The following is a 131,993-nucleotide window of genomic DNA, read 5'->3' on the forward strand; positions in this document are numbered from 1 at the left end:
ATTTTTATCAATATCACTTAGTAGACTTAAGATAGCCAATAGCTGGGTTGTTTTTTTTTTTTTTTTTTTTTTTTTTTTTTTTTTAAACCGGAAAAGAAAAACTTTATCTTTCTAGCAGAGAGGAATTCAGCAATGGAATGACAAGCAGAAAGTCACCTAGCCTTTATGGAAACTGACTTACCTGGACAATTATAATGGCAAGTACAAGGGACAATCAGACAAACCGATTGGTTGTCATTAAGTATAGAAAACAATCAACTGATTGGCTGGCATGTTCATTCTCAGTCCTCTGAGCACACTGCTGCTGCACACAATGGGCCATCCTTGGGACCACTGGCCACTGCATGCCCAAAAACCCACTTCTTCCGCGTGGAGTGAGTCTTTCTCCTAAGCTATACATGAGGTTCATAGCCATGGAGCTGACCAGAATGTATCCGAGATTGAAAATACAGTACACGTAGATACTTTATACAGTTATGCACAATGAAAGAGGCTATTTACATTGAACTGAACTAAGTCACATAAAAAACTCAATTCAAGGTTTTTCAACAGCTGCACTATTAACATTTTGGGCCAGATAATTCTTTGTTGAGAGGCTGTCCTGTGCACTGCAGGATGCTTAGCAGTGTGCCTGACCTCTACTCAACATATGCAAACAGCACCTTACCCCACCTCCTATAGTTATGATAACCACAAATGTCTCCAGACAGTACAAAATGCTCTTGGGGGGTGTGGGGCAAAACTACCACCCATCAAAAACTACTGGCTAAAGTTTGTGGAAGGAGTAGTGCACTGAGGTGTCCAAAGCCAAGTTACAAGGTAGGAAAGATAAATATCTTTGAGGAAGAACAAGAGCAAGGAAGATAGAAAAGGGCAGACTTCATGATAAGTTAGCAAACACTCAAATGAATTTTGAAGAGGTACTTAAATACAGAAGTCTGCACATCTATCCCCCAGGGGTCTCCAAGAGCAGTGGTTCTCAGTGTGGTTTTCACCCCAGAGCATCAGCATCTCCTGGGAACTTGTCAAAAATGCAAATTCTGGAGCCTCTCCCAAGACCTACTGAATCGGAAACTCTGGAGGGTGGGGCGCAGCCTTCTGTGTCTTAACAAGCCCTCTGGGGGATTCTGAAGCACCCTGAAGTTTGAGAGCCACTGTCCTACACTTGAGGCTCTGAATGTTCTGGTGCTAGTTCTCACTGTCATCAAGGAAGCTTCTCTCACTTCCCCACGTCACAGTCCACCTACTTTTCAGGGACCAAAACTAATGCCTAAATTTTCTTCCTGTTTAGAAGGTCTTCTATTCTGCTCTTAGAGAATGTCACTGAGTCGCCAGCACCTAGAGGTCTACCCCTGCAGCAACCAGGGTGCAGGCTTTCATGCCTAAGTTGCACATGTTTTATATGCAAAACTTAGTCACCCATGGTCTTGTTTCAGGAACATTCTCTGTTGACTTAAATTGGTCATTGATAACAGATTAAAGCTTTGCTCAAAAAAAAAAAAAATACAAAAAGTAAAGACCTGATCATACATTTTGCATGTGCCATACTCTTAGCCAGCCAGCTGCTACTCCCTGTCTTGGCCCCACCGTGCTGGCATGCTGGTGGTGGGCCACAGCACGGCTTCATCAGGAGGGACTGTTTTATGAAGCTACTCCATGCTGTTTCTCTAGAGATCCCTTCTGGTAACTCACACACATTGCTCTGAAGAGTTCTAGGAAAAGTGACTCCTACAGGTACGAAGTTACAGTCAGATAGGAGGAATGAGCTCTGGCATTCCATTGCGCAGTAGGGTGACTGAAGGGCTAAAAGAGGGAATTTTGAATGTTTTCACCACAAAGAAGTAGTCAATGTCTGCGGCAATGGGCATGCCCATTACCCTAATTTCATCATTACATGTTATATTCATGGATCAAAACAACACACTGTATCCCATAAATATGCACAATTATTATGTGTCAATTAAAACCATTTGTAAGTGACTCCCTCAGTGTAGGCTTGGAATGATGGTTTTCCAGTCATTCCAGGACAGCCTACTTACCCGGGTGTCCCTCTCCCACAGACTCCGACGTGAACATGAAGGCTCCTTCTTCACTTAGAGAGTGGTCACACAAGCCATCCACTGGTCCATTCATCTTCTCACACTACTCCACTCACGCTTCTTCCAGGGAATAATTTTAAGGCTGTGACTTTGCCTGAGTTTTTTTTTTTTCTTCTTCTTCTTCTTTCAACTCAACAGGCTTGTCTTTGGCAGAGCCACGGGGATCACTTCTGCCTAACTGCCTGTGAGCACGTGAGAACAGGCGAGGACTGCTGAGAAGGGAGGGAGTGGATGGAACTCGGGATGTGTCCCACCCTCCAGCTTGCCACAGCTTGCTCCTGAGCGACTCCTATATATGGAAAAGTGAAAGTGCCTGAATAATCATGTGAGAAAATTGGAGGAGTCCATTTCCTAAGAGGGGGGTCTTCTTACCTGGAGGAATTTCAATTCTTACCCCTGACTTTCCAAACTCTAAGCACCTGGTCAAGGTAAGGTAAAGAAGGCTGTATAATTATGCAGAATTGAAGCTCCTTTGGTACTCTCCTTCAGCTCTCAGCCAATCTTGGTAGTGCTCCAGAGTTCACAAGTCACCCTGGAGAGCAGGGGGTCTGTGGTCACCCAGAGATACAAGCAGGCAACAAGAAACTCTGTCTCAGAGATATGGTTTAGGCTAAGATTGCAACAGTGCCTTTGCTGTTGGGTGTCCCCTCCTCCCCTGCATCTCATCTGGATTGGTCTCTTCCTCTTCTACCTTCTCAGGGAGAGCAGGAGCACGCACCTGTATTCTGAGCCAGCTGTGGTGTTACACAACAGATTCATTTTAGAGGAAAAGCTTTCAGTCCACGTGTTTCTGCTAACAGAAACCACCTAAACTGTCAACTTCTCTAAAAGGCTGGCAGGCATTTTAACAAGCAAGATCTTTAAAAAGTATCTATCTGGGGAGGTTACAGAGAACAATGTGTGTGTGTGTGTGTGTGTGTGTGTGTTTAGAAAAAAATGCTTTTGAGAAATGGATTCATTACATGGAATTATCAAAGTCCAGTTTCCCAAAGCTTCCAGAAGATAAACATCTACATATTCAGTTCTATACATGTAATAAACATCATGTTCACATAACTCTTGCATTATTTTTGCTTTGACCAAAAAAAGTAGTAAACAGGATTATATCTTTAGTTCATGTACTAAATGACAGCGTCTCACACTCTCAGATCCAGCTGCATCCTCAGACCCAAGGAACAATGGGGAATTGAGACCACAGAGAATGAGGATGGGTGGAGAAACCAGTTCCCACTAGAATGCAATAAAAAGTAATCAACCATAACCTTGTGCATCAAAGCTTGGACTGTGGGAAGCAAAAGCTAGGAGGCAATAGCCCCACCTAACAATTCTGGTGACCAAACCCCTCTCTGAGTTCATTATATAAGCATTTCAAAAATTTTTTTCTGGCATACATTCTGGTGCTCCAAAGCTTGAGTTTTGCTAACTGATGACCAGTCAAATATCATCCCTTCAGGGAATTAAAACAGTATTGAAGTGACCTCTTCTGGAATGAAGCAAGGGATATTACATATGCATAGCCAATCAACGGCATTTAACAAGGAGTGAACTGAAGTGCTTAGGCACAAGACTTGAAAGTTCAGAGAGGAAAAGGCCACTGGGAAGGGATGGACAAATGAGGAATCAAATAGGGACTTTAGACAACATCGCCTTGTCATTGCCAGCACACAGGACCCCTCTGTTTGCACTTAAGCTATTTCAACATTGCTGGCCCTTAGTACATTTCTTCTGGGTACATTAGTTTTAAACCTAGAGGCAATATGAGCTAATGTTTAATTTGAACTGTAGAACTAGGTGACCCTAGCAGTTAAAATTGTATGATAACAATTATGCTCCACATTTGATTTAAGAACAAGATGATGTATAAGTAGCAGGTAGGTACTCTTCAAGGTTCCTAGAGCTATCGGGAAGACAGAAAACAAAGCAGTAGGTGCCTTCTGAATTCCATAAGTAACAGCACCATGGGGTGGAAGGCGTCAGGGTGGGGAGATGACCTGTACACAGATATGTGTGCAGGGGGCTTTGGCAGCCTGGATGCCAATTCAGGGTGTGAGGGAGGGATCTGAGAGGCACCTCGTTAAAAACCCATCTCAAGTATGAGTTTCATTTAAGACCCCAACTAAATACTAGGATGTCTTATATTCTAGCAAGTAAATGTTAATAAGCAGTACACAGAGCATGGTGGATGGAAGTGCAGGCTTCTGGACTAGAGTCCAACTTTTGCCTGTAACCTCCCATGCAGCCTGGAGAAGGCTTCCTGACCTCTCCAATCTGTTTCTTCTGCTGTAAAGCAGGTTAAATAATTACCTACCTCCTAGTGTTATTTTGAGAACTAAATGAGGTCATTTAAGTATGATAAATATTGGACATAGTGTTAGCACACAATACAAATTTAATAAATATTAGCTAATATTATTAAGCAGTCCATTTACACATATATGATTTTCTTCTGAACAAAAATAGATTATGGTATGTATACATACGTATATATAGGTGTATACATACATATACATATATAATTTTGCATCTTGCTTTTTTCTCCCCACAATATATCATGGCCCTCTATTCACATCTCTAAATACAGATAGGGGTTTTTTTTTTTTTTGGTTTTTTTTTTTTTTTTTTTTTTTGAGATGAAGTCTCACTCTGTCACCCAGGCTGGAGTGCAATGGCGTGATCTCAGCTCGCTGCAACCTCTGCCTCCCAGGTTCAAGCGATTCTCCTGCCTCAGACTCCTAAGTAGCTGGGATTACAAGTGTGCGCCACCACACCCAGCTAATTTTTGTATTTTTAGTAGAGACAGGGTTTCACCACGTTGGTCAGGCTGGTCTTGAACTCCTGACCTCGTGATCCGCCCACCTCAGTCTCCCAAAGTGCTGGGATTACAGGCGTGAGCCACTGTGCCCGGCAGGCCTTATTTTTTTAATACTCAAATAGTATCTCATAATAAGGATGTATCATAAATTATTAAACCATTCATTCCCCAGTGGTTAAATATTTTCAACTTCTCCAGTTATTTCACATCACTATTATGCTGCAGTGAAGGTCCTTATTCATCAGCATGTTTCTGAAAAAGATAATAATGGAAGGCTCTGGCAGTGCAGAACTAGCCAAAAGACTTCACTTTTGCAATGAATTTTACCTGATAAAAGAAGTAGCGGCCGGGCGCGGTGGCTCAAGCCTGTAATCCCAGCACTTTGGGAGGCCGAGACGGGTGGATCACAAGGTCAGGAGATCCAGACCATCCTGGCTAACATGGTGAAACCCCGTCTCTACTAAAAAATACAAAAAACTAGCCGGGCGAGGTGGCGGGCGCCTGTAGTCCCAGCTACTCCGGAGGCTGAGGCAGGAGAATGGCGTAAACCCCGGAGGCGGAGCTTGCAGTGAGCTGAGATCCGGCCACTGCACTCCAGCCTGGGCGACAGAGCAAGACTCCGTCTCAAAAAAAAAAAAAAAAAAAAAAGAAGTAGCAATTCAATCAAGAGTTAAAATTGTAGTTTCAATCTACCCCCTTCAGAAAGAATTGGCAGATCTTAGCAAAGATGTAATTACTTTGAGAGTTGAACCCACAAGGACTTCCTGGCCCTAATTTACCATCATAAACACAAATTGAGTCCCCCTTATGCATAGCCTGTTCCCATCTCTCTTATGCTTGAATTGTACCAATGCCCACTCCCAGCCCCAAACTCCACAGTGGACTGATTACTTAAGTCCAATGTGTCAAAAGGCACACAGTTGATCTCACTGACATGCAGCAGCCTTGAACTCTGAAGCTTCACTGACAAGCCTCTGGAGAAACTTGGCTTCCAAAATAAATATTTCTTTCAGTCAGATTTACCCCTGATGAATCTCTGAATATAAAACATCCAGTGGAAGACTGTTTCCAATAAGCAGTGCCTGTAAGTCCCACTGAGCAGTTTAGTGATGGAGCTTTGAGGGCACCTGACCCTAGGCAGCACCACAGGGCTGCAGGGCTGGTGGAGAGGCCCTGCCAGATGGTACCCTTTGCTAGCTCTGCACTGCCGTGCCTGATGGGGAGGCCACAGGGAGGACCCTAGGTGCAGAGGTGGGGGGTGCAGGTGTTGTCTAAGTGCAAAGACTTCTAAATTTTGGCTAGAAGCTCCTCTGACTTAAATGGCTAAATAACGAAATATTTTCATGAAATATTTTCAAGTGGATATACTTCTTTTGCCTCATTAATTTAAGTAAAACTTTTCCTATAGATGCCACTCTGCAGCACGAATAAGTTACTTATGAAAGAAAGATGAAATTGATTCAGAGTGTACATTTTTGAAATTCTGGTAATTTCAACAATATATGACCTTCGATGGGTAAAATTCCAAATAAGCACTTGTTGGAGCTCACTAAACAACATCGCAAAGTCTGTCACCTTGGCATGCCAAGGACTTTGAACTGAAGGGGACTGAAGGGGCTTCAGAAGCAAGGTCGCTCTGACCTTCTCTCCCCTCCTCCTGTCTCCCACCCCTCTTTCTTCCCTGAAGCAAGTCATAGAAACCAGAATTCCTCTCCTCAAGGTAGGTCGCAGAAACTAAAACTTCTCTCCCCAAGAGCAAGCCATAAGATGTAGAAAGACCACTCTTCCCTTCTTCCTTGAAGACCCTCAGTCTAGAGGGTCCTGCTTCATACCTGACAAGAAGGAATGCTGCACAGAGAGGCCAAGAAGAATCTGAACAGGCAGGCCTTGCTGGGTCCTAAACCCTCACCTAGGTCTATTACCATTAGGTCAAACCCATTGCCCAATCACATGCCTACAAGGACTATCCATTCTTCAAACCTAAGCATAAAAGTAGACAGTTATCCCTGGGTCTCTGGATCTTCATTTCTTCTAAAGGCTCCTGTGTCACATGAAACTTTGATTAAACCTGGTTGATGGGATCATTCACACCCCATACCTCAACATCACTGCAATATATCTTAGTAATACATCTCCACATGTACCCACTGAATCTAAAAGTTGAAGAAAAAAAAAAAGGAAAACAAAAACAGGTTACAAAACAAATTTTACAGAAAGATCTTAATTTTGCTTATGTGCAAAATATATCTGCATAGACAAGTGAAGCAAATACATGAAAGCGTTTAGAGTAGATACCAAAATAACAAAAAGAACTTTGATAAAATAAATTTGTTATGCTTTTCCCTTGTTAATCCATCTTTTGTTATAAGAGCATCAGCTGTGAACCTTATGATGGGTAAGGAAAGGTATAACACCTTTCCACCCCTACACACCCATATACAACTCCTATTCTGAAAAGGAAGATAGAAATGTTGAAAGACTTGTTGGAAAAAGCAGGACCCAAACCAGGGCCCAAAGGAATTACAGGACTTAGAAAGGAAACAGGGAGACAGAGAGGCTCTGGAAAGGAAAAATTCACCAGCCATAGCTAGTGAAGTTAGTACAGAAGAACACTGCCCCGACTCTACCTGGGGAGGGTGGGAGCAGATAACTGGGCAGGGAGGTAATGGCTGGGAAGCCAGGTACTCCAAACAGTAAGTAGTCCTGTAGAAAAGCAGTGAAATGGGTTTCATTCTGACAGTGTAGAATGCAAGCTAGATTTGAGGAGGAAGCCTCCAAAATCAGAGAGAAGAGTTAAGACTCTTGCCTTGATTGAGGAATAACCTAATGAAGAACAGACCCTGAGATGTTCATGTAATATAATGCAAATCCAGCTGTGCATTGTCATTTTTCAAAACTATATTGTTTTTCTTAGTAGAATCACTTCTACTAAGAAGGCTTGAAATCCTGGGAGGTGGTTTCAATTCCTGATTGTCTATCATCATATCCAAGTTTCCATAGTCTGTTAATTCTCTTTCAAAAGTGCCTTGGAATTCTCCCCTCCATTTCTGTGTTCACAGATAGTTACCTCTGCACCCATCCTTATCATCTCACATTTAAGTCAGGCATCAGCTGGGGCCAATTTCCCACACCAACATTGGGGGTTGGCACCATGTTGCACATACCAGGTGTTTTAAAACTACCTGCTGATTCATACCTAGAAAGATGAGCATCCCAGCTGGGCAGAGTGGCTCACACCTGTAATCCCAACATTTTGGGAGGCTGAAGCAGGTAGATCACCTGAGGTCAGGAGTTCAAGACCAGCCTGGCCAACATGGTAAAACCTCGTCTCCACTAAAAATACAAAAATTAGCCAGGCATGGTGGCAGGCACCTGTAATCTCCACTACTCGGGAGGCTGAGGCAGGAGAACCACTTGAACCAAGGAGGCGGAGGTTGTGGTAAGCCGAGATCGCACCACTGAACTCCAGCCTGGGCAACAGAGTGAGACTCCATCTCAAAAAAAAAAAAAAAAAAAAAGAAAGAAAAAAAGAAGAGCATCCCTTAGGCTAACTCACCCTGAATTAAAGCATGCAAACAATATTTACATAGTGAAGGCCAAATCAATCTCCCCAAAATACTTCCACTCCAGAATATCCTTCTTCAGGCAAAACATGAAGCACAGTATCACATACAAAGACAGGGATGACCTGTGGCTATATAATATTCAGCTTTTAAAAAAGACAAATAATAATATGCAATGTAATAACCTACTGATAAAGATAAAAACAATTTTTAAAACTTCAGGAATACATAAAGATGCAATGAAGGTTACAAAAAGGTAAAGAAAGAAGTGATGTTACTGAAAATGGTGGAGAATTCCAGGACTCCATTTTTCCACAAAATCCATGAATAAAGCAAAATTATCTAAATCAACTTTCATAGAACTCTGGAATCCAGTCAAGAACTTACTTACAAAAAGCTCAATAAAGAAATAAGTTGGCCGGGCGCGGTGGCTCAAGCCTGTAATCCCAGCACTTTGGGAGGCCGAGACGGGCGGATCACGAGGTCAGGAGATTGAGACCATCCTGGCTAACACGGTGAAACCCCGTCTCTACTAAAAACACAAAAACTAGCTGGGCGAGGTGGCGGGCGCCTGTAGTCCCAGCTACTCGGGAGGCTGAGGCAGGAGAATGGCGTAAACCCGGGAGGCGGAGCTTGCAGTGAGCTGAGATCCGGCCACTGCACTCCAGTCCGGCGACAGAGCGAGACTCCGCCTCAAAAAAAAAAAAAAAAAAAAGAAGAAATAAGCTGCTAAATTGCCTTAAGAGAGTGCTATGGCATTTAAATTGCCTGCCTACCACATCCCACTCTCCAGATCAACATGACTGTGAAGACGGCAACCCATACCCTGAATTCAGATTGCTAATGCCACAAGGAGAAACATGAACCTTACTCTCAAAGAACAGTGGTTGTAGGTTTCAAGCGGCCTGTCTGGTAGCTCCCTGAAGGACTGATGCAAGGGCTTGCCTTTGTTTTGCCCAACTCAGAGCATTCCTGGGACTGGAGCAACTTCCCAAGTAGTGGCCTGCTGAAAGCATTTGAAGGCAAAAGTGTTGGCTGCAGCAGACTAGGGCAATGAATGACACTCAGGACAAGCAATAAACAGACCAAACCTAGGGAAGAAGGGCTTGGGAAAGGAGATGCCTAGAGGAATAAGGGATTTTAAAAGCTACCACCTACACTGGGGGATCAAGGAGAAGAGGCACACGCCCAGGGTTGGACACATGCTCTGAAAAGGCCTGAGAAGACCTTAAGCTCTCACCTCTGGTGAGTTTTCAGGTTTTATGCAAATAGGAAGTGAAGGCTGTGAACCCTGAAAATCTGAGACAGGTCTCAGTTAATTTAGAAAGTTAATTTCCCAAGGCTGAGGACGTGTGCCCATGATACAGCCTCAAGAGGTCTTGATGACATGTGTCCAAGACGGTAGGGGCACAGTTTGGTTTTCTACATTTTAGGGAGACATGAGACATTAATCCATATGTGTAGGATGTACATTGGTTCAGTCAGGAAAGGTGGGACAACTCAAAGCGGTGAGGGGGTTTCCCGGGCATAGGTAGATAAGGGACAAATTGTTGCATTCTTTTGAGTTTCTGATTAGCTTCTCCAAATGAGGCAATCAGATACGCATTTATTTCGGTGAGCAGAGGGGTGACTTTGAACACAATGGGAGGCAGATTTGCCCTAAGCAGTTCCCAGCTTGACTTTCCCATTTAGCTTAGTGATTTGGGGGCCCCAAGATTTATTTTCCTTTCACAAGGCTAAGGCAGAATTGTAAATGGCCCAGTCAAGCATCAAAGAGTAACCTAACCCAGAGGCAACCTGCAAAGACTAGGAGGATATGGTGGTCCTATCTTTTTCTTGTTTTTTCTTTTATTGGCCTAAGTCATTTAACGAAACTCCAACACTAGCTGACCACTAAGCTAATGGAACATAGATTTCATTGACCACATATAACATATGGACTTTATAAAAATAGTTCAGAAAACTAATAACAAAACAAATAACAATAACCCACAATAAGCAACAGCAATACTGGGGTGGGAGGAATCTGATTTCCAGTGTCACTACATTATAATGTTCAAAATGTCCAGTTAACAACAAAAAGTTATGAGACATGCAAAAAAAAAAAAAAAAAAAAAGAAGAAGGAAGTTTGGCCATTCACGGGGAAAAAATAAACCAGTAGAAGCCTCCCTGAGAAAGCCTAGGCATTGGATATATCAGAAAAAGACCTAATTAGCCAGGCATGGTGGCTCACGCCTGTAGTCCCAGCTAGGAGGCAGAGTTGTGATAAGTCGAGATGGCACCACTGCATTCGAGTCTGGGTGACTGAGGGAGGGCCTGTCTCACAAAAAAGAAAGAAAGAAAGAAAGAAAAATACTTTAAATGAACTATCTTAAATATGCTAAAAGGCTAAAAGAACTTGTAGAAAAAGAACTCATGGAAATCAGGAGAACAATGTCTCATCAAACAGCAAATATCAATAAAGTGATTAAAAATTATTTTTTAAAAAGAACCAAATAGAAATTTTGGAGATAAAAAGTATAACAGAAAGGCAATTTCACTAGAGGTGTTCACCAACAGATTTGGTCAGACAGAAGAAAGTATCAGTATTATCTGAAGATAGGCAAATTAAGATTATTTCATCTGAGGAGTAAAAACAAAAAAAGTGAAAAAGATATGCAGAGCCTAAGAGACCAGTAGGACAATACCAACTATACCAACATATGCATAATGAGATTCCAAGAGGGATAGGAGAGAGAGAAAAGGACAGAAAGAATTTTTGAAGAAAGAATAGCCAAAAGTTTCCCAAATTTGATGAAAGACACAAATCTCTACATAGAAGAGTATCAACAAACTCCGAGAAGGATGAATTTTAAGACACATCAAGACACACTATAGTAAAATTGCTGAAAGCCAAAGAAAAGAGAAAATCTTGAAAGCAGAAAGAAAGAAGCATCTGATCACATATAACAGTAGTAACAGTCAAAGAACAGGACAATTACAGTCAAAAGTATTAACAGCCAATTTTTCTTCAGAAATCATGCAGGCTAGAAGGCAGTAAGATAAAATATTTAAAGTCCAGTGGGGGAAAAACAGTCAAGTATGAATTCTGTATCTGGCAAAACTATCCCCCCAAAATTAAGAAAAAATTAAGGTATTCCCAGATAAATAAAAACTGAGAAAGTCTTTCACTAGTAGACATGTACTACAAGGAATGTTAATAGAGAGGCCGTCAGGATGAAAGGACACTATACCATAACTTAAGCCATATTTTTAAAAAGATCACACCTCTTGCTCCAGCCAGAGCTTGGGGTTAGGTCTTCACTGTCATGTGTCCTCTGTTCTAGGAGGCCTAGGTGATTCTGCCACAGCTTCCACTGTTCTGTGACCTGCTGGGATCGGAAGATATACAGCTAAGACTCCAGGACATCCCTGACTCTGAGACATGGGACTCAATATTCAGAGATGTGACTGTAGAATTCTCTCCAGAGAGTGCAAATGCCTGGCCCCTGCCCAGGGAATTTGTATAGGGATATGATGTTAGAGAACAATAGAAACCTGGCCTTCCTGGCTATGTATTTTTTTTTTTTTTTTTTGAGATGGAGTTTCGCTCTTGTTGCCCAGGCTAGGGTGCAATGGCACGATCTCAGCTCACTGCAACCTTTGCCTCCCAGGTACAAGCAATTCTCCTGTCTCAGCCTCCCAAGTAGCTTGGATTACAGGCATGTGCCACCACACCTGGCTAATTTTTTTGTATTTAGTAGAGATAGGGTTTCATCATGTTAGTCAGGTTGGTCACAAACTCCTGACCTCAGGTGATCCACCCACCTCGGCCTCCCACAGTGCTGGGATTACAGGTGTGCGCCACTGCGCCCGGCCGGCTATGTATTCTTATTACAACCAAGGACTTTCACCCGAGCAAGGCATAGAAGATTCATTCTAAAAAAGTGACACTGGGAAGATACGGGAGCTGTGGCTTTAAAAATTAACACTTATGGAAAAACTGTGAAAGTGTGGGTGAAGGTGGAGGGCAAAAAGAACATCATAATGTACATAGCCAATATTAGACAACTACTCACAACAAAATTTTAACTGTGAAAGGAGATCAAAAACAGAATATTACAGAAGAAGGCTCAGTTTATGTTGGCTACTTCTACAGAAGCATGTGTTTCTGTAAGTAAATATCAACATCAATTTTTGAAGTCCATCTTTTGTAATGAAAATCAGAAAAACTTTAACCATGACTCAAAAATTAGTAAGCAACAGAGTACTTATTTTCTAGAAAATGATTATAAATGTAATGAATGTCAGAAAGTATTTTATTAATCCTCAAAATTTATTTTCTATCAGAGTATCCATATTCTAGAAAAGCCTGACAACTGTAATGAATATGGTAATAAAACTTCTAGCCAGTCCTTAAAACTTTCTCACTATCAAATAATTAACATTGGAGAGAACTCACAAAGATGTAGTAAATGTATAATAATCTTTAGGCAATCATCACATCTAAATAGATATAAGCTAATCGACACTGGAGAGAAATCATTGAAATATAAAGAATGTGGCAAAACTTTTACCTGGGACTCACATCTTAGACAACATCAGAAAATCCATACTGGAGAGAAACCCTTCAAATGTAAAGAACGCACAAAGCCTTTAACCAATATGCACACTTTACACAACATCAGAGAATTCATACTGGAGAGAGACTTTTTAAATGTAGAGAATGTGGCAAAGCTTTAAACTGGGGCTCATAACTTACTCAACATTAGAGACTCCATACTGGGGTGAAACCTTTCAAATGCAAAGAATGTGGCAAGGCCTTTAATAGGTGCTCAAACCTTACTTAGTATCAGATAATTCACCCCAGATAAAAACCCCACAAGTATAAAGAATGTGCCAATGCCCAAAACTGGTGCTCACACCCTACTCAACATTAGAAAATCAGTACTGGATAGAAATCTAATACATGTAATGATTTTGAAAAAAATATTTGCTCAAGATATATACCTTAGAAAACACCACATTATTTATGTTAAAAAACATTTGTACAAATATAAAGTAGTTATCAAAGCCTTTAGCTGTTGCACAAATCTTACTTGACAGAGAGTTCCCACAGCAGAGAACCCATATAAATGTAATAAATGTGAAAAAGACCTTTATCCAAAATATATACCCTAGAAAACATGAGAGTTTACGCTAGGAAGAAACTACAGGCTCAATAAATGTAGGAACATATTTAATAAAAAATTAAAGTCTAAATTAAAATCAGAAGAATCACCCTAGAAAGAACTAAAGTAATAACACTTCGAGACATTACTCTAAATCAGAGTGGTTATTACAGAGAATAATCTAAACTCAAAATAATTAGGTAATTATATGTTTGAAAAAAGTAAAGACATTGAATATGATTATACCTCTCCATCAATGTACACTTTTTTATAATGACAGTATTTGAGATTACATGAAAAAATATTAATGTAATTAAATTCAAATTACTCTTATTTCTTTATTCCAACTGTTTTTGTAAAAGCATGTGGTCAATTGTTGCTACCTCCAACCTATGAAAGGCCCTTCTATATTAGGTAGGCTTTATACACATCAACTCTCTCCCATGAAAGATGAAGAGCATTGACATGTATGACATATGATAAAGTACATGTATGTTTAATCTAAATCTTAAAACTAAATAAAGGTGCTCTTTTTGTTTGACTCACAGCAGTGTTATAAGTCATGTATGAGTTCGGTGTTCAGAATATCCTTGTTCCACATTAAAGTATGAGACAGAAACACAGTATGAGAACAGTCTTAGAAATATTGTTATTAAAGCAATAAAGAAATCTTCACAAATATCACAGAACAGTGCAAATAACTTCCCTCTGATAAGACATAAACTAATTGTGAATTCAACTCTCTAAATGCTTAGCCTCAGTTTAAAAAATGAATGTAGCACATTTTTTCACATAGATCATGGCATCAGAATAACAAGAATGTTTGAATGTGGCCGGGCGCGGTGGCTCAAGCCTGTAATCCCAGCACTTTGGGAGGCCGAGACGGGCGGATCACGAGGTCAGGAGATCGAGACCATCCTGGCTAATACGGTGAAACCCTGTCTCTACTTAAAAATACAAAAAACTAGCCGGGCGACGAGGAGGGCGCCTGTAGTCCCAGCTACTCGGGAGGCTGAGGCAGGAGAATGGCGTAAACCCGGGAGGCAGAGCTTGCAGTGAGCTGAGATCCGGCCACTGCACTCCAGCCTGGGTGGCAGAGCAAGACTCCGTCTCAAAAAAAAAAAAAAAAAAAAAAGAATGTTTGAATGTTTGCAGTCTGCATTTTATCCATCAAGAAAACAGTAGATTTTGAAATGCTCTATTCAGCTATGTGTAAACTTAACTTGCTTTTAAAAAAAATAAAATCCAAGTGGTTTTTAATTTTAAAAAAAGAGGCCAGGCGCAATGGCTCACGCCTGTAATCCCAGCACTTTGAGAGGCCGAGGCGGGTGGATCACGAGGTCAGGAAATCAAGACCATCCTGGCTAACGCGGTGAAACCCTGTCTCTAGTAAAAATCCAAAAAAATTAGCCGGGCATGGTGGCAGGTGCCTGTAGTCCCAGCTACTCAGGAGGCTAAGGCAGGAGAATGGTGTGAACCTGGGAGGTGGAGCTTGCAGTGAGCCAAGACTGCACCACTGCATTCTAGCCTGGGGGACAGAATGAGACTCTGTCTCAAAAAAAAATAGATCACAGTACATATATAAATACATAAGTAAATTTAAACATAGTATCACTGCATTTTTCATTTGTAATCCCTCTTTCTCATTTTATTTAAAAGACAAATGCATAAAACAATAATCCATGTTAATGACTATATAATGTACAAAGATGTAATTTGGAACAATAACAAAGTAAAGAGGGGGATGAAGCTCTAAAGAAGTGTCATCTTTAGCCAGACAGTGCCTCATGCCTATAATTGCACCACTTTGGGAGGCTGAGGCAGGAGGATCACTTGAGGCCAGGAGTTTGAGACCAGCAAGGGCAAAAGAGCAAGGCCTCATATCTACTAAAACTTAAAAAGAAAAAATTTAGCCAGGTGTGGTGCTCTGTGACTATAGTACCAGCTACTCAGAAGGCTGAGGTGGGAGGATTGCTTGAGTCCGAGTTTAAGGTTACAGTGAGCTATGATTACATCACTGCACCACAGCCTGAGTTACAGAGTAAGACCCTATCTTAAAATAAAAAATAAAATAAAAATAAAGGAGTATCATTCTTTGTACACTATTGAAACTATATTAGTATTAATTCAAACTTGATTTTATGAATTTAGATGTTAATTATAATCTGAAGTATAACCACTAAGAGAAAAACTTTAAAATACACAGAAAAAGAAATAAGAAGGGAAACAAAATGGTACAGCAGGACAACTCAATTACAGAAAGGCAGTAATGGAGAAATAAAAACCATACAACATACAGAAAGCAAATAGCGAAATGGCAGAAGTAGGTTCTTCCTCATTGGTTACTACTTTAAATTTAGATAGGTTAAACTTTCTAATTAAAAGGCAGAATGGGTTGAAAAAATCTAGTTATATACTGTCTTCAAGAGACATTAGATTCAAAGACACAAATAGGTTGAAAGTGAAATGACAGGAAAAGGTATCTCATACAAGTAGTAACTAAAGACAGTTGGGGTGGTAAAACTAATATCAGACAATAGAATTTATGTCACTTTTTTTTTTACAAGAGACAAAGAAGGACATTACATATTGGTAAAAGGATAAATCTATCACAAAGCTATAACAATTATAAACATACATGCACTCAATGACAGAGCACCAAACTATATGAGGCAAACACTGACAAGATTAAAGGGAGAAATATAGAGTTCTACAATAGTAATTGGAATTTTCAATAGCCCATTTTCAATAATGGATAGAACAATTACACAAAATAATATTAAGGAAATAGAGGTCTTAGATGACATAAACTAAACCTAACCAACACATAGAAAACTCTACCTACCAACAGCAGAATACACAAGTACACAGGGAACATTCTCCAGGACACACCACACAATAGGCTACAAAACAAGTCTTGGTAAATTGTAAAGGACTGAAATCATACAAAGTATCTTCTCTTACCACAATGGAATAAGGCTAGAAATCACTAACAGGAGGAACACTGTTGCAAAATATGTGAAATAAGCAAACACATGGAAATTAAGCTACACACTCATAAACAACAAATGGGTCAAGAAGAAATTACAAGTGAAATTTTAAAATACTTAAGAGATGAATAAAAATGAAAACAGAACATAGCAAAACTTATGGGATGTAGACAAAGCAGCACTCAAACAGATAGGTATAGCTATAAATACTTCTATTAAATAAAGAAAAGAGATCCAAATCAATAACTTAACTTTACATCTTAGGAAGCTAGCAAAAGATCAAGCTAAAAAATATTTTTAAAAATAGCCAGGCATGGTGGCACACACATGTGGTCCCAGCTACTTGAGGGGGCTGATACAAGAGGATCACTTATGCCCAGGATATTCAGGTTTACTGAGACATGACTGCACTACTGCACTCCAGCCTGGGGGACAAGGTGAGATCCTGTCTCAAAAAAAAAAAAAAGTAGGAGGTCCATTCCAACATGGCCGAATAGGAACAGCTCTGGTCTGCAGCTCCTAGTATGATCGAGACAGAAGACGGGTGTTTTCTGCATTTCCAACTGAGGTACCCGGTTCATCTCATTGGGACTGGTTGGAAAGTGGGTGCAGCCCATTGAGGGCGAGCCAAAGGAGGATGGGGCATTGCCTCATGCGGGGAAGCGCAAGGGGTCAGGGGATTTCCCTTTCCTAGCCAAGGGAAGCTGTGACAGACTGTACTGGGAAAATCAGGAGACTACAACCTAAACACTGTGCTTTTCCAACAGCCTTAGCAAAGGGCACATCAGATTATATCCTGCACCTGACTCAGCCGGTCCCATGCCCATGGAGCCTTGCTCACTGCTAGTCCCACGCCCATGGAGCCTTGCTCACTGCTAGTCTGAGATTGAACTGCAAGGTGGCAAGCTTGCCTTGGGGAGGGGTGTCCGCCATTGCTGAGGCTTGAGTAGGTAAACAAAGCAGCCAGGAAGCTCAAACTGGGTGGAGCCCACCACAGCTCAACCAGGCCCGCCTGCCTCTGTAGACTCCACCTCTGGGGGCAGGGCATAATTGAACAAAAGGCAGCAGACACTTCTACAGACTTAAACGTCCCTGTCTGACAGCTCTGAAGAGAGCAGTAGTTCTCCCAGCACGGTGTTTGAGCTCTGAGAATGGACAGACTGCTTCCTCAAGTGGGTCCCTGACCCCCGTGTAGCCTAACTTGGAGACATCTCCCAGTAGGGGCCGACTGACACCTCATACAGCCAGGTGCCCCTCTGAGATGAAGCTTCCAGAGGAAGGATCAGGCAGAAATATTTGCTATTCTGCAATATTTGCTGTTCTGAAGCCTCCACTGGTGATACCCAGGCAGACAGGGTTTGGAGTGGACCTCCAGCAAACTCCAACAGACCTGCAGCTGAGGGACCTACTGTTAGAAGGAAAACTAACAAGCAGAAAGGAGTAGCATCAACATCAACAAAAAGGATATCCACACCAAAACCCCATCTGTACGTCACCATTATCAAAGACCAATGGTAGATAAAACCACAAAGATGGGGAGAAACCAGAGCAGAAGAGCTGAAAATTCTCAAAACAAGAGCGCCCCTTCTCCTCCAAAGGATCACAGCTCCTCGTCAGCAATGGAACAAAGCGGGATGGAGAATGACTTTGATGAGTCAACAGAATTAGGCTTCAGAAAGTCGGTAATAACAAACTTCTTCGAGCTAAAGGAGGATGTTCAAACCCATTGCAAGGAAGCTAAAAACCTTGAAAAAAGATTACATGAATGGCTAATTAGAATAAACAGTGTAGAGAAGACCTTAAGTGACCAGATGAAGCTGAAAACCACGGCACGAGAACTACGTGATGCATGCACAAGCTTCAGTAGCCAATTTGATCAAGTGGAAGAAGGAGTATCAGTGATTAAAGATCAAATTAATGAAATGAAGCAAGCAGAGAATTTTAGAGAAAAAGGAGTAAAAAGAAATGAACAAAGCCTCCAAGAAATATGAGACTATGTGAAAAGTTGAAATCTATGTTTGATTGATGTACCTGAAAGTGATGGGAAGAATGGAACCAAGCTGGAAAACACTCTTCAGGATATTATCCAGGAGAACTCCCCCAACCTAGCAAGGCAGGCCAATATTCAAATTCAGGAAATACAGAGAACATCACAAAGATACTCCTTGAGATAAGCAACCCCAAGACACATAATTGTCAGATTCACCAAGGTTGAAATGAAGGAAAAACTGTTAAGGGCAGTCAGAGAGAAAGGTCGGGTTACCCACAAAGGGAAGCCCATCAGACTAACAGCGGATCTCTCAGCAGAAACCCTACAAACCAGAAGAGAGTGGGGGGGCCAGTATTCAACATTCTTAAAGAAAAGAATTTTCAACCCAGAATTGCATATCCAGCCAAACTAAGCTTCATAAGTGAAGGAGAAATAAAATCCTTTACAGATAAGCAAATGCTTAGAGATTTTGTCACCACCAGGCCTGCCTTACAAGAGACCCTGAAGGAAGCACTAAAAATGGAAAGGAACAACCAGTACCAGCCACTGCAAAAACATGCCAAATTGTAAAGACCATCGATGCTAGGAAGAAACTACATCAAACAATGGGCAAAATAACCAGCTAGCATCATAATGACAGGATCAAATTCACACATAACAATATTAACCTTAAATGTAAATGGGCTAAATGTGCCAATTAAAAGACACAGAGTGGCAAACTGGATAAAGAGTCAAGACCCATCAGTCTGCTGTATTCAGGAGACCCATCTCACATGCAGAGACACACATAGGCGCAAAATAAAGGGATGGAGGAAGATCTACTAAGCAAATGGAAAGCAAAAAAAAAAAAAAAGCAGGGGTTGCAATCCTAGTCTCTGATAAAACAGACTTTAAACCAACAAAGATCAAAAGAGACAAAGAAGGCCATTACATAATGATAAAGGGATCAATTCAACAAGAAGAGCTAACTATCCTAAATATATATGCACCCAATACAGGAGCACCCAGATTCATAAAGCAAGTCCTTAGAGACCTACAAAGAGACTTAGACTCCCACACAATAATAATGGGAGACTTTAACACCCCACTGTCAACACCGAGACAGAAGATTAACAAGGATATCCAGGACTTGAACTCAGCTCTGCACCAAGCAGACCTAATAGACATCTGCAGAACTCTCCACCCCAAATCAACAGAATATACATTCTTCTCAGCACCACATCTCACTTACTCCAAAATTGACCACATAGTTGGAAGTAAAGCACTCCCCAGCAAATGTAAAAGAACAGAAATCACAACAAACTGTCTCTCAGACCACAGTGCAATAAAATTAGAACTCAGGATTAAGAAACTCACTCAAAATCACACATCTACATGAAAACTGAACAACCTGTTCCTGAATGACTACTGGGTAAATCAGAAATAAAGATGTTCTTTGAAACCAATGAGAACAAAGATACAACATACCAGAATCTCTGGGACACATTTAAAGCAGTGTGTAGAGGGAAACTTATAGCACTAAATGCCCACAAGAGAAAGCAGGAAATATCTAAAATCGATACCCTAACATCACAATTAAAAGAACTACAGAAACAAGAGCAATCAAACTCAAAAGCTAGCAGAAGGCAAGAAATAACTAAGATCAGAGAAGAACTAAACGAGCTAGAGACACAAAAAAACCTTCAAAAAATCAACGAATCCAGGAGTTGGTTTTTTGAAAAGATCAACAAAATTGATAGACTGCTAGCAAGACTAATAAAGAAAAAAAGAGACAAGAATCAAATAGACTCAATAAAAAATGATAAGGGGATATCACCACTGATCCCACAGAAATACAAACTACCATCAGAGAATACTATAAACATTTTTATGCAAATAAACTAGAAAATCTAGAAGAAATGGATAAATTTCTGGACACATACACCCTCCCAAGACTAAACCAGAAAGAAGTTGAATGTCTGAACAGACCAATAACAGGCTCTGAAATTGAGGCAATAATTAATAGCCTACCAACCAAAAAAAGTCCAGAACCAGAGAGATTCACAGCTGAAATCTACCAGAGGTACAAAGAAGAGCTGGTACCATTCCTTCTGAAAGTATTCCAATCAATAGAAAAAGAAGGAATCCTCCCTAACTCATTTTGTGAGGCCAGCATCATTCTGAGACCAAAGCCTGGCAGAGACACAAACAAAACAAGAGAATTTTAGACTAATATCCCTAATGAACATTGATGTGAAAATCCTCAATAAAATACTGGCAAAATGAATCCAGCAGCACATCAAAAAGCTTATCCACCAAGATCAAGTTGGCTTCATCCCTGGGATGCAAGCCTGGTTCAACATACGCATATCAGTAAATGTAATCCATCACATAAACAGAACCAAAGACAAAAACCACATGATTATCTCAATAGATGCAGAAAAGGCCTTTGACAAAATTCAACACCCCTTCATGCTAAAAACTGTCAATAAACTAGGTATTGATGGAATGTATCTCAAAATAATAAGAGCTATTTATGACAAACCCACAGCCAGTATCATACTGAATAGGCAAAAAAACTGGAAGCATTCCCTTTGAAAACTGGCACAAGACAGGGATGACCTGTCTCACCACTCCTATTCAACATAGTGTTGGAAGTTCTGGCCAGGGAAATCAGGCAGGAGAAAGAAATAAAGGGTATTCAATTAGGAAAAGAAGAAGTCAAATTGTCCCTGTTTGCAGATGACATGATTGTATATTCAGAAAACCCCATCATCTCAGCCCAAAATCTCCTTAAGCTGATAAGCAACTTCAGCAAAGTCTCAGGATACAAAATCAATGTGCAAAAATCACAAGTATTCTTATACACCAATAACAGACAAACAGAGAGCCAAATCATGAGTGAATTCCCATTCACAATTACTACAAAGAGAATAAAATACCTAGGAATGCAACTTACAAGGGATGTGAAGGACCTCTTCCAGGAGAACTACAAACCACTGCTCAATGAAATAAAAGAGGACACAAACAAATGGAAGAACATTCCATGCTCATGGATAGGAAGAATCAATATCGTGAAAATGGCCATACTGCCCAAGATAATTTATAGATTCAGTGCCACCCCCATCAAGCTGCCAATGACTTTCTTCACAGAATTGGAAAAAACTACTTTAAAGTTCATATGGAACCAAAAAAGAGCAAAGACACTCCTAAGCCAAAAGAACAAAGCTGGAGGCATCATGCTACCTGACTTCAAACTACACTACAAGCCTACAGTAACCAAAATAGCATGGTACTGGTACCAAAACAGAGATGTAGACTAATGGAACAGAACAGAGGCCTCAGAAATAACATCACACATCTACAACCATCTGATCCTTGACAAACCTGACAAAAACAAGAAATGGGGAAAGGATTCCCTATTTAATAAATGGTGCTGGGAAAACTGGCTAGCCATAAGTAGAAAGCTGAAACTGGATCCCTTCCTTATGCCTTATACAAAAATTAATTCAAGATAGATTAAAGACTTAAATGTTAGACCTAAAACCATGAAAGCCCTAGAAGAAAACCTAGGCAACACCATTCAGGACATAGGCATGGGCAAGGACTTTATGACTAAAACACCAAAAGCAATGGCAACAAAAGCCAAAATAGACAAATGGGATCTAATTAAACTAAAGAGCTTCTGCACAGCCAAAGAAACTACCATCAGATTGAACAGGCATCCTACAGAACAGGAGAAAAGTTTCGCAATCTACTCATCTGACAAAGGGCTAATATCCAGAATCTACAAAGAACTTAAACAAGTTTACAAGAAGAAATCAAACAACCGTATCAAAAAGTGGGCAAAGGATATGAACAGACATTTTTCAAAAGAAGACATTTATGCAGCCTACAGACACATGAAAAAATTCTCACCATCACTGGTCATCAGAGTAATGCAAATCAAAACCACTATGAGATACCATCTCATACCAGTTGGAATGGCAATCATTAAAAGTCAGGAAACAACAGGTGCTAGAGAGGATGTGGAGAAACAGGAATGCTTTTACACTGTTGGTGGGAGTGTAAACTGGTTCAACCATTGTGGAAGACATTGTGGTGATTCCTCAAGGACCTAGAACTAGAAATACCATTTGACCCAGCCATCCCATTACTGGGTATATACCCAAAGGATTATAAATCATGCTACTATAAAGACACATGCACACGTATGTTTATTGCAGCACTATTACAATAGCAAAGACTTGGAACCAACCCAAATGTCCATCAGTGATAGACTGGATTAAGAAAATGTGGCACATATACACCATGGAATACTATGCAGCCATAAAGAAGGATGAGTTCCTGTCCTTTGAGGCAACATGGATGAAGCTGGAAACCATCATTCTGAGCAAACTACTGCAAGGACAGAAAAGCAAACACTGCATGTTCTCACTCATAGGTGGGAAATGAACAATGAAAACACTTGGACACAGAGCGGAGAGCATCACACACCAGGGCCTGTTGTGGGAGGGGGGATGGGGGAGGGATAGCATTAGGAGAAATACCTAATGTAAATGACAAGTTAATGAGTGCAGCAAACCAACACAGCACATGTATACATACGTAACAAACCCACACATTGTGCACATGCATCCTATAACTTAAAGTATAATAATAAAAAAAGTAAATTATATATTATAACCAAGTGGGACTTATCCTTGCAGTAATGCAAGGATGGCTAAGCATACAAAAAAAATCAATGCAATATGTCACGCATTAATAGAATGAAAGAAAAAAACACATGATCATCTCATTTTGACACAGAAAAAGTATTTGCTAATATTCAGCATTCATCACAAAAATATGCAACAAACTAAGCACAGAAGTGAAATCCCTCAATATGATGAAAGGCTTTTGTGAAAAACCTACCACTTACATTATATTCAATGGTGAAAGATCGAAAGCTTTCCCCCTAGGATAAAGATGTCTACCTGCATACTCCATTTAATATTTTAATAGAAGTTCTAGCCAGAGCAATTAGAGAAGAAAAGGAAGTAAAAGACACCTAGAAATAAAAGAAAATGCAGAATAAAAGAAATGAAAGGGAGAAGTTAACCTATCTTCATTTGCAGATAACATGATCTTGTATATAGAAAATTACAAGGAATATACATACACACATACACACTTAGTAGAGCTAATAAACTAATTCAGCCAAATTGCAGTACACAAGATCAACACTCAAAAATAAGTAGTGTTTCTGAGAAGAAAATTCTAAGAAGTGATTTATAATAGCATCAAAAAGGATAAAATATTTAGGAATACATTTAACCAAAGAGTTCAAGACTTAACACACTGAAAACTACAAAAATATTGCTAAATGAAATTAAAGAAAAGCTAAGTAAATGGAAGAAAATCAGTGCTTATGGATTGGAAGACTTAATACTGTTAACATGTCAATACTCTAAAAATAATCTACAGAGTCAATGCAATCTCTAGCAAAATCTCAGTGGCCTCTTTTGCAGAAATGAAAAAGCTGATCCCTAAAAGTCACATGAAATTGAAGGGACCCCAAATCACCAAAGAAAATCTTGAAGAAGAAAAAGCTGGAGAACTCACACTTTCCAATTTAAAAACTTACTACCAAGCTATGGTAATCAAAATAGCGTGGCATTGCCACAAGGATACACACAGATACACACACACAATGGGATAGTATTGAGACTTCAGAAATAAACTCATACATATGTGATTTTTTTGACAAGGGTTCCAAGAACATTCAATAGGGAAAGCATAGTCTCTTCCACAAACAATGCTGAGACAACTGGATATCCAAATGAAATTGGAACCCTACCTCACAGCATATACAAAAATTAAATCAAAGATCTCCATATAAGAGCTAAAACTATTAAAACTCTTAGAAGAAAATGTAGGAGTAAATCTTTATGACCTTGCATTTGTCAATGAATTCTTAGATATAATACCAAAATCATAAGAAATCAAAGAAAAAAAACTGGATAAATTAGACTTCATCAAAATGTAAAACATCTGAGAATCACAGGACATGATCAAGAAAGTGAAAAGACAACCTACAGAATGGGAGAAAAATATTCTTAAATCATTTATCTGATAAGGATATAGTACCCAGATTATATTTTTTAAAACTCTCTTATACTTCAACAACAAACAAGCACACAGACACAGGGTCCCCCTGCCCCCAACACACATATATCCATGAACTAATGAATGAATTTTAAAATGTGGTATATCCATACAATGGAATATTACTCAATCACAAAAAGAAGTCAGTATTGATAAATGCTACAGCATGCTTGAACCACAAAAACATGCACAGTAAATGTAACCAGGCACAAAAGATCATACATTATATGATTCCATTTATTTGAAATATTTAGAATAGGAAAATCCATAGAGACAAAAATCAGATTAATGGTTGCCAGGTGTTGGAGGAGGGAGACATGGGAGTGACTGCTTAATGTATACGGGGTTCTTTGTGGGAAAGGGTGATGAAAATATCATGGAATTATATAGAGGTAATGGGCCCGGTGCCATGGCTCTCACGTCTGTAATTCCAGTACTTTGGAAGGCTGAGGTGGGCTGATCACTTGAAGCCAGGAGTTTGAGACCAGCCTGGCCAACATGAGAAAACCCCATCTCTACTAAAAATACAAAAATTACCCAGGCACCGTGGTGTGCACCTGCGATCCCAGCTACATGGGAAGCTGAGGCATAAGAATCGCTTAAACTGGGGAGGCAGACGTTGCAGTGAGCCAAAATTGCGCCATTGCACTCCAGCCTGGGTGACAGAGGGAGACTCTGTCTCAATAATAGTAAAAATAAATAAATAAATAAATAAGTAGAGGTAATAAATGGTTGCACAACATGATGAATGTGCCAAATGACTCTGAAACATACACTTTAAAATGGTTATTTTTGTGTGTAATTTTTACCTCAATTAAAAAAAAGGAAAAGACTGATGAACACAGGACCGAGGATGATGATGGCATGGGTGGAAGCACATTGGTGGGTGGGTTAGGAAGGAGGCTATGTTTATATACAGGTTATTGTCGAAAATCAATTTATGTTGGTGGTGGTGGACATGAGATTCTATCACCATTATTCCATAGTTAGCGCTTATTACATTGCTATTATAGATTTTTCCAGATGGAAAAATAAACAGAGTCACGAAAGGACTAAGGAACAGCACATATCATGAGACAAGAATGACAGTTGTGTTAGGCCGTCCTTGCATTGCTATAAAAAATACCCGAGCCTGGGTAATTTATAAAGAAAAGAGGTTCGATTGGCTCACAGTTCTGCAGGCTGCACAGGAAGTTTAGTACTGGCACCTACTTGGCTTCTGGGGAGGCCTCAGGGGGCATTTATTTACTCATGGCAGAGGCACAGCAGGGGCAGGCACAGCTGGACAGGCACAGCAGGTGAGAGATGCAGCAAGAGGTGGGGGAGGTGCCACATGCTTTTAAACCACCAGATCTCGCGAGGCTTCACTCACTATGGTGATAACAGCACCAAGGCACGAGGGTTCTGCCCCCATGACCAAAACACTTTCCACCGGTCCCCACCTCCAACACTAGGTATTGCCTCTCAATATGAGATTTTTGATCCAAATTAGATCAATGATTAATCAATTTTAATGTAGTTAAGGTCCAAATCAAAACTATTTAAAATCACCTGGGGGCGGGAACAGTGGCTCACGCCTGTAAGTAATCCCAGCACTTTGGGAGGCTAAGGAGGGCGGATCATGAGGTCAGGAGATTGAGAGCATCCTGGCTAACCCAGTGAAAACCCGTCTCTACTAAAAATACAAAAAATTAGCCGGCCGTGGTGGCAGCGCCTGTAGTCTCAGATGCTCGGGAGGCTGAGGCTGGAGAATCGCTTGAACCCGGGAGGCAGAGGTTGCAGTGAGTCGAGTTCGGGCCACTGCACTCCAGCCTGGGCGACCGAGCGAGACTCCGTCTCAAAAAAAAAAAAAAAAAATCACTTGGCTCTGTAACCGTCAAAGAAGCCAAGGAGGCTGGGAACCAAATGAGAAATGACACTGTGCTGCGTTTGACTTTTTTTTGAGACTGAGTCTCGCTCTGTCGTCCAGGTTGGAGTGCAGTGGTGCGATCTCGGCTCACCGCAAGCTCCGCCTCCCGGGTTCACGCCATTCTCTTGTCTCAGCCTCTGGAGTAGCTGGGACTTTAGGCGCCCGCCGCCACACGCAGCTAATTTTTTGTGTTATAGTAGAGACGGGGTTTCACTGTGCTAGCAAGGATGGTCTGGATCTCCTGACCTTGTGATCCGCCCACCTTGGCCTCCCAAAGTGCTGGAATTACAGGCGTGAGTCAATGGCGCCCGGCCTGCGTTTGACTTTGTAACCACAGTGCTGCCTAGACGCTTCATCCACTGGAAGAGAAGCAGAAAAAAGAAAGGGAGAGAGGGTACAAGAAAGGGCTCATGCTTCAGAATCGTTATCCAGTAGAGGTGAATCGTTTTGCGGAGTCAAAAGTAATCTTCCAAAACTAGAAAGCAACACATCTCAAGCACCTCTGGGCTTTTTAAGTCTGTCTGGTTTCTCAGATGGAAATAGAAACCAAATGTTTCATACTTTTTGTACCAAATGGTGCTGTGGACTTCCAATTACTGAAACTGTTTCATTGTATTAGAGTTCTTTTTTAAAAAAAAAACATGTATTGGGTTTTATTTCAGTATAATGTATGGTAACTGTGAGACAATTTAGAAAATACAAAAAAGAAAAATACTGTGATCTTTCCACTCATAAATAAGTATAATTAATACATTAGTGTATTTCCTTTTGAAGGAAACATATCCGCATATCTATACAGGTATAGTCCCCTGTATGTACTACTTAGATTTAAAACTTAAATAGCCAGGCGCAGTGGCTTGTGCCTGTAGTCTGAGCACTTTGGGAGGCTGAGGCGGGCAGATTACCTGAGGTTGGGAGTTTGAGAGCAGCCTGGCCAACGTGGTGAAATCCTGTCTCTACTAAAAATACAAAAAAATAGCTGGGTGTGGTGGCGGGCACCTGTAATTCCAGCTACTTGGGAGGCTGAGGCAAGAGAATCATTCCAACCTGGGAGGCAGAGGTTGCAGTGAGTGATGATCGCACCACTACACTCCAGCCTGGGCAACAGAGTGAGACTCCATCTCAATCAATCAATCAATCAATCAATAACAAACATATAGAGTTACAGTTCCAGATAAGATGGCGTAGGCAGACTCCACCCTGTCTCTCCTACTGAATGCAGCTGTGAAACCTGGACAGACTGCATGGAGCAGTTATGTGAGTACTCTGGTAAGTAGTATTAGGCAGATAGGGAAAGAAAACTAGAATTCAAAGTACCACTGAAATGGGAGTAAGGTTCCCATTTTTTCCCCCTTTTGTATCTCCAATTTGTACCCAGGGAAGCACAAAAGCCAGAAGCGGCCACAAGGGCCCACATCTAGAAAACCCCAGAAGAAGTCCTCTAATTCTAACTCAGAAGCAGGAAAGGGAATTCCTCTCTTTGAGACAGTAAGGGGAAACTGCCTGTATTTGCTTTTCTTTGTTCTATTTTCCCAAGCCCCAGCCCCAGGATAATTCCACAAAAACAAAATGATTAGTGGAGGCCTGCAGGAACCTGAAACTCTGAGGAGAAACTTTATGACTGGAGCAGCTGTGGCCCCAAGTAAGTAGAGCAAACCCCTGTTGATTTTTCGTCCATGTGTTCACCATCATTTGGCTTCAGATGCAGGCAGAGTCATGGAAGGTGCACAGTAGAGTGGGGGAACTAAAACCCACCAAGAAAGGGGAGACCCAAAGAGTGGGGGGAAATCTGAGAAATGAGAGAAGAAATTGCTCAGGAATGCACCATCAAGTTGTACATGCATAGAACTAATCCTCAAGAGTATGCCAAAGCCCTTGATAAAGTGAACCAAAGGAGAGATCACTGCTCAGGTCCCACATTTATTTCTGTGTTAATTAATTCAACTGTAGTTAGAGAACATATTTTGTTTGATTTCAAATTTTTTAAATTTATTAAGACTTGTTTTATGTCCTAGCATAAATGGTCTTTCCTGAAAATATTTGATACGTACTACTATTGTTGGGTGGAGTAGTCTATAAATGTCAGATCAACTGAATTGACAGAGTTGTTCAAGTTCTATATCCTTGCTGAGTTTATGTCTAGTTGCTCTGTAAATTACTAAGAGACAGGTATTAGAGTCTCTCAACCATTAATGTTGAATTGCATATTCCTCCTTTCAATTCGATCATTTTTTGCTTTATGCATTTTGGGACTCTGTTAAGCACATACAGACAATTATTATATATCTTCCTGATGACTTTTATTATGTTACTCTTTGATTTTAATATTTTTGTCTTTATTTACATGGTATCACTTTTCCATGTCTCTTGTAGACAATATATAGTTACATTTCCATTTCTTATCCAGTCTGATGAACTCTGCTGAAGTGTTTTATCCCATTCATATTTAATGCAATTATTGATATGGCTGGATTTATGTCTGTTGTTTTCAGTATAACTTTTAAAATTAAATGTTCAGAGAGACATCAGTACGAATTCATGCTTAGCTTAAATAGACACAGATTCATAGAGAAATATTTATAGATGTATATACACATGGGTTAGTATAGACACATATCAGCTGAGAAGGCCTAAATAAAGCAGCAGACCTCAGTAGCAACTAGCAACCAAATCTTGGCTTCTACAATCATTCTCCAATTAAAGAAAGAAGAAATTCTTGGAAAAATACATGATCCTAACACTGGGGTAGAAAATATACAAGATGAATCTGTAGAATCTTCATAGTGTAAGAAAGCAAGGAAAAACTAAAAATAAAAAAAATAAAAAAATAAAATAAAAAAAAGATGTAGGTATATCAAAGGGATATAGGAACCAGCTGAAAGAGCTCCCAGGGACCAAAGCTGAAATAATTTGAGTAATAAAGTGGAATTTGTGACCTAAAATATAAAATAAAAATTCATACATCCATCCTGATATAAAGAAGTTATTTAATACATAAATAAATCTGGATGAATAGACCAATCTCCTATGCAGAAAAATTTCAGGTATTTTGATATTTCACCCTTAATAAAGTAGAGTATAGGTGGGTGTGGTGGCTCACGCCTGTAATCCCAGCACTTTGGGAGGCCGAGGTGGGTGGATCACCTGAGGTCAGGAGTTCGAGACCAGCCTGGCCAATATGGTGAAACCCTGTCTTTACTAAAAATACAAAAATTAGCCGGGCTTTGTGGTGGGTACCTATAATTCCAACTGCTTGAGAGGCTGAGGCAGGAGAATCACTTGAACCTGGGAGGCGGAGGTTGCAGTGAGCCCAGACTGCACCATTGCACTCCAACCTGGGTGACAAAAGCAAAACTCAGTCTCAAAAAAAAAAAAAAAAAAAAAAGTAGAGTATAACTCCCACTCCTTAAGTCTATGCTGCACATAGTAACTTTCTTCTAAAGAGCACAGCATGGGAAAGGAGGAAAAAAAAGTAACTTAACAGGGCAGAAAACTGACAAACACTACCTCTGCCAAGTGACCAAGGTGACCAACATCAACAGTGATAAGTCATCCTGATGATAGTTTGTACTGTTGATATGATGTGATGAAAACAGCAGTTTACTTTTGTGTCCTTCCTCCCCAAAACACATCACCTCACTTTAATCATGATGAAATAATCAGGCAAATCCCAACTGAAAAACATTCTTTAAAATATCTGACTAATACTCCCCAGAACTATCAAACTCATCAAAACAAGAAAAATCTGAAACATTGTGACAACCAAGAGGAGCCTGAAGGGGCATAACTTCTCAGTGTAGGATCCTGGAACAGAAAAAAAGACATTAGGGGAAAACTGATGAAATCTGAATAAAGTCTTAACTTTAGACAATAATAATATATGAATATTGTGCTTCATTAATTTTGGCAAATGTATCATACTAATATAAAATGTTAATACGATAAATTAGGTTTAGGTTATACAGAAACTATACTATCCTTGCAATAATTCTGTAAATCTAAAATTGTCCTTAATTTTTAAAATCAAATATTTATCTTGGCTCATTCACCCTTACATTCATTTACTCATTGATTTTAATTATTTACTAAACAGCTGCTATGTCCCAGATACTGCTGTAGTCTCTAGAGATACAAACAGCAAACAAAACCCAACATGGTTCTTGCTATCAAGGCGCTTAAGTCCCATGGAAAAGAAGCAAAGAACACTAAGTGATTGTTAAGTCATAGAAGGAATAAGTCACTATTTTCAAAATTAAAAATTATTTTCTTGGATCTTCATTATAAAAGACTCAAGACATTAAAGGTCTGGGTTGAATATCACACAATCTGACAATTGAAAATCAAGGAAGGCCGGGCGCGGTGGCTCAAGCCTGTGATCCCAGCACTTTGGGAGGCCGAGACGGGCAGATCACGAGGTCAGGAGATCGAGACCATCCTGGCTAACACGGTGAAACCCCGTCTCTACTAAAAACTACAAAAACTAGCCGGGCGAGGTGGCGGCGCCTGTAGTCCCAGCTACTGGGGAGGCTGAGGCAGGAGAATGGCGTGAACCCGGGAGGCGGAGCTTGCAGTGAGCTGAGATCTGGCCACAGCACTCCAGCCTGGGTGACAGAGCGAGACTCCGTCTCAAAAAAAAAAAAAAAAAAAAAAAAAAGAAAATCAAGGAGCAGGTTTTCACAGAGGAGCAAAAGGCAGCTCTTGAACCAAATAATGAAATTTCTAGGAGCCTGCCAGCCTCCCAACCCTAACAGGGACAATTACTGAGTCTAGAGTTAGTATCAGAGGGCCAGACTGGCTGTTGACTCTCTGCATGCCAGGTCTGTGCTGGGGGACAAAATGTGGTGAGGAAGCATCATGCCCTACTGGAGTGCTGCATGAATAGTGGTTATGCAGGCAGGACAGGTAGATGGGCAGCAGTACCAGGACAGGCTCCCCTCCAGCTGCACAGGGGTCCATGCACCTACCCATCCTCCCTTTCCTACATTCCACTCATTCATTCTCGGAATACAAATTAAACACGTACTATATGCCACACTAGGGTAGGCCAACCACAAGAAAACTACCTGACGGTGGATACATGTGTGCCAGGTGGCACTGGGAAACGATATTGCAGGCAACAGGAATGACATGGACTAAGATTCAGGAGGTAGAGAGTGCATAAAACCTTCATGACATTTCAAGTGGTTCAGTGAGGCTGGGGCACAGAGTATGGGCTGACAAACAGAAGGGGAGGATACTGAGATGGTGGCAGAGGGCAGATCATGAACAGTTCTGTGGGTCCTCCAAGTTTACACTTTATCCTGAGGACAAAGAAAAGCCAATAAAGAGTTTCAAGCAAAAGATGTGCATAGATGGGGCATATAGTCAGATATGGATTTGTACAGAAACCACTCTGCTAGCTGTTATTGTGTGGAGACTGGACTAGACAGGGCTGTCCCAGAGGCAGGGAGATTGATTACATGGCAGAGTCAGAAAGTAGGAGCGGAATTGGATACATCGCTGGATGTAGGAAGCAAAGGAGTGGGAAGATTCAGGAATGACTTCTGACCTGGGTAAATATGCAGGATGAGTAGTAGAGTAACAAAGACAATAAACACAAACACTGTGTGTTCCCAGCATGTATCAGGCATTGCCAGAGGTGAATATTGGTGCCCCAGAGGGACTTGGGTGCTTCAGTAACCTAGTCTAGGTCCCTAACATGTAAAGACTGGTATTCCCTTCTATGTGCATTTCCCCAGCTTTCTTCCAAGTCAACAACTTGCTCAACAGGTAATAATCTACAAAAAATTTAAAGTAAACATTATTTTATAGATATAAAATTAAAAAAATCCCAAACTCTGATAGAGTAACTTCTACAAGGAATTTTAAGAACATATGATTCTATATTAAAAAGCAATATTCTGAAGGTTGTTGGTATCATTAAGTAAACAGTCCTCATTTTACATAAGCAAACACACTCACCAAGATAAACATCCAGCTGAAGAAAAAATGGAACCAGCATGGGTGTGTTTAGAATTAGTCAGTAATTTCAGAGCAAAAAGCAGGAATGGGTGGCATAGAAGAGCAGAGTGTGATTGGCCAGTTCATCTCCCAATCAAGGGTAACCTTGGGGAGGGGAGGAAAGAGGATTATACAAGCACAGTTGTTGATAGGTAGAGTCTATGAATTATGCGTGCCTCTCCAGAATTCTCTGCCCAGCTAATCATAGCTCTGCTGGAGAATGACTTTTAATATTTTTAAAGTAGAAAACAGGCTGGGCGCCGTGGCTCACGCCTGTAATCCCAACACTTTGGGAGGCCAAGGTGGGTGGATCACCTGAGGTCAGGAGTTTGAGACCAGCCTGACCAATATGGTGAAACCCCATCTCTACTAAAAATACAAAACTTAGCTGGGCATAGTGGCGTGCGCCTGTAGTCCCAGCTACTCCGGGCTGCTTGAACTCGGGAGGCGGATGTTGCAGTGAGCCGAGATCATGCCACTGCACTCCAGCATGGGCGACAGAGTAAGACTCCATCTCAAAAGAAAAAAAAAAAAAAGGAAAAGAAAGAAAAAATATATTGAGCCAAATCCATGAGTCAATTCATAACAATCAGCATATTAATGTATTAAATGTGATATATAGTTTCTACATTATTTCAGAGAATTAGCTATCACCTTGTCTCGATTCTAAAAGCTCTTTACATAGAACACTGCTATAATGTACTTAAATTTCTATTCGGTATCTGTCAGCATTTGGAAACACCTGTAGGCAGTCAGTGTAAATCTTTTATTTTTAAAAACTGGAGATTGTGTCATCTGAAATTTTTAAATGTGTAGAAATTTAAAATATCACCTCCTTCCCGCTAAGTCAACTCACCCTAAACTCAACACCATGGGTGGTAAATCTGGGATATTTATAGGCTCTCAGTCGACACTTTCCTCCATGGGGTTAAATCATTGACTGAAGGTTGCACAATATAGCCAAAGGCCATGGGAGAGACAGAAGCAAGTCACCTTTTTCCCAGAATACAAGGTCTTCACTAAACAAATCCCTATCCCAAACAATGAAAGAGGGAGTTAGAGCATTTAAGGGGAAAATTGTAGGGAAAGAAAATTCAGCCATGAAGTACTCTGGCTTTAGTTTTATCTTGATATTTTGTCTTTCCCTTATTTGCTCTAAAAAAATTTTTGATATAAATGATTAGTACAGTTTGAGTCTGAGTATTTTAAGTGAAAGGAGAAACTAATTACTTAGATAACTTAGGCCAAACTGATCCTCTCACACAAGCTTTCATTCCGAAAATATACACAATTTGACCACAAGTGTTTCATGACCACAAGTGTTTCAAGTGTTTCGCAAATGTCTACCTAATTATTTCATCTGGGGATTTGAGAGATTTTAAAAAACCTTTATGTGGAAGGCAGCCTCTCCACCCCTACTCTTTCCCTGAGACCAGTTTTCTATGTTAATAAATAGGGAGAGTCTTGCAGTTTACAAAGCATTCTTACAGATGTCAGCTCATTCAACTGTCACAATGACTCTGATGTGGGGAGTGGTGACCCCATTTAACAGAGGAGGAAGCTGAGGCCCAAAGACATTAGGTGATTTATTTTGGCTTGTACAACTGGTAAGTGGCACAACACCTAAACTCACCCCTTCTGACTCCAGGTAGTCCCCTTTTCCTATGCTAAACTACCTACTAAAGCCATTTTAATTTTTACCAGTTCAAGATAAATACCCACAAATTGTGGCTGCTTATTTATCTGCTGCCAGCTACTCTAATGCCTTCTGCTGCCATAGCTTAGAAAAAAGCCTTTCACACCCTCATTTGCAGAAAGCTTAACATTGACTGTTCCAAAGCTATACCCAAAGGATCCTTGGACAATGAAGCAAACACACATCTCTAATTCCACTGCTCAGTATTATCTGCTCTCACAAGAATCACTTGTACTGAAGTACTGGGTCAAATGAATCATCAGACATCATAAAGGCTCAGAACCTGCAGCATGGGCCAGAGGCATTGTGCCACCACCCACCTCCCCACCCAAAGCAGCCCTCTACTACCTTCCTTAGAACTGCTGCTCTGCCCTAACCTCCTCCAGCAACCCCAGGGCGGATCAAACATGTTTCCTCTCCTCTCCTCTCCTGAGTATACCCCAGGCCCTTGTTATTCAGTGTGGTTCCTTAACTAGCAGCCTCAGCATCACCTGGGAGCTTGTTAGGAATGCAGGCTCTGGGGCCCTACCTTAGGCTCGGAAATTAGAATCTACATTTTAAGACAATGCCCCAGGAATTTATAAGAAATTACAATATGAGAAGCAATACCCTATAAAAAAGGACAGAGCAACTGAAATCCCTCCTCTCTGATTGTCACACCATCCATCCGTGGCTACTGGTTCTTCAGGCTCTCAGAAGGTATTATGGCCACATTCAAACCCTTCGGCACCAGCTCACTTGCTCATCCATTCCCCTAGTATATCCAAATTCAGCCCGGTTTTATAGTTTAGTAAAATAGCTTGGCTACTTTACACTCAAGTATGAATAGCTAAGTGCCTGCGAACACAGTGGGTTCTGATGGAATGTTACTGAGAAATGACGAGAAAGTTTTAAAGTCAGAAAAATTTGGGTTTGTATCTTCATTCGCTCAACGATCAGCTGTGAGAATCTCAGAAGCTTAAATAACTCTCTGAACTTCCACTTTTGCCTCTAAAAATTTAAGCTTTATTTATCCTATATAAGAAGGTGAAATAAAGTATCTTGTGTACCAGGACTGGCACACAGTAGGTGTTCTCTTTCTTTTAATGAATGAACCATAACATCAGAGGTAACTGAATTTCAAAATAGCACTGACACAAATAAATATCTAGTTGGTGTCCCTCCAACCAGTGTGGCCACATGGGAGACACTCTGGGACATGTAAGCATTTCTTGTGAGTCATAAAATCACATCTGCCAACCACCATCAGCCTTAACTACACTGGAAGTCACTCACTGCTCACCCCCGACCTGGTAAATTCTCCTCTTCTAACTTACAGAGTCCTCTGATTCAAAAGCTGCTTCCCTTTCTCCTTGAAGAGTTTAATCAGCAAATTGAAGAAACAAAAATAATGGCAAGGGTGTAAGTTGAGATGTTTAAACTGTGACAGGCTCGTTTTTAGCACTTAAAATTTCATTTCAGCAATAACACCACTGTACATGCAATGAGCTAGAATGCTTATTATTCAATAAAACTGGTATGAGAGTGCTTTCCCTGATTTTGAAACTGTCAATTTGATTACTGACTATACTTGAAGACAATTTAATTGAAAAATCTAAACTAAAATACATGAAATAATTTTTAAAGATAATCTTTAAACTACATAAGTTTTTCAGAACGAATAATGGTTCATTAATTTATTAAACAAAAGACCAAAAATCACAAAACATTAAAAAGAGACATTTAAATAAAACTTACTTTTGCCAAACAATAAAGACCATAAACCAAGTTAAAAGACAACCAACCACCTGAGAGATTTCCCAACACATATAACCAGCAAAGAAATTCAGTAGGATAAATCAATAGCAAATATTAGCAAATAATATGAACATGCAGTTCCCAGAAGAGCAAATCCATTGTCCAATAAACATAAAAAGATATTTAACCTCATGAATAATCAGAGAAAATGCTAATTAAACAACAAAAAAAGCTACCACATTGCACTCCTGCCATGGGTAAAAAATGTTGACATGTTACCACACATCTACAGCCATCTGATCTTTGACAAACCTGAGAGAAACAAGAAATGGGGAAAGGATTCCCTATTTAATAAATGGTGCTGGGAAAATTGGCTAGCCATAAGTAGAAAGCTGAAACTGGATCCTTTCCTTACCCCTTATACGAAAATTAATTCAAGATGGATTAGAGACTTAAATGTTAGACCTAATACCATAAAAACCCTAGAAGAAAATCTAGGTAGTACCATTCAGGACATAGGCATGGGCAAGGACTTCATGTCTAAAACACCAAAAGCAACGGCAGCAAAAGCAAAAATTGACACATGGGATCTAATTAAACTAAAGAGCTTTTGCACAGCTAAAGAAACTACCATCAGAGTGAACAGGCAACCTACAGAATGGGAAAAAATTTTTGCAACCTACTCATCTGACAAAGGGCTAATATCCAGAATCTACAAAGAACTCAAACAAATATACAAGAAAAAAACAAACAACCCCATCAAAAAGTGGGGAAAGGATATGAACAGACATTTCTCAAAAGAAGACATCCATACAGCCAACAGACACATGAAAAAATGCTCGTCATCACTCGCCATCAGAGAAATGCAATCAAAACTACAATGAGATACCATCTCCACCAGTTAGAATGGCAATCACTAGAAGTCAGGAAACAACAGGTGTTGGAGAGGTGTGGAGAAATAGGAACACTTTTACACTGTTGGTGGGATTGTAACTAGTTCAACCATTATGGAAAACAGTATGGCGTTTCCTCAAGGATCTAGAACTAGATGTACCATATGACCCAGCCATCCCACTACTGGGTATATACCCAAAGGATTATAATTACTCTACTACAAGACACATGCACACGTATGTTTATTGCGGCACTATTCACAATAGCAAAGACTTGGAATCAACCCAAATGTCCATCTGTGACAGACTGGATTAAGAAATGTGGCACATATACACCATGGAATACTATGCAGCCATAAAAAAGGATGAGTTTGCATCCTTTGTAGGGACATGGATGCAGCTGGAAACCATCATTCTTAGCAAACTATCACAGAAGAGAAAACCAAACACCGCATGTTCTCACTCATAGGTGGGAACTGAACAATGAGATCACTTGGACTCGGGAAGGGGAACATCACACACTGGGGCCTATCATGGGGAGGGGGGAGGAGGGAGGGATTGCATGGGGGAGTTATACATGATATAAACGTCATGCACATGTACCCTAGAACTTAAAGTATAATAAAAAAAAAAAAAAAAAAAAAAAAAAAAAAAAATGTTGACATGTAAGATTACCAAGTATCTGAAAGGATTCGACATAACAGGAACTCTATTCTGCAGGTAGGAGTGTAAACTAACATGACCACTTTGGAACACAATCTAGCAATATCTAGTAGCTTGAGAATGGCCACAACCTGTGCCCCGGGAATCGCCCAAGTGTGCCTTGTATACCCACCCGAGAGTAGCATTTTCTAAAGTAAGATTGCTGACCAGCAGTAGCAGCAGCATCTGGGTGCTTGTTAGAAATGCAAATTCTCCAGCCTATCCCAGATTTAAAGACTTACCTGGGAGTGCCTTTTAAGAAGCTCTCCAGCAGATTTAGATACACGCTAAAGTTTCAGAACCAAGAGAGAAACTTCACACATTAGTTCTCCTGTCTTCCAACAGGAGATTGTGTCAGAAGGGTACTAGGAATCTGGTCCTTGACACATTTTTTAAGGAGAGTCTGACAGACCTTCTTTACTAGTACAGTGTCACTTGCGAGTCAATAGAAAATGTGCAAACAATGGAATTCCCTCAAATACACAGAGATACATACGTAGGTATATGTATAAAAGTAAAGCATTTAAAACACTCCAAACACCCACCAATAGAAGAACTGGTACAATGGTATGTTACACAGTATTAAACGAAGTAGATATGCATGCATCAGCAGGAATAAATCTTGAAAATATGCTGAATGAAAAAAGCATTAAGTTAAAATCACACTTGAAAAACTGTCTTATTTATGGATAAATATACATTTGTCTTAAGACATCAAATATGTATAACTGGGAATTACAGCCACTTATTTTAAGATAATGGTTATATGTGGTCCAGAAATAAGAGGAATGGCATGAAGGAGGGGTACAAAAACATCAACAGTAAGATTTTGTTTTTTAAAAAAGCTGCCAATATATGGTAAAATGGTAATATTTGTTAAATCTGGGTTGGGATAAAAGACATTGCTTATATTATTCTGTGTACTCTTCTGCATATTTGGACTATTTTACAATTTTAAAATTTAAAAGTTATTCCTTATATTTGCAAATACTAGAAAGCCCCATTTCTGTTTAAGAAAAATATATTTCAAAATGACTACCTCAAAAGGCTTTTAAAATTGAATCTTTGTGACATCTAGTGGTAACATAAATAGTTACAATTTAATAAACAATTATAAATAAGCTTGATTCAATGCAGTATTGATCTCAGAACAGTTTAATTTGACTTTCACAAAAATTTAATTCAATTTTCAAAAGCTTGTGCATTGTTATTTGCTGTTTTCAGTGTTCTATTCCTGAATATATATATATATATATATATATATATATGGGTTTTTTTTTTTTTTTTGAGATAGAGTCTTGCTCTGTCACTCAGGCTGGAGTGCAGTGGCGCGATCTCAGCTCAGTGCAAGCTCCACCTCCTGGGTTCACACCATTCTCCTGCTTCAGCCTCCCAAGTAGCTGGGACTACAGGCACCAGCCACCACGCCTGTCTAATTTTTTGTATTTTTACTAGAGACGGGGTTTCACCGTGTTAGCCAGGATAGTCTCGATCTCCTGACCTCGTGATCTGCCTGCCTCGGCCTCCCAAAGTGCTGGGATTACAGGCATGAGCCACCGTGCCTGGCCCTATTCCTGAATATTTTTAATGGGGATGAAACTTTGGAATAAGGTTGTTATTATCTTGAATACATTAATTCTGTGGCTCAGCTGATGGCCTCCTGAAATCTGTATCAATTATGTTAATTCTAGTGTCCCCAAAACAGGTGCCACCCCTGCCATTTCCCTCCCTGGCTAAGTGAGAGCCATGGAAGAAGCTCTTAGTGTCTCTTTTACACCATGTTAGACACCAGCCAGCCAAGTGTCCCTCGCAGCCAGACCAGCACCTCTGCCTGACCTGAGCACTCAAGGACCCACCATTGTTCAAGATTCAGGTTCTTCCTTGTCCTTCACCCCAATTCGATCAACTCCCAAGCCCACCTATGAAAACTGTCACACTCATCATTTGTTTCCTGTACAGTTCCTACAAATTGTGAATGATGTGCGAGCAGAGACCATGTTTTGCGTATATGTTCCCCATGAGAACCCAGTACAATGCTTGATACATAGTAGGCACACAGTAAGTGTTCACTAAATTAATTTCCACTGCTACAACCTAGGTACGACCTTCATTACTTTAAGCCTAGACTATCTTAACAGCATCCTGATCCTAAAGAATCCTAAGTACCACCAATGAAGCATCTTAAAACATCTCTGCAACATAACACTACTTTCTCATCCACCACTCCCCATAGGGGTTTTGACTGTATAATTCCCATCTCTATTTCCATTGTCAGCAGATGCCATCTAAATATCTTAGCTTGGAATTTAATAGGCTTCAAAACTAGTCCAGATCAACTTTATGAACTTCTCCCTTGCTACATCCCTGTACAAATCAGCTAACCTTCAAGCATCCTACAGGCATTCCCAGCATTATTTATTTCTCTGCTCACATTTTTCTTCCTGCCCACCCACAATCGATTCTGTGCCTTTGTGTTTTGTTGCGTTTTGTTGGGTTTAGCCTCTTACTTCCATGAAGCTCAATGTGACTTCTCTCTATGTAGAGTTAATCACAGTAGCTACCAAAGGGGTCCACTGACCCCTTGATTCACTTGCATCATTATTCATTTTCTTTCCTATGCCCTTGCTCACCATCGGGATGCATGTGTCTCAGTGGTAGGGGACCACCTCTTACACCGGTTTGTGCACTCAGAATCTAACTAAGTCCTCAGAAGGGAGACAACTAAAAGACATGTGTCGAAATGAGAAAAACTAGATAAAGAGTGGATGATCATTGATTGCAATCGGTATAACCCCTTTTAAAGCCTGTCATGTGGAAGATAGCTGTGAAGGCCCCACATGATTCTAAATAATGTATTAACCTGATCTACTTTGACAAGGAACTGAGGAGAGTGACAGCAGAAAAATGACTAGTTAAGAAACCAATCACTTGCAGCTTCAGAACATGAGAGAAAGAGGAGTGAGTATTATGCTCATTATATTGGTCTGGAAGCATGGCAACCACAGAAGAGTTAAGGATGACTCCCACACTATAAATTGGGGCATTTGGACAACAATGAAGCCACTTATTATACTAAAGAAGTGAAGAGGAGGCCAGGCACCATGGATCACATTTGTAATCCCAGCACTTCAGAAGGATGGCTCGAGCCCAGGAGTTCAAGACCAGCCTGGGCAACATGGGAAGACCCCATCTCTTAAAAAAAAAAAAAAAAAAGTGAAGAGGATAAAAAACTTCTAGGAAAAGTGACATAAACTCTGTTTTAGAGATAGGCACTTTTTAATGCTGTTGGAATGTGCAAATGTATTCAGTAGTTATAGTCAATCATAACTGGGTGACAGGACCAGTTTCAGCACTTAGTGGTACAATGCTGAAAGCTACTCTTTGAGACTTCATTTCCCTATACTTTCAAACACAACTCTATAAACTCCCAGGGGAGCTGTTGGCATTAGTAAGTGCTCCATGCTAGTCCCTATTCTCTCTTCTTCACCAACTTCATGCCTGGCCCCTTCCCACCGAGGCACAGCCCCCACCTGTCTTGCCCCAGTCCTCACAGTATATGTCTAAGATAGACAATGAGCATCAACCCTGGTTCTAATTTATACGCCAGCTTCCTGGTAGGGCCACAGTCCTTCCTCAACACTGACCACTTGGCTGGGCCAAATCCTTGCAAAATCCTTTCCCGTGAGCTGTGCCCCTCACTGTCTCCTCTGCTACCTTGACCTCCCCCTTCTCCCACCATTGCTCAGTTCCTGGCCAGGAACCTGCTTTAAGCAAGGTCACCACCTCCTTCCCTTCAGCCACAGTACTGACACCTACCTGAGAGTAAGCATGGGAGCCACGTACTCCAGGGCTGCTCCCACCTGACTGTAAACCCCTGTGGTCCTGTGACAGTCTCCTAATCCTCAGTTCCAGGGCACCTCCATTACCCGCTGACTCTGTTCTACCTCTGTGTTTGTTATGAGCTACTGGAGAATATAATAACTCTAATGAGATCTCTATTTACCTTGCATAGCACCTAGCATGTAATAGCAGTAGTAACTACTTGCTGAGTGCTTACTAAGTGCTAGGCACTGTTGTAAAAGCTTTCCATGAATTAACTCACTTAATCCTTCTCACAATCCTAAAGAGGTCAGCACTATTACTTTACTTAGTATACAAATGAGGAAGTTGAGGCAGAGCAGGCATTCATACATTTTTTTTAATGGATAAACTTTAAGTAGTCCACAGAGTTGTCCATCAATCACTTTATTCGTCCATTGCCCCAGAAGACATTGTAAAATTCATCCTCACTCAAGTACCTGACCAACCTCTGCTTTTCTTTCCTTCCTTACCAAGTAGCTCAGAGGTATATAATGCAAATTCTGCAGTGTACCCCTAACTCCTTCCGAGTATTCATCCTCTGTACCTCAAAATGTCTGCCTCTATATTTGCCCCTCCTGGAGTGGAGGAAAAGGTGATTTCCAAAGTACTTTTCTTCCTCTGATTTGTCCCACCCCCATTTCTTCTGGAACCCTGCTCTAATGCTTTGAGCTACACCTTCAGTCAACTTGCCACTTTCCTATTACCAAAACACAAATGAAACTTCATTTCTCCCCACAAGGAGAATCCTTCCCGAGCCCTGCTACATCTTCAAGTCACTCTCTCTTCATCACCAAACTTCTCCAAAGAGTGGCTTCACCAGCCCCTTTCCTGTCTACCAAAATTCACACCCTTAACCACAGGAGCTGAATTTCACCCCCATATCCTTAATAAAAATGGAAAAATCCTCAAAGGCCATTACAGGTCCTTCCACACATCACTCCCATCTCCTTCCCTCCACAACATTTGCCATTCTCCGGGAAACTCACCCTGGATGGTGAGGATGAGCTTCTGCTTCTGTCCATCCACCTGAGCCTTCTCTGGTCCCACTAACTACTCTTTATCCGGTTGCTGCCTCACCCCACCCACAATTCAAATAGACATAACTTCCCTCAGAGATCCCTGCCAATAACTCCCAAACCTTTGCATCCATTCTCAACTTTTCTCCTGGGTTTCATTCTGCCTTTCCAATAGTCTATGAAATAATTTTACACATATATCAGCCTGCTTTATCAAACAGTAAGTCTACAACTGAAGCTTTAGTCCCAAACATGACCTCACTTCCCATTTTTTTACTGACATCCTCAATCTAAAATGAGTCCTTCTGACCGCTCTTTGTCTCAGCACACTGCTTAATTTCCCTCACTGCCCCATTGTAATTTACTTTGTTCACTTGCCTCCTTTGGACTATATGTATAGCATATGTCTAGGAACTATGTCTGCCTTGTTCACTATGATAAGCACACTATCTGGTATGCAGCAACCACTCCATACATTTTTTGTTTACTCAATATGTCTTTGTTCTTCTAGCTCTTCTCAAATTGCTCTTCTTGAAGTCACCATGTTTCCAAGCCTAAACATCAGCAATGATTGCTTTCCTTGGCCTCCTCATTGAATCACCAAATCCCTACTATCCATCCTTCCATCCTTTATAAGACCATGGCATCTGACCATTCCTTTCCATTTGCACTGCCACTTCAAAAGTCCTTTTTCAGGCAAAAAAAAAAAAAAAGACTTTTTAGCCTATTCTAAGTCTCTGACCATCTATTCACTTCCTGAGATTGGGTCTTCCTACAAAATCATGTTGATCCCATGGTCAAAAGCCTTCAGTGCCACCCAACATGCCTTAACTCAAGTCCAGACTTTTGAAGCTGGTGTCCAGATCTTTCATGATCTGGCTTCTAACAGCCTCTCTGCTCCTCTGTTTTGCCAGAATCCTTCACATCTCCATAGATCTCACATGCAAAGAATGTGAAACCATGTCTAAAGAAGTAAAGCATATGAATGATGATTCCTTTTAAAAAGTTAATAGATATAAATAATAAAAAGGAAACAAGTAGACAATCTAGAACTAAAAAGTATAACAACTAGAATGAAAATTTTATAAGAAAGACTCAACAGCAGATCTGAGCTGGCAGAAGAATGTATCAGAGACCAGTGGGACACCAAGTGTACCAACATATGCATAACAAAGTTGTAGGAGAAAGAAAGGAGCAAAAAGAATATTGAGAAAATGAAATATCCTGAATTTGATGAAAAATATTAACCTACACATCTAAGAAATTTAATTAGCTCCAAGCAGGATAAACCCAAAGAGATGTACAATAAGACAAATCATAATCAGTAGGTCAAAAGATAAGAACAGTAAGAGTGAATTTTCAGAGCAGCAAGAGAAAAGTGGCTCATCATATACAAGGGATCTTCAATAAAATTAATAGCAATTCCTTATCAAAAACCTTGGAGGACAGAAGGCAGTGGGAGGACATATTCAAGGTGGTGAAAAAAGTGACAATCAATAATGCTATCCCCAGTAAAAATATTCTTCAAAAATGAATGGGAAAATATAATCTTATATTTGGAAAAACGTAAAGATGACACAAAAACTATTAAAACTCATAAATTCAGTAAACTTGCAGAATACAAGATCAGCATACAAAAATCAGTAGCATCTCTATATGCCAACAGTGGATAAACTGAAAAAGTAATCAAGAAAGTAATGCCATTTACAATAGCTACAAATAAAATAAAATATCTAGGAATTAACCAAAGAAGTAGATCTCTACAATGAAAACTATAAAACACTGATGCAAGAAATTGAAGAGGACACCAAAAAAATGGAAAACTATTCCAATTTCATGGATTGAAAAAATCAATACTGTTAAAATCTTCATACTACCCAAAGTAATCTACAGAGCCAATGCAATCCCTATCAAAATACCAAGGACATTCTTCACCAAAATAGAAAAACAATCTTAAAATTTATATGGAATCACAAAAGATCCAGCAAAAAAAATGTGGAGGAATTACATTGCCTAGTTTCAAATTATACTACAGAGCTATAGTAACCAAAATGGCATGGTACTGGAATGAAAGCAGACACATAGACCAGTGAAACAAAATAGAGAAGCCATAAATAAATCCATATATCTACAGTGAATTCACTTTTGACAAAGGTGCCAAGATCATGCATACATTCTCTTCAATAAATGGTGCTGGAGAAACTGGATATCCATATGCAGAAGAATGAAACTAGACCCCTATTTCTTGCCATATACAAAAACCAAATCAAAATGGATTAAAGGCTTAAATCTAAAACCTCAAACTATGAAACAACTAAAAGAAAACATTGGGGAAACTCTCTAGGACATTGGAGTGGGCAAGATTTCTTGAGTAATACCCCACAAGCACAGGCACCAAAGCAAAAATGGACAAATGGGATCAAATCAAGTTAAAAAGCTTCTGCACAGCAAAGGAAACAATTAACAAAGTGAAGAGACAACACACAGAATGGGAGAAAATATTTTCAAACTGCTCATCTGACAAAGGATTGATAAGCACAATATATAAAGATCCCAAACAACTCTACAGGAGAACTAATTATTCAATTAAAAAATGGACAAAGATCTGAATAGTCATTTATCAAGAGAAGATATACAAATGGCAAACAGGTATATAAAAAGGTGTTCAACATTGTTGATCATCAGAGTAATGCAAATCAAAACTATAATGAGATATCTCACCCTAGTTAAAATGGCTTTTATCCAAAAGACAGGCAATAACAAATGCTATAGAGGATGCGGAGAAAAGGGAACCCCCATATTACATTCCCATTGGTGGGAATGTAAATTAGTACAGCCACTATGGAGAACAGTTTGGAGGTTCCCCAAACACTAAAAAGAGAGCTACCATACAATCCAGCAATCCCACTCCTTATGTATATACCTAAAAGGAAAGAAATCAGTATGTTGAAGAGATATCTGCACTCCCATGCTTATTGGAGCACTATTCACAATAGCCAAGATTTGGAAAGCAACCTAAATGTCCATCAACAGATGAATGGATGAAGAAAATGTGGTACATATACACAATGGAGTACTATTCAGCCATAAAAAGAATAAGATTCTGTCATTTACAACAACATGGATGGAACTGGAGGTCAATATGTTAAGTGAATAAGCCAGAAACAGAAAGACAAAACTTCACATGTTCTTACTTATTTGTGGGAATTAAAAATGAAAACAAACTTATGGAACTACAGAGTAGGAGGATGTATGGTTACTGGAGGCTGGGAGGGATAGTGGGGGATGGGAAACTAGGGATGGTTAATGGGTACAAAAAAATAGAAAGAATGAATAAGACCTAGTATTTGATAGCACAACTGGGTGAGTAGAGTAAAAAATAATTATACATTTTAAAAGAACTAAAAGAGTATAACTGGATTGTTTGTAACACAAAGGATAAATGCTTGGGGTGATGAATATCCCACTTACCTTGATGTGATTATTATGCATTATATGCCTGTAACAAAACATCTCATGTAACCCACAAATACATACACCTACTTTGTACCCACAAAAATTAAAAATTTTAAAAAAGATTCAAGGAAAATGTGTGTTTGATACATATGTATTTTAATGGTCTCATTTTTCACAGGGAGAAAACTTAATTACCTATATTGACAAGCTTGATATCTCCCATGCTTTTATCCAATCCCTCTTCTGGAATATTTGCCTTCCTCAAGACCAGTTCATCAGTAAACTCTAGAATATGTCAATTGAGCCTAGGATGTCATCCAGCAACAGAAAGCTGGTCAAAATAGGAACCATTTCCATCTCTACCACTGAGTGGGTCTAAAATGAGTACTGCTGCCATCAGCAAGACCCTCTAAGACTCTGAGATATAGCTCAGGGTAGCAGCTTTATTTGAGTCATCTCCCTGCAAGGACAGGAGCCTCTCTTACTTCTTCCTCCCTCTTGTGCCTAGTTCTGGCTAAGGGTACTTAATAAGACTATACCCTTCCCAGAACCACAGTGTTTCACGCTGTGACTAGCCGACACAGAGACTTTTGCTGCCAAATCTGCCTCCAAGCCACACCCTCTGGAAACCGTCACAGCCTGTGCTGAGCCCAAAACTCTTTGAGCCTGTCTTTTACCCACAGGCCTCCATGATGGTGCCCTTTGGGTTGAGCCAGGGTCTGGAAGGACACTCTGCTCCTTGTCTCCCTTGGACACTCTTGCCTGGGTTGATGTGAATGCAGGTCATCCATGCTGGGGGCACAGTGCCTGGCAACTGAATTCACACAGAAATCATCTATCTCTCCAGGGGACCTGGAAGTTTTTTCCTCAAAATTGTACAGAACTGGTATGACAGGATAACATTTTTAATGAAACAGTTTTAATGAAACTATAATTTATCTTTTTACCTCTTCCTAGTTGTCTTAATCCATTTTGTATTTCTACAACAGAATATTACAGAATGGTAATCAAGAAAATACATTTATTTCTTACAGTTTTGGAGGTTGGGAAGTCCAGGTCAAGGGGCCTGCTGCTGGTGAGGGCCTTCTTGCTGTGTCATCCCATGGCTGAAGGTGGAAGGACAAGAGAGTGCAAGAGAGCAAGAGGGGGCTGAACTCACTTTTATAACAAGCCCACTCTCACCATAACTAACCCACTTCTGGAACAATGGCATTCATCCATGTATAAGGGCAGAGCCCTCACGACCTATTCACCTCTTAAAGGTCTCACCTCTCAACACAGTTGTATTTGGGAAGAGAGGGGAACACATTCAAACCATAGCACCATTTAAGCAAATGGACCATTCTGTACTCATTGCCTCAAAAAAAGTACTTTAGAAGCCACAATAGAATTTTTTTAAAGGAGTTTCTCTTGGCATTTGTGTTTTCACACCTATGTCCTTAAGAATAGAATAGCAGTGAGCTGAGATCCGGCCACTGCACTCCAGCCTGGACGACAGAGCGAGACTCCGTCTCAAAAACAAAATAAAAAAAAGAAGAAGAAATAGGACTCACATCATAGATTTTGAAGAATTTTGTAAAGGAAGTAAGTATCCTTAGACGCCACAGAGTCTAAGGATAGACTGGCAACTTCCAAGGGGCCAGGAGTGTGTGGCCTGTATCCAGTCAGATCTTCTCACCAACAATTGCCCCAATATTTGAGTTCGCTGATAGAGCCAGAAGACATGAATACTCCTTTGCACCCCAGAACTTTGTTTCACCCCATTCAATTCACTCTGTGTGAACACATCCTGCAATATCCCTAGACTTTATAAACCCCAAAGAGGAAGACAGGAATCTAGACACCCAGCTGGGCATTGAGGTGAGGAAGGGAAAGTCCTCATATCTGTTCTTGGCTGTAGAGGAACAAGCTAAGCTGGGGGAAACTCCCCCACCAGGACAGTGATGAAACACTCCTTTCCCCATCCCAACACCATCTTGTAAGTGTGGCTTAAGTGTTCTATGAAGCATCAGCTCCCAGCAAACTGGGGAGAGTTCTGCAGTTCACACCCAGGAGGAGACACCACATCTAGAGTATGCTGCACACCCTCCTGAGCCCTGCACAATGGTAACCTCACTCACTTCTCACAGACCAGCAACTTTCTTTTCTTTTCTTTTCTTTTCTTTTTTTTTTTTTTTTAAGACAGAGTCTCACTCTGTCGCCCAGGCTGCAGTGCAGTTGTATGATCTCAGCTCATGCAACCTTCTCCTGCCTCAGCCTCCTAAGTAGCTGGGATTACAGATGCCCACCACCACGCCCGGCTAATTTTCTTCCGTATTTTTAGTAGAGATGGGGTTTCACCATGTTGGCTAGGCTGGTCTCAAACTCCTGACCTCAAATGATCCATCTGCCTCGGCCTCCCAAAGTGCTGGGAGGGATTACAGGTGTGAGCCACTGCTCCCAGCCAGCAACTTGCCTCTCAGGCAGTCTTCCTCTTGCATAGACGCACATATTAGTTCAGCTCACCTCCCATTTGCCTCTTTTGGTTGCTTCAGCAAACTGTCCTATTTTCCCAATGGAAATGTATAAATAACCAGTTGAACTGAAGGATCCAAAATAATACTTTGAGGCTACTCTTGAAGCCCATTCATAAGCTGTCCTTAGAGGAAAAAAAAAAGTAGAGTTCAAGTTTGAAGGCAAAAAAATACAAATTGGGAAATTCATGATTTGAAATTTGAAACAAACAAAAACATTTATTGTTCTCAGGTTGGTTGGTCCTACAAATCTTGATCAATGTTTAATGCAACCTAAAAGCAAAACAAAAAGTAAATATGCCTTAATACAATTAGAACTGTGAAAAGGCACAAGCCAAAGAAATAAAACTTAGGGGCCGGGCGCGGTGGCTCAAGCCTGTAATCCCAGCACTTTGGAGGCCGAGACGGGCGGATCACGAGGTCAGGAGATCGAGACCATACTGGCTAACACGGTGAAACCCCATCTCTACTAAAAATACAAAAACTAGCCGGGCGAAGTGGCGGGCGCCTGTAGTCCCAGCTACTCGGGAGGCTGAGCAGGAGAATGGCGTGAACCCGGGAGGCGGAGCTTGCAGTGAGCTGAGATCCGCCACTGCACTCCAGTCCGGGCGACAGAGCGAGACTCCGCCTCAAAAAAAAAAAAAAAAAAAAAAAAAAAAGAAATAAAACTTAGGTAACTTCTATGTGACTACATGAATGAAATTTTTGGGAGTTTCAGATGATTTCAAATGATATGCAAATTGAATATAACCATAAATTACGTTCTCAAAGTAGTTATTGTTCCATCCTTTCTTCTACTTCTCTTACTATGCGTTCTTATCCTTCTCGTAGGCTCCTCTTCCTGTGGCCATCCCTTCAGTGTTGGAATTGCTAATGGTTCCTCCCTGAGCCCCCAGGCCTTGACACACTGCACACTCTCCTAGGTACCTTACTCACTCCCCTTGCTTCATTCAGCACATATGCCCATGACTGCTGAATTTATATCTCCGGCCTGGGCCCCTTCCTAACATCAACTGTTCTTGGCTATTTTCACCTGCATATCTCAGAGCCACCTGAGAGTCAACATCTCTGCAACTGAAGTCATCAGTTTTTAAAAACCTGCTTCCTCTTCTTATGTTCATCAACTCATCAAATGGTAACACTCTTAACTCAGTAGCCCAAGGAAGACATTGAGGCTTCATCCTGACCCTGCCCTGCACTGATCCTGTGAGCCAGTCTTAAATCCACTCAGTTCCCTCCATCTCTGCTGTCTAACCCTAGTCATCTTACATCTGGATCAGTGCAATAACTTCCTAAGTGGTCTCCCTTTTTCCACTCCTGCTCCACACCAATCCTCTCTCCACCTTATAAAACACAGATTGAATCTTTAAGTCCTTTCAGTAACTCCTACTGCACCTAAGTCCAAAATCCCTAAGGCAACATACAAGTCCCAGTGTGCTCTGCCTTTATCCACCTCTCCAGCTTAAAATCATACCATTTTCCTAGTTCCACTCACCTTAGCCATTAATACTGGACGACTTCAGTCCCTTGAAAGCATCTTGCTGTCTCTATCCTCTGGGCTCATCTCAGGCTAGTTCCTTGAACTTCACCTCCTCAGGAAGACTTGTCCAGCCCGGGTCAAGTCTCTCCCTACTCTGTCCCTCAAAGAACCTTACCTTCCCCATTGGCCCATGTCCCCCAAGGGCAGAAGCCCAATCCATTTTGTTCATTGGCATTTTCTAGCTCCCTGCATAGTGCCAAATCATAGCTGACATTTAATAAAACTTTAAACAATTAACACTGAGTCTGTGCAGCTCCACTTTCTGAACAGCTCTTGAAAATAACATTTACTTCAGGCCATCAACATCTTGTCCCCTAGATTACTACCTCCTAAGCCGTCTCCTGACACCTACTTCTCCATTTTCTTCCCCACACCGTTGCCAGATGGTCTTTGCAAAATGCAGTTCTCATCATATGAGCCTCCACTGCCTTCGGGATAAAATCTAAGCCTCTGAACAGAAATGACAAGTGCTTTCATGGTCTGGCCTCTGCTTTCTCCTGGCCTCAGCTCTCACCCCTCCCTGCCTCACTCCCTCTACACTCTCTCCTATCTGGGTCTTCACACCTTCCGTGCTCTCTGCCTGGAGCACTACCCTCGGCCTCCCATGCCACCAGTGAGTAGCAAATCATTAGCTTCCTTCCCTGACTGAGGTTCCTCAACTGTGCTGGCTGTCCCTCCTTGTTAGTGTACACAAATTAAAGTGACAAAATGTACCCTTCTTCCAGGACAGTCCTGGCTTACATCTGCTGATCCGGCTCTCATTCTCAAAAGCATACTGGTTTGGACAATAAATTATGTGGTCCTGCTAACCATGACTATTAAATGCTCATCTAATTGTCTGTTTCTCCCCTGACAATAAACTCCACAAGGTCAAAGCCATCTGCCTTATTCACCACACCATCGGGCATAGTGCCTGGCATATGGAAGATGTGGTATGTTTGTTAAATAAACAAATGTACTTACATACTGGAGAAGCATGCACTCTCATTAAGGCATTCATTTGGTTCCAGGGTTTGTTATTGAGGACCAAAATCGTGCCCCCCACACCAAATTTAAAGATCATGTATTTCACAAAATGGTTTTAAAACATATTTTGAAGAAGTTTTGAGGTTACAGATACAGAAATAAAGATAAGCCAGTGACACTCTTCACAAAAGGGCAGAATGCCAATTAGGAATATAATCGGCAACCAGGGAACTGATTTTCTTTCTCCGAAGCAAAAGGCCCGTTTGCCAACCAATCCTGGCCTAGCCTCATTTTCCCTGGGCTTTACCTAAGTGAAAAAATCAAAAACAAAAAAGAGTTTTTTTACAAAACACGCTGATACTGACATCAGAAAACATTGGTTCATCAAGTTCTTCCACTCTGCTCAAGTTAGGTGCTCCATAACGATTGCTGATTTCAGCTAGTGTTTTGCCTGAGTCTAGTGTTGCTTCCTACAATCAAAAAATCGATGTTTACTTTTACATTATTTCAAAATTAATACATTACTTTTCTTTCAATTTTGATTAAAAATTTTCTGATTTATAACATCAAAATTCAACATTATTAATTAGTGGAATTAACCAATTTCTGTTAATGACAAGAGAATTCTGGTAATGATTTGAGTATCCTAGAATATAAAGCTAGAATTCTGGCAATAAATGCTAAAACTTTTTTTTAAATACCTGCAGAAATTTAAAACAATTGTAAGTAATTATGTGGTAAATAGCTTCAATATCTCAAGAGAGCCTAGTTTTTAAAAATCCAAACACAAACTGAATGTCCAATTTTTACCTACTGTGAGATTTTGCTTCAAAGCACATTATGTGTGACTTGTTATTACCAGAAAATATATATGGACTATCAGGTTTGAAAATATACTTGCTAAAAATTTAGCTACTTATGCATCAAAATTAAGCTTAAATTATAGGATACTCAATTCATGTCACATACCATAGAATGACTTTTTCTTCTCACCTCTGAATGTAGAGTATCTTCACTCCTAACCAGATTTTCCATATTCATTCTCATCTCCTATAATATATAAAAATTAAGAAAATACTTTGAATATACTTCATTTTGATTTCATATTTCATTTTTGGCATTTTTATTTTTACACAATGCTATGATCAATTTAAAGCAAAAATGCTGTCACTCTGAAAGAGAATGATCTGATTACATATTACAAAACTGCAGATCACAGTCTTATTTAATACTCTATACTAACAGAAGGCAACCACGTTTTATATATAATTAAATAAAACTTTTTAAAAAGTGAAATGGACTGAAACATTTAAACTGAAGCCAAATTATCTGCCAAAATAAAAACTGACAAAATAAAAATTATAATAGAACCTTAGAACAAGAGATTTTAAAGAGAAACTACACTTAAGCAGAGTTTTGCACATAATGAGAAAGAAGTAAACACTTCTACAGGAACAAATCTGGCCCAATGCAGAGGGACCTGAGCAATGCCCTCTTTAATACTCTGAGCACTGCAGTAGGAATGTACTGCCCAATATGGGAGGCCTCTTTCTGAATGGGAAAACATTCTTCTAGCCAGCTAAACCTTGCTATGCCATCTACCTTTTCATTCTAAAGCAGCACGGTGGCCTAACTGACCCTGAGCTGATTCATTCTGGCTGCTAGAACACCAGTGATTTCTTGATCATACATATGGTTACCCTAATGATAGGAACATAAACAGCACTGTTTTCCCAAGACCACTCCATTTTCCTGGTAACTTCTTATCCAGCATCCACAAGGCTATATTGGGAACATCCATATTCTTACAGGACCATGTTCCTCTACCACAGAGATGGATATTTGACACAAACGAAGTCAGTCAGAATCCTTCTCCAAGATTCTTTTCCTAACTGAAACTAAAACAAGGCATCCATTCCTCTTAGATAGTAGAAACCACAACATTCTAAGACTCAGAAGCCATTAAGGCTCATGTTCCCCACCCATATGCAGCAAAGCAGCCCATAGTGAAAGAGTGAAACTAACAACCAGGGGAACAGCAGAGGGGTGAGCCCTGGTAGCATCTGATTCTCTTGCTCCCAAAGTCTGAAAGGCCCAGTGATACCGAGTCCTTCACAGTTTAGGTATTAAACCCTTCCTTCAACCCAGAATCCTTCCAGCAAATTTCCCTTTGCACATAATAGTTTAAATTGTGAGTCTGCAGCCATAAGAAAGCCAGGGGAAAGAACATGAGTGGACTCAACTCTGAGCAATGTGCGAGGAAGTGGTACTTTGCAGGGGACTACCTATGCTATGGTGAGGGATGATAAGCCAATAGAAATAGGAATTACTAAAGTTATTGTGGCTCTGGTCACACAAGCTGCTGATGCCTAGAGATAGTAAAATAACATGAATGTGGCTCTCTGGAGTCACAAAATAGAGACCAATCCTTCCTATAGACTTTTAAGCACTTTAATGTAACTATCAGATCATTTTGATTAAAAAATATTTTAAATTCCTTTATTTTGATCACTGCCTTCTTGATATGTTCCTGTATTTTCTTTTTCAGTTCAGATCTGTGAATCTCTTTCAAAAATTAATTTTTAATTTTTACTGACATATAATAGCTGTACATATTTATGATATACATTTGATATTTTGATACAAGTATACAATATGTAATGATCAAATCAGGATATTTGAGATATCCATCATCTTAAACATTATATCTTTGTGAACCTCTTTTTTTTTTTTTTTTTTTTGAGACAGAGTCTCGCTCTGTTGCCCAGGCTGGAGTGCAGTGGCGAGATCTAGGCTCACTGCAAGCTCTGCCTCCTGGGTTCACGCCATTCTCCTGCCTCAGCCTCCCCAGTAGCTGAGACTACAGGCGGCCACCACCATGCCCGGCTAATTTTTTTGTATTTTTAGTAGAGATGGGGTTTCACCATGTTAGCCAGGATGGTCTCGATCTCCTGACCTCATGATCCGCCCACCTCAGCTTCCCAAAGTGCTGGGATTACAGGCGTGAGCCACGGTGTCCGGCCCTTTTGTGAATCTTAAAGAGAAAGGGATGCTTGTGTATGTGTGCATACAGGCATATCCCTGTGCTCACACTACACTCAGACTAAGACAGCATCAGCGTCTGTATTTTTTTAAATTATGTATAGGGCTTTTATCCTTTTAAAAAAATCTCACTTTTTGATTTAATTCACCATTCATACTTTAAAAATATTGCTTTAATAAATGATTCTCTCATTTAAGCATCAATAAACATAATGAACATTGTCTATAAAACCTGCTTCTTTTTTTAGTTTTAATTATGGAATAAAAAGGGGGAGCAACATTTGATTAAGAGATAGTAGCTATAAACTCAGTCATCTAGAATATTGGTCTATATGACTCATAGCTTTTGGATGCAGGAAATATGGGTCAAACTCGAGACCTGACATGATACAGACACAACCAATGAAGATGGGCTTTCTTTAAATAAGTTACTTTAGGCCGGGTGTGGTGGCCCACATCTGTAATCCCAGCAATTTGGGAGGACAAGGTGGGCAGATTGAGCTCAGGAGTTCGAGATCAGCTTGGACAACATGGCGAAACCCCATCTCTACTAAAAATACAAAAAATTAGCCAGGCATGGTTGTGCGTGCCTGTAATCCCAGCTACTCAGGAGGCTGAGGCACGAGAATTGCTTGAACCTGGGAGGTGGAGGTTGCAGTGAGCCGAGATCATGCCACTGTACTCCAGCCTGGGTGACAGAGTGAGACTCTGTCTCAAAACAAACAAACAAACAAACAAAAAACAAACAAAAGAAATAAGTTACTGCATAGTTTATTTTAATGAAAGGCATGAAAGTCCATTATGAACATATTTTAAAATGTAAATTCTTGTTGTTAATACATTAACATAAAGACATAGACTACTGCCTCTGAGATCAGAATACCCTCAATATTCAACATCAGCTAATATAACTAGAAACAGCTAGCTCTTGACTAAAATGTTGAGGGTATCACTATTAGAGAACCCTACTACTCACAGAGAAGTTTCATAAACACGATTGTATTTGATTGTATAAGAATCCAGTGAGACATTCCTAATAGTATTATACTGCTAGCTCTAGTTTTGAAACAGGTAAACTGAGACTGAAAAAGGTCATGAGACTTGTTTAGCTTACACAGCTAATATGTGGCATGTCTTCAGACTACAAATCCCATGGTCCTTCTGCCAAAAGCTGAAATAAACAGTTTGAAGATTCTAGAGAGTTTTAAATAAAACTGACATTTATAAAACTTCAAATTACCTTGTCTAATTGTTTTTGAGCTCTCTGTAGTTCTTGTATTCTCTGCCTCTCTTTTTCTTGCATTTCCAACTCCAGCTGCAATGCCAGCTGTTGCTGAATATTCAGAAATATGTCATATTACAGTTAGATTAATTGCAAGATAATTAAGTTTACACCCACCTTCCTTTCAGAAACTTACGATAAACGGTCACATCCAACTAATACTTTAGTTTCTACAAAAGTTTCCTGAGGCATAAAAATTTTAAAAAAGATTTTAATCTTCCTTAATTGCAAATTATAGAAAGCACAATTTGTACAAAATCATTTTCTCTTTTCTTCTTAAAGTAACAAATGAGATTGCAATAACTTTCCAGATAAATTTCTTTAAGCATAGATGGGTCTTCAAATAGCCACACATTGGTTGTAGAAGAGTGAGTGAGAAACTCTTCAGAGTATCATCTGATGGCTCTTGCCTATAATCCCAGCACTTTGGGAGGCCAAGGTGGGCAGATCATTTGAGGTCAGGAATTTGAGAAGAGCCTGGCCAACATGGTGAAACCCTGTCTCTACTAAAAACACAAAAATTAGCTGCAAAAAAGATTACAGGGTGGCACACGGCTGTAATCTCAGCTACTCGGGAGGCTGAGGCAGGAGAATCGCTTGAACCTGGGAGGTAGAGGTTGCAGTGAGCCGAGATTGTGCCATTGCATTCCAGCCTAGGCAACAGAGTAAGACTCCCTGAAAAAGAAAGAAGAAGAAAGAAAGAAAAGAAAAGAAGGAAGGAAGGAAGGAAGGAAGGAAGGAAGGAAGGGGAAAGAAGGAAGGAAAGAAAGAGAGAAAGAAAACAAAACAAAAGAAAAGAAGAAAAAAGAACATCATCTGAAATCATGACTAACCAACAATATATTTGCTCCCAACTCAGCGTATCTGTCACACTAGGATAGGGTTCAGCAATAAAGCCTGTGGGCCAAAGCCAACCCAACTCCTATTTTTTACAGCTTACAAACAAAGAATGGCTTTTACATTTTTAAATGGAAAAATTTAAAAGAAATAATATTTCATGACATAGGAAAATGGTATGAAATTTAAATTCCAGCATCCTTAACTAAAGCTTTATTGAAACACAGCCATGCCCATTTGTTTAGGTATTGTCTATGAGCGCTTTGGTGCTGCCACAGCAGACTGTAGTCATTGTAACAGAGACCACACGTGGTGCACTCACCACTTTGCCCGCTGCCAGCACCCTACAAACCACAGTAACATTATTGTAACAGCAATGTTTGGAGTACCATGGTTATCACTATACTGTGACATTTTAAAAAATTATATCCAGCCGGGCGCGGTGGCTCAAGCCTGTAATCCTAGCACTTTGGGAGGCCGAGACGGGCGGATCACGAGGTCAGGAGATCGAGACCATCCTGGCTAACACGGTGAAACCCCGTCTCTACTAAAAAATACAAAAAACTAGCCGGGCGAGGTGGCGGGCACCTGTAGTCCCAGCTACTCGGGAGGCTGAGGCAGGAGAATGGCGTGAACCCAGGAGGCGGAGCTTGCAGTGAGCTGAGATCCGGCCACTGCACTCCAGCCTGGGCGACAGAGCGAGACTCCGTCTCAAAAAAAAAAAAAAAAAAAAAAAAACAGAATTGGCTGGGCATGGTGGCTCACACCTGTAATCCCAGCATGTGGGAGGCCTGAGGTCAGGAGTTCGAGATCAGCCTGGCCAACATGGTGAAACCCCGTCTCTACTAAAAATACCAAAAAAATTAAGCCAGGCAGGTGCCTGCAGTCTCAGCCACTTGGGAGGCTGAAGCAAGAGAATCACTCGAACCTGGGAGGCAGAGGTTGCAGTGAGCTGAGGTCGTGCCACTGCATTCCAGCTTGAGTGACAGAGCAAGACTCTGTCTAAAACAAAAACAAAAACAGAATTATCACAGCAGAATTTCTTTACAAAACTTATAAATGAAAATAAGTCTGCAACAAAAGTAGGGTTCCAAGCAGCTCATTTGTTATGCAAGCAAGGAAAGATATTTACCAATGGTGAGTGAATTAAAACATATTTTATTTCAGTGGCCAAAAAAATGTGTCCCAGAAAAAACAATCTTGTCTAAGATTTTAGCCTTTTGGTGAGAATAGCTGCTCAGAGTTGACACTGAGCAACATCAATAGTCAACTAAAAACAAGGCACATGATTCTGAGTGCCTTTCCTTGGCTCCTGATAAGTAGACAGATGTTCCTGACACTGCTCAGTTGTTCATGGAAAGGGTCAATGCTGAGTTTGAAGTGCCTGAAAAACCAAACCTCTATGAATAGTCTTTGATATGGTTTGGCTGTGTCCCCATTCAAATCTTGAATTTTATCTCCCAGAATTCCCAAGTGTTGTGGGAGGGACCCAGAAAGAATCATGGGAGCTGGTCTTCCCTGTGCTATTCTTGTGATAGTGAATAAGTCTCATGAGATCTGATGGGTTTATCAGGGGTTTCCACTTTTGCTTCTTCCTCATTTTCTCTTGCTGCCACCATGTAACAAGTGCCTTTCGCCGGGCGCGGTGGCTCAAGCCTGTAATCCCAGCACTTTGGGAGGCCGAGACGGGCGGATCACGAGGTCAGGAGATTGAGACCATCCTGGCTAACACGGTGAAACCCCGTCTCTACTAAAAAATACAAAAAACTAGCCAGGAGTGGTGGCGGGCGCCTGTAGTCCCAGCTACTCGGGAGGCTGAGGCAGGAGAATGGCGTAAACCCGGGAGGCGGAGCTTGCAGTGAGCTGAGATCCGGCCACTGCACTCCAGCCTGGGCGACAGAGCGAGACTCCCTCTCCAAAAAAAAAAAAAAAAAAAAGAAGTGCCTTTTGCCTCCCACCATGATTCTGAGACCTCCCCAGCAATATAGAACTGTTAAGTCCAATTAAACCTCTTTTTCTTCCCAGTGTTGGGTATGTCTTTATCAGCTGCTTGAAAACGGACTAATCCAGTCTTGATGGAACAATTACAGGCAAGAGTATTTTCAAAGTCATGTAGAAACACCAATTCAATACAACCTGCAGTGAAATCTGCTAAGATGTGTTACAGCTGACAGTGATAAAAATACGTGTGGAATAGAAAAAGGCTGAGCTGAACAAATTTACAGAGCTCATGAGAAATAGAGTGTTTAAAGACAGTAAGTTGTCAGCATATTACTCAACAGCAGCTACTCTGTGAAAGTATTTGAATCTATGATGTGTTATTGAGCCAGCGGTGTCAACAGTGACCTTCATTCACTCTTGTAAACTGGACCATCAGTTCCGTGAATTTTTGTCAGAAACAGAAGCTGAATATACCCTTATGTCCTACCACACAGCAATTCCATGGCTTAACAGTTATATCATGAATTTTTGAGCTCAGGGCCAAGATTTAACTTTTTATTGTGTAAATTGAAGGTGCATAGAATGTTTTGATATAGATATACATAGTGAATGCTTACCACAGGTAAGCAATTTCAATATCCATCATCTTAGACAGTATACTTTTGTATGGTAAGAGCACCTAAAATCTACTCTTAAAAAATTTTCAGTACACAATACAATCTTATTGGTTATCATCCTCATGATGTACTTTAGATCTCTATATTTATTCATACTGCATAATTGCAATTTTGTACCTTTTGACCTACATCTCCTCATTCTTATTCCAGGCCTACCCCCACTCCACCTGTTGGTAACCACTGTTCTAGTCTCTGTTTTTATGTATTCAACTTTTTTTTTTTTAAAGATTTCCACATAGAAGCATGTGGTATTTTTCTTTTGATGTCTGGTTTATTTCACTTAACATCACGTCCTTCAGTTTCATCCATGTCATCACAAATGGCAGGATCTACTTTTTTCTTAAAGCTGAGTAATATTCCTTTATATATACATATATGGAATACATATATGTGAGATATATATACAAGATATACATGAGAAATACATCTCACATTTTTTCGAGACAGGGTCTTGCTCTGTCACCCAAGTGGGAGTACAGTGGCGCCGCCTCAACCTCTGGGGCTCAAGCAATCCTCCCACCTCAGCTTCCTGAGTAGCTGGGACCACAGGTGCATGCCATCATCATCATGCCTGGATAATTTTTACATTTTTTCTAAAGATGAGGTCTCCCTATGTTGTCCAGGCTGGTCTCGAACTCTTGACCTCAAGTGATCCTCAGGTCTCCGCCTCCTAAAGTACTGGGATTACAGGTGTGAGCCTTTGTGCCCAGCTCACAATTTCTTTCTCCAGTCATCCACTGACAGACATTTAGGTTGTTTCCAAATCTTGGCTATTGTAAATAATGCTGCAATGGACATGGGAGTGCAGGTAATCTCTATGAGGTGCTGGTTTCGTTTCCTTTGAATATATACTGAGAAGAGGAATTACTGGGTCATATGGTAGCTTTTAATTTTTTGAAATACACCCATACCGTTTTGCATAATGGCTGCACCAATTTGTATTCCCATCAACAGTGGATAACAGTTCACTTTTCTCCACACCTTCACCAATATGTGTCTCTTCCCTTTTTTTTTTTTTTGCACTCACCCAGGCTGGAGTGCCTCAGCCTCCTGAGTAGCTGGGACTACAGGCACGCCTGGCTAATTTTTTGTATTTTTAGTAGAGATGGGGTTTCACCGTGTTAGCAAGGATGGTCTGGATCTCCTGACCGTGTGATCCACCCGCCTCAGCCTCCCAAAGTGCTGGGATTACAGGCGTCAGCCACTGCGCCCGGCCATGTCTCTTCCCTTTCTGATAACAGTCATCCGGATTACAGTGGCTCATGCCTGTAATCCGAACACTTTGGGAGGCCGAGGTGAGTGGATCACCTGAGGTCAGGAGTTCAAGACCAGCCTGGCCAACATGGCAAAACCCCGTCTCTACTAAAAATACAAAAAACAAAACAAAAAAAATTAACCTGGTGTGGTGGCAGGTGCCTGTAATCCCAGCTACTCAGGAGGCTGAGGCAGGGAAATCGCTTGAACATGCTACTTCACTCCAGCCTGGGTGAAAGAGCAAGACTTCGTCTTCAAAAAAAAAAAGAAAGAAAGCAGCCATCCTAATAGGGGTGAGGTAGTATCTCATAGTGGTTTTGATTTGATTTGCACTTCCCTGATGACTAGTGGTGTTGAACATTACCTGCCACTTTTAATAATATATCTGTTGGCCATTTTTATATCTTCTTTGGAGAAATACAGTCTGTTTAGGTCCTTTGCCCATTTTTTAATTGGGTTACTTTTTTTTTTTTTTTTTGCTATTGAATTTGCATTCCTTATATATTTCGGAGATTAACTCCTTATCAGATATATGGTTCACAAAATTTTCTCCCAATCCATAGGCTGCCTTTTTGTTTTGCTGATTGTTTGCTATGCAAGAGCATTTTAGTTTGACCTAGTCCCATTTGTTTAGGTTTGTTTTTATTGCCTGTGTTTTTGGTGTCATATCCAAAAAATCATTGCCAAGACCAATGTCAAGGAGCTTTTTCCACACTATGTTTTCTTCTGGGAGTTTTACAGTTTCAGATCTTCCATTCAGGTCTTTAATCTATTTTGAACTGATTTTTGTGTATGGTAGAAGACAGGATCCGGTTTCATTCTTTTGCATATGGATATCCGGTTGTCCCAGCACCATTAATTGAAGAGACTATCCTTTTCCCTTTGTGTTTTCTTGCAGGGCTTGTCAAAAATTAGTTGACTGTATATACTTCAGCTTATTCCTGGGGTTCTCTATTCTGTTCCACTGGTCTATGTGTCTGTTTTTATGCCAATACCATACTGTTGTAATTACTATGGCTTTATAATATTATTCTGGATCAAGTAATTTGATACTTCCAAGTTCATTTTTCTTTCTCAGGATTGCTTTGGCTATTCAGGGTCTTCTGTACTTCCATACAAATTTTAGAATTGGGTTTTTCTATTTCTGTGAAGAATGCCATTGGAATTTTGATCGGGATTGAGATGAATCTGCAGATTATTTTAGGGAGTATAGACAGTTTAACAATACTAACTCTTCTGATATATGAACACAAGATATCTTTCCGTTTATTTGTGTCTTCCTCAATTTTTTGCATTAGTATTTTACAGTTTTCAAGGTATAGATGTTTCACCTCCTTGGTTAAATTTATTCCTAAGTATATTATTGTTTTTGAAGCTATTATAAATAAGATTGTTTTCTTGGTTTCTTTTTCAAGTAAGTTATTGGTAAACAGGATTTAAATTTTTCTTAATGAGAAGAAATACTCTCAACCACTATTATCAAACATTCAACAGATTTGGAAATTAGCTTTGGCTGCAGACTTGATAATGTTTCTTAATTCATTCTAAAATTACACGGCAAAACATCACTCATATGTAAAACTTACACTGCAGTAAACTCATTTCAACAACAACTCATGTTGTTTGAATCACAAGCAATATAAAGCTGCTTTATACACTTCCAGTGCTGTTAAAACTAGAACAAGGTATTAGATCTTCGTTCCCAAACAAATTGGCAGTGGATGTATTTTCCAATCTCGAACTACAATTCCAGAGTGTTTGTAAGGCCTCAATATAAGTGCAAAGGAAATTTCCATATTTCAAAATCCATTTATGCAATTAAGAAACTTCCATCAACCTTCAGTTGGAAGTGGCTATTCTACAAAGTAATGCATGTTAAAAGGCAAACAGCAAGAGAAAAATATAATAGAATTCTAGAAATACGTTCTAAGGAATAAATACGCTCAATTTAAATTATACACACATAGACTGATAGCAATTGTTGACAGTAACTATGTATGTAAAAAGACATTTTCAAGGATGAAATACATAAAACCTCATTACAGATCAGCATTAGCAGATAAATATTTTTAAATAGATTTTGATGATAGACCACACTAATGCTGAACTTCAACCAAGTGAGATGTTATCTTTTAAAATTTTTTTAAATTCTCAATAGTAAACCTGTCTAACAAAAAATTTATATTCAATGATTGTTTGAATTTCATCAATAAAACATTTGCAAAAATTCATTTTCTCTCTTGCTATTCCTATATAATATGCCATAATGCCTTCATAATATCCTCAAATTTGCCTCTTGGCCTGCAAAGCATAAAATGTCTACTATCTGACAATGTATTCTAAAATAATAATTTTTTGCAAGTAAAGACATAATAAAGTGATTAATATCTCATTTGCAAAAGGCTTTTAAAGGTAATTCTTGGTATTCATATATTATCCCCACTAAGAAAAAAGTGATAGGGTAGGTAGCTGAAATGCAGAAACAGTTTCAATCAACTTTCAGACACTGATGGAGGAAGTTAAATAACTCCAACCTCTCAACAATAATGCAAAGTGTACTTGTTAAATAACAATCAGATTGATCAAAATAACCAGCTTCTTGACATTTTCAAGAAACTTCCAAAACCTAATCCCTTTCTTCACACGAGCAAAACTACTCAAAGCCATTCAAAACAAATTAAAAAAAAGTTCTCACTTCAAAAATAAGTTCTTACATAGAAAATGGCAATAAAAATACTTCCCTGTTCACAAAAAACTAGGCTTGCTGGAGAGTGCCTAAAATGTCAAGGAATTTCAAGTCAGCGGTACTGACTATGAGGACAACTGCTTTTGCAACCAGCAAGGAAATAACCAGAGTTCCCAACCTCTAGCTCACATGACTCAGAAGGTATCCAGAGGCCCCTCTGTTTTTCTTCATCTCAGCCACACTCTCTCTTAAGCCTTAAGATTGATCTCTCCTATCTATTTCTGCACACCAATCCACTCCATTAACTGGCCATAACATCTCCTGCATAATATTATTTTATCTTCCACCCTAATACAATACTTAGGATTCAGTACACAGTGGATTAGTTCATACTGGTCAACATAATATGGCTAGAGAAACTTTTTATTGCTAGTATTGCCAAATTATACACAGGTAAGACAAAGTAGGTGAGCCAAAGAGAGTTAAGTGTCTCCCACTTATGATGTAATTGCCTTGGGGAAGGAGAACCGCTGGGAATTCTCTGATTTTTGATAGAAAGGGACAGATACCAGCTATAGGAGCTGTAAGAGGAAAGATGGCTCCTCATCCACAGTTGCGGCTGCTGCAGGAAGCACCTGGCCTGTTTGGATGACAGTTTGACACCCAATTCAACACTTTTTAACCTCCCCTCAAGAATAAGCCAATGACTGAAAATGAAGACTCAGAAGCAGTAGAGTTTTCAACAGCCCTATCCTTCTAAGGGGCCTGCAGTTTTCTACCTCAATATCAGGGATAGGAAGTCAGTCAGATAAGCTATTTGCCAGGTCTATATTTTTCTTTTTATCTGCATACCCAAATAATAGACTTCTTTCCCCATTTTAAATATGTAAACTTGAGTCAAGACTCTGGAGTTAAGTATTATCTGGTAGAACTATAGAAGTAGCTTAAATTTAGCTTAGAAGCTCTCTATAAATTAAATCAGTCCAGAAGCCACTCTGGAACTTTCCTCTCTCCAGCTTGTACTCCATGACCCATCCCTTCAACAATTCCCTTACCAATATCTTCAGCTCCCTAATCATGCTACCCCAATCCTGCTTCAGTTAAAAGGTCCGCCTGTTCCACTTCTTCACGCAGATATCTGGGCCCAAGTGAAGAGAATCACATAATCACATAACCAAACCAAATAGCACGATTGATCTCCAACTGCTACCAAGTAATGCTAAATTATATCCCTCAACTCTTCTCTTCCATCCTCCAAAGCTGCCATTTCTAACCTTCACCACTCTGCCCATACCTCCTACTTTACACCCTTGTTCTTAGCAGATGATCATGGTGCCTACTTCATAAAGAAGACAGAAACTGTTGAACACAGAAAGTGCTTCCCCAACACCATTCTCTCCTCTTTCCGTCGATTATAATCAAAGAAGTGCCTTCTGACTGCCTAACCTATGATCCGGGCCCATTTCCTCTCATCTCCATGGCAAGCTGACCCTACGAATCATCCACTCTATTTCCTAATGTCATCCACTCACTCCTCTACTACTGTGCTCTTAAACACAAAAGCATCTCTCCTTGCTCTCAAAATCTTGAAAGCACTGCCTACATTTTCCATCTCCCCTGCCTAACTCCACCCACCCCCACCACTCCATCCACATTGTTCCCACCAAATTACAGTGGCCTCTGATGAACACTTTTCCATTCAGCAATAGATATGGTTGACCACTCAGATCTCACCAAAATACTCTTTCCCTTTGCCTTCTGTGACAGCACACTCTCTGCATTTTCCTCTTACCTGGAGGTATGGCATCTTTTGTATCAGCAACAGCAATGTAGAAAGGAATGTGTATGTATGTATACAAGAATGTAGTCAGGAAAACTCATGGCTGCTGCTTCTCCAGCAAGGAAGACACACACATCCATAAAGATGAAGATATTAGGAAGCCATATCTAGGTAACTGGAGATGGGAAGTTTATCAACATTTGGGCTGTGCCACGCTGAGGTTGGCATCGTTAATTCCAGTCCCCTCTGAACTATCCTACTTGCCTCACCTGCTGAAGTAAGAGCTCCTCTGCTTTAAGCCTCTCCATCATTTCCTGCTCCATCAGAGCTAATTCTCTTTCATGCTCCAGCTCGGCCATTTCCTTTTGTCTCTAGCATTGTTTAAAAACAACAGCACATGACTTCTTAGAGAGAAAGCAATTTGTAAAAGTAATCTTGAAAGCATTTAATAGAGACAATTAGGGAAAGCGTTAAGCAAATTATAGCCCATCCCTTTGGAAAAGATATAATAATTTGGGAAGATATTTTATCTGAATAATGAGCACAATATTAAAGTTATACATTGTGTATGATCACAAGTGCATAAACAAATATATAAATCTATAGAAAAAATACTTCCCATGAAAGGAATTACCTAAAAATCTAAATAGAAGTCTTCTTTGGGTACTGTTTTCTCCTTCCTACTTTTCATGTTGTTCAAGTTTTTGTATAATAAACATTATTTTTATAATAAAAATAATAATATTAAAGTTTTTAAAAAGCAGACAAGTTGGACCAATTTTTTTTTCTTCTAATTTTCTAGAAGGAGATTTCTACTTACCAGTTGTTCCATGGTCACATTTTCCTTAAACTTGTAAATCCACAATGCTAAATATTCTATTGGATCCACTGGGCGAACTCTTGCCACTTCTGCAAGACCTTGAGTTAAACATGCCCCAAGGTGCTTTTGAAGATATATTGACTCCATTTCTAACTCCTAAATAAAAACTCCTAAAAAGTAAGTGTTTTTGCATTACTGCAGGATATCTTCAGTAAAGTCACTATAAGACTAAACTCCAGTGAGTTGAACAAAGCCTTACATACACCCTGCCCTCAGTCATGTCCACCTCCTGTTGGGGGTGTCACAAGCAAGCTGGACCCAGGAAACTTCTAATAGTTTCCAAAAGGACTCCACAGAAGTCACTACAACTAACGTGGTTTCAAAAATCCTGAAGGACCTCAAGTCCAAGAGTCAGAAAAGAGATATTATCATTATTGATTTCAAGTTTACTTGATGCCAAGTAATGTGGGTCCCATTTAATTCTCACAACATACCTGAAAAATAGGTATCATGATCCCAATGGGAACATGAGCAAGCCCAGGCACAGAGAGCATAAGTGCATAGTTCAGGATCACACAGCTGGCAGATGAAGGAGACAGGGTTTGTACCCACCTCTTGATTCAGGATAACACAGCTGGCAGATGAAGGAGACAGAGTTTGTACCCACCTCCTGATTCCAAAACCCTAACCCTAAAGACTACACTAAAATGTCCCTCCTAAGCCATGAGAGCCATTTTTACAAAGCATCACAATAGTCCACCTTTTGGAAAAAAAAAAAAATCCATAAATTTCCAAGGCCAAAGAATAAAAACTCAGCCTCCAAATAATAACATATGAAGCTCCTCACAATCTGGCCCCAATTTTCTTTTCAGGTTCACCTCCAGACATCATCTCTCCTGGCCCCAGCACACCCTGGGCTCTAACTCCATGGATATCCTGCCATTCCGATGACCACCCCTTGCACATTTCCATCCCATGACTCTTGTACATGATGATCCCTCACTCTCCTCTCTCTCTCTCTCAAAAGATCTCCTCCCCTGCAAGGTAGAGAATCGTTTCTTATTCCCTGAGCTTTCCCAGGCAACCCAAAGAAGTTCCTCTTGCTCCAAGCAGCTTACACAGCATTTACCACACTATCATAGAGAATTACACTATCTCTGTGTGTGTGCGTCTGTCTTCCCATTAGAAGACAAACTCCTCTAGCTGCTTGAAGAGTGTTTTAATCACAGGGCTGACACAGCTGTCTCTCCATGGTGGCAAGGGAATGAATTTCTCCACTCTCCCAGTTATGTCTTACTCCTTCCAGTTATGAAGATAAACAGGAATAATCATAGACCAGATTGTTTTTAAAACAGAAAAGGCAAAACACAGCAACCAATCTCTTTCAGGTGCTTTGGAAAAATTGATCACCCTCAGATTACCCTTAATATTTTAAGAAATCCAGACTCTCCTGATAATCTGATGAAATGTAATCAATTGTTCAACAAATGTATAATGAATATTTGCTAGGTGCAATGGCTCACACCTGTAATCCTAGCACTTTGGGAGGCTGAGGTGGGTGGATCACCTGAGGTCAGGAGTTCGAGACCAGCCTGGCCATAGTGGTGAAATGCCGTCTCTACTAAAAATACAAAATTATCCAGGTATGGTGGCACATGCCTGTAATCCCAGCTACCAGGAAGGCTGAGGCAGGAGAATCACTTGAACCCAGGAGGCAGAGGTTGCAGTGAGCTGAGATTGTGCCATTGCACTCCAGCCTGGGCAACAAGAGTGAAACTTCATCTCAAAAAAACAAACAAACAAACAAAAATACCTGTTATAGGTCAGGCACCATGATAGGTACTGGGAATACAAAACTATTGTGGCTTGAATGTCTGTGTCCCCAAATATCCATATGTTGAAATCCTAACTCCCAATGTGATGGTATTAGGAGCCTTTGGGAAGTGATTAGATCATTAGTGTGGAGCCCTCATGCATGGGATTAATGCCCTTATAAAAAGAGATGGGAGAGCTTGCTCTCACTCTCTGCCATCTGAGAATAAAACTAGAAGACAGCCACCTGCACACCAGGCAAAGGGTCCTCACCAGACACCAGCAATGCCAATGCCTTGATTTTGGACTTTCCAGCCTCCAGAATGATGAGAAATAAATGTGTATTGTTTTTAAGCCACCCAGTGTTGGTAATTTGCTATAGCAGCCCAAACTAAAACAAAAACAGTCTCTGCCTTCGTGGAGCTTACAGATGAGAAGGGAAGATAAATATTTAAATCAATAAATATGAAATTGAAGTTAAAATAAGTACTATGAGACCAGAGAAGAGGAGGAGCTGATCAAGTCAGGAAAGTTTTAAAAAAAAAAAAAGCTTCTCTGGGGGTGACATTTGAGCTAAGCTCACATTTACTGAAAAAAAAAAAAAAAAAACAGTAAAATTAACATGACAAAGAAGAGAAGGAAGAGTCTTCTAGGTATGAGGAAAGGCCCTGATATAGGAATGAGCATGGCAATTACAGGGGATAGAATGTCACTGTGTCTAAACTTGTCCCTGGACAAATGCACCTAGCATTTTGCATAAAAGTTCAGAGACACTGACATCTAGGGGTCCGCCCATAACCCCCAATTTTTATTCTGTGGAAAAATTCAGTGTCTCTGAAATTTTATGCATAACCATGCGCATATGCCACATGACAGTGGTGGGAAGGCAAAATGGTGTAACTCCTATGGAGAAGAATTTGACAACATCTAGAAAATCACATATGCATTCACCCTTTGACTCATCAATCTTGCCTCTTGGATCCTATCTCAAAGATATAGTTGCAAAAATATGAAATGGCATATGCACACAGGTATTTGCAGTATTATTTACAATAGTCACACTGAAGCACCATCTAAATGTTCATCAAATTGGGGATTAAGAGCAACACAATGGATTATTATGCAGATATACAAGAGATGAAGAAACTAAAGAGTGATCTCTAAGACACAAAATAAAGAAAACAAGGTGCTGGAATTGTATATGGTCCGTCATCTTTTATATTAGCAACAGCAGTGGGGAAAGGAATGTGTGTATATATAAACATAGTCATAAAAACTCTAAAAACTGAAAACAAACTGGCACAAATGAACCTAATTCCAAATCAGGTTGATATTGGTGTCTTAACTACACAGAGAAAAGAATTATTACAACTGACTTTGGAACACAGTATCTTCACTGTATTTCTTCAGTAGGATATATGTGAAAGACCAAAACGCTACAAAGACATGTCAAAGTCATTTGAAGTAAAAAAAAAAAAAGGTGGGGGGGGAACAGACTCCTGTTACTGCTCCAGAAAGATACAATGTGGGAAGGTAGGAAGGGGACCATTATTCCCAAAGAGAAAACTTCTAGCCTACCAGTGGGGCCAAGTCAGGGGAGGCTCTGTCTGGGATTTCTGGGCATATCAGTGGGACCCAGGCAAGGCCTGCCAGCTTCCTTAGCATATTCCTGTCCGTGAAACGAGGATAATACCCATCTCTCCTGTGGTAAGCAATGTTATTTTTCATATACACCAATAGGCATCTTGGCTCAACATAAGAAAGCCGTTTCCCACAGAAACAGCTGCTTACAGCCTGAAGAAGGTGCCACAGAGATGGAAGGAGGTTCCTTACCCACACCTGGGAGACAGCCAGCCGACTGGGCAGGGGCACCCGCGCAGGGTTGTCAGACTTCTCAATTAAAAACCTAGCTCGCCCAGGTGACTCTGAATTTCAGATAAACAACGAATAACTGCATGATACTATATTTGTACTGAAAAGTAACTCGTTTATCTGAAATTCAGTTACCTGCGCATGCAGTACAGTATTGTATCTGGCAACCTCCCGGGGCGCTCAGTGTGGTTTTCCCACCCGGGAGTCTGGAAGAGTCTCCCGCAGCCCGCAGGAGACAGACGCAGCCTGCGCTCCCCGCTCAGGACGAGCAGGAGAAGAGCCGGCTGCTTTCGGGAGCCCCAGGCGCGAAGGGGCCTCCTTCCGCCTCAGGTGAGTCCTGCTCGACGCCCAAGGCCCAACGGTCAGAACCGCCTCTGCCCGCCGGACCCAGCGAAGCTAGAGGAACAAATCTCAAAAACAGTTCGGGCCCTCCCGGTGCGCACACCCGACACACGCGCCTGCTAGCCACTCGGCAGCCGCGTCCCGTTGCCAGGCAACGAGAGCGCGCGCCTAAGGAGCTCGCGTAGGTGAGCAGAGGGCGCGCAGTGGGCGGCGGAGGGGGAACGCGCGTCAGAAAGAGGGGGTCGTGGGGGGTCGCGCTGCAGGGAGGAGGGGGCGTGCAGGAGCAGGAGCGCGCGGCTGAGGGGCCGCGGCCGAATGGAGGGGGCGTGCAGGGGTAGGAGCGCCCGGCAGTGTAGAAGGGGCGCGGCAGAGTGGAGCGGACGCGGCAGAGAGGAGGGGGCGTGCAGGAGCTGGGAGCTCGACATAGATAAGGGGTCGTGCAGAAGGGGGCGCGCGCAAGGGGAGGGGGCCAGAGAGGAGCGGGCGTTCAGGGGGCGGGCGTGCGGCAGAAAGGAGGTGGTGTGCAGGAGGGAGAGCGCGCACGAGGGGGCAACGGGCAGAGAGGAGAGGGAATGCAAGAAGGGGAGCGCGGGAGAGAGAAGCGGGCGCGCTCCAAGGGGCGGGGGCCAGGGAGGAGGGGGCGCGTAGGAGCGCGGCGCCAAGCAGAGAGGAGCGGGCACGCGGGAGCGGGGTGTGCGCGCGAAGGGTCGAGGAAAGGCATATGTGGCGGCGCTCAGGTGGGTGAGCTGAGGAGACTTGCTGCGCAGAAACCTGGAGGAGTGGGGGGACCGAAAAGAGCAAGGGACCTTGGCTGGCAGGCAGGCATGCTCTGGGAGAGACGAAGGGGTGGCGCGCTTTGAGGAGGAACTAGGAAGGGCAGCCAATCAGAGAAGGGTGGAAGACCTAGAGTCACTGGAAGACCGTCACTGCAAGCTGCTAATAGCCTGGCAGTTTCACAACTCCGTACCTTTGCTCTTGCTGGTGACCTCTGCTTGGTTCCTTTCAGAACCAACTCGGGTGCCTCACCTCCGGGAAGCCGTCCGGTCTCCACCAGGCCCAAGCCCTTGCAGTCCTCCTTGGCCTAGTCGTCTGTGCATGTACTAGCCTTTCCAGTATTCTCTTTCAGCTTATGGGTGGGGCAGTGCCAGGCAAGAGAGGCCTTAGTAGATGTTAGTTGAGATAGCAAGTGCCAGAGTGGGCAAGGACAAATCAAAGGGAAGCATGAGCGCAGGCGTCAGAGCTCTCAATGAATAAATCAAGAAATATTTACTGAGCTCCTAGTGTGCCAAGCATGGGCGGTATACAGCAAACAAAGACAACCCCTATTCTTATTTTGCCTTCTGAGTGCAAGACCAGGAACAATGTAAGCAGACCGTCAGGGGAGCGCTGGGAAACACCGAAAAATAGCCTCTCCCCCGATTGGTGAGTGTACCCTAAGTTGGTCTGAGTGGGCCTTAAAAGGCATCCCCTTGGCCAGGCGCAGTGGCTCACCCCTGTAATCCTAGCACTTTGGGAGGCCGAGGTGGGCAGATCACCTGAGGTCAGGAATTGGAGAGCAGCCTGGCCAACATGGAGAAACTCCATCTCCACTAAAAATACAAAAATTAACCTGGCGTAACCCCAGCTCCTTGGGAGGCTGAGACAGCGGAATCGCTTGAACCAAGGAAGCAGAGATTGCAGAGAGTCGAGATTGCGCCACTGCACTCCAGCCTGGGTGACAGAGCGAGGCTCTGTCTCAAAAATAAAAAATAAAAGGCATCCCCTTGACTCCTTCCCCTCCAGGCCTCACACTGTGGCTCTATGCTGGCTCTACCGTCTTTGTACCATATCTTAGTGACTGTTGGGGAAACACATTTCATTCAGATCATTGTTGAAAATGGGCAACTTAGAGTAGGTGGAGGTATGCCAATATGGCTTGCCACATGTAAGCAGTGTGGCAGCCACCCAATGACCAGAGATTGTAGAATTGGTGATTCTGCCTTCTGGGAAGGACAGTTCTACAGTGATCCAGGCAAAGTAGATTGGTAGCTACAAGTTGCTTGGAGATTTTATTAACATACAGGTTCTGAATCTGTGGGGTAGAGTAGGACCTGAGATTCTGCATCTCGACAAGTCCCCAGGTGATGAAATGCTGCTGGTCATCTGTCATCAAACCAGCTTTGAGTAAGAAGGGTATAGAAGGTTGTTTATCCAAATGCATTGGTTCAAGTGGACCACACAGATTGACAGGAGACACCACCCACCTCTATCCCCACCCTATCACTACCCCACTAAATTTTTTTTTTTTTTTAATTCCCTTGCAGGTCTTGGGGTCAGAAGTCCAAAATGAATTTTATAGAGCTAAAAGCAAAGTGTCAGCAGCACAGTTTCCTCAGGAGGCTCTGGGGAGAATCCATTTTCTTGCCTTTTCCAGCTTCTAGAGGATAGCCTTGGCTCAAGGCCCTGGATCACATCGCTTTTTCTCCCTCGGCTCTGGCATCCCTTTCCCTGTCTGACCGTACTGTGTCCCTCTTATAGTGACACCTGTGATTACATTGTTCCTACTCAGATAATCCAGGATAATCTCCCTATCTCAAGATCCTTAATTTAATCACAGTTACAAAGTCCCTTTTGCCATTTAAGGTGACATATTCATAGGTTCCAGGTATTCAGACATGGACACATTTGGGAGCCATTATTCAGCCCTAGAACAAGGACATTCTCTTATTCATACTTCCAGTATTCAAAATCAATAAATTTAACTTGCATAAATTATATCACGTAATCTACATTTCACGTTCAATTCTTCCAATTTTCCCAATGATGTCCTTTATAGAATTCTTTTTTCTTCTCTCTTTTTGTTTTAGACAGAGTCTCTGTCACCCAGGTTGGAGTGCAGTGGTGAGATCTCAACTCACTGCAGCCACAACCTCCTGGGCTCAAGTGATCCTCCCACCTCAAGACCCCATGCACCTCCCCACCCCCTGCCACCAAGTAGCTGGGACTACAGGTGTGTGCCATCACACCTGGCTAATTTTTGTATTTTTGTGGAGACAGGGTTTTGCCATGTTGCCCAGGCTGGTCTCAAGTGATCTTCCTGCCTCAGCCTCCCAAAGTGCTGGGTTTACAGGTGTGCACCACCATGCCCAGCTGAATTATTTTTTCTTGTCCAGGCCCAATCTAGGATTATGTGTTTCATGTAGTTATTATAGCTGTTCAGTCTCCTTTGATCTATAACAATTACTCTTTTTTTTCATAACCTCAACATTTTTAAGAGTACAGGGTAGTTGCTTTGGATTTATTTGATGTTTCTTCAATTACATTCAAATATTGCATTTTAGACAGGAATCCATGGAAATGTTTTTTTTTTTTGAGACGGAGTCTTGCTCTGTCGCCTGGGCTGGAGTGCAGTGGCCGGATCTCACCTCACTGCAAGCAACGCCTCCCGGGTTTTACGCCATTCTCCTGCCTCAGCCTCCGGAGTAGCTGGGACTACAGGCGCCCGCCACCTCGCCCGGCTAGGTTTTTTTTTTGTATTTTTAGTAGAGACGGGGTTTCACCGTGTTAGCCAGGATGGTCTCGATCTCCTGACCTCGTGATCCACCCGTCTCGGCCTCGCAAAGTGCTGGGATTACAGGCTTGAGCCACCGCGCCCGGCCAGGAAATGTTTTATGTACCGTAAGAAGTGCATCCCATCAGGAGGCACTTGATGTCACTTTGTTCCTTTACTGGTGATATTTGCTTTGATTACTTGGTTAAGGTTTTGTTGGCCAGGTTTTGCCACTGTAAAATTTCTGTATTTCCTTTGGAATTAATACTTAATTTGTGAGAAGAAACTTTGAGACTATGCATATATCTTATTCCTTGTCAAATGTTCACCCAGGTTTAGCACTCATTGACTCATTGATGATTCTGCTTTGATTCAGTTATACTGTGGTGGTGAGGAAATGGCAGTTTTTTAAAACTCCATTATTTTCCCCACTTTTATTAGTTGGCATTCTACTTTAACGAGAACTTTGCCTTCTCCCTTCTTAATCTATGTATATATTCTCATATGGACTCATGGAGTCTTATTTTATTCTGTAAGTTATAATCCATTACAGTCACTATTTATTTTAATTTTAATGGTCAAACTGCCCCAGATTTGACTAGTAGGAGCCCCTTCCAGCTGGCTTCTCTGTCCCCAACCATTGTATTTTTTAGAATTTTCTTAGTTTCTGGCAAAACCAAATGTTCCAGGCTTATTAGACTTGTCCTGCCCCAGCATTGGAATCAGCCATTTCTCCAAGGAGCCCTGATTCCTCTTAAGTGACGAAGGCTATTTACAAGCAAGGTTTATATGCTCAGTGTGCTCATTGCTACTGAAGTGTTTTGGTTTCAAGGCCCTTGTAGTGGAGAGAGCTAGGAAATATTTTTTTCTATATCCATAAGATAGATATGGATATCTGTCTACTTGTTTTTCCTTCCTTAAGCTAGAAAATGGGGAGTGGGGGGAAAATTGAAAAATGCCTCCAGAAAATGTTAAGGCTAGATCTAAGCTTTTATTATTCGCCGGGCTCTTTTGGAATTCAAATGTGTCAACTTCAGGAATATGGAATCCGTCAGGAGGAGGCCAGGTCCTAGGTCATTTCATGGCACAATCCTCCACTGAATAGTGTAATAAGCAGTTACTCTGTGCCTGGCTAAGTGCCTGGTGTGTGTTTATTATCACCTCTAATCTAATTATTGTGAGCTACATACTTTTGTTACTTTTATTTTACAGATGAGAAAACTGAGGCTGAGAGAGACTGAGTGACTTGCTGAAGATCACACAGCTAATAAGTGGCAGAATCAGGACTGGAACTTGGTCTGTCATATTCCAGAATGTGCATTCCTACTGCCACAATTCCCTGCTGCTCCTAAGTTGGGCTACATTGCCTCCAGCTCTTGAAATATGATGAATAGTAAATCCTTAAGTAATACAGAATGGAGTATTATATCAGGTGCTGGCAGAGCTCCTGACAAGCAGTAGCTGTAGCACCAACATTTTCCCTCTCGCTTCTCCCCAGTGCATTTCCATGGTCCCTTGTGAAATAAAGGAGCCTATCTTATCTATGTCATAGATAGATGACTGTAGCCTCCTACCTCATGATAGCACAGCCTGCTGCGTGCTCAGAGCTCCTCCCCAGGACCTCCTGCCTGCTCCTTTATTTTCTCTGTACTCAAGAGCAGAAATGTGTGGGTAAGCAGAGGCCTTAGCCACCCTTACCACCAAAGTACCAACCTCCTCGCAAGCCTGGTAAACCCTAGGACCCACACTGTTTGACCTAGTGCAGCTGGAGAACTTTAGAAAAAAGTCCATTCGAATATAAGAGCAAGTAAGTGTTTGTTGGTTCTTTTGGGAAGGGTGTGATCCAGAAACATCTCATATTTATCCTGAAATAAATCTGAATTGGTTAGAATGTGTCTATTTTTAATATCAGATTAAGTTAATAAAATAGTGTGACTTTGTTTTGATGTTTTCCAGGCTGCCAGGATGGAAACAAACTACCTAAAGAGGTGCTTCGGAAATTGCCTGGCCCAGGCACTGGCAGAGGTGGCAAAGGTTCGGCCCAGTGACCCAATAGAATACCTGGCTCACTGGCTTTATCATTATGAGAAAACAGCGAAAGCAAAAGAAGAGGTGTGTATGGGCCCTGGGACTTAGGGAGGGCCCAGCTTTCCCAGAGTAATTTGAAAGCCAAGACACAAGGCAGGATTCTGGAGCTGGCCTGGGGAATTTCTTGGTTTATTTGACTTGCTGTTAGATCCAGATACCCTGAAGCATGGGGATCCTGGGGGCTGAGAGGAGTGGGGCTTCAACTCAGAGGAGCTGTGGAGTTGAAGGGTTTGTTACTACTAGCAGGCTAAAGCTAGTTACAGGAGGAAACTCAACGAGCCCAAAAGGCCCATAGCTCAGATCAGTCCCCAGTGAGGGGGCCCCATTTATAAGGCTTCCCTGGGTGCTGACCTGATTCGACTCTGTCACCTCACCTCAGAATAGGGAAGAGAAGATCCAGCTACAGGAGGAATATGACGTTAGCCTCAAGGAAATGGAAATGACAGAGATGCTGAAACAGGAAGAATATCAGATTCAACAGAACTGTGAAAAGTGTCATAAGGTAGGGAGAAGGACTCAGCTTTGGGTGGCTGCACACATCCCAACATGGAATCCAGGAAAGCCACAAGTCAGCCCAGTCCCCCCTCAAGGCACATTAAGGATCCCTTTAGCCTGATTTTCACTCTGTATTAACATATTTGCATACAAACCAATGTTATTGACAATCTTTGTTAATGAAAAAATGAGATATTAAAAGACAGATTTGTCTTAGATTTCAGGAAATATACTCTGGTGCTACTGGTTTTAAAAAAATCTGTTTTTTTTTGTTTTGTTTTTTTTTTTGAGATGGAGTCTTGCTTTGTTGCCCAGGCTGGAGCATGGTGGCGCGATCTCGGCTCACTACAGCCTCTGCCTCCTGGGTTCAAGCGATTCTCCTGCCTCAGCCTCCCGAGTATCTGGGACTACAGGCACATGCCACCACACCCCGGTAATTTTTTTTTTTTTTTTTTTTTTAGTAGAGACAGGGTTTCACTGTGTTAACCAGGATGATCTCAATCTCCTGACCTCGTGATCCACCCACCTCGGCCTCCCAAAGTGCTGGGATTACAGGTGTGAGCCACTGCACCTAGCCAAAATATCTGGTTTTTTAAAAAACCTGATTAAAAAAAATCTTTTCACTTGGAGCAAATATTTTTTCATATAAGATCCTTTGAGCCCTTTTCAAGTAGTAGTCAATATTTTTCAGAAACCAAATATGGTTGTTACCAGTGCATACCTCAGATATTTAACTTAGTATTTAGTATTTGGTTTATTAGATTCTATTTGCTTTTACGTAAAACTTCAGATGCCTCCTCTGTGATGCTGTAATATTAGGTGTAAGTTATTAAGCTGGAATAGCTGAAGACAACTCTGCATTTGTCAGTCTAAAAGGATATATTTTACCTCCCACAGTTTTTTTCACAATCTCCTGAAAAACACCTTATGCCATTCTATGCTTTCTACAAAGCGGTAGATACCTGGATAGAGAGTCATCTCAATTGCAATGTTGACTTTGATATCTGACATCTTTTTAACTATCACTATACTCTGTGCATTAAAGTCTTTAATGCAGTCCATTACAATTCACTAGCATTTGCTAGCTTCCAAGCCAATTTGAAGACATGAAAATATTAAGCTTATTTACATTTATACTAATATACTCAATGTCGTCATAAAGAATATGTTTGCTTTTTAAAGCCTAGATGTCTTGTAAATAAATCAAAAGATAGTTTCATTCTATTGTTTGACAATAGTCTAAAGGAACTCTCCCTCAGGAAAGATTCCTTCTTTAATCAATTGTTTGGAGATGGGAGAAGTGAGGATCATTCAGCAGAATTTGTCATCACCTTGTTGCCCACCTCTAATCCATTTATCTAACACCATGTTTTACTGTTAATAGAAATATAAATATATAAGGCAATAAGAAATATATAAAGAAGACTCCCAAAACTCCACCCTAGTTTTATGGTAGCTTTATTAAGGAAAATTTCTCAGCTCACATCAGTATTTTGAATTGTCTTTTTGTGTTTCACTGAGGAGGTTTTGCATCCTGTAGCAATATTCCTTAACAAGATTTAGGTAAGTAAATGGTATGTCATTCTTTTGCCAAGTGTGTGATGTAGGCAGTTGTAAGGGAAGATGGGAAATGAAAACCAGCACAATGTCTAGACTGTGTGCAAGTTCTGAGTTTTAGGAAAGAGTTCATGTGTAGGTTGTGATTATGGAAATTGATTCCCTATGTTAGAAGGAAATAAAGAGAACCCAAGAGTGATCTAAAATGAAGCCAAATTTATAGTTTACCTGGCAAGAGAGAGCCACAACATTAAGATGTGAGTTACTCTCCAAGCAAACTTTGACAAGGCTAAATAAAGGACAAAGAGGCAGAGGTGTGTCAAAAAGACAAGATTCCAAGTTCTGGTTTCTGATTGATTCAAGGTGGATTACAAACTCTTCCTTGCTATTGGTCACTTTCACATTTTGTGTGACTAGTGCTGGGAAAACCAATTTCAAACTGGCCCAGGATGGGTTGCATAAAATTTCAACAGGGCTGCTAGTTTACCTGATGAACTGATATGCATATACTCAAAGCTTTGCAGGTTTTTCCGTAATCTCTTTAAAAACAAAACAAAACATCGTGACTTGGATACAGGTTAGCGAGTCTTTGAGTACCCGAGATTGAATACTGCTTATCTAGTGGATGTATCAAAAGACGAATAGAAACAGAATGCTCTGTATGGTAGGGATCATATCCAATCATCCAAACCAAAAAGTATCCATAGAGGAGGTAGAATTTGAGTCAGGCAGAGGTTATCCTTAGTATTAATATCTCTTCATTAAGCAGATTCAGCTTTAAGTAAATGATAATTTTGTTTCTGAGTCAGAAGAAAACTCCTATTGTTTATGAAGGTCTAAACTATACAAATGTTTTAGAAATACATGTTTATGGAATCAATAGCTATTTGCTGCATAGACCCAATAGTTTGAAGTTTAGAAGGGTCTCAGAGACCATGTGGACAAGGATGAGCCCCACAGGGCTCATTGTAGAATGGACCTGTACGACTTCCAGGCAAAGACTGGCGTGGAGGGGGTCAGTAGAGCCTAAGCTCCAAGGATTCCTACCTCAGCCCGGGACATGGATGTTAGACGGCTCAATATTGTCTCATAGGTCACTGAAGCTCTGTTTGTTTTTTTCCTGTGTGGTTCAGTTTGGATAATTTCTACTGATCTACCTTCATGTTTACTGACCATTTCTTCTGCAATGCCCTATATCCTATCTGGAGATTCTGTGAATTTTTTCACTTCAGATATTGTACTTTTCAGTTCTAGAATTTCTATTTAGTGTTTTAAATATAATTGCCATTTTCTTTGCTGATACATCTTAACTTTCACATTATGTCCATTTTCCACCTTGGATTTTTAAAAATATTTGTAATAGCTGTTCTTGTCTGTTAATTCCATCATCTGTGTCATTTGAGGACCTTTTTCTTTCTTTCTTTTTTTTTTTTTTTGAGATGGAGTCTCACTCTGTCACCCAGACTGGAGTGCAGTGGCAAGATCTCAGCTCACTGCAACCTCCACCTCCTGGGTTCAAGTGATTCTCCTGCCTCAGCCGCCTGAGTAGCTGGATTACAGGCACCCGCCACTACACCCAGCTAATTTTTGTATTTTTAGTAGAGAAGGGTTTCACCATGTTGGCCAGGCTGGTCTCGAACTCCTGACCTCATGATCTGCCCACCTCGGCCTCCCAAAGTGCTGAGATTACTGGCGTGAGCCACTATGCCCAGACCATTTTGGGGCCTTTTTCTATTTAATACTTTTCCTCTAGATTATGGTTCACATTTTCCTACTTTTTTACATGTATAGTAATTATTACTTGTGTTCTGGACATTGTAGAGGACATTTTATAGGGAGTCTAGATTGTGTTGTTTTCCATTAAAAGATGTTGGGTTTTGTTCTGGCAGGGAGTTAAATTATTGGTGAATCAACTTCATTCCTATAGATTTGGTTTTATGCTTTGTTAAAGCAGAGCTATTTCAGTTTGTTTCTTAGTCTCTGGCATGAAAATAGCAATACTGTGTTTTTGCCATACATCTTGTGTGCTTTAGTCTCTAATAATAACTTTTCTGCTGTTTTGTTTTCTTTTTAGGAGCTGAATTCTGAAACTGTTTCCACGAAGAAGACCATATTCATGCAGGAGGACACAAACCCCCCTGAGAAGGAGGCCTTGAAGCAGGAATTCCTGCCAGGTACTTCCAGTATGATTCCAGGAATGCCTCAACAGGTTCCTCCTTCAGAGTCTGCTGACCAGATTGACTGGAACTTCAAAATGCCAAAAGAAATAAATTACAAGGAGGCTTTTCAGCATGAAGTTGCTCATGAAATGCCTCCTGGCTCCAGATCTCCTTCTTAGGTTACCAGAAGGTAGATGCTTCTGATTTACTTTTCTCAAAGCTGGAAGCCAAGTAAATGCCAGCTAGAACCAAGATTTAAGGGGTTGTAAAAGGAGAGTTCAGGGACTCTCCAGCCTACTCCTGTTCTGAAAAACCTTTAATCATGTGAATATTTGAACTAGTTATAGGATAAAATAAACTCAGAATACAGATTTTAAATAAGTAAACAAAAGGCTGGGACTTTTTCCTCTTGTTTTTTCAATGTTTTGGAGACTACACAGTGAAAATACATCTGTTGGGGTGATCAGACCCGACACCAGGCTGTGGGGGCTACGAAGTCTGGTGAAGTCGAAGGAATGAGAAAAGACAAGAGAGAAAGTGGGACCAGGGGGCCAACGCTGGTATGGAGGCTGCAAAGGCCCCAAGCTCTGGGATCCCACACTATTTATTGGTGATCAAACAAAGAAACAGGTGGTGAGGATGTGGGGGTTGAAAGGAAGTGATGTATCAAGTGAACAAGCTACAGCTGTGATGGTTTAGCATTTTCTTTGAAACATATGGCTACTTGAGATAATGGGAGTGCTAGAAGCAAGGAGCCAGCAAGTCTAGACACATTCCAAAGGCCCCAAGGAGTTTTACCCTGGACCCTGGACATGTTCCAAGCCCTGCCACAGCTCCTCTCTCAACACTCAGCTTTCCTCCCAACACACATCCATCTCATGTGTTCATGTCTTAACTTTTGCTTCACTTCACAGTCAGGCCTCTCAGAGTATTATTTACACATATCCTGGAGTCTGCCTGAAAGAACACAAACACATCACAGCCTTGAGCACATCACATCCCCCCATATGCCTCCACTTCCTGAGCCCGACACAAACACATCACAGCCTTGAGCACATCACATCCCCCCATATGCCTCCACTTCCTGAGCCCGACACAAACACATCACAGCCTTGAGCACATCACATCCCCCCATATGCCTCCACTTCCTGAGCCCGACACAAACACATTCCTCCATATATTTCAAAGAAAAACAACTGGAGAACCTCCGATAAGGTTGCAACCTTTTGTAAAAGCGCAGGAACCAATAAGAAAGCTGCTAAAAGCATAATTTAAAATGTAAACCAATTGTAATGCCTTGTTCCTCTGTAACCTGACAAGTCCTGTTTACCTCAAGCTATAAAAAGCAAGCGCGAATTGTTCCGGGCCCTCTAGTATGTTGTAGAACGGAGGCAAGTTCGAACTTGTATTAAAGATCCTTGCCGCTTGGCTTTGACTCTGGACTCTGGTGGTCTTCTTCGGGGAATAAACGGTCTGGGCATAACATGCCTTTGTCACTGATAGCAGATATTTTTCTTCAACATATATTACCAGTTTTTTAATACTTTTTTTCACTTTTTGTAATTGTACAATACATGTAAGACGTACCATCTTAACCATTTTTAAGTGTGCAGATCAGTGGTGTTAAGTAGATTCATATTCTTTTGCAACCATCACCACCATCCAGCTCCAAAACTCATCTTGCAAAACTGAAACTCTACACCCATTAAATAATAACTCACCATTTCTCCCTCTCCCCAGCCCCGGGCAACCACCATTCTACTTTCTGTCTCTGTGATTTAGATTACTCTGTAAGTATGTTGTACAAATAGACTCATACAATATTTGTCTTTTTTGTGACTGGCTTATTGCATTTAGCATAATGTCCTCAAGGTTCATTCATGTTGTAGCATGTGTCAGAATTTCCTTCCTTTTTAAGGTGGAATAATATTCTGTTGTATGTTTATAACACATTTTGCATATCCATTTATTTCATTGTCCATCAGTGGGCATTCATCCATCAATGGATATGTTCACATTTTAGTGATTGTGAATAATGCTGCTGTGAACATGACTCTACATATACCTCTTCAAGACCCTGCTTTCAGGTCTTTTGAGTATATGCCCAGAAGTAGAATTGCTGGATCGTATGATAATTCTGTTTTTAATTTTTTGGGGCCGGGCGCGGTGGCTCAAGCCTGTAATCCCAGCACTTTGGGAGGCCGAGACGGCGGATCACGAGGTCAGGAGATCGAGACCATCCTGGCGAACACGGTGAAACCCCGTCTCTACTAAAAAAAATACAAAAAAAAAAACTAGCCGGGCAAGATGGCGGGTGCCTGTAGTCCCAGCTACTCGGGAGGCTGAGGCAGGAGAATGGCGTAAACCCAGGAGGCGGAGCTTGCAGTGAGCTGAGATCCGGCCACTGCACTCCAGCCTGGGCGACAGAGCGAGACTCCGTCTCAAAAAAAAAAAAAAAAAAAAAAAAAAAAAAATTTTTTGGGAAGCCACCATTCCATTTTCCACAGCAGCTGTACCATTTTACATTCCTACCAACAGTGCACAGGGTTCCAATTTCTCCACATCCTTACCAACACTTGTTATTTTGTAATTGTTGTTGTTTTGATAGTAACCATCCTAATAGATGTGAGGTGGTATCTCATTGTAGTTTTGATTTGCATTTCCCTTATAATGAATGATGTTGAGTCTGTACTTATTGGTCATTTGTATATCATTTTTGGAAAAATGTCTATTCAAGTCCTTTGCCCATTTTTTATTGCTTTTTTTTTTTTTTTTTTTTTTTTTGCTGTTGAGTTTTAGGAGTTCTACATATATTCTAGATGTTAATCCCTTATCAAATATATGATTTGCAAATATTTTCTCCCATGCTGTGAACAAATGAAATGTTGACTTTTCACTGTGTTGATAATAATGGCAGGTATTTTGAAACAGCTTAAATGGCAGTAAACTTTAAAGGTTTGAAAAAAATGTTTTTAATTACTTTCTATCTACATTCATTCAAATATCATCTATATGCTAAGGACTTTAGATTTATATCTTTAATCAAAATTCCCTGAACTTGACTGCTTGACGTCTCTACTTGGATGACCAATGGACACCTCGAACTTAACTCGTCCTAGTGGACTTTCCCTGATAGTTTCTCTGAAGCAGTTTCTCTCCATCCTTCCACTTGCTCAGGCCAAAACTCTTGGTGTCCCCTTTGACTCCACTTTTTTTGTCACCCTACATCTGGTTTGTTGGCTTTCCATTTAAATAAAGTCAGAATTCAACAACTTGAATGCCCAAACCACACTCATCTTTCTCTAGGTGGTCACAGTAGCCTGTTAACTAGACCCCTTCTTTTTTTTTTTTTTTTTTTTTTGAGATGGAGTCTTGCTCTGTCACCCAGGCTGGAGTGCAGTGGCACCTCGGCTCACTGCAAGCTCCGTCTCCTGGGTTCATGCCGTTCTCCTGCCTCGGTGTCCTGAGTAGCTGGGACTACAGGTGGCCACCAGCACGCCCAGCTAATTTTTTGTATTTTTAGTAGAGATGGGTTTTCACCATGTTAGCCAGGATGGTCTTGATCTGACCTCATGATCTGCCTGCCTCGGCCTCCCAAAGTGCTGGGATTACAGGCATGAGCCACCGCACCCAGCAACTAGACCCATTCTTGATCTTCTCTAGTCTGTCCTCAATTCTAGTTACAGAACATACATAGCAGTAGTCAATTTCCTAAAATAATAAAAATATTAATACTAAATACTATTTATAATGTATTAGTATAACCTATGAAAAGTACCTGGGGGAATAAACACCAGACTGTTAATAGTGTTGTTTCCAACAAAAGTAACTATCAACAGAGTAAACAGACAACGTACAGAATGGGAGAAAATTTTTGCAAACTATGCATATGACAAAGGTCTAATCTCCAGTATCTATACGGAACTTAAACAAATTTACAAGAAAAAAACTCAACCCCATTAAAAAGTGGACAAAGGACGTTAACAGACACTTCTCAAAAGAAGATATACATGCGGCCAACAATCATATGAAAAAAGCTTGTCACTGATCATTAGAGAAATGCAAATATAAACCACAGTGAGATACCATCTCACACTAGTCAAAATGGCTATTATTAAAAAGTCAAAAAATAACAGATGCTGGCGAAACTATGGAGAAAAGGGAACACTTATACACGGTTGATGAGATTGTAAATTAGTTCAACCATTGTGGAAGACAATGTAGTGATTCCTCAAAGACCTAAAGACAGAAATTAAACTATTCGACCCAGCAATCCCATTGCTGGGTATATATCAAAAGGAATATAAATTTTTCTACAATAAAGACACATGCATGCATATGTTCAATGCAGCACTATTCACAGTAGCAAGGTCATGGGATCAACCTAAATACCCATCAATGATAGACTGGATAAAGAAAATGTGGTACATATACACATGGAATACTATGCAGCCATAAAAAATGAGATCATGTCCTTTACAGGGACATGGATGGAGCTGGAGGCCATTTTCCTTAGCAGACTGATGCAGGAACAGAAAACCACATATTCTCATTTACATGTTCTCACTTATAAGTGAGAGCTAAATGATGAGAACACATGGACACATGGTGGGGAACAACACACACAGGGGCCATTTGGAGAGTGGAGGGTGGGAGGGGGGAGAGGATCAGGAAAAATAATTAATTGATACTAGGCTTAATACATGGGTGATGAAAATAATCCATATGGTAAATCCCATGACACATGTTTACCTATATAACAAAACTGCACATCCTGCACATGTACCCCTGAGCTTAAAAGTTTAAAAAAAAAAAAAAAGTGATGTCTCAGTAGCAGGAATTATGGAAGACAATGACTTTCAGTTATATATTTTTCTGATAATTCAATCTTTCCAATGAGTATGAGTTACTTCTGTAAGAAAAACGGAACACATACCTTCAGTGAAGACTGAATTTTAGAATGTTTCTACTTAGAGACATCAAAAGGTTGAGTCTTGTGGCTGCCTCAATGTCTTTCAACTAAAGGCCAGAAGCCGAGTATTTATGTTCCTTAGTTTCTTAGTCAGTACCTCCTTCGGTTCTCCTTTTTGAGATGGAGTCTCACTCTGTCACCCAGGCTGGAGTACTGTGGCATGATCTCAGCTCACTGCAACCTCCACCTCCCAGGTTCAAGTGATTCTTCTGTCTCAGCCTTCCAAGTAGCTGGGATTATAGGTGTGCACAACCACGCCCGGCTAATTTTTGTATTTTTAGTAGAGATGGCTTCACCATGTTGGCCAGGCTGGTCTTGAACTGCTGACCTCGGGTAATCCGCCTGCCTCAGCTTCCCAAAGTGCTGGGATCACAGGTGTGAGTCACCACGCCCGGCCCTTCCTTCAGTTCTATTGGACATACTCTCTCATTTTTGTTAGCAACCATTTTTTAAGCATTTGTGTGTCCTGAGAAGGACAGCTGCATAATTTGTAGGGCCCAGTGCAGTATGGAAATACAGAACCTATAAAGAATTTCAAGATGGTAAAAACAGAGCTCTACTGAGGGATAGTGTTCCCAAGGGACTGAAAATTGCAAAGAAAAATGGCCCAGTTCCCCTATCCCCTCAGGGAAATGCTTAGAGGTCACTGGCAATGTTTGTGCTGCCCCTTTCTGAAGGACACATTCTTTCTAAAGGGAGATGAATGCCTTCATTCAGGATATAGCCTTTCTCCTCTCTCTTGGTAAGGTGCCATTATGAGTCTCAGCTCTGGTCAAGCTTACCCTGCTCTCCCAGGTAAACTGAAGAGACACTGTCTTATTTTCCTCACTTCCTAATTCCTGTGGTCGGCAAGTCTCTTCACCAATCCTGTCTACCTTTCAGGGCAGCTATGATGGGCACGAGAAGTAAGAGACCCAATGCTGAGCGTGTGGGAGATTCTCAGTGGCCACACACGAGCCCTGTGCAGGGAGAGATGATGACCTAAAAGATGGTAGGTGACACACCACAGGGAACGTTTCAGAGGGGGAGGAGGGCATGTGCAGAGGCATAGAGGCAGGAGCGAGTCCCACTGCGGGTTAAGCAGGATGTGTGTGGAGAAACTGCCCTGGAGACGCTGGGTGCAGGGGGAGAGCTGAATCTGAGAGGTGCTAGAGACACGGAATCCACAGTGAGGGGAGGGAGAAGTCTAGAATGGCTCCCAGCTTTCACTTGTTAAGGGGCAAATTGAAGAACCAAGTAAATTTAGCCCCCAGATAATGGCTGGTTTTAAAGTGAGTTTAACATCAAGGCCATTCTCAAAGAGCTAGGGTCTTGGTTGGAATGCGTCTTCCCCCAAAGAGCACATGTTCATCAGACGTTTCACACTTTTCTAAAGGGATTATGAAAATTCTCCTTCTTACCACTCAAGTTGATTCCTCTGCATATGTTTTAGAAAAGAGACACACATTAGCCAGGCGTGGTGGCTCATCCCTGTAATCCCAGCCATGCTGGACAGGTCACCTAAGGTCAAGAGTTCAAGACCAGCCTGGCCAACATGGTGAAACCCTGTCTCTGCCAAAAATACAAAAATTAGCCAGGCGTGGTGGTGTACACCTGTAGTCCCAGCTACTCGGGAGACTGAGACAGGAGAATCTCTTGAACCGTGGAGGCGGAGGTTGCAGTGGGCTGAGATCACGCCACTGCACTCCAGACGGAGCAACAGAGTAAGACTCTGTCTCAAAAAAAAAAAAAAAGAAAGAAAGAAAGAAAAAAGAAAAACACATTATTAAAAAGTATTCTTTTAAGCCAGGAGGTAGCTCATGCCTGTAATCCCAACACTTTGAGAGGCCAAGGCGAGAGGATCACTTGAGGCCAGGAGTTCAAGACCAGCCTTGGCAACATAGCGAAGCGCTGTCTCTATAAAAAATTTAAAAATTAGCTGGACATGGTGACATGTACCTGTGGTCCCAGCTATAGGAGGCTGAAGTGGGAGGATGGCTTGAGCCCAGGAGGTAGAGGCTGCAGTGAGCCATGATTGCACCACTGCTCCACTCTGGGCAACAGAGGAAGACCCTGTCTCTCAAAAGAAAAAAAGAAAAAGTTTATGTTAGTTTTCAATAATGGTAGCTGACGTATATGGCTGTTTAATGTGTACCAAGCACTGTGCTAAGTGCTTAATTGCATTATCTCATTTAATTCTCACAGCACCCCATGAATTGGACACTTTTATAATCTCCATGTTATGGATGAGGAAACAGTTAAGGTTCAGAGAGATTTTTAATGGCTGGGCCAAGAGCAGACACCAGGAGGTGGCACTGACATCTGCCTGTTAGGGGCCCACACACTTGGCTGCTGGGCTGTCCTGATTAATACAATCTAACAAAGAAAGTCTTTGTTCCCTGTTCAGGGACATTTTGCTGCAAGCTGATTACAGTCTTTTCTTACCTCTTAGATGATATGAAATATTCACAGAGCTTTCAAATAACCATTGTTATCCAGAAGCATTTAAGCTTACTCATGCATATTTTATTTGCCTTGATTACCAGCCAGAATTAACAATTTTCTAAGCATTTACGGCCCCAAACAAGATATTTCAAAAATTCGTATTAGATACTTTAGACACACTGTTATGGCAATATAAGTGATAACATTTATAAAGTTCTTCCCAGTGACAGAATACTATCTCCCAGCGAAAACATTCTTTTGACCAATTAGTACTGAGTGTTATCATTCTTATATTTTTGTGCAGATTACAAATCTATTTTCAAATGATGGAATAATATCCTATGGGAAAAATAAATACCCCTTTCTACCTTTAGAAAAGGAATTAAAAAGAACAACTTTATGGGAACAAATATAAAAGCTATGATATTACAAACATATTTTCAGAATGTAAGAGAGAATGAAATAGCTTAAATCAACTAAAAATGTGTCTATAAGAAGATGCTTGTCAGCAAAGAAAAACTGGTGATGAATTTTCCTGGAAAGATTAAAATTTGTGATTTGTATGAAGACAGCTGGATGCTCAGCTGACAGTTTTTCAAGGATGGCTTACTGCTGAGGCATACTGCATGTCACATGGGCAAAGGTAAGGCTTTCTGGGTCTTTCTGCTTTCGTGTTTGAGTTCCGTTTGTCAAGAAGAAACTAACTCAATTCAACAAAAGGCAAGTCCAAATGTCACAGAGGGAAGAGAGCTCCAGTAAGGTCCCCAGAAAGCAGAACTTTGGGAGCTTTGGTCAGAAGTCGGGCTGGCACTGCATAGATTTCTTGGGTCTGCTGTCCTCTAGACTCACGGTCAAAAGATACTGATTCCAAAGTATCATTAGAAAGGAAAACATTTCTCAGTTACCACTGTCAAAAAAGAATTTCCAGAAATAAAATGACAGGATGCAGAGGTAGCATTGTCTAAAAAAGGCTCACTTGTAGATAAGTTTATCCGAAGTGAAATGAAACAATCAAAAACACCAGCAGAAATATAGTTCACAGGCAAAGGTTGTTGAGTTAAAAAAAAAAAAAAAAATGTTCCACAAGAGACACCAGAAAAGAAAGAGTTCACCTATAATGCCAGGAAGGGATAAATTGATGAGGAATCATTGCCATCCATGATGCAACCCATGACTATTATCAGCCAGACTGCAGTCAACAACAAGTCACCATTAGGGACATATTCCAAGGCCTCAATGGGCCAGGATGAAACACTTTCAGATCATATGTCTGAAGAAACTAGCTACATGGATGCAACTAGCTGAAGAGAGACTTTGTAAAAGTTATCTCCAGGAGACATAAATTCCACAGGTGAGCCTGGCCAAGATAAAAACCTCATAATGATTGCTATCTTAGTCCAATCAGAGCACTATAACAGAATACCTTAGACTGGGTAATGTTTAAACAAATTTATTTCTCACAGTTCTGGAGACTGAGAGGTCTAAGATCAAGGTGCTAGCAGATTCAGTGTCTGATGAAGGCCTTCCTCATAGATGCCCTCACAGGTGCCTTCAGTGTGTTCTCACATGGTGAAAGGGGCAAACAGTCTCCCTCAAACCTCTTTAATAGGGGCACTAATCCCATTCATGAGGGCAGAGGCCTCCTAATCCCCTCCCAAAGACCCCAACTCTTAATACTATTGCATTGGGGATTTAGTTTCAACATAGGAATTTTAAGGGGACCATAGCAATGGCCAATAGAAATTAAGTTCTTTGGCAGGTCATGGTGGCTCACACCTGTAATCCAGCACTTTGGGAGGCTGAGGCGGGTGGATCACTTGAGGTCAAGAGACCAGCCTGGCCAACACAGTGAAACCCCGTCTGTACAAAAAAATGCAAAAATTAGCTGGGCGTCATAGCATACCCCTGGAGTTCCAGCTACTTGGGAAGCTGAGGCAGAGAATCGCTTGAACCCATGAGGTGTAGGTTGCAGTGAAGTGAGATTGTGCCACTGCACTCCAGCCTGGGTGATAGAGCAAGACCCTGTCTCAAAAAAAAAAAAAAAGAAAAGAAATTAAGGTTTTTGTTTGTTTGTTTGTTTTTAATTTGCCAAGTTACTTCTTACTAGAGAATATAAACGAATTTCATAAGAAATGTTAGGCTGGGCACGGTGGCTCAAGCCTGTAATCCCAGCACTTTGGGAGGCCGAGACGGGCGGATCACGAGGTCAGGAGATCGAGACCATCCTGGCTAACACGGTGAAACCCCATCTCTACTAAAAAATACAAAAAAATTAGCCGGGCGAGGTGGCGGGTGCCTGTAGTCCCAGCTACTCGGGAGGCTGAGGCAGGAGAATGGCGTGAACCCGGGAGGCGGAGCTTGCAGTGAGCTGAGATCTGGCCACAGCACTCCAGCCTGGGCGGCAGAGCGAGACTCCGTCTCAAAAAAAAAAAAAAAAAAAAAAGAAATGTTAGCTAGGGAAAAATTCCTCTATGTTAATAAGTGTCACAATCAGTACATAAAATCAGTGTTTATAAAAAACCTCAAAAATAAATTGCTGGCTGGGCGTGGTGGCTCATGCCTGTAATCCTGGCACTTTGGGAAGCCAAGATGGGCAGATTGCCTGAGCTCAGGAGACCAGCCTAAGCAACAAGGTGAAACTCCGTCTCTACTAAAATACAAAAAATTAGCTGGGCATGGTAGCACACACCTGTAATCCCAGCTACTCAGGAAGCTGAGGCACAAGAATCGCTTGAACCCAGGAGGCGGACTTTGCCATGAGCCAAGATCACACACAACAGAGCCAGACTCTGTCTCCAAATATAAATAAAGAAATTGCTGAAGAAAGATTCCATGAATAAAATTGGCCACAAAATAATTAGCCCAGGAGGGTCTCTTGGAAGTCTGAGATCCTTGGATAAAGGTATTGAAGACAAGGCTCTTCAAAAAGAAATGCTTTTTAAAATATAGCTCATTTTTATTTTATTTAATTAATTTATTTATTTATTTTGAGATGGAGTCTCGCTCTGTTGCCCAGGCTGGAGTGCAGTGGCATGATCTCAGCTCACTGCAACCTCCGCCTCCTGGGTTCAAGCAATTCTCCTACCTCAGCCTCCTGAGTAGGTTGGACTACAGGCATCTGCCACCATGCCCAGCTAATTTTTTTTGTATTTTTAGTAGAGACAGAGTTTCACTATGTTAGTCAGTCTGGTCTCGAACTCCTGACCTCAAATGATCTGCCCACCTAGGCCTCTTAAAGTGCTGGGATTACAGGCATGAGCTACCGCGCCAGGCCTTAAAGCTCATTTTAAAAAAGATGATTGGGTGGCTGGGCTCGGTGGCTCACACCTGTAATCCTAGCACTTTGGGAGGCCGAGGTGGATGGATCACGAGGTCAAGAGATCGAGACTATCCTGACCAACATGGTGAAATCCTATCTCTACTAAAAATACAAAAATTAGCTGGGTGTGGTGGCACGCACCTGTATACAGTCCCAGCTACTCGGGAGACTGGGGCAGGAGAATCAATGAACCCAGGAGGCGAAGGTTGAAGTGAGCCAAGATTGCACCACTGCATTCCAGCTTGGCGACAGAGCGAGACTATCTCAAAAATAAATACATAAATAAAATGATTGGGGCACATTTCCCTAGGGTGACATCAGTGCATTTTCTATCAATAGGCAAATGTGACTAGGACCCAATTTCCCAAGCAGCCCTTTCAGAGAGTTACTGTGTAGAAAGGAGGGGTTGAACAGGACATGGTTCCCTACTAGTCTCTTCAGGGGCATTTGAGTCAAATCGACAGAGAAATCCAGAGAGAAAATTCGTAAAAGCTCTGGTCTGGAAGAGATATGTCCAGTGCCACATTTAGAACATAATTACTGAGAAAATGGCCTTAGAAAGAGAAACTTCCACCAACTGGATTGGCCAGAGCAGATGTTCATACAGAAAATAATACCCAGGCCGGGCGCGGTGGCTCAAGCCTGTAATCCCAGCACTTTGGGAGGCCGAGACGGGCGGATCACGAGGTCAGGAGATCGAGACCATCCTGGCTAACACAGTGAAACCCCGTCTCTACTAAAAATACAAAAATTAGCTGGGTGTGGTGGCACGCACCTGTATACAGTCCCAGCTACTCGGGAGACTGGGGCAGGAGAATCAATGAACCCAGGAGGCGAAGGTTGAAGTGAGCCAAGATTGCACCACTGCATTCCAGCTTGGCGACAGAGCGAGACTATCTCAAAAATAAATACATAAATAAAATGATTGGGGCACATTTCCCTAGGGTGACATCAGTGCATTTTCTATCAATAGGCAAATGTGACTAGGACCCAATTTCCCAAGCAGCCCTTTCAGAGAGTTACTGTGTAGAAAGGAGGGGTTGAACAGGACATGGTTCCCTACTAGTCTCTTCAGGGGCATTTGAGTCAAATCGACAGAGAAATCCAGAGAGAAAATTCGTAAAAGCTCTGGTCTGGAAGAGATATGTCCAGTGCCACATTTAGAACATAATTACTGAGAAAATGGCCTTAGAAAGAGAAACTTCCACCAACTGGATTGGCCAGAGCAGATGTTCATACAGAAAATAATACCCAGGCCGGGCGCGGTGGCTCAAGCCTGTAATCCCAGCACTTTGGGAGGCCGAGACGGGCGGATCACGAGGTCAGGAGATCGAGACCATCCTGGCTAACACAGTGAAACCCCGTCTCTACTAAAAATACAAAAAACTAGCCGGGCGAGATGGCGGGCGCCTGTAGTCCCAGCTACTTGGGAGGCTGAGGCAGGAGAATGGCGTGAACCCGGGAGGCGGAGCTTGCAGTGAGCTGAGATCCGTCACTGCACTCCAGCCCGGGCGACAGAGCGAGACTCCGCCTCAAAAAAAAAAAAAAAAAAAGAAAATAATACCCAAATATCAAGATGTTCAGAACAAAACCTCAAATGAAGCAAATTCTGAAGGATGTTGACTCAATGAGAAATGATAAAATTAAGCAAATCTTGAAATCAGAAGGAATTAAACCGTTGTACAAGGGCAAGCCCTAGGGCATAGTGTCTTAGGATTACTCTTCGGGAATAGCCAAGCCTACCAGAGTGATTCCATAGGATAATATTCCTAAGAACATGTCTTCAGTCATGTTGTAGCCATTGCCAGATCCCTTCAAAATAAAATGTCAAAAGAATCCTCATTGCCATGAGTAAAGCTCCTAAATAAAGAACAAAATTCCCAGCATATGGCACCAAAAATAATAGTATGTATATCTAGTCAAATAATGCCATCTGGAGATTAAAAGTTTCAAGTATAAGATTCATCAGGAAAAAAAATCTTCCAGGCCGGGCGCGGTGGCTCAAGCCTGTAATCCCAGCACTTTGGGAGGCCGAGACGGGCGGATCACGAGGTCAGGAGATCGAGACCATCCTGGCTAACACGGTGAAACCCCGTCTCTACTAAAATACAAAAACTAGCCGGGCGAGGTGGCGGGCGCCTGTAGTCCCAGCTACTCGGGAGGCTGAGGCAGGAGAATGGTGTAAAACCCGGGAGGCGGAGCTTGCAGTGAGCTGAGATCCGGCCACTGCACTCCAGTCCGGGCGACAGAGCGAGACTCCGCCTCAAAAAAAAAAAAAAAAAAAAAAAATCTTCCAAGCAATTATTTAGGAGAGGAATAAATAATGAATACTTTGAGCCAGGGCAATTCTCCCCAGCAAATGCTGTCAGAAAATCTATGGAGAGGATGCACCTCCGTGAAGTTCCCTGGCAGACGCTATCCAAAGGAAGAAAATCTTTAGAGAAAGACAGCCAAGACAAAATGTCTTTGGAATCAGCAGTTTGGAGCAAGCCTGAGTGGACACTGAGTTCATAATGCCATATGCCTGCAGCCCATCAGGAAGAAGTGTGCTGCATTTTCTCTCAGGCAGAAATGACCTCTCTGGAGTTGAAGCCAGTGAGTGACCAGGTACTACAGAGAAGGAATAAAATTATCTAGCCACACTTCACAAGTTCATCACAAGAGACAAGTTCCCTAGAGGCTCTTAGTAAAAATTGAGTTGCTCTGCCTGGAATTTAAACCAAATTCCTTCCCGAAAGTAGTTATTCTATATTTAACTATAATTTTTCCACTATAGGGAAGTGATATTCTTAATTGATTTAATTTTTTTAGAGACAGGCTGGAGTGCAGTAGGTGATCGAGGCTTACTGCAGCCTCAACCTCCTGGGCTTAAGTGATCTTCCCACCTCAGACCCCCCAAGTAGCTGGGGACCGCAGGTGCACACCACCACACTCAACTAATGATATTCTTTAGACATGAAGAATGATGGCAAAACTATCTAAGGAGCTACTTTTCAACATATTGTCATTCAAAAATTTAACAATGACATGTTATGTTGATATATAACAAAATATCAGGTGTAAATATGCACCAAATACTTTAGAAACTCCAGACAAAAAAGTAGATGGCAACAAGGCTATCTAAAGGATAATTGAGAGGGTGTAGCCCCTTCACTCAATGAAGAATGGGGACAAAACAAGAATAAAAAACGGATGGGCCAGGTGCAGTGGCTCACGCCTGTAATCCCAGCACTTTGGGAGGCCGAGGCGGGAGTTTGAAAACAGAGTGGCCAACATGGTGAAACCCCATCTCTACAAAAAATACAAAAATTAGCTGGGCATCGTGGCACACACCTGTAGTTCCAGCTACTCGGGAGGCCAAAGCAGGAGAATTGCTTGAATCCCAGAGGTAGAGGTTGCAGTGAGCCAAGATCATGCCACTGCACTACAGCCTAGGCGACAGAACAAGACTCTGTCTCAAAAAATAAAAAAAATTTATAGAAAGTAAAAAATCAAAACCTTTATTAGACTCAGCATCTACATGACTAGAAAGCAAGCTTCTCTTTTTAAAGGTATCCTTTTCTCCTGCCTAAATAGTGTCCTTTAAGTACCTAAGAGAGAAGGAAAACATTGACATACCAGGAGGTTGCTGGGACCAACCTTGACCATCCACGCTCACCGCCAGGGAGCAGTATCAGAGAGATGAGGGGCAGATATGCAGGGGAGGAGCTCCAGGTTCGGTGAACTTCAGTAAGCCCTGCCTGCTGACATTGCCTCTAAGGGTTTCCTTTTATATTACTGGCAGAATGAATTTCAGAATCTTGTGGTTTTCTACCCCAGGTTCCAATCTGCTTAGCATCTGACCTTTTCTTAAAACAAAGATCTGAACATTTCCTAAAACATCCGCCCAGAACAAAAGCAAAAACACACAAACATGGACTGACAATTTTGAGGGCTGATTACAAAAAGAGTACTTTGATTTGATACAGTCATACCTCGGAGATACTGCAAGTTCACTGCAATGAAGCGAATATGGCAATAAAGCCAGTCATGCACAATTTTTGATTTCCCAGTGCATGTAAAAAGTATGTTTATACTATATTATAGTCTATTAAGTGTGCAATAGCATTATGTCTTTAAAAAGTATGCATACGTAATTTTAAAATACTTTTTTGCTAAAAAATGCTAACGATATGTGAAACTTCTCCGAATTGTAAATCTTTTTGCTGGCAGTGGGTCTTGCCTTAATTACGTTGATGGTTGCTGACTGATCAGGGTGGTAGTTGCTGAAGGCTAGGGTGACTGTGGCAATTTCTTTTTTTTTTTTTTTTTTTTTTTTGAGGCGGAGTCTCGCTCTGTCGCCCAGACTGGAGTGCAGTGGCGCAATCTCGGCTCACTGCAAGCTCCGCCTCCCAGGTTCACGCCATTCTCCTGCCTCAGCCTCCCGAGTAGCTGGGACTACAGGCGCCCGCCACCTCGCCCGGCTAGTTTTTTTTGTATTTTTAGTAGAGACGGGGTTTCACCATGTTAGCCAGGATGGTCTCGATCTCCTGACCTCGTGATCCGCCCGTCTCGGCCTCCCAAAGTGCTGGGATTACAGGCTTGAGCCACCGCGCCCGGCCGGCAATTTCTTAAAATAAGACAACAGTGAAATTTGCCACATTTCATCCACAGTAGAACTTCTTTCAAAATTGGAGTCAATCCTTTCAAACACTGCCACTGCTTTATCAACTAAGTTTGGGGAATAGTGTAAACATTTGTTGTCATTTCAACAAAGCTCACAATATTCATGAATCGTGAATGTTCTGGATGGCATGTAGAATGGTAAAAACTTTCCAGAGGTTTTTAATTTACTTTGCTTGGATCGATCAGAGGAATCACTATCCATGAAAGCTATAGCTTTACAAAATATATTTCTTAAATAATAAGACTTGAAAGTCAAAATTACTCCTTGATCCATGGGCTACAGAATGGATATTGTGTTAGCAGGCATAAAAACAACATTTACCTCCTTATACATTTTCACCAGAGCTCTCAGGTGATGAGAGGCATTGTCAATGAGCAGTAATATTTTGAAAGAAACCTTTTTGGCTGGGCACAGTGGCTCATGCCTGTAATACCAGCACTTTGAGAGGCCGAAGTGGGTGGATCACTTGGGGTCAGGAGTTCGAGACCAGCCTGACCAGAAGTTCAAGACCATGGTGAAACCCTGTCTCTAGGAAAAATACAAAAATATTAGCTGGGCATGGTGGCACATGCCTATAATCCCAGCTACTCAGGAGACTGAGGCAGGAGAATCATTTGAACCCGGGAGGCGGACGTTGCAGTGAGCCAAGACGGTGCCATTGCACCCCAGCCTGGGCAACAAGAGCGAAACTCGGTCTCAAAAAAATAATAATAAAAGAAAAAAAAGAAAGAAATCTTTTCGTCTGAGCAGTATATCTCAAGAGTGGGCTTAAAATGTTCAGCAAACCATGGTATAAACAGATGTGCTATCATCCAGGCTTCGTTGTTCCACTGATAGCACACAGGCAGAGTAGATCTAGCATAATTCTCAAGGCCCCTAGGATTTTCAGAAGGATAAATGAGTGTTGGCTTCAACTTAAAGTCACCAGATGCATTAGACCCTAACAAGAGTCAGCCTGTCCTTTGAAGGTTTGAAGCCTTGAAGCCAGGCATTGACTTCTCCTCTCTAGCTATGAAAGTCTTGGATGGCATCTTCTTCCTATAGAAGGCTATTTCATCCACATTGAAAATCTGTTGTTTATTGTAGCCACCATCATCAACTATCCCAGGATAATTATTTTCAATTACTTTCTGGATACCTTGCTGCAGCTTCTACATCAGCACTTGCTGCTTCACCCTGCACTTTTATGTTATGGAAATGGCCCCTTTCCATAAACCAGCCTTTCCTAGCTTCAAACTTTTCTTCTTCAGCTTATTCATCTCTCTCAGCCTTTACAGAATTGAAGAGAGGTAGAGCCTTGCTCTGGATTAGCCTTTGGCTTAACGGAATGTTGTGGTTAGTTTGATCTTCCATCCAGACCACTAAAGCTTTCTCCATATCAGCAATAAAGCTATTTCACTTTCTTATCATTTGTGTGTTTATGGAGCAGCACCTTTACTTTCCTTCAAGAACCTTTCCTTTACATTCACAACTTGGCTGTTTGACACAAGAGGCTTAGCTTTCAGCCTGTCTTGGCTTTCTTTTTTTTCTTTTTTTTTCTTTTTTTTGAGACAGAGTCTCGCTCTGTCGCCCAGGCTGGAGTGCAGTGGCCGGATCCAGCTCACTGCAAGCTCCGCCTCCCGGGTTTATGCCATTCTCCTGCCTCAGCCTCCCGAGTAGCTGGGACTACAGGCACCCGCCGCTTCGCCCGGCTATTTTGTATTTTTTAGTAGAGACGGGGTTTCACCATGTTAGCCAGGATGGTCTCGATCTCCTGACCTCGTGATCCACCCGTCTCGGCCTCCCAAAGTGCTGGGATTACAGGCTTGAGCCACCGCGCCCGGCCTTGTCTTGGCTTTCTATATGCCTTTCTCACTAAGCCTAACTCTTACTACTTTTCTCTTTTTTTTTTTTTTTTTTTGAGACAAGGTCTTGCTCTGTGGCCCAGGCTAGAGTGCATGGGGGGCGATCTCAGCTCACTGCAACCTCCCCTTCCCAGGTTCAAGCAAGCAAGTCCTGTGCCTCAGTCTCCTGAGTAGCTGGGACTACAGGCACCACCACGTCCAGCTAATTTTTATATGTTTAGTAGCAACAGGATTTCACCATGTTGGTCAGGCTAGTCTCAAACTCCTGGCCTCAAGTGATCTGCCCGCCTTGGCCTCCCAAAGTGCTGGGATTACAAGTGTGAGCCACCATGCCCAGCCCATAACTAGCTCCTGACTTAAAGTGAGAGTCATGCGACTCTTCTTTTCACTTGAACATTTAGAGGCCATTGTACAGTTATTAATTGGCCTCATTTCAATATTGTTGTGTCTTAGGGAATAGGAAGGCATGAGGAGAGGGAAAGAGATGAAGGAATGGTGTGTTGGTGGAGCAGTCAGAACACACACAGTATTTGTTGATTGAGTTCACCATCACAAACATAGTATTTATTGGTTGAGTTCACCATCTTATATGGGTGTAATTGTAGATAATTACAAAGTAACATCAGAGATCACTGATTGTAGATCCCTATAACAGTTATAATAATAATGAATGAGTCTGAAATATTGTGGGAATTACCAAAATATGACACAGAGACACAAAGGGAGCACATGCTGTTGGAAAAAAAATGGCACCGATAGACTTGCATAACATAGGGTTGCCACAGACCTTAATATTTATTTTTATTTTATTTTATTTTATTGAGGTGGAGTCTCACTCTGTCACCCAGGCTGGAATGCAGTGGTGCGATCTCAGCTCACTGCAAACTCTGCCTCCCAAGTTCAAGCGATTCTGTTGCCTCAGCCTCCCTAGTAGCTGGGATTACAGGCATGCACTATCACACCCTGCTAATTTTTTTTTTTTTTTTTGAAACAGAGTCTTGCTGTGTCGCCCAGGCTGGAGTACAGTGGCATGATCTCGGCTCATTGCAACCTCCACCTCCCGGTTCAAGTGATTCTCATGCCTCGGCCTCCCGAGTAGCTGGGATTACAGGCGTGTACCACCACTCTTGGCTAATTTTTTGTATTTTTAGTAGAGACAGGGTTTCATCATGTTGGCCAGGCTGGTCTCGAACTCCTGAGCTCAGGCAATCCGCCTGCCTCAGTCTCCCAAATTGCTAGGATTATGGGCGTAAGCCACTGTGCCCGGCCAGACCTTTACTATTTAAACAAAATGCGATATCTGCAAAACAGAGCAAAGCAAAACACAATAAAATGAAGTATGTCTGCACTTAATTTCTTAGATAAATCAGATAGATAGGTAGATAGAACAAAAGACATTACTGGGATTCATCATGGAAATGTTCTGCTATGGCCATTAGGTATCCATTAAAAGCAATAATGTAGAAAGATACAAATTTATAATATCAGGGTAAGTATGTGTTTGTGTGTACTCTTGTGTCTATCCACAGAGAACTATCTGGAAAGATGGTCATTTGAGTGATAGGATTACTATTGAAATTGTATTTTGTCATGCTTCTCTGTATCATAGAGTTTTTTATAAAGATCATGAACCCCAAATAAAATAAAAAGAAATAAAAATGTTTTCTCATTTGGGAAAATTTTTTTAAGCAAAACTTATCAATATGAATCTGGGCAGCTCAACTTCTTCCTTTTCAAAAGTGGGAAATGTACATTTGTCACTCTGGCTTTCATCGTTACATGGCGTGCTGGATTCCCACCTAATAGTTTTTGTGTTTCAACAGGATTCTTCCTTGCCAGTCTCCAGGATGGAAGAGTAATGGAGGGAACTCTCTGGTTATTTTCTCTGCTTGTCCTCCCTCTAAGAGGAAAATTGACCTCTCCAGTTGTTGAGATTGTTAGGTGACTGCTAGTCTTGCAGTTGCATTCATATACTGGGGACAGTAAATGTATTAAATGTATTAAATGTAACAGTTTTGGGTTTTTTGTTTTATTTTGGCTTGTTTTTTTTCTCTCCTTGGTCTCTTAAACCTGCTGATATTTGTGAGGCTTACATTTGCAGCTTCTCTATCTACAATTTGGTGGGAAAGTCAGTCTCCTGGAGGGAAATGAGAGACACTACCACATTCTTCAGTTTATCTGATTATCTATCTGAATATAATTCTAAATAAACTATTATTCTACTGAAACTGTTCTCTTGTCATAAAATTGCCCTTGGGATCATTATTGTAATTGCCATTACCATTGCTCATGGCTATATTATGATCACTAATATAACAGTCATTAGCTAAATGCTTCTGACTTTCCTTCCAGGCATAGACCTTCATGCATCTCAAACTCAAGAAGGCAGTGTCTGGTTATCCCACCCATGAACATCTACCCCCAACTTCCACTACTCGCTGTGACACTTAAATGAGATAATTCCCATAGAGCACATAGAATTAGCATGCCTGGAACACAGGGACCCCGATGGCATCAGCGTTGGCTGCTGCTGCTGTCGTGATTGTTGTTGCTGTGCTAGAACTGTGTAATTTTAAAGTTGTAGTTGTCGCTGCTAAGGGACAATTTCCTGTCACCTCTACTGTTTTCTTCTCTGCATTAACGAAAGTCTCAGCTGGTTTTCCTCCCACAGCCATGTGGTGGCACCAGCACTTCACAAATTTTCATCTGAAATAGGCAGGTTTTTTGTTTTTTTGGTTTTTGTTTGTTTGTTTGTTTTGAGGCAGATTCTCACTCTGTTGCCCAGGCTGGAGTGCAATGGCATGATCTTGGCTCACTGGAACCTCCGCCTCCTGGATTCAAGCGATTCTCTTGCCTCAGACTCCTGAGTAGCTGAGATTACAGGCACCTGCCACCATGCCTGGCTAATTTTTGTATTTTCAGTAAAGAAGGGGTTTCACCATGTTAGTCAGGCTGCTGTTGAACTCCTGACCTCAGGTGATCCACCCACCTTGGCCTCCCAAAGTGCTGGGATTACACGTGTGAGCCACAACACCTGGCCTTTTGCCTGTTTTTTAAGTTGACAAATAAAAACTATACACACACACACACACACACATATAGTACATGTTTAACTTGTGCATTACCTAACATACTTATCATTTTTTATGGCATGCACACTAAAAACGTTAACCATTTTCAAGTGTCCAATACATTGTTTTTAACTATAGTCACCATTTTGTACAACAAATCTCTGAACTTGTTCCTCCAATCTAACTGAAATTTTATATCCATTGACCAACATCTTCCCAACCTCCACTCCCATCCCAGCCCCTGGTAACTACCATTTGAAATGGATGGTTAAGGCCGGGCGCGGTGGCTCAAGCCTGTAATCCCAGCACTTTGGGAGGCCGAGACGGGCGGATCACGAGGTCAGGAGATCGAGACCATCCTGGCTAACACGGTGAAACCCCGTCTCTACTAAAAAAATACAAAATTAGCCGGGCGAGATGGCGGGCGCCTGTAGTCCCAGCTACTCGGGAGGCTGAGGCGAGAGAATGGCGTAAACCCGGGAGGCGGAGCTTGCAGTGAGCTGAGATCTGACCACTGCACTCCAGCCTGGGCGACAGACCCAGACTCCGTCTCAAAAAAAAAAAAAAAAAAAAAAAATGAAATGGATGGTTATTAATTGCAGCAGAACTTTTAGCCGGGATCCTGAGGTCAGGTCCATGTTTCTGCTTATCCAAAGAGTCAGCCTAGACAATCAGATCTTCCATAACCTGCAGAAATGTTTCCTTTTTGTGTTTCTTTTTATAGGGGTTTACTTAGTACTTAATCTTGTGTAAATCCCCTCTGCTTTGGCTTCCATATTTCTCAATAACTATGCTAAGAAAGTCTAAGTAAACCAAGAGGCAACTTGAAAATAATAATGGGTTGGGAGGCCGAGACGGGCGGATCACGAGGTCAGGAGATCGAGACCATCCTGGCTAATACGGTGAAACCCCGTCTCTACTAAAAAAATACAAAAAACTAGCCGGGCGACGAGGCGGGCGCCTGTAGTCCCAGCTACTCGGGAGGCTGAGACAGGAGAATGGCACAAACCCGGGAGGCGGAGCTTGCAGTGAGCTGAGATCCGGCCACTGCACTCCAGCCTGGGCGACAGAGTGAGACTCCGTCTCAAAAAAAAAAAAAAAAAAAAGAAAATAATAATGGTTATTTATTGAGCACTTACCAGACACAGCCATCCCTCTGGAGCTTACAGAGTAGCTGGAAAGAGAGATAATAAGCAACAGAGCAAATAAATTTGAAGTACTCTATGAAAATAAGTCCAGAGTGTGGTAAGTACTATGAAGAAAATAAAAGGGCCACAGGGAGAAGCCACATTGTTTCACATTTAGGTCTATGATTCATTTTGAGTTAATTTTTGTGAAGGGTGTAAGGTGTGTATTTAGGTTCATTTTTTACATCTGTGCATCCAATTGTTTACCACTGTTTGTTGAAAAGATCATCCTTGCTCCAGTGAATGGCCTTTGTGCATTTGTCAAAGATCAGTTGACCATATTTTTGTGACCTATATATCTATTTAACCAATACCACACTGTCTTTATTACTATTATTTCATAGTAAGTCTTGAAATTGGTGGTATTGTGGGAGGGTGAGGCAGGAGAATGGCGTGAACCCAGGAGGCGGAGCTAGCAGTGAGCAGAGATCGTGCCACTGCACTCCAGCCTGGGTAACAGAGCAAGACTCCGTCTCAAAAAAAAAAAAAAGAAAGAAATTGGTGGTATTACTACTTCAACTTTTTTCTTCTTCAGTGTTGTGTTGGTTATTCAAAGTCTTTTGCCTTTCATATAAACTTTAGAATCTATTTGTTGATATCTACAAAATAGCTTGCTGGGATTCTGATTGGGATTTCATTGAATCTATAGTTCAAGTTGGGAATAATTAATATTTTAATAATATTGAGCCGTTCTTTGTTCCTTTTTTTTTTTTTTCTTTAGATACAAGGCCCAGGCTGGAGTGCAGTGGTATAATCATAGTTCACTGAAGCCTCAAACTCTTGGCTTCAAGTGATCCTCCCACCTCACCTCAGCCTCCTGAGTAGTTGGAACTACAACTGGCTAATTTTTGAATTTTTTAGAGTTGGAGTCTCACATTGTTTCACAGCCTGGTCTCCAATTCCTGGCTTCAAGCGATCTTTCCACTTTGGCCTCCCAAAGGGTTGGGATTATAAACATGAGCCATTGCACCAGGCCTTCTTTCTTTTTTCAGAGACAGGGTCTTATTCTATTGCCCTAGTTGGAGTGCAGTGGTGTGATCATAGCTCACTGCAGCCTCAAACTCCTGGGCTCAATGGATTCTCCTGCCTCAGCCTCCTGAATAGTTGGGACTCCAGGCATGAGCCACCACACCCAGCTAATTTTTCAATTTCTTAGATACGGAGTCTCACTCTGTTACCTGGGCTGGTCTCAAACTCCTGGACTCAAGCAATCCTCCCACTTCAGACTCCTGAGTAGCTGGGATTACAGGCATAAGCCACAGTGCCTGGCTTGTTACTGTTTTAATCCATGAGATGGAAATAGGTCTCCATTTATTTAAACCGTCTTTGACTTAGTTCATCAGTATTTTGTACTTTTCCACTGAAAGAGATCAAATGAAGAGACTAAGAGGCAGAAATGAAGTCCACAGGCAAACAGCCCGGGCGGCGCCCTGACAGCCCGGGCGGTGCCCTGAACCTAGTTAAAGATCGACCCCGGACCTAACCGATTAAGGTTATCTATAGACTCCAGACATTGTAAGGACAAACGTTGTGAAAGTCTCTGTCCTGCTCTAATTACCAGTGTCTGCCACATATCTTAGTCCTGGGCCCAGTACAAACAATCCTCTATTTTGTCCCAACTTCCTGAGCCCCATATGCCTGCCCGACACAAACACATTAAGAAAAACAACACCTGGGGAAGCTCCAATAAGGTTACAACCGTTTGTAAAAGCGCAGGAACCGATAAGAAGGCTGCTAAAAGCATAACTTCACATTAACATGTAAACCAATTGTAATGCTGTAGCCTAGAGAAATGCCTTGTTCCTCTGTAACCTGACAAGTCCTGTTTACCTCGAGCTATAAATAGCAAGCGCACGCATTGTTTGGGGCCCTCTTGTATGTTGTGGAACGGAGGGACCAAGTTCGAACTTGCATTAAAGATCCTTGCCGCTTGGCTTTGACTCTGGACTCTGGTGGTCTTCTTCGGGGAACAAACGGTCTGGGCATAACACCACATGTAGATCCTATATATATTTTATTAGATTTTTATACTTACATATTTTTGGTGCAATTATAAATGGAATTTTTTAATTTCAAATTCCATTTGTACATGGTTGGTATATATAAAAGCAATCTTTTGTATATTCACCTTGCTGTACTCACTTACTAGTTCCAGGAGTTTTTTTGTTTTTGTTCTTAGTAGATTCTTTGAGATTTTTTTCATAGATAATCATGTCATCTGCAAATAAAGACAGTTTTGTCTCTTCAATTTAAATATGTATCTATTTTATTTTCTTTTTCTTTCTTATTGCAGTAGCTAGGACTTTCAGTATAATGTCGAATAAGAGTGATGAGAAGGACATCCTTGCCTCGATCCAGATACTAGAGGGAAAGCATTCATTCTATTTGCTACTTTTTTATTGAGGATGTTTGTGTCTATGTTCATAAAAGATATTGGGCTGTTGTTGGCTATATTGACTATAGTTTTCCTTTCTTGTAAAGTCTCTATTTAGTCTTTATTTAGTTTGGGTAGTAAGATAATGCTGGCATGACTTTCTCAAATGTTTCTTCATACTCCCTTCCCTGGCTGCAACACTTCTAGCTTATTTTCCTGAAGGCTTGATTCCTGTTGACTATGTTTTTCCCCCTTAAGTGAGACAGAAAGGTTAGAGGAAACTAGAATGGAATGAATGTTCTTTTCCCAACTGAGATCAGCCTCTGCCAGAGTCTTTTCCTCTGAAGATTAGATCTCTGTTATGTAAAATATTCTGGGCATATTTCACAGGGATTACTCTTCTTCTCCACTTCAAGAACCACTAAACCATAAGGGAAACTTCCTCAAGTCTTCATCAGGGGTACCCTGTGTGTTTCTTGAAAATAAAGTCCATGAAAGTATGGGGGCCACCACTAAGACTGCAGCTGTAGACGTTTGTCCTTCTCATGCTAATCCATACACTACTTGCAGTAATTCATCAGAATTACTACAGATGCTCCTGGACTCATGATGCCATTATGTCCCAATAAACTCATCATCAGTTGAAAATATCATAAGTTGAAAACACCTAATCTGGGCCGGGCGCGGTGGCTCAAGCCTGTAATCCCAGCACTTTGGGAGGCCGAGACGGGCGGATCACGAGGTCAGGAGATCGAGACCATCCTGGCTAACATGGTGAAACCCCGTCTCTACTAAAAATACAAAAACTAGCCGGGCGAGGTGGCGGGCGCCTGTAGTCCCAGCTACTCGGGAGGCTGAGGCAGGAGAATGGGGCAAACCCGGGAGGTGGAGCTTACAATGAGCGAAGATCGCGCCACTGCACTCCAGCCTGCCTGGGTGACAAAGCAAGACTCTGTCTCAAAAAAAAAAAAAAAAAAAAAAGAAAACACCTAATCTATCAAACATCACAATTTAGCCTACACTACTTTAAGTATGTTCAGAACACTTACATTAGCCCCGCACTGCAAGAGCATTGTGCCACATATCACTAGCCCTGGAAAAGATTAAAATCCAAAGTATGGTTTCTACTGAATGTGTGTCATTTTCACACCATTATAAAATCAAAAAATTGTAAGTCGAGCCATTGTAAGTTGGGACCATCCGTTTTGAGGCGTCACTGATCTGGCTTCTGCTCCAGGTAAGGAGATCTCAGCTGGATTTCTTGGAAGAGGCTTTCTCTCCAGAACCCAGATGAAGATTTGCTCTCCAAACTCAGTTTGCTGATAGATCCAGAAAAAGTTATTGATTTTCCAGTTTCCCCTACTTTTCTTGTAAGGATGAGAGTTCTTCTAATCTCTTTACATGTCAGAATTGAAATCAGAAGTCCTCTAGAGAGACCACTTTAGATAGAAGGTCAGGGAACACTGAAAGTGACATTAGAATTGAGCTCCAAAAATAAGCAGGAATGCAACAGCCCTGCCCGGCAGGTAATGGTCACATTTTACAGACAACAGTTCTAGGGCTACAGAGATAAAGTGATTTTGCCAAGAGTCAAAGCCCAAGCCTTTGAAAGGGCCCAGCAGGCCGGGCGCGGTGGCTCAAGCCTGTAATCCCAGCACTTTGGGAGGCCGAGACGGGTGGATCACGAGGTCAGGAGATCGAGACCATCCTGGCTAACACGGTGAAACCCCGTCTCTACTAAAAAAAATACAAAAACTAGCTGGGCGAGGTGGCGGGCGCCTGTAGTCCCAGCTACTCGGGAGGCTGAGGCAGGAGAATGGCATAAACCCGGGAGGCGGAGCTTGCAGTGAGCTGAGATCCGGCCACTGCACTCCAGTCCGGGAGACAGAGCGAGACTCCGCCTCAAAAAAAAAAAAAAAAATGAAAGGGCCCAGCTGGCTTCAAAGTCAATCCTTTCTTCACTCCACCAAGCAGCCTCAAACTCGTAATGCAAAGGGAGAGGCTGGAGGAGCCATCTGTCTATGGAAATGCTCAAATATATTCAGAGACTTGAAATTGTGCCTTCTGGCCAGGCGGGCACAGTGGCTCACACCTGTAATCCCAGCACTTTGGGAGGCCAAGGTGGGCGGATCACCTGAGGTCAGGAGCTCAAGACCAGTCTGACCAACGTGGCAAAACCTCATCTCTATTTAAAAAAATACAAATATTAGCTGAGTGTGGCGGAGCATGCCTGTAACTCCAGCTACTCAAGGGGATGAGACAGAATTGCTTAAACCCAGGAGACAGAGATTGCAGTAAGCCAAGATCATGCCACTGCACTCCAGCCTGGGCAAAGCAAGACTGTGTCTCAAAAACAACAACAATAAAAAGAAATTGTGTCTTCTTTTAGTTTTGCCTCAAATAAGCAAATTGAGTTTAAAGCTAAGCAACTGTGTTACGGTGGCTAGAGCTCTGGTCAGGGAGCCAGGAGACCTCAGCAGTAGCCTGGCTCTAGCAGGAGATTGCTGGTGACTTTGGGGAAGTCGCTTACTCTCCCTGGGTCTTATTTTTTTCATCCTTAAAATGAGAAATCATAGACAAAAAAAAGGATGGGTTTTTTTTTTTTTGCATAGTTTTTTTCTTTTTTAACAGGAAGTTTTGAGTAGCCTGAAAACATTGAATTTTTCCATTGAATGTCATTCTCCTTAGCTGTCTGCAGGCTGAAGAGAGTTAACCCTGCCTCAAGGGAGAGATTATCCACGTGGACCTCAGCTCTGGTTCAGGTTCTGATGAAGGGTTTAGAGCAAGTCAGGATGAAATAGGGTGCAGACAAGGACAAGTTCTCCACCCTGCTGGCACCCTAAAGGTACCAATTTTCTGGACAAAGCCTGGCCTCTGGCCCCAGGCAAAGCCTCAGCATAGGTGATGCTGACTATTCTCATTGTTGATGTGCTAATGGCCTTATTTAATTCTTCCTCAGTGCTTATCTCACTGAGGACAGCTATAAAGATGAAGCCAGGGAAAGAACAGAAGCCGCTGTGCAGATCGTCTTGGATAGTCTAGGGGCTCATTAATTTGGCAGCCCCAGACTGGGTCTAACTGATGGCAGCCCACATTATGATGCTGGGCTAGGCTCTCTGGGGGAAGCCACCTGTCTTCAGGCTTGCATGACCAGGTTTAGATTTGAGGTGGAAATTGTACAAATGCAGTGATGCTCCATATGGGTTTCACATGGCCACCTGCATATCTCTCCATTCAGATGGAGACTGAATTACAACTCCAACTCTACCTTTTTCTTGCTCTACAACCTTGACCAAGTCACTTAATCTCTCTAAGCCTCCAGTCCTCCTCCTTAAGAGGATAGCAATGCTTTCCTCACAGAACTGATGTAAGGATGGCAGATAATGTATGCAAAGCACTTAGAATGGTACGAGGCAGATCATGAGCATGTGGTCATTGGTAGTTACAGTCTTAACTATTACAACAATTAAGTTAATAGTTATAACCGTTTAGTACCTAGCCACTGAGTGCTAAGCATGATCTGGGTCTTATGCTTGGTTCCTCACAGGAAAGAGAAATTAATCCAATATAATCCCTGCCCTAAAGATGCCTCTAATCCAATGAAAGAGCAAATCATATACTAAATAATTACACAAGGCTGATTGGCATCATGCTCCAGGAGAGGAACCACAGCCCTAAAATAATTCAAGGCAGGAGCATTTGCTGTGGATGTAGTAAAGGAGAATTAGGCTGGACTTTTGGGTCTTAGACAGGCAGGAGATGGAGGGGCAGAGGCCAAGGCCATGGACTCAGGATGGTGCAAAGGGAAGAGGACCCTACCACCCAGAATTTCATTTACTAGTAAATTGAAGCACAGCCTACAGCCCAGTAGGAAGGTCCATGCAATATCCTTATGCCTTTTGTAAGGGTATGTCCGTCTTCAAGACTTGCAGTGGCCAATAATGGGTCACGAAGGTACCTCCCTGAGGTCTCAGACTTCCTGTGAAGACAGAATCTGTGGAAACTTCTCAGAGAACTTTCCAGGATACCCAGAGGAAGCCAAAGCAACTATGTCAGGCCCTGTGCCCTCCTGCATTCCATGACCACCCACGAGGGCACGTTCAACAAAACCCATCCTTAGCAGTTTTCTCACAATTACATTATTACCCAGACATGTACAAATCAATCTCCACCACAGATACTTTCTAGCAGAGAAGGTCAGTGAAGCGTTTAGAAAGAGGTTGGCATTGAGCTAGGTCTCAGTAGGATTTGGGGAAGATTCTCCAGGAAAGGGGAAGAGCAAAGCAAGGCAGAGATGGAGGCTGGAACAATAGACCACCTCTAGATCTGGTAAGTGAACCTATTCTGCTGGAGCAGAGGGCATCTCTGCCTATGACAATGGCTCAAGTTTCCAAGTGCTTTAAAAGACAGTGTGTACAGTGTATCAGGTTCTAGACTAAGATCTGGAAGTGAAGGGGTGGCCTGCCCCTCCACACTTGTGGATGTTTCTCGTTAGGTGGAACGAGAGACTTGAGAAAAGAAATAAGACACAGAGACAAAGTATAGAGAAAGAAAAGCAGGGCCCAGGGGACCGGCCCTCAGCTTACAGAGGACCCACGCTGGCACCAGTCTCTGAGTTCCCTTAGTATTTATTGATAATTATCTTTACCATCAAAAAGATAAGGGAGTGGCAGGACAATAGGATCATTTTAGGGAGAAAATCAGCAGTAAGACATATAGATAAAGATCTCTGTGACATGAATAAGTTTAAAGGAAAATGCTGTGCCTTGAGATGCATATGCAAACATCTCCATAAACCTTTTTAGCAGCATTGCTCCAGCAAGTCCCACCTTATTCCTAAAGGCGATTTTCTCCTTGCTCAGTAAACAAAGCATACAATCGGGTTTTACACGGAGATGTTCCATTGCCCAGGGAGGGGCAGGAGACAAATGCTTTTCTCTTACTTGAGATTAAGAGAATGGTGATGACCTTTAACCAGCAAGCAGCCTTTAGGCACTTGTTTAACAAAGCACATCCTGCACAGCCCAAAATCCTTTAAACCTTAAGTTACCACAGCACATGTCTCTTGCAAGGACAAGGTTGGGAGTAGGGTCACAGATTAACAGCATCTCAAATACAGAACCAAATGGAGTCTCTTATGTCTACTTCTTTCTATGTAGACACAGTATCAGGCTGATCTCTCTTTCTTTTCCCCACATGGAAGGTATTATCTCATCAAACCCTCACACACTAGATACTGTTATCTCCCCATTTTTCTTAAACGAAAGCTGAGGCTCAGTGAGATCAATGATTACCTAAGGTTACAGAGATAAAGCCTAAAGCAGAATTCAACCCTGACCAAGCTTTAACCACTAAGTAATGTTTGTTTCCAATGAGAAAGATAGAAAAAGGAGATTAGGGTCAGGGCAGGGCACCTTGAATACCTAGCAAAGAGTTTTGCGTTCAGTGACACTAAAGCTCTGCATCAGGAGTGTTTTAGAGGCCTCCAAGCTTGTAGTAGAGTCTCCTTAAGCCTGAGCAGAAAGTTGCATGCAGACCCAGGCCAACAAACAACCCAACCTGGAGGCCAGAAAAACTCTAATCTGAGATAAGGTTGTGTCCACTGGGAATGTGACTGCAGACCCCAGGCTTAGAAAGGTCTCCCCAGGTGCTAGGTGTGCTCATTTTACCATTCTTTGCCAATGCTTCGGGCTTCTGTCATCTTCAAGACCCAAGGTGCTTGTCTCTGATCCAGGAGAAAAGTTCAAAAACAGACCCAAGGTGGCACTTGACTTGTTCTCATGGATATATATATATATATTTGTGTCCAGGCTGAGCATGGTGGCTCATGTCTGTAATCCCAACACTTTGGGAGGCCGAGGCGGGTGGATCACCTGAGCCCAGGAGTTTGAGACTGAAAGAGATCAAATGAAGAGACTAAGAGGCAGAAATGAAGTCCACAGGCAAATAGCCCGGGCGGCGCCCTGACAGCCCGGGCGGCGCCCTGAGCCTAGTTAAAGATCGACCCCGGACCTAACCGATTAAGGTTATCTATAGACTCCAGACATTGTAAGGACAAACACATTAAGAAAAACAACACCTGGGGAAGCTCCAATAAGGTTACAACCGTTTGTAAAAGCGCAGGAACCGATAAGAAGGCTGCTAAAAGCATAACTTCACATTAACATGTAAACCAATTGTAATGCTGTAGCCTAGAGAAATGCCTTGTTCCTCTGTAACCTGACAAGTCCTGTTTACCTCGAGCTATAAAACTCAAGCACACGCATTGTTTGGGGCCCTCTTGTATGTTGTGGAACGGAGGGACCAAGTTCGAACTTGCATTAAAGATCCTTGCCGCTTGGCTTTGACTCTGGACTCTGGTGGTCTTCTTCGGGGAACAAACGGTCTGGGCATAACAAGACCAGTCTGGCCAACAAGGTGAAACCCCATCTCTACCAAAAATATAAAAAAAAAAAAAAGATTAGCTGGGTATGGTGGTGCACGTCTGTAGCCCCAGCTACTCCAGAGACTGAAGCAGGAGAATCGCTTGAGCCTGGGAGGCGGAGGTTGCAGTAATCCCAGATCACACCACTGCACTCTAGCCTGGGCAGCAAAGCGAGACTCTGTCTCAAAATAAAATAAAATTTAAAAATCTGTGTCCAGTAAAAATCAGCAACCCAGCAGGCAGATGAGGGTATGGAAAAGAAGACAGAGAGAATGATGAGAATCTAGAGCCTGGCAGAGCCTCTCCTCACTGACCTGGCTTTGTTTGAGAGCGCCATAGGGCTTTGGGCACCTCCTTTCCCCGGCAGAAGAAGAGAGGTAGCTCACCACAGCTGCTGGAGTACGATGAGCATCTGGCTGTAAATCAGGTCACCTTGAGGAAGTGAATGGTGACCTTGAACAAGTCTTTGTGCTGTCTATAAAAGGATGGACCAGGTGATCCTGAAGACCCCTCAGTGTTTTGTTTGTTTGTTTATATTTTTTATTGTGGTTAAAAAAAAAAAACATGATGGCTGGGCACAGTGGCTCATGTCTGTAATCCTCACATTTTGGGAGGCCAAGGCAGAAGGATTGCTTGAGCCCAGAAGTTTGAGACCAGCCCGAGAATCATAGTGAGACCCCGTCTCTGCAAAAAATTTAAAAAGTAGCCAGGCATGATGGCACATGCCTGAAGTCCCAGCTACTCAGAGAGGCAGAGGTGAGAGGATAGCTTGAGCCTGGGAGGTCGAGGTGGCAGTGAGCTATGATCATGTCACTGCCCTTCATTCAGCCTGGGCAACAGAGTGAGACCCTGTCTCAAACAAACAAACAAAGACACATAAATTTGTTCCTAATCATATTTAAATGGTTACAGTTCAGTAATGTTAGGTATGTTCTCATTGTTGTGCAACAGATCTCCAAGTTTTTCATGTTGCAAAATCGAAACTCTGTACTCATTAAACAACAATTTCCCATTTCTCGCCTCCTCCCAGCCCTGGTAACTACCATCTATTTTCTGTCTCTATGATCTTCTCTTTTTTTGAAATAGGGTCTCGCTGTGTTGCTCAGGCTAGAGTGCAGTGGTGCAATCATGGTTCGCTGCAGCCTCAAACTCCTAGGCTCAAGCCATCCTCCCACCTCAGCCTTCTGAGTAGTTAGGACTACATGCATGCACCACAACACCCAGCTAAATAAAAAAATTTTTTTTTTGTAGACATAGGGTCTCACTATGTTGCCCAGGCTGGTCTCAACTTCCTGGCCTCTAGCAATTATCTTGCCTTGGCCTCCCAAAGGACTGGGATTATAAGTGTGAGCCACCAATACCTGGCCTGATTTTGACTACTCTAGCTGCCTCATAAGATTCCACTCTAGGTGGAATCATATAGTATTTGTCTTTCTGTGATGGGCTTATTTCTTTTTTTTTTTTTTTTTTTTTTTTGAGGCGGAGTCTCGCTCTGTCGCCCAGGCTGGAGTGCAGTGGCCGGATCTCAGCTCACTGCAAGCTCCGCCTCCCGGGTTTACGCCATTCTCCTGCCTCAGCCTCCCCAGTAGCTGGGACTACAGGCGCCCGCCTCGTCGCCCGGCTAGTTTTTGTATTTTTAGTAGAGACGGGGTTTCACCGTGTTAGCCAGGATGGTCTCGATCTCCTGACCTCGTGATCCGCCCGTCTCGGCCTCCCAAAGTGCTGGGATTACAGGCTTGAGCCACCGCGCCCGGCCCCTATGGGCTTATTTCATTTAGCGTAATGTTCTTATGATTCATCTATGTTGTAGTGTGTGTCAGAATTTCTTGCCTTTTTAAGGCTGAATAATGTTCCATTGTGTGTGTGTGTGTGTGTGTATGTGTGTGCATGTGTAACATTTTGTTTATCCATCATCTGTTGATAGACACTTGAGTTGCTTCCACCTCTTGGCTACTATGAATAATGCTGCTATGAACATGGGTATGCAAATATCTCTTTGAGATCTGACTTGGCCCTTCAGGTTTAAAATGTAATGAATTCAGTTGCATATTTTATTATTACTTATATATATATATTTGAGACAGAGTCTCACTGTGTTGCCCAGGCTGGAGCGCAGTGGCACGATCTCGGCTCACTGCAAGCTCCACCTCCCGGGTCACACCATTCTCCTGGCTTTGCCTCCTGAGTGGCTGGGACTACAGGCGCCCACCACTACGAACGGCTAATTTTTTTTTTTTTTTTTTTGTATTTTCACTAAAGACGAGGTTTCACTGTGTTAGCCAGGATGGTCTCTATCTCCTGACCTCGTGATCCACCCGCCTCAGCCTCCCAAAGTGCTGAAATTACAGGCATGAGCCACCGCGCCTGGCCTTTTATTATTACTTATTAAAAACAACAGGGCCAGGCGCGGTGGCTCACTCCTGTAGTCCCAGCACTTTTGGAGGCTGAGGCGGGTGGATCACCCGAGGTCAGGAATTTGAGACCAGCCTGGCCAACATGGTAAAACCCCATCTCTACGAAAAATACAAAAACTAGCTGGGTGTGGTAGCAAGGGCCTGTAGTACCAGCTACTGGGGAGGCTGAACCAGGAGAATCACTTGAACCTGGGAGGTGGAGGTTGCAGCGAGCTGAGATGGTGCTACTGCACCCCAGCCTGGGTGACAGAGTAAGATTCTATCTCAAAATAAATAAATAAATAAATAAATAAATAAATAATTTAAAAAATAAAATAAAAATAAAAACAGTGGCCGGGTGCAGTAGCTCACCCCTGTAATTCTAGCACTTTGGGAGGCCGAGGTGGGTGGATCACGAGGTCAGGAGTTCGAGACCAGCCTGCCAAACATGGTGAAACCTCATCTCTACTAAAAATACAAAAATTAGCTGGTGTGGTGGTGGGTACCTGAAATCCCAGCTACTCAGGAGGCTGAGGCAGAAGAATAGCTTGAACCCGGTAGGTGGAGGCTGCAGTGAGCCGAGATCATGCCATTGCACTCCAGCCTGGGACAGAACAAGACTCCATCTCAAAATAAATAAATAAAGAAAGAAAAACAACAACATCACTCTTCTTGAAGAATGAACAAATTAAAATTAACACTTCAGATGCTGCAAGGAGACATTCATTTTAGGAAGTTTAGATACTCAAAGCTAAGATTTTTGGCACTCAATAAAGTCCTAAAGCTGTACCACCAGAAGGAGCTAGAACAGTGCTAAACTTGGGCCCTCCACAGAGACGTCTGGCATTCTGCAGTATAATTATAAACTTCAGTCACAGCATTATCTAGGAAATCTTTTCAGTAGAGATAATGGGTGTCTATTAATGTAAGTAAATTTGCTGGATAAGCCATGCATTGACTTGTTGGAAAATATCAGAGATTACATGCCAGGTGTGCAGAAAACATCCTTCAAACTCAGTCTTGCATACTGTCCCCCTGGGGGAAATCCATAATTCTCCTTTGAAAGAAAAGTTTGGTTTTCTCTCCTGAGTAGCATTGTTGAAAGGTCTGGCTGAGGATCAGACTTGCAGACATGTTTGGAATCATTGCCACCTGCCCCTCCCAGCATAGTGACTCAGTGGGCCATGGGTGATAGTTAAATGATTAATATTTTAAGATAGGTGTGCCTGCTAATTGGGATGCAGTTAACCACAGAATCCTTGTTAAAGAAAAATGAAGTGAAAACTTGGGCTGATTCATCAAAACTTTCCTCTCTGGGTTCATTTCCACAATCTGAATGTCCACCCCAGAGCAGTAAGAGGACATCCAAGCCATTCTTCTCAATACCAATCACCAAACCTTTACCTCAGAGTGTAGATATGAAGGGCACAGTCTCTACCCTTGAGATCCTTGTGTAGGCAGGAGGCAGAGAGAGGTAGGGACTGTGCTAATAGACACAGGACCAAACTGTGGGAGCCCAAAAGTGAACTAATAGACACAGGACCAAACTGTGGGAGCCCAAAAGTGAACTAACTCAGGCAGAAAGTGAAGAAAGGCTTTACAAAGATAATATTTGACATGGCACTGACGGATGAGGAGTTTTTTGGTTTTGTTTGTTTTGTTTTGTTTTTGAGATGAGTCTCGCTCTGTTCCCCAGGCTGGAGTGCAGTGGTGCCATGTTTTGTTTTTGAAACGAGTCTCACTCCGTTCCCCAGGCTGGAGTGCAGTGGCGCCATCTTGGCTCACTGCAACCTCTGCCTCCAGGGTTCAACTGATTTTCCTGCCTCAGCCTCCCGAGTAGCTGGGACTACAGGCGCCTGCCACTACGGCTGGCTAATTTTTGTACTTTCAGTAGAGACAGAGTTTCACCATGTTGGTCAGGCTGGTCTTGATCTCCTGACCTCAGGCGATCTGCCGGCCTAGGCCTCCCAAAGTGCAGGGATTACAGGAATGAGCCATCGCGCAAAAGCACAAGTAAGGGCAGTCTAGGCTGGAGGAACAGCATGTGTGCAAAGGCATCCAGGTGTTTGGAAACATGTAAGAAGGACAATGTGGCTGAATACCAGAGGGTATGTGAGATTGAGACTTGTGAAGGCCTCTTAGTGAAATGTGAGTGCTCTAGAAAAGGGCCACAGTACCCCCAATACCCCACAAGAATCCCCACTAGGAGCCCTGGGTAGATCCATCTCCATTCCCAGCCACCCTGAGTATGCACAGTGTCTGACCAGAGAGAAGCCACAGGTCCAAGGGTGGAGAATAGGCGTTGCTTTGCAGGCTACACCAGGGCCACTTTCACGGCAACTATCAGGGGTACGGGGACTCTAAATCACAAAAGAGGAGACCCTACCAGGCAAAAGCTTGGAGCTGATATCCCCTCTGCTGAGGCTGAGGTGAGTATGGAGAATGTCCACTTCTCAGCTCCTTCCTGCAGGAGTCCTGGCCACCCCAGCCACCTGAGGCTCACCAACATGCCTGGGATGCAGAAACAGTATCTTCTGGCTTCACACAGCTCTCTACGTGTCCTGACAATGTGCCTATGAGGGGATGCTGTTGATCATTTATGACATCAGCAAGAGAACAGCAGGTAAGGTGCCTGGAGGCAGGTCAGAGCTTTTTGTCTTCTCTCAGAAGAACTGAATGGTGGCAGCAGGGTGTTATCCAAAACAAGTTATTGATGGTTTGGGAAACAATGCTTTTTATTGTCCCAAACAACTCTTGTATCTGGGACACATGCTACCCTGAATGAGACACCAGGAAAAGAGACAAAAATTTGAACTGTGTTAGACAAACCTAGACTCCCTCTACAATGCTGTTTTCCTCTAAACATTTTTAGACTGAAACTGAGAGTCTCTTGGGAGACCCTCTAGTGACTGGAGCAGGCTGTCTCACCAGACAGACTTCTGTTTGGGAGCTCCAAGTGTCTTTCCAGCCTCATTGAAAGTGCAGATGGTTTTTAATAGCAATTAAAAATTAAATGAGAGATAGGCCTATCTAGGTAGGACTATGCAGAGCAGGGGCACACAAGATGTGGGCTATGAGAACTTTTATTTATTAATATGGTAGCTATTTTTGGCTGGGTGTGGTGGCTCACACCTGTAATCCCAGCACTTTGGGAGGCCGAGGCCGGCAGATCACAAGGTCAGGAGATCGAGACCATCCTGGCTAACATGGTGAAACCCCATCTCTACTAAAAAATACAAAAAATTAGCCGGGTGTGGTGGTGGGCACCTGTAGTCCCAGCTACACGGGAGGCTGAGATGGGAGAATGGCATGAACCCAGAAGGCGGAGCTTGCAGTAAGCTGAGATGGCATCACTGCACTCCAGCCTGGACGATAGAGACTCCGTCACAAAAAATAAAATAAAATAAAATAAAATAAAATTGTAGCTATTTAAAAAATTATTTTGCTTAAAAAATGCCAACACACAAGTCTATAAACTGAAAAGTGAATCTTCCCCTCTCCAGAATGTACCCACTGTTACTGGACTTGCAGTTTCCTTCTAGAGCTTGTTCTGTGCACGTACAATGTCAAGCACATAGTCAGACACAGAAACAGTCAGAAGAAAGACAGGCCAGAACTGGGATAGAGGCACATTTGATGTCAGCTGTTTCTTCCTATTCAGATTCCCTGAACAGGGAATCTGAGGAGCCGAGAGTGAAGCTCTTGGGAATAGGGAGTGAGGAGTAAAAGTTTCCTATTCCCGTATAACTATGGGGGGGTCACAGTAGAGCATCCCCACGGGGAAGGAGAAACTATGCAATGCTTCGAAACCAGGAGAGGCTGGAGAAGCTGGGTTCACGGAGATGTTGAGATTTCTAAGACTAAGAGAAGAGATGGGATCAGAGGTACCCAACATGATGTAGAGTCTGAGCCCTAACTGTCCTTGGATCGCTGCAGCATTTTTATAGGAACTGGACAATATACACTAAAGCATTGAGAATGGCTTCAAGGGTCTAGTAGCTAGGATGCTGTCTGTGGAAGAAACACCAGGGACAATTGAGAACACTTAGTATCAGCAAGGATGTACTGGAACTCTTTTTTTTATGTTGTTTGTTTTTTGAGATGAAGTCTTGCTCTGTCGCCCAAACTGGAGTGCAGTGGCACGATCTCGGTTCACTGCAACCTCCACCTCCTAGGTTCAAGCGATTCTCCTGCCTCAGCCTCCCAAGTAGCTGGGATTTACAGGTGCACACCACCACGCCCGGCTAGTAGAGACAGTTTCGTCATGTTGGCCAGGCTGGTCTCGAACCCCTGACCTCAGGTGATCCACCTGCCTCGACCTCCCAAAGTGCTAGGATTACAGGTGTGAGCCACCACGCCTGGCCTGGAACTACTTTTTTCTGTTTTTTCCTCCCACCCTCAAAAACCATCTGCAAGTAGCAACTTGCATGTGTTGCTGGTGGGAATGAAAATAATACAGTCGGCCGGGCGCGGTGGCTCAAGCCTGTAATCCCAGCACTTTGGGAGGCCGAGACGGGCGGATCACGAGGTCAGGAGATCGAGACCATCCTGGCTAACACGGTGAAACCCCGTCTCTACTAAAAAATACAAAAAACTAGCCGGGTGAGGTGGCGGGCGCCTGTAGTCCCAGCTACTTGGGAGGCTGAGGCAGGAGAATGGCGTGAACCCGGGAGGCGGAGCTTGCAGAGAGCTGAGATCCGGCCACTGTACTCCAGCCTGGGCGACAGAGCGAGACTCCGTCTCAAAAAAAAAAAAAGAAAATAATACAGTCACTTCGGAAGAGTTCGACGATATTTTACAAAGTTAAACATACACTTACCACATGACCACTCCTAAATATTGATCCAAGGGCAATGATAGTGTACGTCCAAACAAAGGTAATACTCAAATGTTCCCAGCTGCTTTATTCATAACTGCCAAAACCTGGAAACAACCTGATTATATCAAATATATCCATTGACAGGTGAATGGATAAACAAATTTAAGCACATCTATACAATGGAATATCTATGAGCAATTAAAAAGGAATGGAGTTCTAATGCATATGACAACATGAAGGAATCTCAAAAGCATTATTCTAAGTAAGAAAAGCCAAGTACACGAGGTGCGGTGGCTCACGCGTGTTATCCTAGCACTTTGAGAGGCTGAGATGGGTGGATCACTTGAGGTCAGGAGTTCGAGGCCAGCCTGGCCAACACGGCAAAACCCCATCTCTACTAAAAATACACACACACAAAAAAAATTAGCTGGGCATGGTGGTGTGCGCCTGTAATCCCAGTTACTCAGGAAACTGAGGCAGGAGAATCACTTGAACCTGGGAGGCAGAGGTTGCAGTGAGCCGAGATCACACCACTGCACTCCAGTCTGGGCAACAGAGTGGGAGTCTGTCTCAAAAAAAAAAAAGAAAAAAGGAAAAAGGCAAATACAAAATATTACATACTGGGCCAGGCACAGTGGCTCACGCCTGTAATCCCAGCACTTTGGGAGACCAAGGCGGGTGGATCACCTGAGGTCAGGAGTTCGAGACCAGCCTGGCCAATGTGGTGAAACCCCATCTCTACTAAAAATACAAAAATTAGCCAGGCATGGTGGCGGACACCTGTAATCCCAGCTACTCGAGAGGCTGAGAGACAGGAGAATCCCAGGAGGTGGAGGTTGCAGTGAGCCGAGATCGTTCCATTGCACACCAGCCTGGGCAACAAGAGTGAAACTCTATCTCAAAAAACACAACACAAAAAATAAAAACAAAAGGAAAACTACATACTGCATGATGCCATTTGTATGAAATTCTACAAAAAGCAAGACTAGGAAACAGATCAGCAGTTTCCTGGAGCCAGGAGCCTGAGGGAAGGGATTGACCACAAAGGGGTATGAGAGAACTATTGAGCGTAAAATAAACATTCTATCTGATGATGATGGTGGTGATGGTACATGACTGTGTACATCTGTCACCAGTCTTCAAATCATACACTTATTGGCAAATTTTACCTGAACTATACCGAAACTTAAAAATTATACTTTACTAAAGCTGACAAAAAGTTTTAAATTCAAGTCAAAAAAGTGAGAAGGAAATTGGTCTCAGGATAAGAAATGGGAGATAACCGGCCGGGCGCGGTGGCTCAAGCCTGTAATCCCAGCACTTTGGGAGGCCGAGACGGGCGGATCACGAGGTCAGGAGATCGAGACCATCCTGGCTAATACGGTGAAACCCCGTTTCTACTAAAAAAAATACAAAAAACTAGCCGGGCGACGAGGCGGGCGCCTGTAGTCCCAGCTACTCGGGAGGCTGAGACAGGAGAATGGCGTGAACCGGGAGGCGGAGCTTGCAGTGAGCTGAGAGCCGGCCACTGCACTCCAGCCTGGGTGGCAGAGCAAGACTCCGTCTCAAAAAAAAAAAAAAAAAAAAAAAAAAAAAAAAGAAATGGGAGATAACCACAGGTAGATTTTTTTAACTTTTAAAATAAATTTTAGCTTGTATATTTAAGATACACAACACAATGTTATGGGATACATATAGTGAAATGGTTACTAGAGTCAAGCAAATTAACATATTCATCATCTCACGGGTACCTATTTTTATCTGTTTGCTTTTGAGGCAAGAATAGCTCAAAGGAGGCCTGGTACAGTGGCTCACGCCTGTAATCCCAGCACTTGTGGGAGGCCGAGGCAGGCGGATCACTTGAGGCCAGGAGTTCCAGACCAGCCTGGGCAACATGGCAAATCCTCATCTCTACTAAAAATACAAAAATTAGCCAGGCATAGTAGCCTGCACCTGTAATCCCAGCTACTCAGGAAGCTGAGGCACGAGAATCGCTTGAATCCGGGAGGTGGAGGTTGCAGTGAGCTGAGGTCATGCTGCACTCCAGCCTGGGTGATAAAGCGAGACTCAGTCTCAAAAAAAAAAAAAAAAAAAGATGAACTAAAATTCACTAATTTATCAGGAATCCTAAATACAGTACAATTTTATTTCCTATAATCCTCATGCTATACATCAGACCTCGAGTCTTGCTTATCCCACATATCCACTACTTTGTATCCTACAGCCTACATCTCCCCATTTTCTATCCTGGTTCCCCCCACCACCCCTGGTGATTACTGTTTTATTCTCTAACTCTGTATATTTGGCTCCTTTTTTCTTAGATTCCACATGAAAGGGAGTAATGCAATACTTTCCTGAGTCTGGTTTCCATCACTTAACATAATGTCCTCCAGGTCCACATGTGTTATGGCAAATGGCAGGGGAAGTAGCTTTTAGAAAATCATTAGGGAACAACTTTAAATAAATATATTTTAAACTTAATGGAAATGGACCATGTTTCAGAAAAATACAATCTAATAAACTGAATCTATAGAAACGTTCTTAACTAGTTTTACTATGCTAGCATAAACCAGATGCCCCCAAACTGATCAAAGACATCAATGAGTTAGAAGCAGCACAGTCCATGCTACCCTCACTTCCGACACCAAATGTGAGTTTGGGGGTCCTTAAGATCCGTGGGTTTGATAATGCACCAGAGGAACTCAGAACTCACTGACAGCTGTTATGTTCATGGTTATAGTTTATTACAGGAAAAGGATACAGACTGAAATCATCCGGAAGAAGCATACAGGGCAGATTCTAGCAAAGTTCCAAACATGGAACTTCCAGTGTTCTCTCTGGAGAGTCCTGGACAGTGTTGCTTTCCTGGCATCAGTGTGTGGCAATACACACAGCACTGGCACCCAGAGAAGCCCACTCCAGCCTTGGTGTCCAGAGTCTTTACTCTGGTGGTGGGAGGATTGCTTGAGCCCAGGAGTTCAAGGGGCTCAATCACGTAACCCTGGTGGCTGCCATGTGGCCCACCTCAGTCTCTGGCCTCTCTAGGGGTCAAGTTAATACTGCTTGGTCTCCACTCATGGTTACTCCACTCACACAGTTACTATCTGACTGTACCAATACTATAGTGATTTGAATTGCAATGACTTTATGGTATTTTGAGATGTTATAAGGAAAACTGACTAACACTGATTTAAGCAACACAAACTTTTACTGTTCACCTAACAAGATGCTTAGAGGGAGACTGGACAGCATCAGACCAATCCTGCAACAGTGTCAGCCATAAAACTCCCTCTGCCTCCTTCTGCTTCACCAACCTCAGCTTGTTGATCGTATGTTCTGCTTTGTGCCTCATGGTCATGACACGACTGCACAGAACTGAGCACAGCAGCCACATCCAAAGGCAGGAAGCAGGAACTCTATGCTTATGAGACTCTGTTTTTTTCTGAGAATAAAAAAGAATAAAAAAGCCTCAATAGACTACTTGTGTCTCATTGGTCAGAACTGGGTCATATGCTCATCCTGGGACCAATCACTGGCAAAAGAGGATGGAAATTAATTACAGTTACTGGTTGAGACCAATTCATTAGTCTGAGGTAGGGACCAACTGAGGCCTATTCTCAGAGAAAGTTGGTCCCATACCTAAACCCAATGGCAGGTCTGTTTGAAAGAAGTAAGGGCCGGGCGCGGTGGCTCAAGCCTGTAATCCCAGCACTTTGGGAGGCCGAGACGGGCGGATCACGAGGTCAGGAGATCGAGACCATCCTGGCTAACACGGTGAAACCCCGTCTCTACTAAAAAATACAAAAAACTAGCCGGGCGAGGTGGCAGGCGCCTGTAGTCCCAGCTACTCGGGAGGCTGAGGCAGGAGAATGGCGTAAACCTGGGAGGCGGAGCTTGCAGTGAGCTGAGATCCGGCCACTGCACTCCAGCCTGGGCGACAGAGCGAAACTCCGTCTCAAAAAAAAAAAAAAAAAAAGAAAGAAGTAAGTGGGGAATAACTGTTGGGCAGGCAACTGGGTCTGCCACACCTTAACATTAAAAATACTGCACCGGGTTTTTTTTTCAAAATGAATACTTTGAGAGTTCTAGTTTGAATGTAATTAAATTTTTTTTTTTTTTTTTTTTTTTTGAGACGGAGTCTCGCTCTGTCGCCCAGGCTGGAGTGCAGTGGCCGGATCTCAGCTCACTGCAAGCTCCGCCCCCTGGTTTACGCCATTCTCTCGCCTCAGCCTCCCGAATAGCTGGGACTACAGGCGCCCACCATCTCGCCCGGCTAATTTTTTTTTTTTTTTTTTTTTTTTTTTTTTTTTGTATTTTTTTAGTAGAGACGGGGTTTCACCGTGTTAGTCAGGATGGTCTCGATCTCCTGACCTCGTGATCCACCTGTCTCGGCCTCCCAAAGTGCTGGGATTACAGGCTTGAGCCACCGCGCCCGGCCAATTTTTTGTATTTTTTTAGTAGAGACGGGGTTTCACCGTGTTAGCCAGGATGGTCTCGATCTCCTGACCTCGCGATCCGCCCGTCTCGGCCTCCCAAAGTGCTGGGATTACAGGCTTGAGCCACCGCGCCCAGCCAAATGTAATTAAATTTATATATTGCCTGTAATCCCACCTATGCAGGAAGCTGAGGCAGGAGAATCACTTGAACCCAGGAGACAGAGGTTGCAGCGAGCCGAGATTGCACCACTGCACTCCAGCCTGGGCGACACAATGAGACTTCGTCTCAAAAAATATATATATGGCCGGGCGCGGTGGCTCAAGCCTGTAATCCCAGCACTTTGGGAGGCCGAGACGGGCGGATCACGAGGTCAGGAGATCGAGACCATCCTGGCTAACACGGTGAAACCCCGTCTCTACTAAAAGAATACAAAAAATTAGCCGGGCGAGATGGCGGGCGCCTGTAGTCCCAGCTACTCGGGAGGCTGAGGCGAGAGAATGGTGTAAACCCGGGAGGCGGAGCTTGCAGTGAGCTGAGATCCGGCCACTGCACTCCAGCCTGGGTGACAGAGCGAGACTCCGTCTCAAAAAAAAAAAAAAAAAAAAAAATACTATATATATATATAATATATATATTATACATATATTATATGTATTATACATGTATTATATATATTAGATACCTGATATCTTTATGATAATCAAGGTTTTTAAATCAAGAATATGGTTTTTTTTCAATTTGTTTTCATCTTATTTTAAGAACTTTAATAACATTTCTAGTTTCCTTCACATAAGTCCTGCAATTCTGGTTCACCAAAGGCCCAAATATTTTAGAGTATTTGTCACAATTGTGAATTGAACATTTTTCCACTGTCCATTTATAGGTGCTTATTGGTATTTGCATGTATCCCTTGCATCCTGCTATCTTTCTAAATAATCTCACGAGAGACAATACAGCATGGTATTTAATGTGATAGAGCCAAACTGAAAGAGACTTAATCCCATCTCCACCATGTTCTAGCTGTGTGACCTGTGCAAATTATTCTCTGTGCTCAGTTTCCTCATCCATAAAATGGCTAACAATAACCCTTGTAAAGGTTGTTACAAGGATTAACTAAAGTAACATATATGAAGATTTAGAACAGTCCCTGGTATATAATACATTATATATTAGAGTTTTCTATTATTAGAAAATAATATTGTATTAATTCCAGTCACTTTTAATAGAATATCTGAGGTTAGTTAGCCAGAAGGTGGCTTATGCCTGTAATCCCCAACACATTGGGAGGCTAAGGTGGGAGGATCGCTTGAGCCCAGGAGTTCAAGAATAGCCTGGTCAACATAGCAAGACCCCGTCTCTACCAAAAAAAATAAAGCCAGGTTAAGTGACTTATGCCTGTAATCTCAACACTTTGGCAGGCTGAGGCAGGAAGATGGTTTAAGCCTAGCAGTTTGAGACCAGACTGAGCAACATAGTGAGACCCTGTCTCTATAAGATAATAAAATAAAAATTAGCAGGGCATGGCCGGGCGCGGTGGCTCAAGCCTGTAATCCCAGCACTTTGGGAGGCCGAGACGGGCGGATCACGAGGTCAGGAGATCGAGACCATCCTGGCTAACACGGTGAAACCCCGTCTCTACTAAAAATACAAAAACTAGCTGGGCGAGGTGGCGGGCGCCTGTAGTCCCAGCTACTCGGAGGCTGAGGCAGGAGAATGGCGTAAACCCGGGAGGCGGAGCTTGCAGTGAGCTGAGATCCGGCCACTGCACTCCAGTCCGGGAGACAGAGCGAGACTCCGCCTCAAAAAAAAAAAAAAAAAAAAAAAAAAAAAAAAAAAAAAAAAAATTAGCAGGGCACAGTGGCATATCCCTACAGTCCCAACTACTCAGGAGGATGAGGTGGGAGGGTTGCTTGAGCCCAGGAGTTCAAGGCTGCAGTAAGCTATGAGCTATGATTGTGCCACTGCACTCCACCCTGGGCAACAGAGTAAGACACTGTCTCAAAACATAAAAATAAAGATAAATAATATGATTAGCAAAAAGTGATAGTCTTCTTTACCAATGTTTACATTATTTCATTTTTATTGCATTTTTAATACTCCAATACTATGGAGATAAAGGGCTAGTTCCTTATTTAATTGAAATCAACATTTTGCCATGTAAGAAATTTGCTTTCAGTGTTCGATAAACAGTTTTTATTACATTTAAGTGATTTGCTTTTATTCCTATTTTACTTAGGGCTATTATTAGGAAAGTCTACAGTTTTTACTGGATTTCTTGTCAGCATCTATTAATATGATAAGCAGTTTTGTTTCTGTTTTCTATTCATATGGACTAATAGATCTACTAATGTTGACACTCACATTCCTGGACTAAACCCTACGTGATTATAGAATAGCAAAGCTTGTAATATCTAAGTTGCACATTTGTTCACATTTTAACATGTCTGAAATTGGGTCATGCATTACACTTAGTGGTGTCCTATGACTGCTATTGTAGTTACAGATGTGACAGTTGTCATTATCTGCACACATGTCAATGTAGTCATAGCTGCTTAGATTGTTGACCCTTCAGTTAAGTTATGGTCATTGCTTGTACTCCATGAGTTGACTTTAAATGACTTTAAATAAAATCTTCTAGAGCCAGGTGCAGTGGCTCACGCCTGTAATCCCAACACATTGGGAGGCTAAGAGTGGAGGGTCGCCTGAGTCCAGAAGTTTGAGACCAGCCTGGGCAACATCGTGAGACTCCATCTCTATTTTTTTAAAAAGTAAAATCTTCTAAAATGTTACTCCATGATTTGACACTGAAATGAATTCAGGGATATTGGCATGTAGAGAAAATATTTGAAGCTGATCTATACATATCTATTCTTGTGATTCACATACAAGTCTTGTTCTTAATTTCCCTTTTACACATCCACAGAATGGTAACCTGGGCTTGACATATTGAAGTCAAGCACCAATTTTTGCTTTATTTTCATCTTGATGCTAGCTGCTTCCTGAACTGTTCCCAGCAAGCCCAGAAACCAGCTTAAAAAGATGATGTTATGCTGCTGACTCTTCAGTCACTGCTGAATAGCAGATGAAGCTGAAGCCAGCTGAATCTAGAAGTGCTATGATGAAAGAGTTAGAAGTCTTTACCCAGATCTGCCTCCTGCCAGCAGTGTTTTCTGCCTGCCCTATGGGACTGGCGAGGGACAGAAAAGTTTCCCAGCCCCTGTCAAGATGGTAACATTATCTAAAGTTATCACAAAGCTTCTAGTCAACCTTAATTTCTACCACCCGAAATTCAAAATCTGAGGCTACTTTACAATCTTCACAAATTTACATTATTTTGCTCTTACAAACTGGGCAGGTTGGTGGGGGTTTTTTTTGGTTTATTCTTTTTTTTTGAGACGGAGTCTTGCTCTGCCACCCAGACTGGAGTGCAGTGGCCGGATCTCAGCTCACTGCAAGCTCCGCCTTCCGGGTTTACGCCATTCTCCTGCCTCAGCCTCACGAGTAGCTGGGACTACAGGCGCCCGGAGTAGCTGGGACTACAGGCGCCCGCCTCGTCGCCCGGCTAGTTTTTTGTATTTTTAAGTAGAGACGGGGTTTCACCGTATTAGCCAGGATGGTCTCGATCTCCTGACCTCGTGATTCGCCCGTCTCAGCCTCCCAAAGTGCTGGGATTACAGGCTTGAGCCACCGCGCCCGGCCTTTTGGTTTATTCTTCAGGTTTTTTGTTTTGTTTTAGTTTTTGGTTTTAGTCCTTGAGCTTTGTAACTAAGTTTTCCTGTGTCTGCTTGCCCATAACTTATTTTTCTGGTCTAATGGCTGTTTTTTAATGAGTTCAGCCTGTGTGCTTTCTTGTACAAAAAGAAACGTGGGACTGTGAGGAACATATTAATTAGCTATCAGATGTAGCCTGGTTTTTGAAGTCCAGAGCTTCAGAATGTTACCGAAGTGTAAATATAATCATGACTTTTGCATGTGATTGGTAATTACATCACACTTTAAGCCTCAGGGACTTTCCTCCTCAGAATTCTGCTATCCCCAACCCCTGAATGGCTCTGTCATTAATGGTCAGTCTCCGAGAACTCATTTCCCAAGGAGATGACTTCCTGTTTTGTTCTAAGTGGCCTTCCCTGCAAACCCTCCTCACCTTTGAATTTCCTGTTTCGGGATGGAAAGAGTGACCCTTCTCCGGCTCCTCTTCACAAGGTAAGGAGAAATAAGGGAGACGAAAGAAAGGTCCTCTGGAGGTATATATATATATATATATATATAAAATATGTATATATACACCAGGCTACGTCTGATAGCTAGTAAAATATGTGTATATATATACAAAAATATGTGTGTGTGTGTGTATATATATATATATACACTTTTTTTTTTTTCTAAACTACACCCACATTGCACCAAAGTATATGAAATGTTTTCTGGCCTTCAAATCATATGCCTAACTCCTGCAGGAAAACTGCATGGGCACTCAGGCTGATCTCCCTTACCCCACAACTTAGATCCACCTCTAACATTTTCTAAGTGTATTTTCGCGCTGTCCTGGGCCAGGCTCTGGGGTCTCAGAGGTGAAGTGGAGGAACTCACAGTCTGATTGAAGAGAGACCCCCTTGAATAGATCAAGCTCCCCAAGTGTTGCTGTAAGTTTACATGGAACATGGAGTCTTGAGTGGGAAGTCAGGGAGGTGAATCACGGAAGCCTTTGGACTTTGTACACCTGTGGGCAGTTCCCAGATGAAGGGGGGAAGGTGTGGCAGGCAAATTGCCACCTTTGATGGGCGGGCATTGGCCTGCTTTGTCACTTCACCCTATGCTGCCCTGTGATTGGTCTTTGCATTGTGTCACCGATTTTTTTTTTTTTTTTTTTTTTTTTTTTTTTGGGACGGAATCTCACTCTCTCACCCAGGCTGGAGTGTAGTGGCACCATCTCGGCTCACTGCAACCTCCACCTCCCGGGTTCAAGTGATTCTCCTGCCTCAGCCTCTTGAGTAGTTGGGACTACAGGTGCGTGCCACCACATTTTTGTATTTTTAGTAGAGACGAGGTTTCGCCATGTTGGTCAGGCTGGTCTCGAACTCCTGCCCTCAAGTGATCTGCCCGCCTTGGCTTCCCAAAGTGTTGGGATTACAGGCATGGGCCACCGAGCCCGGCCAACCACTGATATGTCTTGTGAATCAGCTCTACTGTCTCTGGAAGTATATTCTCCCAACCTCCTCCTTTTTGTTTTGTGTTTTTAAGACAGGGTCTCTCTCTCTCTCTTTTTTTTTTTTTGAGACAGGCTGGAGTGCAGTGGCGCGATCTGGGCTCACTGCAACCTCCGCCTCCCGGGTTCAAGCAATCCTCCCACCTCAGCTGCGGAGTAGCTGGAAATACAGGCACGCGCCACTATACCTGGCTGGTTTTTGTTTTTTACGTAGAAATGGAGTCTTACTATGGTGCCCAGGCTGGTCTTGAACTCCTGGGCTCAAGCGATCCTCCCAAAGCCCTGAGATTACAGGCGTGAGCCACCGCGCCGGATACAACCTCCTACTTTTATGAAAGTGTGAGCACTTCCAATACGAGGAGTAAGTGGATGGGCGGTGTGTGACCAACCCGCCTCAGCGTCCCCCGGAGTCCGCAGGCTGCGGCTCACCATTCTCTGCCCCATAGTCAGCACTGCGGATGAAAGGGAATGTGGGTGGAGGATAGAGGTTGGCAATTCTGAATCTGTACATAGAACTGGAAGGGGCTCATCGGAATGTGTCGGTCCTTAAGATTCCCCCTCCCCGGCCGGCGCGGTGGCTCAAGCCTGTAATCCCAGCACTCTGGGAGGCCGAGACGGGCGAATCACAAGGTCAGGAGATCGAGACCATCCTGGCTCACCCGGTGAAACCCCGTCTCTACTAAAAAAATATAAAAAACTAGCCGGGCGAGGTGGTGGGCGCTTGTAGTCCCAGCTACTCGGGAGGCTGAGGCAGGAGAATGGCGTAAACCCGGGAGGCGGAGCTTGCAGTGAGCTGAGATCGGGCCACTGCGCTCCAGCCTGGGCGACAGAGCGAGACTCCGTCTCAAAAAAAAAGAAAGATTCCCCCTCCCCATGGAGGTTAAAAACACAAAACAAAACAAAACTATCAAAAGAGCTATTCTAAACCAGGCTGAAGATTGGAAGGAAGTTGGCCGGCCTCGGCTGCAGGACAGGTGCTTCCAGACTCCATTAGGGGTGTCCAGCGCCTTCTTTTGCCCCAGGCAGCACCCTGAAGAACGCATCGGGGCCTCGGTTCGCGGACACGAGGAGTGGACCGACCGAGCGCTGTGCGTAAAAGGACCGGTTAAGCACACGCCTGAGCGCCACCGGGGCTGGGAGACCGCGGCCCGGAGGTCGGCGAGGCGGGGGCGGGCCCGGAGCTCCTCCCACGGGGGGGCGGGTCGGGTCACATGGCGGTGGCGCGGTGGCGCGGCGGCGCGCGAGGGAGCGCAGGCTCGAAGCTGCGCAGGCGCGGGGCCCGCCCCTGGGACCCTCGGGGCCGGGCGGTTTGGCCCCTCAGCGCCCTGGCGTCCGGGCGGGAGAAGGCCAAAAGAAGAGAGGCACTTGAGGTGGGTGCTGCGCGCGGGGCTCCGCGAGGCATGTGATGTCTGTAGGCGGGGCCTGTCGCGGCGGAAGCGGGGAAACTGAGGCAGGGCTGGGGGCGCGCGATAGGGTGGGTGCTGGGCTGGTGAGGCGCGCCCCCCGGGCTCGCGTCAACTTTCCTAGGAACCACCGCAGCGCTGGCGCTCCCTCCGCCGACGACGTCCTTTCCGCCACCCTGCGCGGCGGCCGGTGGAAAAACCCTGCGCACGGGCGTCGGAGACCCGGGACCCGGCGCTGCTGCGGCGGTCTAGGGGCCCCTCTGTCCCCGCCCCCGAGCCTTGAGTGACGCCGGTGGCGCCGACCTTGGTGAATTGTTGGGACAAGGAACAGAGAAGAGGGCTCTGCCCTGGAGCGTGGGCCTGGGGGTGGCCCGGCTGGACCAGCCCCAGATGTGGACCTGGCAATCCTCGTCCTCGTCTCTGTGCCCACTTAGGGTCGTGTCTTTTAAGAGAGCACGGTTTCTAGCGTCGTTCAGCGTTCGAGAGACACCTGTTCCCCCTCTTTCCCAAGAGTCACAAACACCTGACTTTAAATTGGGTAGAGCCCAGTTGTAAACTTAACAACCCTGCTGAGGTCTAGGAATGAAAAGATAGATGTACAATCTGCCCCCAGGGTTGTTGCTGGGGCGGGAGGTGAAGGCGCAGGTGGAGACGGCTAGAGGCAAAGGAAGGGAAATTAAGGCCCAGCCGGACCAGGGCTGTGGGAAGGAGGCGCACCCGGGAGTCCACTGTCGGACAGCTGCTCCTGCGCCTCTTTTTCTTACCACACACCATGCTGTCTCCACAACCCAGCAACCCAGAACTCAGCTTTTGTGTTTGTTTTATTTTAATGTATTTTCCTTTGAACCTGGCAGGTGGTTTTTTAAAAAGAAAATAATCAGGATTTGGTTTGAAAAGCAGTGTGGGCCGGGCGCGGTGGCTCAAGCCTGTAATCCCAGCACTTTGGGAGGCCGAGACGGGCGGATCACGAAGTCAGGAGATCGAGACCATCCTGGCTAACATGGTGAAACCCCGTCTCTACTAAAAAAAATACAAAAAACTAGCCGGGCGAGGTGGCAGGCGCCTGTAGTCCAGCCACTCGGGAGGCTGAGGCAGGAGAATGGTGTAAACCCAGGAGGCGGAGCTTGCAGTGAGCTGAGTCCGGCCACTGCACTCCAGCCTGGGCGACAGAGCGAGACTCCGTCTCAAAAAAAAAAAAAAAAAAAAAAAAGAAAAGCAGTGTGAAGGAGTCAGCTTGAATAGTCTTGAATGCTCTTGCTTGGGCCCAGCTTTGGAGAATGAGGATTGGGATTTCGGCTGCAAACCCCGACTCCTTACCATACTCATTCATCAGAAAACTTCATTTTGGGTACAAATAACGTTTTGAGGGTAATCATTGCTCTAGAAATAAAGAAGAATTATGCATCGTATTTATTGCATTTTTTTGTGAGGTACTTCACAAGGCACCTCCTATACATTTAATCATTTGATTCTTGCAACTCTGTAGAAGGTAATTAAGGAAACATTCCCATTTTACTGATGCAGAACAGTTCCTTGTCCAGGTTTATACAGCTTGCAAGAATTAAAGTTAGGTATTAGTTGTTCTTGGTGTGGACCTTTCCTATATTCCCCTCTTTTATAAGAGCATGTCGTTTAGTTGAGACCTTCTGCATTACTCCTGAAGGGGTACAAAAGACATTTCTGATGATTGTCTAATCTTGTATCATTTAAATGGTGCTCAGAAAGTTTGGATAGGACTGGAACTCTAGGGCTCAAGCCCCAGGCTCTGTCCCTATCTAATAAGTAAGGCTGCCGGGCGCGGTGGCTCAAGCCTGTAATCCCAGCACTTTGGGAGGCCGGGGCGGGCAGATCACAAGGTCAAGAGATTGAGACCATCCTGGCTAACACTGTGAAACCCCGTCTCTACTAAAAAATACAAAAAATTAGTCAGGTGTGGTGGCAGGTGTCTGTAGTCCCAGCTACTGGGGAGGCTGAGGCAGGAGATTGGCGTGAACCCTGGAGGCGGAGCTTGCGGTGAGCTGAGATGGAGCCACTGCACTCCAGACTGGGAGAGCGAGATTCCGTCTCAAAAAAAAAAAAGAAGGCAGCTATTCTGCCAGTTGGATTCTTGCCTCTTTGTGAAATGTTGAGCAGAAGCTCCAGGTTTTCTGCTGCGGCTTGTGTGGCAAGAACCATCCCGAGGTGCTGTGCAGGGAGCCAGCCTCACCTCTGAGCTTAGTGGCCTCTGGCACAGGGAAATTACAGCTGGGCAGTGCCCTTTGCCTTCTCTGGCGCTGCTAGTGCAGGAGGCAGTTTTGGCTACTACAGGAATAGCATGGAGCAGGAAGGGCCTGAGACAAGTCAGTGTTCCCATCAGACCAAGTTCAGTATTTTGTGTCTGTCCTGCTTCAGATATCCTGTCTTTATAGGGGCATGAGTGAATCTGAGCCCTGCAAAGGAGAGAAAGATAATGCTGCTTTGCAGTACTCTAGTGCATTGCCGCATTGCAAATTGCCCTTCTTATACAATCTTTTTGACAACTCTTTAGGTGCCCTTGTTTTTTATTTTTTGTTTTTGTTTTTTTTTGAGACGGAGTCTTGCTCTGCCGCCCAGGCTGGAGTGCAGTGGCCGGATCTCAGCTCACTGCAAGCTCCGTCTCCCGGGTGTACGCCATTCTCCTGCCTCAGCCTCCCGAGTAGCTGGGACTACAGGCGCCCGCCACCTCACCCGGCTAGTTTTTGTATTTTTAGTAGAGACAGGGTTTCACCGTGTTAGCCAGGATGGTCTCGATCTCCTGACCTCGTGATCCGCCCGTCTCGGCCTCCCAAAGTGCTGGGATTACAGGCTTGAGCCACCGCGCCCGGCCAGTTTTTTGTATTCTTTAGCCAGGATGGTCTCGATCTCCTGACCTTGTGATCCGCCCGTCTCGGCCTCCCAAAGTGCTGGGATTACAGGCTTGAGCCACCGTGCCCGGCCAAGGTGCCCTTGTTTTTAAGAAGACACTGAGGTTCAGAGGGAGAAAATAACTCTCAAAGAGAGAAAACCCAGGATTTTTGGCTTTTAGCCCAGTGTCTTCTGTGGTATTGCCTTGCCTTCCTATCCACACCCATGTAACTTGATGGAGCCCAGACAGGAGGTTGTGCAAGTGAGATTAGAATGACTTGCTCTTTGGGGGGCCGCTACAGCTTGAGGAAACAAGAGGACATAATCAGCTACTGGAAAACCCTGAGATACGCCCAAGAGTGAGGAATGTGGGGGCTGGTGCTGCTTTCAGCATCTATTCAGAGGTTTCTGAATCTGGCATTTGAGAGTAGGGCTGGGCCAGAACCAGGCAGATACACACCCCAAGGAGCAGGGCTGAGAGTTGGAGACTGAGACAAGTAGGTGAGAGCTCATTGCAAGTGACTAGTTTTGTGGTGTTTGAAGACAAGGATGGGTGGAAGGGCATCTGTTGCTCGTAAGGCACTGTGTGCCTGCATCATCAGTGTGCTAGACAGGGATGGACAGAGTCTTGTTCCTGTGGGGAGAAGAGGTGCAGAATGACTTCTCAGTGGAGACTAGGCAACGAGACCCTTAAGAAGACATTTGGCTTCGGATTTTAAGATGCTTACCAAGGATTGGGCTTGAGAGAGGCTGATGTTCTCTCCAGGCAGCAGATTTCCCAGGCCCTGTTTAGGGGCAGTCTTGCTCTTAGCTTGCCTGAGGCCAGTGAACAGGCTTCAAGACCTGCAGGGCCCCACTTCCTGAGCCCGGACTCCTATGCTGTTCCAGCCTTAGAGGCCACTGGCCTGTGGTTGGCTGCCCAGGACTCATCGTGTCCAATAAACAGTTATGGACTGGAAGTTGGGAGACCCAGACCTGAGTCCCAGCTCAGCCACTGACAACCTGTTCTTCCCATGTGACCTTGGACTAGCCAGCTCCTTCTCTGAGCTTTAGTTTCTCCATTTGCTCAGTAAAATGGAGCTGAATGAGAGCTTTGAGGGACGGAGAGGGGAACAGAGGAGATCAGAGAAGGAAGATGAAGCATCCTTTCAAGCCTTGTTCACTGAGGGCCTGAGGCAAGGAGGCCCATGTGCACTCTTAGTTTTTTGTCTCCCTCAGCACCCTTTCTTGCTTCTCCCCTGTCTCTGCCTCAGGCCCGCTCATTCTGAAGAGGGAGGATTCCCTGGGTGGGGCTGGGCTGGGCAGGTGTACCCTTGATGTTTAGAATATGATGCTGTCTCTACTTGTTTCAGACATGAATTAACTCACCCAGTGCTGATACTTTGTTTCATTAAGACTT

General features: G+C 42.5%; 4 protein-coding genes across 9 annotated transcripts in view; 2 read left to right on the plus strand and 2 right to left on the minus strand.

The window, feature by feature from the left end:
- Positions 1-2,776, minus strand: part of MAT1A (methionine adenosyltransferase 1A) — an 18,267-nt gene extending 15,491 nt beyond the window's left edge. The window contains exons 1-2 of the mRNA XM_033208918.1: positions 2,494-2,776; positions 2,040-2,388 (exon numbers count right to left, since the gene is read on the minus strand). Coding sequence (XP_033064809.1) covers positions 2,040-2,133 — 94 coding nt within the window. The 5' untranslated portion in view covers positions 2,134-2,388; positions 2,494-2,776. The remainder of the gene's footprint in view (positions 1-2,039; positions 2,389-2,493) is intronic.
- Positions 2,777-48,681: 45,905 nt separating this feature from the next.
- Positions 48,682-69,546, minus strand: DYDC1 (DPY30 domain containing 1). 3 transcript variants are annotated; one of them, XM_033209128.1, is made up of 7 exons: positions 69,159-69,536; positions 65,340-65,509; positions 64,789-64,890; positions 55,303-55,395; positions 52,014-52,070; positions 51,386-51,490; positions 48,682-48,787 (listed from the first exon to the last, which is right to left on the minus strand). In XM_033209128.1, exons 2-7 carry the CDS (start codon positions 65,484-65,486, stop codon positions 48,758-48,760), a joined length of 534 nt encoding a protein of 177 aa, XP_033065019.1. In that variant the 5' UTR covers positions 65,487-65,509; positions 69,159-69,536; the 3' UTR covers positions 48,682-48,757. The 3 variants fall into 3 exon arrangements, with proteins under 3 accessions (XP_033065019.1, XP_033065015.1, XP_033065018.1); XM_033209124.1 differs by lacking the exon at positions 48,682-48,787 and having other exon boundaries at positions 49,177-51,490; positions 69,159-69,546; XM_033209127.1 differs by lacking the exons at positions 48,682-48,787; positions 69,159-69,536 and adding an exon at positions 68,985-69,103 and having other exon boundaries at positions 49,177-51,490.
- Positions 69,547-70,069: 523 nt separating this feature from the next.
- Positions 70,070-98,491, plus strand: DYDC2 (DPY30 domain containing 2). 3 transcript variants are annotated; one of them, XR_004436615.1, is made up of 6 exons: positions 74,217-74,701; positions 74,851-75,006; positions 75,362-75,484; positions 79,109-79,208; positions 85,048-85,156; positions 98,242-98,491. XR_004436615.1 is itself a non-coding variant. In XM_033209130.1 (5 exons), the coding sequence occupies exons 3-5, from the start codon at positions 74,860-74,862 to the stop codon at positions 79,370-79,372; spliced, it is 534 nt and encodes a 177-aa protein (XP_033065021.1). In that variant the 5' UTR covers positions 70,070-70,787; positions 74,107-74,190; positions 74,851-74,859; the 3' UTR covers positions 79,373-79,579. The 3 variants fall into 3 exon arrangements, 2 of the variants coding, with proteins under 2 accessions (XP_033065021.1, XP_033065020.1); XM_033209130.1 differs by lacking the exons at positions 74,217-74,701; positions 85,048-85,156; positions 98,242-98,491 and adding exons at positions 70,070-70,787; positions 74,107-74,190 and having other exon boundaries at positions 79,109-79,579; XM_033209129.1 differs by lacking the exons at positions 85,048-85,156; positions 98,242-98,491 and having other exon boundaries at positions 74,214-74,701; positions 79,109-79,579.
- Positions 98,492-127,533: 29,042 nt separating this feature from the next.
- Positions 127,534-131,993, plus strand: part of PRXL2A (peroxiredoxin like 2A) — a 339,130-nt gene continuing 334,670 nt past the window's right edge. Inside the window, exon 1 of one of the 2 annotated variants that reach the window (XM_033208940.1) lies at positions 127,534-127,699. Coding sequence is in view for 1 of the 2 variants with exons in the window: in XM_033208939.1 (XP_033064830.1) it covers positions 127,541-127,699 (159 nt within the window). In the remaining variant the exon portion in view is untranslated. The remainder of the gene's footprint in view (positions 127,700-131,993) is intronic. The other variant, XM_033208939.1, reaches the window with a different exon arrangement.

Source organism: Trachypithecus francoisi, unplaced genomic scaffold (assembly GCF_009764315.1).
Source record: "Trachypithecus francoisi isolate TF-2019V2 unplaced genomic scaffold, Tfra_2.0 Lachesis_group9, whole genome shotgun sequence".
Lineage (NCBI taxonomy): Eukaryota > Metazoa > Chordata > Mammalia > Primates > Cercopithecidae > Trachypithecus > Trachypithecus francoisi.

Coding starts and splice junctions, on each gene's coding strand:
- DYDC1 (XM_033209124.1), bottom strand. CDS start 65,486: ATGGAGTCAATATATCTTCAAAAGCACCTTGGGGCATGTTTAACTCAA. Junction 55,396..64,788: donor AGGAGCTCTTACTTCAGCAG/GTGAGGCAAGTA, acceptor CTGAATATTCAG/CAACAGCTGGCATTGCAGCT. Junction 52,071..55,302: donor CTCAAAAACAATTAGACAAG/GTAATTTGAAGT, acceptor TATATATTATAG/GAGATGAGAATGAATATGGA.
- DYDC2 (XM_033209130.1), top strand. CDS start 74,860: ATGGAAACAAACTACCTAAAGAGGTGCTTCGGAAATTGCCTGGCCCAG. Junction 75,007..75,361: donor CAGCGAAAGCAAAAGAAGAG/GTGTGTATGGGC, acceptor ACCTCACCTCAG/AATAGGGAAGAGAAGATCCA. Junction 75,485..79,108: donor ACTGTGAAAAGTGTCATAAG/GTAGGGAGAAGG, acceptor TTTTCTTTTTAG/GAGCTGAATTCTGAAACTGT.